Source organism: Anopheles ziemanni, chromosome 3, assembly GCF_943734765.1.
Source record: "Anopheles ziemanni chromosome 3, idAnoZiCoDA_A2_x.2, whole genome shotgun sequence".
NCBI lineage: Eukaryota > Metazoa > Arthropoda > Insecta > Diptera > Culicidae > Anopheles > Anopheles ziemanni.
The window spans coordinates 3025668-3160916 of NC_080706.1; the positions used below are offsets into that span (position 1 = coordinate 3025668).

Sequence of the window (135249 nt, forward strand, 5' to 3'; positions counted from 1 at the left end):
GACGGCGCTAATGGTGATATATACAGACCGCCTACCACCCATCCACCCAACCACCTACCCCGCCAAGGCGGCCAAGACTTACGCTTTCACGATGGTGGCTGCGTTCAACGACGACGACGACGTCGACGACGATGCCTTAGGAGATGTTGAGGGTGCGGGTGTGTGTGCCCTGTAAATGCAGGGCAGGCGGGGGTAGAGGATTGAGTTTTCCACACACAGTCTTGGTGAAATTTCGGTCGCGCAACGACGAACGCCTCGGCCCCGGTCGGTTTCACCTCCCCGTTTGGCTGGGAAGGTTGGAAGATTTTTAAAAATTTGATGAATTCTCAGTCTTATTATTCAATTTGCCAGCGCCACCAGTCTTGCCAGTCCGAGGTCAAGTTCTGTTTCGCGCTGTTTCTTGCCGAGCCAAGACGTGGTCGTTCTGCTCGCGAAGGACAACGCGCTTTTCCGACCGTTAGTTGGTCGGTGCCGAGGGTTTTCGTGGTGCTTGAGCGAAAGTTTTTCAATTAGCAACCGTTTAGAGGTGGTTAATATTTAATACAAATCGGTGTCAACGGTGGTGTTTTCCGCGAAAGTTTTCCCGGGCGCTCTCCCGTTGGTGCGAGCCAGTTCATTCGTGTGTTTTATAATTGTTTTAAACCATTAGTGAAAAAAAGTTCCTCAACGTTCTATTATTACGCGAGCAATATCAGTTCCGAAACATCCTCGTTTCTGTGGTTTTAGGAAAAGCGGCGATCAATTACTTTTTGGGTATCCATTGGCAACACATTTTCTGCATGATTGTTTCTTGTCGTGTGTATTTAATATTCTTTTTTTTGTAAATTGCCCTTAAGTTGCTCCGTTACTTTTCTGTAAAAGTATTTTAAACAAATAGTGTATGTGCATTTTAATCACTGATTTTCCCTGAAAAGTTATACTTATTCAAATCTTGTGAGCGCTCCAGTGAAAATCGTACAAAATTTCAAATTTGAGGCGTTTACCATCTCGGGAAATAAAACATAATTTCGATCGGAACGCACGCAATAAAATCCATATCGAAAGGATAAGGTTCAACGAGCTCCAGACGAAAGGAAATCTCGAGTGCTAACACCAACTAACAGTTATCAATTCGTCTATTACACACATTCGTGGTACGTGTTTAATTCGTTACGATCCCGTGTCGTGTGCGGGTCGGGCCCTTAAGACGGTGACGCCATTTCACTCTTGCTCACACAGATACTTGGCGTTACCTTCCATTTCGTTTCGGCGTGATGGGTTGGTGGAAAAAAGTTAAACAACCTTCATTTAAACAACCGTCGCAGGATAGTTGCTTCTCGGCACCTTTCGAACGAATCGCCGCCGAGGCGTGCGGGTAAGAAAACCCGTGCGGTGGTGGTAAGGAAGTGCCCGGAAACCCTTTCCCATGTGTTTTACCTCTGCAATAAAAGCGCTGCCAAGGAAATGTTACCGGAGTTACCGCACTATCTGCGCCTTGCTAGAAATCTCCCCCACCCTCCGGGAGTTTTCTCTGTTCTCCGGAAAGAAATGGGGTATTTGTGTTTCCAAGTTGCGATTTATGAGGAGGGTGGTTAAGGACTTAATTGTTTATTAAACAACTTTTCTCTAGATTAGATGCGAGCAGAATGTGCACTACTAAATTATACGAACCAAGGAGAAAGGTTGTTTTTTTGAGTGTATCATAGGAAATGAATTTACTTGAAAGGAAACAGAAAGGAAAAATTGAAGAAAGGATCTTTAATGAACATTGACGCTACACGTTTGATGAGGAATATTGTAAGAAGTGGATTCCAAATTTCCACCGTACCTTTTCTAAGAAATTTTCCACCAACACCAACAGGTTCCACCGACGGTTGTGTTGTGCGAAGTTTCCCTACTTTATCAGATGATGACACGCATTGAAATCATCAATGAACGTAACACTTGCAGCTCGCTGCGCAAGCATCGGACGGTGGAAAACAGCATCCCTGCGACACTGGTAAAGGCCACCCATTTTCCTCCACCCGTGTGTGTATATGTGTCGGTGTTTGTTACGCTCTATTGTCCCACAGCACACACATGCTTTCTTCCTTATGTGCACACACACCGAATGGTTGGCTTAGCCACGGCGACGTGTTGTTATTATATACGATCGGAGGACGCCATGTGCCGGTTTGCTGTATGCGGGGAGGACATGTCTGTTTTTCCAAGCACCATGTGCTCTTGCCTTCTGCTATGTATTTGGCGCGGAACACGTACCGCCCGGCTTCTCGGGAGAGGACAAGTTTATCAAAATAATACCACCAGGTAGGACTCGACCTCGGCCCCGGCGGTGCACATGTGTGCGAAGGAAAATATTGGCGCTGAGAGTGGGGCAATGTTTTCATTAAAACTACTTGTTGTTTAGCTCACCGATTAAAGGATATTTTATCGTTTTTTGCATGTGCTCTTCGTTTGTATGCTTATTATTTTGGAAAGCATGTTCCTTTGAACTAAATGCGTCGATTTGCTAAATTACTAACCGAGTACTGAATTGTTTAATCTTTTAAAGGACAACAGGAAAATTGAATGCTCTTATATGGACATTGACACACTATACCTCCAACTCCTTCTTTTATTGAAGCAAGGTAAGGTAAGTATCCGAAACACCGACAGTGGGTTTCTATTTCTAAACTTTCTTTAAAATGCAGGCAAGGATTAGGGTAGAATTCTGAAAACTATCAATTAATGTTGTACATGTTTCAATGAATCAACAGATTTGTACAAGTTTTTCATATAGCTTTTTTATCTTTCTTAACCAAAGAATAATTTTCATAAAGTCATGTATACAAATGATGTTCGTAAAAGATCCGTGAAAGATAAGAGATAATAAATTTCCTGTCTTCTACCCGAATGATCCTTATTTTGCGGGCTGATTTTGGTTGGTGAATTAAAGTATGATACAGAAAAAGAGCCGATTCCATAAATTTGCTGCCAATTTCCTTAAGAAGAAGCGTAGTTTATACTAAACACTTTCAGTAGTAATCAGCAATAATAGTTACTTAGGCAAAATAGAACCTGGAATGCGTTTGGTTCATAATACAGTTTTTGAAATGTTATTGAGCATTAACGATTTTATATCGATTAAACTATTAATTAAAGAAAATTTTCTCATTCTGGTTTCTATTGCTAAACTTATTATTTCATAATAAAATTGTTTTTGTGATATTTCCTCTGAGAAGAATGTACAAATTTACCACTCTGTACTAATTTTGATCATTGTTTTATATTCCAAACGGTATGATTATTGAAATTGTATTCAAAACCATATCAACTCTACATTGGGCTATGTTGAACACATGTCTACAAATTATAAGTAATAAAAAAAGAATCACTTTCATAGGATTGCGAAACCCTGTAAACGAATTCACAAATTGCCTAGTCAAGACATCCTGACTGAGCCAACGCTGCAGCACCGGACGTGTAGACGGAGCACAGCGTTGTCAAGCAACTTGGACTGTCAAACTTTTTTTTCTTCCGATTGTGTTTACTTAAGAGAAGCATCGGTAGCTTTGCTGGAATTGGTACACAAATCGCTTTTTTGTGGGTGTTGCAATGATATTTTGAATTTGACTTGAGGTAACTAGATTTCATGCACATGAAATAAAATAGAAAACATGAGTGCGGTAAGGAAACTACGGCCGGTGGTTAGGATGAGGCTGTAACTATAGTGAAACTAGTGATAGGATGACTGAGGGGGTCTGTGAGCACAGAAGGGGGTGTTATTTTTAGCTGCAAAAGAAACAACGCTATCGTTTTCGGTTAAAAAATTGCCTGCTAATCGTTGCATTTTCATTGTTTTACGATCCTGTCCACAGTACCCTCGCCCGCCGCCACTGGTCCGTGCTCGTGTGTGTTTATCTCAAGGTTTATGTTTTAAAGGAATCTCGAAAGGGATGATGCCCAACTTCTACGATGGCTCGCGCCCCACGATGGTGCCCACTAGCTCCAACCTACCGGTGCTGTTGGGGAACACCGTAAGTATCGCGGCACTTGCACGTTCAGTAGCGCATGCAGTCTTAACCATGCTTTTCAATTTCGTTCAAACAGGCCAATCAAGGGGACCCGAACGCCAAGAAATTGGTAAGTTATTGGAAACACTTCAAACGTTCGTTGAGACAAAATGATTGATTGCGCTTTGATCCTTCTCGTGCAGGTACATTTCGATCTTGAAGCGACTTTGCAGACTATCGATGTAAGAAAAGTTTATCTGAAATGGCAAATTACTATGGATGTTTGGCTTAATTGAATACATTTTCTTTTCCTTTCCAGAACGAAGTTCTCGATGGCGAAGAAGGCAGCTGCCCGATATGCAATAAAACATTCAGCCGCAAAACTTCACTGCTCAATCACATCCGCAATCATTCGGCGGAGAAGAAATACGTGTGCGAGTTTTGTCAGAAAGGTAAGCCATTCAATCGTTGTTTTGTCGCCAAATGGATGATTTAAAAAATTACGGTGCTTCATTTCCTTCGATCCAGGTTTCACTCAACAGGCTAATCTTCGAAATCATGTGCGAATTCACACTAACGAAAGACCGTACGTTTGCGTTGACTGTGGAAAGGCCTTCACTCAGGTAAGTTTACCGAATTATGTACACCGACAGGTTGTTTTAATCAGAACTTTTTCCGATTTTTTTTTCAAGATAACAAATCTGAATAATCACAGACGATTGCATACCGGCGAACGACCATATGTTTGTATTGAATCCAACTGTGGCCGCTCATTTGCGCAGGTATTAAAGGCGAGCGTTTCCCTTTTTTCAACAATTATCCTAATGTCGGTTTTACTTTACTGTTACAGGTCACTAACTTAAACAACCATATGAAAACGCACCACAAGACCACCCTGTACGTATGCAATCAGTGTCCACGCAAATTTAGCCAAGTTACTCAATTGAACCTTCATTTAATTACCAACCACAGTTCGACTAGAGGGTTTTTCTGTCCGCAGTGTCCCGATAAGTCGTTTAAGCAACAATCGCACCTGCAGCAACACATGAAAATACATGGCACAAACTTCGGCTATTCTTGCACCAAGTGCGAAGAAAAGTTTATTCAAGAATCTCACCTCGTGCTGCACATGAAGCAGCATGGCGATTACGCCTGCAACATGTGCTCGATGACTTTTAACGATGAAGTGCTGCTGAAGAAGCACGTGCAAAGGCATGTCGACGGGAGGTAAGAAATTACTGTCCACCGACCGTTGTCCACCTCTTCGCTGGTCGCCGGCATTCCTTCGGTGCCTCGTTCTTCACCTCTCGCTAACGTTCGCTTCTGCGCAGGTCGAAAGAGACGTGCAGTGATCCAACGAAAAAGGCGTTAAACCAGGTCCAAATCCAAGTGGAACTAACGGTGTTTGGATTTTATTTTTCTCTTCACAGATACCTCACCTGTCCCGTGATAAGTTGCGGCGAAGGATTCACTATGAAAAATCATCTGACGAAGCACATGCAGATGCACCATCCCGCCGTTGATCTCAAAAAGCTTGGCGCCGAAGGTGGGACGGATAAGACACCCAAGCACTACTGCCATTATCACAACTGCAACGATTCGTTCGACAGTGCGGATGGGTTGAGCAATCATTTGCGAGTGGCACACGGTCTTCCCATTGCCCTTCCGCTTCCGTTGCCGATCGACGATAAGAAGTTGATCCAACACGGTCTTCACGGGCTGAACGGGATCGAAACCCCACCTCCACCGCCACCGCATTTACTCCACGCGCAGCTACACCCGGCAGCATCGGTGATGAACGCCAGCTTCCAGTCATATCAAAATCAGATCAACCAGGCAAATCAGCAGACCAGCAACGGCGACAACAAACAAAAGGTTCTATCTGTGAGTTGTTTGGCTTCGTTTTTAGTTCTGCATGTTGCCCCAGCATTTCAGTTCGGTTTTATCTCGGTATATATTACTTGCAGTACAACTTTAACCAATTATGATTTCTGTTACACACATGACTCCAGGTATCAGAACTGCTTAATATAAATGAGCATTTGAACCAACATCAACAAGTACAGCACCAACAGCAGCAACAACAGCAGCAAAACCATCAACAGCAGCAACATCTTCAGCAGCAGCAACAACAGCAGCAGCAGCAGCAACATCACCACCAGCAACGATCCGAGATGGCTATGAAAGTGGACATCGATCAAAACATTGAAGTAAAGTGTGAATCAAAATAAATATTTTTTTCCTTTTACCGTAACCTACTTTTACGTTTTCAGTTAACATAATTTTAAGTTTCCGCTTGCTTGTTTTATCCTCCTGAATTTGTAGTCATTTGCTTTGATCTCTTTATTAAAAAGGTTGTTGCGCTCTGTGTCTTGCTTTCAAATCGTCTGTTCATTTACCTGCTATTTCTGGTTTAACATGATTTTCTCTCGTTATTTTTTAAACTTTTTGATGTTTCATTTCAGTTAGTAACAAATAATAAGTCTTAAGTTAACAAGTGCCTTTCCGACAGCTTCATAGGGTTTAGTGTGCTATTGTTTCACTACTTTTTTCCTCCTTTGGTTTAGTGTTGGCATGTTAATATTTTGCGGTGGCGCATCCGTTGCAATAATTTCTTGGACATTCTCTTTACCTCCGCAGGAAAAAATGAACAATTTCAATAGAATTAAGACGGAACTGCAAGCCAACATGTTGGCTCAGACACAGAACCTGTTCGGTATCTCGAATACGCTGAACAACACGTTTACGGGCCCACCGAAACTGATCTGCACCTACTGCTATAACGTCTTCAAGACGCCCCAAACGTTGTCGCGTCATATTGAGAAGTTCCACAGCTAAATAGTGCCGTTGTGGTGTGTCCTTACCCTTTTGATTATCTTCATCCTGTACACCCAAACGGTCTCCCATAAAGATATCCCAATCACTTTCAGCAGCGATTTGAAAGCATTTCAACCACGAAGATCAACAGCAAACCATGTAACGTTTTAGTATACGTCAAACCAGGATATTTGTAGTATAGCTTTCTTTGTCATTAGTTATTAGTATATCATCTCGCCCCTTCAGCGATCAATCATTACGTTGTATAAAATGTAATCAACCGATGATACTGTGGGCAAAATGTGCAACCATTTTCTTTCGGATGTGACCGGCAAAAATAGGCCAACTAGAAAAATGGGCAGGTTCTTCAGATGTTATAAGATCATTCGTATGGCTCAAAAGACTGCACGTTTCACGGTTAAAAAAAAGTTAGGCTATAAGGGTGGCATGCGGACAGCAGGCATTAAAAACGCCCTTAATATAAAGAAGAGTAAGATAAAAGGAGGCAGAAAAAAAGTTTCTACAAAAAGAGTACAAAACGAGCGACAACTTTTAAAAGGATGTGGAAGAAAATTAAGTAACAAAAAAAGAAGCGAGTAATATTTTCATTTTCATTTGACTTGAAACGAAATATTGATGAGCGCTGGTGGTGTATTTAATGAGGGCTTAATGAATTTTAAAATTATATTTACCTAGTGGTCATTTGTTGTTAGAGAAAAATCGAGATGATACATAAGATTTAAGAACAATTTAAATGTCCCATTAAAAATCATCTTTGCCAACACTGTCGTTAAATAAAGATAAAAGAGAGGTAAAACAAGTAGCGCATTGAAAACACAGGGCGAGCACACAACTCTCTACGTTTCTTTACAGCCATTATCTAAACTATTCAACGCTATGTGTAGAGAGTGAAGAAAGTTTATGTCAAGACGAACACAAATCCGGGGTAATATGTGGCAATACCTAGATTAATGCAAATAAATGGAACAATTACTGCATAACCATGAAAGTGTTGTTTTTCTTAAACATATGTTTTATTGCATAATTTATATTTTTTCTACATGTAACCGATTTTTAACGTTATTGTTCAAAGCGAACCTATTCTGCTTATAGTTATAGTTAGTTCGTTGGGCTAAATTGTGCCTGTTTTTCAGAAGGCCTTGTAGTGGTCATTTCCCAGCACAAAGATTTCTTTTTCCAAAAAGCCACTGCATCCGACACGGCATTATGGTCGTCATATCCTCTTTGCTTTATTTTTCCTCAACATTGCAAGCTCATGTATTAAAACGCGTGGAATTTCTAGCTCTCTTAGTAAGTTCTCCTCGTCCTGCTCTGGCACCAATGCGAGGATTCTCCAGAGACAGTTTTCCGTCAACGTACGAACTGGGAAGTGAATTTTGATTTCCTTTCTCGCTAACCGCCCCGTACTGTCGAAGTTCCTGTAGTAAGGTTCCGGCAGGTAAACGGGCTGATGCCGCACGTGCATCCGTTCGCCCGAAACCCTGTCCTTAAACGCCCAGGGGTGCGTAACGTACGTGTTGACCATGCACTGGGCACCGGGTGTCAGCATCGTGTAGTGAATCAGCCGGGCGCTGTAGTTCACCCAGAAGACGTCCACCTCGCGCTGGGTGGTGTTGACGAAAAGTACGAACGAGCGTATTTCCGAGTGTTGCGACTTCAGGTTGATCTCGCTGTCCATCGCCAGCCTGGGCGCATTTGTCCGTGTGCCATTAACGAGCAGCAGACTGCGCGAACGACAAATAGAACATGGAATCAGAAAACTGCTACGAGTAGAACTACGGTATTTTTGTTCATAGCAGCCAATGTAAATTTCGCTTGCATCACAACTTACCAACAAGATCTCCCACATCTGCGAATTAAAAGGCCTAAAATTTGTGGCACAGCTGTAGGAAAACTTTTATCTCAAAAACATAGTTGGCTCCTTTAACTTCTTGCGTATTTTAGCTATGAATGAGCACAAAAGTATAATCACAACAAACCAGCAAACGTCAAATAGAGTGAAGTTTGCTTGTCGCACGACCTGCATCTACTTTGAATTTTGAGAAGATAATGGAAATATAAGAAGCAATGCCGGAAAGCTTTTTAGTGAACAGAATTTATTAATTGAAAGAGTATGGTTTGCAGCTAAAATCACAATTTATTCAACCTTTTTGAATTTCCCGAAACGAAGATGGTTCGCACTTCTTCAGCCAGTTACATCGTCCGCTACCCACGTGTACCGCTTGTTCGTTTCCGTCATCCGCTTCGAGAGCAAGTTGAGCTGTCCGTTGGCCTCCAGCTGACTGATGATCATGTTGATTTTCGTTCCCTTGTTCGACGGCGTGGTCGGCAGGGAAAATTTTGGCGATGGTGGCAATTGTTTTATTTTTGGTTCCTCTGGCGAATCCGCTGGTAGGGAAAGTTCCTCCAAGGACAACTTTTTGAGCGCCTTTTTCGATGCCTTCCCTTCCAAGGGCTCGTTTGGAGATCGATTAAATTTATTTTTCAGCCAACTTTTTACTGGCGTGACCGGAGGTGAGGACGCTGGAGCGACCGCAACAACGGGTTCAAGAGTTTTCTTTGGAAGTTCAGGCTTTGGATTTTCAGCACAAGCCTCGTGAACGACGCACGTCGACTTGGGCGTATCGTATCCGAAAGGATGCTTAGGCGGAATCGTGTTCGTGTCTGGCTTCAGATAAAGGGCCGGTTCCTCGTAAATCCCATCCTCTTGGGTTGGAACTGCGAGTCGGTCAGTCTCGTCTCCGCCGATCGCCGCCGACGGAGAGCGAGGTGGTGAAGGTAGCTTTCTGGCCACAGTCCCTTCGTTTGGCATGCGTTCCACCCCTTTGTTATCGATTATCAGATTGTTCTCGATCGCCACTATCCATTCGTTGAGATCCTGGAAGCTGGGCGATAGGAAATGCACCTTCGAGTCGGTACTGGTGATGATCTGGAACAAGTGTTTCTCGTTGATGTGATCGTTGAGGCTCAGGTCCAGTTTGATGCCCTTGACGTAGATCGTTTGCCACGGCTTGAGATCGTTGTGACTGTTGTATACGAGCAGCCACTTGCCAATCAACCCCACGTAATACTTCTTAAACTGATCGAAAAATAATCGTTTTTCCTGTTTGAACAGCGTGCCGTGTTTGGGTGATTGCTGCAGACGCAAATGTGAGGCCGGAAGGCCTCCAAAGGGACATTGGCTTTCGTCAGAAGGGCTCTGCTCCGGTGTTGGCGTTTGTGGGCTCGGACTGATGATCTGCGAATCGGTTTCCTGACACACTACCTCCTGCTGACACTCGTCGTAAAGAATCTGATCGGTTGTGAGTTCGTAGGAGTTTTCCTCTTCCACCGGAAGCGCTTCAGTTCCCAATTCTTCAACACCGTCCCCCGGCGGATCACTTGGTCCTACGTCAATGCTGCCCGAGGAGTTGCTCAAATTCACCTTCGGTGTGTTGGTTCCGCTCATGTCGAGGTAAGAAGCTTCCCCCTCCTGCTCACCCTCTATGGTTACATTTTCCACGTGCACGTCCGGGAGACCTAGTTCCTTTCCGATTCTCTCCAGCAAGCAAACGCATTGCGCCGCTAAGGCAACACGTGCGTTACTGGATGGGATGCAGGAGGCCACGTTTAAATAGGTGCTTTCTTCTTCTACGGAATTAGACGAAGTTTGGTCCAGCTCCAACGGGTCGGATGTGGTTCGGCTTTCATCACATGGTTGTTCGTTTTGAAGATAAAGATGCAATTCTGACAAAAACACCAAAAAGCAAAGCTGCTAAAATTTCTGCACCAAAGAACACTCCTGAATATTACCTTTTAAAAACTGCACACAATCGTGTAATAAAATCGTTTGTTTCATTGCTTTATTCGAAAGCAACTGAGCAAACAGGGGAACAAAATCACTTCAATTTAAAATGGCTAAAAGGAGATAAAATCGATCACATGCTAGTTCTACCGCTAGACGCAAGATCTCTTCTCGACGGAATTTGTTAGTGAACTGATTTAGATCGATACATCAACCAGAAGGTGGCGAACCAGAAGGTACCGGACGCCTTTGGCTCCCGCTGAGCAGTCGGGCCGGTTATTTTTATGATGGATCGCATAAATATGCTCCATACCGGTGGAACATATGTACCGTATGTTCCTCTTTGTGTTCGGGTCGGATTCCGCTTTAAATAGAACCCTTTGTTCTTTCTGGGGTGTTATTTGATTGGTGGGAAGACAAAATCAGATAAAACTAAAATTAACCCATATCTGGTTTAAGATTTATTGGCTTTAAGTATTTTTGTATGATAATCTGATTTAATTGCTTTTTTTTAATTATGAAAATTGTTTCCGGATTGCAAATTTATCGCAAATACTCCAAAAGCAGTTGAGTTTTCTTTTTCCAATCTAACCAGTTACAAATTAATCTTTGTGGTAAATTTGTACGGTGCATGGAAAGTGTAAATGGTTGGGTTGTAACAACATTAAGGTCGCACTACCGTTAGCTTATGTTTGAACAACCAAATTTCTAGCTCCATTACAATGGCCATGCTCCAATGAAATGTTACAACACGCCAACGTTTGCATCGGCGCACTTCAACCCGAGAGCGAATGTGGCTCCGAAAAGGCTTTTCGACTCTCGTCCACACAAAACCAGTAAGGATATCGCAGTACGCACAGACAACACACTTCCTCTACAGCATCACTAGCTGAAATGTTCTTTTCCCCGAGCTCGGATCGCATAGTATAGCTTCGTTTCAGTGGCGGCCTGCCCTGATTGGAATTTGAAGTCCGTTTTTACGCTTCGTTTGCAAGAAACAAAAGGAAAGCACAGAACAAGTGAATGCTGTTACTACTTGCCGCTTTTCCCACTTCTTTTATTGGGCGCCAATTTTTCCCCGATTGGTAAAATGTGTTTTGGCCACCAACCTACGCACCACGGCACAGCATTTCCCCCCTTTTTGTGTGTGAAAGTATAATCGCTGTCAGTGGTTGGAAGTGATTTGTGCGAGTAATCTCCATATATAGCTCCCCTTTGTGTCGCCATTCTGGCTACTCACTAGCTCAAAGCATCTGATGTTTGTTAAGTTTTTCACGAGTAAAGTGTGAAAAGTGATTAGTTTATCTATTAGGGGAAAACGTGTGGAAAATGTGCATAGCTGGAGCCCTCGCGCTTTTCCTACGCTCCACGACAAAGCTGTGATGAGAGGAGGAAGTGTTGTGCTGCAACAAGAAAATCCTGCCACCACCGGAGGCTAGAAAAGAGAGCCAGAGGAAAATCCGTGCTTTGGAGTGTGGCAATATGGAGAAATCGGTGTAGAAGTGGTTCGCTTTCTTCTGCGTCGATATAAGAGCACAGCTTCGGCGAATTTTAATTAAAGAAGGTAGGTTCGTAGAAACAATCTGCAAAAGGGGGCTGCTGCTAACTTCCGCATGCTGCTGGAGGAAGCAAACTTTTTTTTTTCGAAAAACACAGATTTCCAGCGGCGTTTCATTATCACGTATTGGGTGACCCTAGCTGCTCTGGCTTGAACACTGCGGAATTATTGATTAGTGCATCAGAGCACGTACAGAATTGAATTAATGGGCCAATAGAATACGAATTCAGGGTGTAATATGTTGCGCCCCGAAATCTATTGCCTTCAACAATGGTGTTCTTATTAGCTTTTGACCAATTTTTATCTTTTATATTATTGAATACGTTCATTCAGAAAGCCACAAACACTATAACACACAATGCATGGGAAGTGATAAGTGTTCCGTTCCGAAGTGCTCCTAGAGCCATCCAAAGGATGTAATTGTAGCCGTTCCAGTAAACTGACCGATCCTGACAGGAATAGAGAAGCTATAAGGTTAATACACGCAAACACATCGTGGGTCTGGCGCAAATTCAGGGCGCTTCCTGCAGTATCAACAACCATCGGCCAAGGGAAGAAAAACTATGCTGCGATGAAGAGCCAGGTCCATGGAGTAGCTGCGATCTACCTTTTGTTGCAGTGCGTGTCAGGAGCGGCACCGAGTAAGTATCTCCGCAAGGATATGTGCCAAATCCTTGAGTGCTATTCTTGACGTTCCTGTTTCACATAGAATCCTCTGCACTGCAATCGGGTAGTTCGTTTATGAACCTACCGAGGAAGTTCTGGCAAGACACCTACACCTACACCGATCTACCGGGGGAGGATGAGGAGCAGGAGGATGAGTCGGCCGAAAGCACCACGCACGATCCGTATCCGTTCTTCGACGATGCCAACATGGCCGCCAACGTCACCACGCAGCTTGGGAACGACGTGTACCTGCACTGTCGTGTCAACGATCTCCGCGAGCGGACAGTAAGTTCGAAACCCAACTCCCAATTCTGGATCTACCAAGTCTAAGATGTCCTTTTCGGTAATACCCTTAGGTCTCCTGGGTTCGACGGAAGGGTGATGAAATCCATCTCATCACCGTTGGCCGACAGACGTACAGCAGCGATTCGCGGTATTCGCTCCAGTTCCAACCCCCAAACAACTGGCAGCTGCTGATCCAGTACTCGAACGAGCGTGACGAGGGTCATTATGAGTGCCGCATTTCGTCCTACCCGCCGCTAGTCTACCTGGTCTATCTAATTGTAGTCGGTAGGTAACAGAACCTCCTCTAGAGCTTGGAAGCACGCCTCTAAAGTATCTTTTTTACGATACAGTACCACGGGTGGAGATCATCGACGAAAGAGGTCAGGCCACGCTGGACAAGTTCTACAAGGCGGGCAGCACGATCGAACTGAAGTGTATCATCAGCAGGGTACCACAGCCGACGAGCTACGTCACCTGGAAGCACGGCATGCGGATGCTAAATTATGACACGAGTAGAGGAGGAATTAGGTAAGCTTAGTTCTGAACTGAATCTACACCAAAAGATTCAAGATTACTACGAAAAAAAGTGTACTAGGCTGTCCTCCATCATCCAGACCCTTCGCAAGTCACTCTAGCATCTGTTACAGGCCTCCGTGCACGGATGGCATAGGGTTGATAAGCATAGGGCTTTATTCATAGTAGCTCTAAGAATAGTGCACCACTTGGATGGATTTGCTTACAGACTTTGATACTCGCACATTCCTCGAGAACCAATTGCAATCCTTATCAGTACAACTATAACTACACCCCTTTATCTGTTCCAGTGTGAAGACAGACCTGCTTCCTGGTGGGGCGATGAGCCGCCTTTACATCGCGAATGCTAATCGATACGATACGGGCAACTACACTTGTGCCCTGGCCGACATTGCACAGGCAACGGTTTCCGTGCACGTGTTGAATGGTAAGCAGACCGAAGCTTTATCTCCAAACATTGTTCCTCATCGCTTTAAAAAATCTCTTTTCTAACAGGAGAAAATCCCGCCGCGATGCAACATGGTGGAGGCGCCCAGTGGAAGCCCACGTTGGGTAGCGTCGTCGTCCTGCTCCTTATTCTCGGTGTCAGTCTCAATGCCTTCCGGTGACTGTAAGCTGGAGTGGGCAACAGAACGTTTACTACAACTATGAAGTGAACCAATTTTAGCATCAATCGTCCCCGTAACATAGGATCTTTTTAAACACGATCTTTTCTATATTCAAACCACCACCAACAAATTTCCCTACCGAGCAAAAGCGCATTTTTAGATCCCGAAGGTAACATATCAACGTGTACCAGATTTAAATTGCATCTCTTCAGCGTCAAAGTTCGGCAACGTACATTTTTGGAACGTCCTTACCCTTCTCCTAATCAATCCCTCCCTCCTCCACATCTCTTCCGAACGTTTCCGACTTGCATTTCCAGCATTTATTGCGATATATTTCCAAGCGACAGCAAATGTCGATCCATGGTTGTACTGGTCGTTGCGACCGATAAGTTTTTTATAGATTATATGTAATACACAACAACTCTAGCCGGTAAGATCATGTACGTGTACTGTAGATACGCCAAGGAAGACAAAATGGAACATATTTATATTTCCTTCGCCATCGGCTTCACCAAGCGAAGCGAGTAGAGAAAGGGGTTCATTCTCGTTGCACCAAATATACTTGAAAAAAGAAAACATTGTTGGACAAGGTTGTGATTAAGGTATCGTGTGATGGACACAAATTACAGTACGATAGTGCAGGCAGAAAATCTGGAGCAGAACGAACAGTAAGAAGAGGAAAAACCAATGAGGAAATGAAGAAAAATGGGAAACTACTACAACAGCAATATTTGTACACAACTATTTTCCTCCCGTTACAAAAAAAAACACACACACACATAATTTGCAAATCACTTGCAACACAAAAGCTAAACGATAAGTGCAGTATATAAGTATATTTAGCATAATAATATCAGTCTTCGGTTGTGATTAGAATTAAATAATTGAAAGAAGGCAAACCAACATTAATACGGCACATTATCGATGTAACGAAAGATATAAATGTTCAAGTGGCTATAAGTATGCATTTTTAGGTAGGACATGTGAAAACGAACAAGAAAAACGTGACAACCCATCCGGGCCACCTGCTGCACCAAATCCTCCAAAAGCGTAAAACATTGCAATTTATATTATCCTACTGTGTGTATTTTCACCCTCTATCAGCCGGATGTAAAAGAAAGGGAAAAATTACGGAGCCAACATATTTACGTCAGCTTCAATGTCGTCCTTCCATTCCAGAGTGGTTAAGATCGGTTTTTAGAAAATTCATTCCCGCCATCATACAATGCTACCCACGTGCACATACGAATTTTAGGAAAACTGACCGCATATCGCACTAGCTGATATTCTTTCCCACTTTCCACCGTCTTTGTTGGTCTTCTACATTCGCACAAAGCCAGCACGCGTCCACATATGAAAAATAGAAACTAGCATAACGATCAACTGGGAAGAAATACATAACGTTCCATGGGGGAACCATCTGAATCCAATGAAAAAACAAAACAAAAAAAAAGACCTACACACAGCTACAAGCCAACTATTTGTGCTACTATCGATACTACTCCACTGTTTGTCGCTATTCTAATTGTAAGTGTTGTCTACGTGATTGAACATTTTGTTTCATTTTTTAAGTACCTAAAACCGTACTCACAGAAGCCAAAGAGGCGGATGATCGTGGAATATAATTCGACGAACATGGAAAAAAAAGGTTGTAAACGAAAAAGGATATGGCGGAGATGAAAATGTTACGCTAAGTACACACATATAACACACAACGTTTCAACAAGTACACAAACTCTCCCAAAAAAAAAAACACATTCACCTTAATCGTGAAGTAAAAATACAACAACAACAACACACTACTAATATGGCGCTTATAAACTGGAAATTCGAGTGAAATTTAGCAAGTAAGAAACCATTTGTTATCTTTTTTAAAAACCAACCAAAGTAATATCTACTAGTGTGCAAAACTAGCCGTGTTCTCATAACCGTACTATGCAGAGAAACAGTATTCTTACGTACGCAAAGAAAAAGTAAGGAAGATGAAATACAAAGAATAATACAAACTCTCCAAAACGCTACTATGGTAACGCAATAGGTTGTACTCCTCTAGATTGTAAGGATCGGGCAGGAAGGGTGGAGAAAAGTATCTCAAGGAGGTCAAGGACAGAGTCAACAAAAGGTTGTGTAGACAAAGGGAAACGGTAAGGAAGATTGAAACACGGGAAAACGAAACACAACACAAAATAACCATTGAGTGAGCCATTAGACGAGTAGTATCAGTTTATACGACACGAAGAGGACGAAGAATAATAAAAGCGTTGTGAGCGTATTATTTCAGATGTTTTATTTTTCATATAAAAAAAACCAAGCAAAAAATACAAACGCTAAACTAAATAAAATAGTTTTTATAATCAGATGTATTATTATACACAAAAACGAATAGCAAATGCATATAAAAAAAAAACGGTAATAGCACATATAAATGAAATGGATAGAAAGGTAAAATACAATGAAACGTTTTTTGGTATATTGGTTTAAAAGTAACGAAACAGTATTTCAAACTGATCTGTAAAATGATGGTTGTGGTCAACGCTGAATATATTATACATAAATATATATGAATGAAATAACGAACCGAAACACTATAATGTATGATGTATTGTAACTTTACATGACAAAAAAAAACCCTTAACAATTATGAAATGGAACAAATAAAGTATTCGAAAATTATAATCTAGCAAAAAACACGAAATAGAACGGATTTTTTTCTACTATATTGTTTGCTTTCCCATTCTGACAGCAGGTTTGAGCCCTAAGAGCAGTGGAATTGTTTCTTTCGCTGTTGACTACTTGCAAGTTTGTGAAATAAACATGTAACATTCGTGTTGCTGTAGTAAGGAGGGTTTTTTTTTTATATATATATGTATGTATATAGAGAGAGTTTATTTCATCGTTATCTTCAATAAATACGCTTGTTGTAAAAATAGATGCTTCCAAAAACCTTCCTATAGCTATTTGGCAAGATATTTCTTATAGTGTGTGTCTGTTTGTTTTTTCATAGTTCAGTTGGGCTGTCGTACTAAATCCGCTCAGCTTATCATTACTCTTTCGTGTCGCACCCATCTTGCCCATCGATTGTATTTATGCTGCGGTGTTACAGTTGCTTGAATTCCGGAATCGATTGTGTAATGTGAAAGGGGGGTTGGCAGTTAATACTGTTTTCTGGTTCACCAAGTGTGGGGTCGTCTCCTATAACTATGATAATTGGTGTAATTTGTTTCCGTTCTTCAACAAAGTAAACTGATCGCGTTAAGAGTGGGCTAAAGATGGCTATCAAAAATAGGTTGAGTCGTTCCTGAGCCCTTTTTGTCCCGTCCGTTCGATCCACATTTAGCAGCAGCCGAACTGTGAGTGTGATTAATTTTTGTTTTACTTTAATAAATGCAAAGTCAAAGAGTTAAGAAAAGACGCGTCGTTTTTTATCTGAGCAAATAGTGACAGAGCGTTTCTGATTGTGTAGTCTAATTTCCTTGTTTCATTGTATTCGCACTACGCCAAGATCTTTGGCACTCCTGAGCAACTGCAGATTGCTTACAAATACGTCAGGAAAAGTAAGGAGCAAACAATAATGTATACTGTTATTTGATGGTTATACATAGAAAATTTGAATTGTTTAGTTGTTTTTAAAGTACATTCACACACAAGAAGGAAAAACTTCAAATTTCACACTCAAACGCTATAAGCGCTCCACGCGCGAGAAAAGCAACAGCCAACGCGCGGGGCCGCAGATTAATTAATGGTTGGTTTCTTTAACATTAGTAACATTAGATGTAGGAAAGTTGGAACTTTCGAAGTGTGTTCACTCATACATTGCGGGCTAGATTAAGCAAAAATCCTAGTTACGTATCATTACTCCCACCTACTCCCCTCCGATGGGCAAAAAAGTGTGGGAAAATAATATAATTTAATCTTTTAATATTGCTGTCTTGAAACACTTTCCAGAAAACCGAAAACTCAAACTACATGAACAAAGCATAGACTAGGCAATGTTTGGAAGCTCTAAACGCTGCTCGCTCCCAGCGTGCCCGCCGTTAAAAAAGAGGGTAAATATTCACTGCTGAGTGAGAGTGTCCTGTGGGCATCTTCCGGCGTTTAATGGTTTTTTTTTTAAATTCATACACCCTAAAATTTCGACACAAATAAAAACAAAACAAAAAAAGGCAAGATTATTGGTCATTTCATGACAAGTGACAGGACAAACTTAAACGTATACAGCAGGAAACTTTGAAGAGAAAAGCGCAACTGCCTTAACGGTTCTCTAGTTTATATACAGAGACACAGAAGAATTCAAACACGAATAATCTTGAGCAGAGAATTGTTTTTTACGCGCTTCATCATCACAGAGAATGGCATACGTTCCTTGGTTATTGTTAGAAGATAAACGTTATTGCGCAAACTGATCACCACCAAATGTGGCATGGATTTCTCACTCAAAAATGTGTATATGTTAATATAATGCATGTTGTATATAAGTCAGGGCATGGAGTTAAAATCTTAACGTATTGAGAGATGAGTTGCATTGTTTTAGAGAATCATATTGTATAGTGTAGAGACGAGTCAATCGCCCTAGTGTATGTGTATGTGGTGATTGTTGCTGATGTGTGCTTACATAAGATTGATTTCTTTTTTTATATAATCTATTCGCACTATACAATATGAACCAATCATGACAGTAGAATCACGAATTAGACGAATAAAAACTATACGCTGGGGGATAAAAACAATGTTACGACGTTGATGATGACGGTCTTATGAAAAAGAGTATATCAGACTTAGATGTGTAATGATGGAAGCTTAATTCATTGTTTGTTTGTTTTTTCTTTTATACTTTTAGTTGATTATCACTCGCGTTAGTAGTAGTTGTTGTAGTAGCAATAGTAGTAGTATTGGTGATAGTATTAGCAATAGCGGCATGATTGGTGGTTGCTGCAGCATTATTTGGCATCACGGTAGGCCAAGCTATTTTGGCGTCGATCCGCTTGTATGCGATCATAAAATGCTTCCCTTTCGCCGCCATCCGGACGTCCTGCGGGCATTCGGTGTCATGTAGAAGAGTTTCTATAATGTGGAAAGGTGAGAAAAATCTGTAAGTATCGCGGATTGCCGTTTGTGTTGGTCAGCAAACCCAGGGTGCGCTGCTTACCTTCACCGTCGATCAGCTTAAATAGCCCATAATCCTGGGCATTCGTTATTCTCGCCTTGTGGGCAATAATTCGACAAATCTCCTTGGTAGTCGTGTGCGGCCGTATCGGTAGTGTGCGCGTCTGTATGGAACCGTTGTATTCATCGGGGATGATTACGCGCAGCACCGACGAGCAGTTTGGCATCGTCGAGGAATCCCACTAGAAAGCAATCCCGCAAAAACCGCATCAGTATCAGCAGAACTTCAACGTCGTGACTATACTTACATCCAATGTGGAGTGCCCTTCCAGCTCACTAAGAGTAAAGTTCTTAAGTACGTGGACCGCGCTGCAGAGTGCTGTCAGATAGTAGCCAGCCTCGCCACTCAGCAGCGATGGTTGAAGCAAACCCCACATGTACTCGGCCTCGATTTCGGCACCAACAAAACCACAGTGTGCAACCACCATCACGAGTACTGGCAGGAAGTCGTCCGCACTGAGCTGCTGCCCGTTGCAGCAGGTGGTGGCCTCAAAAATGGTCGAAACGGCTGCCAGCAGGAGATCCAACTTTGCTAGCGGCAGCTCAGCCTCTTGAAGACGCACGAAAAGCGTTGCGATTTGACGCATGGCGGTAGGACTCGGCGGGATGACATTGTTCTGAAACGGACCAAACGAGCAAATAGTTTATATCCGCACAAACTTTCACGGCCGTTCGAGCTGTAATACCTTAATTCCGAATGCTGCTGGACCACGGCCCGCAGTTAGGCGCACTTTTTCCACTATCAGCAGTATGTCACCCGACTGGCTGTAGTAATCCACGAACAAACCGTATAGATGCTCACGCAGTGGCAGTATCACTAGCCGGTGCATCACCTCCTCCAGTATTGCGTCCAGGTTGAGGAACTCGTCCGGTTTGAGCTGAGCTCGCGCCTTTTGCACCTCGTTCGCAAACTCGCCCTCGCCGTGCTTTACGAGATAGTTCTTCATGCCGGACATAAACTGGCGCATGTTCCGCATCACGACCTGCGGATGGGGTGCGGCCTTCGATTCCTTGGTGCAGGCAATGAAGTTGCTAATGTTGCGCGAGAAGGTCGAGTCTTGCTTGTTGGCAAGATAGAAGGCGTACGTTGCGATCGACTCTCCCGGACCGTTGTGAGATGTTCGGTTGCGTGGATGACCTATGTTTGAATAAAACCACGGGGCAAATGTGTTAAACTCTTTCCTGTAGATAATGCTTATGTTTAAACGAGCGTTTGACATCACTTTTGCATAACCTATCGTTTGTTTGGTATACCTTGAAGAACTTTGTCCTCACAACAAGCGAACAGTTTGTCCACCAACATCTGCCACATGCCATCGAATCGGGTCGTTTCGTTGATCTCCGTCGCGTGGTCGAGACGGCTGAATATCTTACGATATCGGCGCTTGACCAGCAGTGCCCGCCCACGCTGTTCCTCGATGTGACACAAGTTCAGAATGATGTTGCCATTCTCATCCAGCCCGAACAGTTGTTCAACATCCGCCGCTTCCGTAGCTCCCCGGGTGGATACGGCGGAGGCACTGTTCTGTTCTTGCGCCAGGTCCTCGACCATGATCAGACAGTCTGAGGTGCTGAGCGTTGGTGGTTCACAATCGTCATACTCAACGCGATACCAGCCCTGATCCAACAGCCACAGACAGCAGGAGCAGACCAGGTTCCCATTTGTCACTGCCGGATAGTCGGTGGAATGGGAAACTTGCAGTAGCGATGACTTCCCAATTCCCCCAGCAGAGATGCAATCCGGCACAGGGAGACCGTCTTGTATACTGAAACCGCCCAACAATCGCTCAAACCGTCGGCAACTCTGCTGCTGCTCCGGTGATTTCACATCTTTAAGAGAGGCTGAGCGCTTTCGTGTAGCGCGAGTTTGCGACTGTCTAGCATCGCAGCCAACCGGATCGACGGTAACGATGGCCGGGCCCTTATCGGCAGTGGCTACTATGTCAACAGTCGTCCGGCATTCACCTTCATGGCGTAACGACGGCGTTGACGCAACGGCCGCTATCCCATTTATCGTAAGCCCGCCACGGTGGTGAATGTTTACCGATGGTTTACTACCGGTTACCCTAAGCCTAGCCCGTTGCTCCGGTGGTCTGCTACCTCCCGTATCCGGCTGCCGATGCTGTTGTTGTCGTGCGAGATCGCCATCTCGAGATCCGTATTCACATCTGCCCGACGCCGACGACGATGCACCGTCGACGAAGATACAGTTTATCACGGCTACTTCATTCCGGTTCACGTATCTTACATGTGACCACCTTCTGCACCACTTCATGACTGATAGAGAAGCGATTTTTGCCTGACTGCACAAAGCGGCGAAATCGATAGTTTCTCATTAGAACGGGCCGCGGACCGGAAAAGTCCTTGTTTTGGGTTTGGCCTCTCGCCTGCCGAGCGTGCTCCTTCCGGGCGCACGGGAAATAATGTCCAACTCTCGAATGCGCCTCTAATTTGATCAATATAGGGGTCCTTCTACTCAACAGATCAACATCGATCGACCGCTCAGCGCGACGACAACAATCGAACTGAGTAGGCCGTCGATTCCTCTTTTCCCAACCCGACCGAGGCGCATTTCCTGGCCCTCCAAACGGGCTATCATGACGGGCAAGAAAAGAAAGAAAGAAAGAAAATGAAGAGACCTTGGCCCTTGGCCCAGCGACAATGTGACAGTGAGGGTGTGTGTGTGCGTTTAGTCCGTTTACAGCTCATAAGATTCTCTGTAAATTACGCATCTCTTCCCCGGATCGAGCATTTCCAACCATCGCATGACCATCATAGGAGGCGCCGAAAAGAAGTTCCTCGAACAGAACATCCTCGAAGTGATACGCAATAAAATAACGCATCATTATTTAAAACGCTTCAAGGCGAACGAATGCAAATATGTAAACTCAAACTCTGCATGCCACCCTCTGCCGATCCCTTAGTACCGAAGTTGGTGCAAGCTTCCGTCTACGGCGTCTTCTACGGCGCGGCGGCACTGAGTAATCAGTGAGTAAACAATGGCACTTATCAGACGATTCGAACTTTGATTGCCACCTACTCCGGGGCGGGCGGTAGGCGTGCAGTTGGCAGAAGATAGTGCAATTTATGAGGCATTATGAGTCGGCGCACTCTCCGCATCTTGCGTACAGCATCCCAAAAGGGAGCGGCCAAGTAGCATGTGCCCTGAACGAAGGTTTCACCACTTATCGACATGCGGGACTGGCGAATTGGGTTCATTACAATTGGCTCTCTTCTCTTCTCGTCGTGGCTTGAGAAATGTGTGTCAATCAATTCGTTGCTGGTTTTCACAAACACTGCTTTGGCTGATGCAACAAGTGAAATTAATTCAACATCCTTTCTACGCCATGACTTTATTACGCGTTGTGAAGGTTACCAACCATCAAGAAGTTTCCACATCCTTGTTTTGTTATTGTTTCAGTCGGGTTAAGAGAAAACAAACTCAACACAACAACAACTTGAGAAAACTGTTTGAATGGCACATACGAGAGTAATTTAGGTAAAAAAAAACCATTACATTTACATTCCTACCCCTACTGCCCAAAACCTTCCCAATTTTACAGGTAAAGGATGCAAGTAGAGAACATAAACAAACCCTTTCTGTTCGGAGCCTTAGGCCCTTATCCTTGTGTTTAGCTATATTGTTTCTGCGATGTTGTTAATATCTGTGGAAATTTTCCACAAACCCTTGATTTATGATACCCACAGTGGCATCTTTTTTCTACAGCAACATCCATCATGGTTGTTCTCTTGTGGTATTGTTTTCTCATCACTACGATCATACAAGCCCGTTTATCGGATAACCGAAAACACAGATGATCGAAAGTTGTCCAAACTATAGTCAAAACATCACCTGGCAACATGTTACACATTGAAGCATTCATGACTTTATATGCTTCTTGGGTCCTTTTGTGTATGAACGTGAAGTTTTAAAGTGAAAGTTTGACCTAATACATCGAATAGATTACTCAATATCATTGTTGGTAAGTATAATTACATAAACAATAGGGAATAATTAAATACTCTTACTTAAAGTGTGTCGAGCGATGTCGAAATCAATCCTCAAATATTATCTTATAAGAAGCGACATAATACTCACTCAAGATTTCTCGATCGCGGCAACTACGGGTGCGCAGGATGGTGGCCACTTTTTGCTGCGATTGTGTTTGCTGCGAACCCTCTTTACGGCATCGACCATCCTTCGGTACGAGTCCGCTGCTTTCGAAGTTATTGCCCGCGCTGCTGGCGTTTGCAGCAGATTCTGCAGAAAAGCGATTAATCAGAAGTAATGATCTAATATGTTGGATATCGTAAAAACGCTTTGCTAAGTGTGCTTACGTTCGTTCGGGAAAAACGAGTCCCACTGTGAGCTGTCCCAGGGTTCAGAAAAAACGGTTCCATCGTCCGAATGCGCACTGTTGATGGCTGATGTGGCATATGCTAGTGAAAATAAGAGAACACAATCACCATCAATTCACGGCCGTCAATGAATGAAGTTACCATTCTCACATACCATTGACGTGCTTTTCTACGTTGTCATAAGCCGACTTCCGTTGTCCTCTGTTCCCGAGCGTACCGAAGCTGGTATCTCCGTTCGTCCCGTTAACTCCACCATCGTACATCACGTTACCGTCCAACAGTCTTTCGGAGAGGTTTAAATGGGGTAACTTTTTGGCAATGATTTGATGTATCGTCACAGGCCGCGAAGTTGTGGCCAGACTGTCCGTGCTTTTCTGGTGCATTTTGCCGGAATGAATGTCGACGTTCTTCAGCGATGCTGAAGGTGTTTTCCATCGTATGTCCGAATCATAATCACTGCTGCCATGCCCATACCTTATACCACCACCACCGGTGATGCTTAGTTCATTTAACCGAACGCCTGTTATGAGTGAATCCGTTTTCTCCAGCGCCAGTTCATCGAGCGATGTCGCAAAGTTATTCTGTTGGAGGTTAAAGCAAAGCAACGCTAGCATTAAATCCCGTTCTTGGTCAGCCCTTGTCTCTACTGAGGTAGTACTCACGTTGACATGGCATCCATGTCCATTACCCCAAGGATGCGCAGAAGGTGTCAGGATGTCTTCATTAACCAACAGCTGCTTCGGTGGTTCCGAATGGCGCTGGCTACTGTTCGCCGAAGCCATCCGATTTAACGGACTGCGGCGTACAATATTGTGCATCGACAATATATCGGCCGGATCGGCATAAAACGGGCTGTTTTGCTTCTGTTCCTGATTGTTGCCGATCGCGACTACCGCATCAAAAGTGATTGGTGTCCCAGCTGGGGTGGAATTGGAAATGTTCAAACACGACCGCTGACGCAAATCCAGAAATGCGGGTCGGCCTCCAAAGCGTTGGTCTTCCTTCGGTATGGGAGAAAAGGTTTTGAGAGCCACCGGAGGACGCGGTTTCTCGGTCGGTGTGCTTGCACGATCGCTCGTCGCACCCGAGTCCAACCCATGAACCGGTATGCCGAGGTTATCCACGGAAAACGTCGACACACCGTGTCCAGCCGGCCCTTTGTACGACGATAGTTTTCCGTGGCTGTAGGTCATGGATTCCACCGATGGAGAAACGAGTCCCTTTAGCGCTGCAAGGTTGAGAAAGAATATGGTTGTTTTTGAGAAGACGGTCGCTTTCTGCAGCTTGTTGTGATAAACTCACTTAAATCTTCCAAACCGTAGACTCCTTGACGAGTTGATGCTAGCAGAGACCTTCGGTCGCTCTTGGTGGCGTCTTGTGACCAGATGTCTTCATAGTCGCTTATCTTGTCCCCTAATGTACTTCGACAATACACCGACGGCGATTCTAGTATATCCGACTCCTGTGGAAAAACATTCAAAAATCAAATGATAGAACAATGTAATTATGCCAATATTTCTCATGAAAAAATATTAAATAGTCATTCAAAGTAAACTAAATCAGGAATCAGAATCCTCTTACCTGATAGTGTTTGGATTCTTTCCTCTTGTTGCGCCGGCTTACACGGGTGCTCGTTGGAATGCTGATGCAGCCGGCATCGAGTGGTTCCGGCTTTCGCGGGTCACTCTCCGGTTCCAACTGTTGTGGAAATCCGGAAGCTCGCTGCCCTTGATTTTCCCCAACATTATCAGCGTCGCCCACGTACCACACGGCGCTGCTGACTGCCTGAAAGCTGCTGTTAGTCGGCGCTTGGAACCCAGAAGCTGTCGGTGTAGAAATCGGTGTTTTTTGTGGAGTAAACATGCTAACGTTTGCATCTGCAGCTGACGTCAAGTGCTCTGCCGTCGAGGGAGGTTTGATACGCCTTGCCGGTGGTGCCGGAGGGCTCCGAATAGGTTTAATGTTGAGCGTATTTGGTGGTGTTGGCCGTGGTGCCCGAAGTTTTCTCTCCAGTGTGCTGGTGTGTACTACGGTGTGTTTACCACCGTCGACCGAGGAAGAGGCTGTCGACGTTGACATTTCACCGCCAAGGTCAGCACCATTCGTGCTATGGACTACGGTGGAGCTTCCATGACCCAGGATGTTGGCGTTGAACAGCTCAATCTGTTTTTCGACCTCGTGCGGTGTAGCGGGTGAGATGATTTGCTTGCGCGCTTTAAAAGTGCTGGTTTTCCCGATAATACCAGTTTGCTGCTGAGTCGGATCCATCGGTGACATCATGATGGCACTGTCGATCGACTCCGGACTCAGGAGTGTATGCCCATTGCCGACGGTGAAGCTGCTCATCGTCGAGAACGTGTCGGTCGGGGTTTCACCGAAGGTGGCTCCAGCACCCATTCCACCGTGGGCCACCGTGGGCGTGTGGTTAAGTACGGAGGTGCCAATACCGCTGGAGTGTGTCGCCTCGGACGGGGTGTTCATGTGACTAGAGTTAGCCGACAGAGGTGCGGCGGTGGTCGGTTTCAGTTTCGGAGAGCTGGCCATCGGATAGCGCCAGAACTCCTGTCCCAGCAGAGCCAGCGATGACAGCTGCTGGCGGTTTTTCGCTTCCCGCAAAGCGGCCGGAAGGCAGAGTTGCACCGGTAGCTCGTCGCAGCACTGCGTGTAGTGGGCAATGAGGGCGGGAATCGAATCGAACTTGAAGCGTGAGCTTTCCAAGCTCAGTAGCCCATTGTTGGCTTGGATTAGATAGTGTTCGATGTATGGACCCGAATTAGCTGGCAGTCGCACCGACACCGCCATCGTTTTCGACTGACTAGAACCCCGAACGATGAAATTCTGAAAAAACGATCATAAAGAAAAGGATTAGTTCGGGGGTGAATGGACTAACAAAAGTAACAGTGTTAGTCGCTTACCCCTTCTTCCTTTCCCTGCAGTAGATGTATTGCTCCGGAACGCTGTATTCCAGGCAGGAACCAAACGGGATGCGTTCGAAGCAATCGCTCCACCAAACTCAACACGCAGGCCGACGGATTGGCAGAATTCTCCGATTCCTGCTCCGACTCTTCGCTGGAAGTATCTTCCCCTTCGGCCAGTATGCCTCCTTCCGAGCTGGACACCAGTGATGTATGAGACTTTTAGAAGCGATGCGATGAAAATAAACGAACGAGCATTGTATGTGTGAGAGATTTTCCGAAAAGTTTTGTTTTAAGCTTGTCCTCCTCCTCCCCTACCTCGTACAATTCCTCCTGGGAAAGCTCACGATTGCTCGGTAAAAGTGGCGCCATGTCGTCGTCCATTATTTCGCCTTCATTCGACTGCATCTGAGTGTTGGAATGCAATGCACTGAGGCGCTTTTTCGCTACGACCAGTGATGAATCGGTGCTGGAATAATTTTTTTTTAATTAGAACTCTCTCTTTCTTGTGATGTTCAATTGGATGTATTACCCTCTTGATAACCGGTTTCCACTGCTGCTGTTTGATGATTCATGCTTAAACTTGGTCACTTCTGCATACCGCCTGATCAGCGAAGAACTGTCGACCACATTCGCTCCACCGTCGAGCTGATCGCGGCCGCCACCGTCCCCATCGCCACCACTCGTCGCCCCGGGATCGTATAGCTTCGCAGGCAACGAAATGGGGCGCCCGTGGGCCGGAGAGATGTCGGCCGCACAGTTTGCCAGGTGCCGGTTCAACTGACGTGTCGTTACATCCCGACTGTGGTAGAAATCACCCCCGAATTTATCCACGGGTATGTCCTTCCGCTCGTAGCAGCTATCGTCCGTTTCCGATTCCATTCCGGAATGCGCTCAATCGCAGACAAACGCGGCTAAACGGCTTAAAATGTTACTTCTCTAGCGAATGTAGCTGCGATACGGCGACTCGAGACCAGCCCTGTGAGATAGTGGAAGAAACACGCATTGGGTTCAGCATACTGCATGCATACGGAATTATGTAAACAACAATTAATGTTTGCTTTATTTTTATCTCTTCCGGAGCGTCGACGCTACAGGGCGTCGATCATTTTATTCAAAACGACTTCGTATGTTGACCTACTCTTGATATGATGGTTGATATCGACCGACAATAAATGCAGTAGAATTCGGGGTAACATCAAAAAAAGGCCCTTTTTTAATAATGGTAGAAGTTGCTCACAAATGCAGCCTGCCTTCGTACGATTACACATTGCTCCTTTCAGATATTCGATAAAGCCAGATGATTATGAATACTTAATATGTCCAGGTAGGAACCATTCACATATTCGTAGAATTGATTAATTATAGTTTGAATTATAGTTTAGAATTATAGTGAAATAGTTTGATGAAATGGATCTGTTTCTGCTAACGACTAGTGAAACAAGAAACCTCTCCAACATGGGACCGAAATTTCTATTGAAAAGTAGAACTCCAGATCCTCGGTCTCCTTTGTTAAAGTATTTTTAGGACTAAGTTCTTCTGTATTAGAACTTTTATTTGTTCAATTAGCCGAATATTACTGCTCCGATGTTCGCCTGCATTTATGCGCATAGACGCGTCTCGCGAGACAGTGGAAGAATTAGCACAGCTTTGGTTTCTTTTTTTCCCCCGGATGCATCGCTCAGACAAAGCGCATTTCTTCATTGTGAAAAAGTGAGATCGTCCGCGAACGTCCAAGCGCGTGTTTGGTAATGTTTTGAATGGCTTCGTCGCCCTACTGGATAGGAAAACACAACTCGTTCAACGCCAGCCTACTACCGTCGTTCGTTGACTCTTCCTCGCGATGAATGATGCACATTTATTTCAAACGCCAGATGGCAGCGAGCAATGTTTCTTCAATCGGCTTAATTGATTCAGGGACGGGTCGGTCGGTCTACCGAAATCACACTGGAGCACTGGGGGTGAGGAGTTTTATCTCCACCGTCCACATCTCAAACACTGTATTCACTGGCGACACTGGTTGTACCACTGGCGAGAAAGGCGGCAGAAAGTTACACAACTCCAAGCATTTTGTTGTATACTCTTGGGATGGGGAAAATGACACATAAAGCAGCATAGCGAAACACACTTTTCTTAGAGACAGGTTTCCGATTGCACTTTTTGCTCTTCCATCCTCCGCCTGCTCGTCACTTAAAAGCATTAAATTCCTCCACAATCCCGACCGAATGGGGTGGGGGTTCCCCAAGATTCGGTCGGTTGGCTGGCGCGGGATGACCTGAAAATAATGGGCCAGAAGCACCTACGCACCTGCCCCCCTCCGGCGGGGATGAAACAGCAACACATGCGTATTCGGAGCACAGTTTGCGGATGGTTGTGTATTATTAGCATAAAATTTGGATCGATACGGGAAAGCTATTGCATCAAATATTTAATGAATGGTCGATCCCCTCGCTTAATGGATCCTGGCTGGGCCAGCGGGCGCAGGTAGCCCCAGTACGGAATTCTCTAGCATCCACATCATGTTGCCGCTTTCCTCCCACTTCTGTATCCCTTCCCCACTGCATACCCCTCTTGCATACCGCACTCTTTTAGCACCACCACGGGTGGTTGGACTTGGAGTTCTTAGGACTAAGAAGTCGGTCGGAATTTTATACATTTTGCATAGCTTTGTTAAGCATGTTCACTAATTTCCCATTTTCCACGCACTTCTTCGACTACAGAATCGACTTTCCACTAGGTGTACTACGAAAGACTGTCATTTGCGTGGCCAACGCATCGAATGCACAGACAGACCACAGAGATTTATTGTTACACTTCTTCGAGCACGTACGAACCTGTCTTCTGATTCATGTCGGATCCTAATATCACCTCCGACAGCGGACAACGCGTTGAACCGTTCTGCACCACCAAATCACAGCATTTTTGCATCTACTTTAGCAGCGACAACGACCGAAAGTTGTGTTGAGCAATTGCATTTCAACGAAACGAGAAACGAACTGAGTTTTTCTGCAAGCTGACAGCAGTGTTGCCTGAAAGATCAAAACATGCACCACTGTGACCAAGATGTGTGGAGTAGAACGTGCTTCAAACACCTTGGCCATAATTTCAAATAATTGCTGAAATAGCCAATTTGCTGATAACTTCAGTCAATTTGAACAATGGACCTCTTAAATAAAAGTTCATTTAATAAAATAATATTAGCATTAGCCAATTTACTTCTAGTTTTATAGAAAATTTTCCAAGTGCGTTGGAGAGAGACAGCTAGAGTTCCTACCCGGTTTCATTGACCTCCAATACCGGTTCAGCAAACTTTCCCGAAACCAAACCAAGATTAATGGTTAAAGAGGTGAGTTCAGACCCACATTTGGTATCCAAGCCAAACAACAGTACATTTTCTCTTCATTTTCAGTTTCAATAAAACATTTTGCTAGATAATTTGTTAGTCTTCAATGACGAACTGGAAACTGTATTCAAAGCTGACAAACCATAAAAGAAAGTTTGTTATTTATCGAACAATTCAGGTCCAAATCATGCACAGCTTGTTTTGCCCGTTGATTCCCTAGATTTGTTCAACTTTTAAGTGCTTTATTTGTCTTTATTGAAATAAAGAAGGTTGCAAGATCTATCATCTGAGACCTGCAAATCAATGAATGATGTCGTACATACTTCCGTAATATTACGCCATGTACGTTTTCTCCAGAAAAACACTAAAAATGACCTATGAGTCAACATTGAGCTTATATTGTTGTAGGTTGTTTCCTATTATTCAATACAATTGTTTCGTACAATTCCTAGAACTTTTGGAACTTTTTATCCAACATCGCTTTTTTATCAATTTACAGCCACAGAATAACGCAGACCAGACATGGATGTGTCAAAGATTTCGTGCACGTGCGTTGGAGCCTCTGGGCATCCCCCATTGTGGCTCCATATACTTTTTGGGCAGCTGCGCAATAACGACGAGGCTACTACTTGGTAGTAGGAAAACAAATCAACGACTTTCACCCTACAGAACATCTTTTTTTTTAGTAGAAACAGTCATATCGATGACTAATGTGTTTGGTGGTATTACTTTCGAGGGGTTTCTAGTTAAATGTCGTTGAATATCAAGTGTACCATTTTATTAGGCTCTTCGCCGTTTGAGAATGTAAAAAACTATGCTAAATGTTTGTGAATGTTTACTCACGATGCAAATTTTGCTAGAATGCACAAACCCATGCGCCAAAGAAGTTCTTAGTTGTGATAAATGTTATCGGCATCCACTGGAGTTTTTTTCCTTGGAGAAATGTGCGAGTTGATTACGCTACGGACAAGGCTACTTGGCAGCAAACATGTACAGATGAATGCAAAAAATGTATCTGGAATGTTGTATGATGCATTATTTTTGAGTTTCTTTACTATGTGCAGATCGGTGCAGCTTAACCTTCCCTTATTCCTAAATCTGACAGTAATTTCCCCTGGGGAAAGATAACATTCAGACGACGGTTGATAAATACGGTCCGAAACGGAGTTGCGGGAAATATGCTAACGTTTCGAAGAACGGTCATCTTAGTGCGACGTCGAATGATTGTTCCCGCGATTGAATCTGGACACATGCTTCGCTCAGGGCAGTAAGATATCCTTATCAAGTTCTTGCTTCCTGTTGTGGAGAACTCGCCACAACCAATCGCCTTGTTCTGCGATGGCGAAGAAGAGAGAGAAACATACTGCATTGCTTTAAGAATGCAGATAAATGAAACTATAAAAGCAACAACCCTTTGGGCAGAAAATTCTTTCTTATTGGCGCGATGACAGCAGCAGCGGAAGCAGTGAACGTGTTAGAACAACGTGCAATCTACAATTCGGTCGTTCATTAGGTCATCTAGCAACGTTTCTCTAGCTAGCTGCCTAGTGAAGGGCAACATTGTACTTGCTATCGACAAGAACAATAAGGAGCAAACAGTTGAATGAGAAAAGTGAAAGTTAAAGAATACTCGTCGTGGTACAAACTCGACGCAAAGTGTGGTGTGTTTCCCTTCGGATCGATACAAAATTTACCGTTTCTCACCCAACGGGTCTGGGTTTCTATACTGACGTGACTAGTTCCCGTGGATGTTCTTGAGATTCTTGTATGTGCTTTCATATTCCTTATCAATTAAAGAATCGAATTTCTCAAATAAGTTGAAGCCTTGACATCATAAACAACATACAAAAAGTGTATGATGACAAGTTTTCTGTAAAATGACGCATTTTATTTTGTTATGCATTCGCTCCGTGGGATATTAAAAACTGTAGAAGGACAAAAACGGGCAATTTGATTGTCAAATGGTATCCTTTTCGAACGGTGGGGCGCGACACAAGCAAACGTCAAACGGAAAGGAATGTGACGTTTGGTTTTATACATCATTTTCTTGTTTTCCAGCACTATTCATGAAATAAAATGGGAAAATTGTTAATTTCCGACAGGAAATGCAATGTTTTTGACAGTCTTCTCAATCGTACATCAATAAATTTAGCGATTTTCCACGAACTTCCTGCGACAATTTCCCACAGCTTGACACAGTGTTGTCATCGGTTTCTCCGCATGGGGTGTGTGACGTCACAGTTATGCTAGCGATCAGCGTGCCTACTCTAGCCCGCGCGGACCTGCCATCCTGGGAAAAATCAATACTAGCGTCGATCGGCCATCACAGTGCAAAAGCGAGCGGCGGTAGCAATCCGGGAAATTTATCCATTTTCCTCGCTATCTACGCGTAAAATCGTGTAAAAAGTGAATTGAAACAACTATCGCTGTCGTTTGTTGTTGATGTCGACCGTTCGTGGACGGGATCTATTTTTGTAAACTTCACGCAGGTGCGTAACGCGAAAATTTAACTGGGCTTGCTCAGCAATAATGTGTGTTGTGTGGTGTTTGGTAAAGGCAAAAGGGCAAACTCGGAAATTTTTCATGCGCTAAGGCCTCCAATAGCGCTTCATTTCGGGAAATGAGCTGAGTCGAAAGGCAAAAAAACTGTAAACAAACGGGGCCGTGGCCCGTGGTCTCGCAGTCGCAATGGGTCCCTCGAGCAGCGAATTGGTGAATTTCCCCGTGGCCGAAGAAAATAGATTTTCCATGGTTTTCCGTGCAAGACAAGATGGAAGATCCGAATCTGGGCTCAGATATTTCGTACGCCAACATAAGTCCAGTGTCAAAACGCCCACCGTCGTCTGCCAGCCAGATGGATACGGCTAGGAAAAAGGTGCCGAAAAAACTAGTGTTTGATTTTCCCAGCTCAGTCATACTATAGATGTTAAGAAAATTATTCGCAGTGTCGTATTTTACAAGAAGTATATTTTGTGGTGCTAATTCCCCCCCACACTGCTTATGTGCAGTGAATGGTTCTACTCTCATGGAAAGTCAAGCAACATTTCCTCTGAATGGTTCAGTAAACGCCTTGACAACGCCAAAAAGGTCCACAATTCTGATGGCCTTTGACCTCATGAAGAAAAGGGATTTAAATTTTGGGACTAGCAAATGATTCATATTTGGCTGTCGCCCGAAGGCAAGAGGATAGCGTCAGCGAAAGGGAGCAGGGGTGGTTTAAATGTTACACACTCTCACTGTCGAACGAACATGAATATAGCATGAAAGCAAGGGGTTCGCTGGGTTCGCTTTTTCCTGTTAATAACGAGGGGGAAGACGTACCGTCCAACGTACTGATAGGGAAAAGCATAGTTTTTCAAAGCACGTGTTAAAAAAGGAGAGCACGAACTACGGCACCACATGGGTCGCACAAAGGAAAGCATGGATAGCATGCAAGAGCCGAACCTACAAGCCGTATGCATTTAGTGCAATTGTCCGGTTCCGTACGCCGGGGACGGAAATTTACGCGACCAGTGATTGTTTGTTAAAAGTTTGTCGAACCGAAAATCCTACGTGTTTATTTTTTATGTTAATTTCTGAAAATTTTAAGACTCCTGAGATATCAGTCATATTTAAGCAGCTTCGTTAATTCAATCTCACAGCTAAATTCATAAAACAAAGAAACCAAACATGAGTTTAACCATTAACTCGGTTGATGGAATGGAGTTTGTGGAGGACGACAACATTACGGGTGCATCGGACGACGACGATGATGATAATCCAAGCAGTCCGGGCAGTGCATACGACGATGGAAACCTCATTAACGTTGCCATGGAGAATGAAGTCACCGCACAATTGGTAGCCGCTGGCGTGGTCGGTGTAGCGGCTGCAGCCGCCATTACTTCGTCCAAGAAAAAGAAACGTCCGCATTCGTTTGAAACCAACCCTTCCATCCGCAAACGGCAACAAAATCGATTGCTACGGAAGCTGCGGGTAAGAGAGAAACATTCACTTTTATAACGGTTCCGAACGTTTTTAACACAAAGTCTCGTCCTCGCAACAACAACAGCAAACTATCTTCGAGTACGCTACTCGCGTGGGTCAGCAAGCCGTTGTGCTGGTGGCCACCCCCGGCAAGCCCAACAACATATACAAAGTATTCGGAGCAAAGCCGCTTGAGGACGTGCTGAAAAATTTGCGCAACAATGTGATGGATAAGCTGGATGAAGCACTGGCCGCACAAGCCCCACCGCGCGTACAGGACGACCCGTCGCTGTTCGAGTTACCGCCACTGATCATTGACGGCATACCAACACCGGTGGAAAAGATGACCCAAGCCCAGCTGCGAGCATTCATTCCGCTTATGTTGAAGTACTCGACTGGTCGCGGCAAGCCCGGTTGGGGACGTGATTCAACCAGACCGCCCTGGTGGCCTAAGGAGTTGCCATGGGCCAACGTTCGCATGGATGCACGGACGGAGGAGGAAAAGCAGAAGGTAAGTGTCGTTGCTTCGAATTTTATAATGCGAGTTAATTTAAATTTCCACCTAATCGTAAACGTGAATTTCATATATTCTCCTCTTCGAATCGATACCGTATTGCACTACACCGAAACCGTTAATCGACTAACCCACAGATAAGTTGGACTCATGCACTGAGAAAAATTGTCATAAACTGTTACAAATATCACGGCAGAGAAGATCTTCTTCCTGCGTTTAGCGAAGAGGATGAAAAAGCGAACGCTATTGCTACGGCAAGCTCTAACGTAAGTATAGAAAGCCCCTAGAAGCAGTTTGCGCTTCTCTTGTGTTATTTGGAGCGGGATTTTGCATCCCTATGCTTCGATCCAACATCTACCAAGCAAGATCTTTCGAATAACTTGTGATATCCATGCTCTCGATGGATGTCGATTTTTCTCTCAATTTCGACTCTGTGCAAATCATCTTCGATCGCGTTTGGTAAACGCAGGTTGATGTAATGAAAATTGAAAACGGTAACATTGTGACTGTGGGTCCAGCGGGCAATACACAAACGGCTACGGCTACGATTACCAATGGAGCCAACGGACAGCAGCAAATCATTATTCACCAGGCGCACCCACAGCAGCAACACCAGCAGCAGCAGACACATTCGAACGGGACGACAACGCTGACCACGAGCAATGGACACACGCAGATCATCAAGGAGAATGCCGACGGCACCCTTCAGATCCAACAGCAGGCCTCCCCTTCGCAGACACTGAACGCGCAGGTTTGCTTGGACTCGATGGCTCTAAGCGATGTGGATGTTCGTACTAACACAAATCTTCTAACTAAGCAAGCGATGTTTGATGTTGTGAGACCTTCTTTCGTTTCGTTTCCGTTTCTCGATTTGATTCTTTTTCGTTTACGTTACATCGACGTTTTTTTTTTTCTTTTTGTAGGAGTACTTACGAGTTTTAAGTTCTAGCCAAATTACGTCTGCCTGAGAATCTTCTCCTGCGCAATTAGTTCAACATGATCCTTGATGATATGATTTATTATAATTGCTTGTACAATTTCTCCCCGATGCTTGTAATATTAATTGCACATTGAATGATTCTGTTCGACCCTCTATGCTTGGTCCTTTTTTTATGTGAATTTATATTTTGTTTTAATTTTTTCGATATGTTTGCATTTTATTTATTCAGTGTGAGATTTCTGTTTGCTGCTTCCTGTTCCTTTGCACAGTGCTCGAGTGTTGACGATTTCTTTCCCATCCGATTTTGGTATCTTTCTAGTTTACACATACCGTGCTACAAACTATACAGAACGCCGACGGTACCGTTTCAATTATTCAGGTTGATCCAAACAATCCCATTATCACACTACCGGATGGTACGACAGCACAAGTACAAGGAATCGCAACTGTAAGTAGAATTATAACAAGATTAAGCGAACAAGATTTTTGTTGGATGAAATTCTAAATTTTGTTTTTTTTTCTCGTAGCTCCAACAACAAGCTGATGGAGGTGTACATGCCATTCAAACAATCTCTGATGGTCAGGGTGAAAGTATGTCAGTTGATCTGACGGAAGCAACGCTGGGTCAGGATGGACAATTAATTATTACTGGAGAGGATGGACAAGGTATTTCAATCGCAACGATTTGCCTGTGTCACCACAAAAAAAAACATATTAAACCTGTGTCTATCTATCCCTTTGCCCAACAGGATTCCCGGTGAACGTGAGCGGAATGATAACGGTACCCATGTCAGCCCAAATGTACCAGACGATGGTTGCGAACATTCAGCAGGTGCCGAACGTGGATGGAACCGTGTGCATAACACCGATGCAGGTACATAGTTTAGCATCCACTCAGCATCAGCAGCAGCAACAGCAACAAACGAACCCTTCCATTGTTAGCACGACCTGCTCCACGACACAGAACTTGACCATTTCTTCGAATGCCATTGCTAACAGTCAGCAGCATCAGCAAGCAGCGCAGATACTTGCCAACTACGCCCTTAGCGCAAACGGGGCAACTATCCTGAGTATGCCTCAGCTGCAGCAGCATATACAGAGTGGTGGCAAGCAGCAGCGCATTGCTTCACGTTCTGCCACTTCTGGTTTGCCATTAGTCGGTATGAACGCAGTTTTACCTTCCCAACGAGGTTGTTTTAATTTAACCTCCTCTTTGAATCAAAGCATTGGCATCGACAATAATAATTTAACCGTGACGAACAATAACAACATAAACCAATTGAACGCCATTCGAAAATCAAACTCCCTGCATAGCGGTACCATAATCGGTGGTGCTGGTGGTATTGGTAGTGCGGGTGCTATTAAAATTTGTATTCCCAAAATCGAACCTATGGACGAAGACAAGGACGAGACAGGAGGCACGTCAGACAATAGTGGTACGCAGAGTTTTGTCATTCAACTGAGCGGAATTCCGTTCACAGACCCAAAAACCTCACAGCAACAGCAGCAGCAGCAGCAGCAAGAGCAGCAGCAGTTGAAACGAGACATTGAGTTGACTATTAACGAAGATAACCATCTTATTGATGCACTCAGTATAAATCATAAGCCCAGCAGCGGCAGCAGTAACTCGTCGAGCGAGTCGGACCAGAAGCCATTTGCCATTTCAAGCGTCTAGCGAAGGGTGTTAAGGTGTACGTTGATGGACTGTTGACCTAATGGGAACTGTGACGAATATTCCTTCCCGCCCCCCCACCATACCCAACATTTTTTTTTATAGATTTACATCGCCAGAACTTTGTCAATACATATGACCTATCATAGACCTTTGTAGCATTATTCATTTTAAGTAATTTTTCTTTGTTTGGCTTAGATCGTACCATTAAGTTGTCGTTTGTTTTGGATGTTTTCTAATTCTATATTTAAGGTTTCGTTGAACTAAAGGATTTGTAGTTATTCACATAGTTATTAGAAATTTATTTATATTTTTCACCGTACTTAATACAAAAGTTGCTTTTTCATTTAAGTACATTTTTTCTTTGCTATCGAACCATCTAAAAAGCCCTTTATGTGCTACTGGAACAGCAGTTCCATGTATACTTTATCCAACTTTACGATTTCTAGTCGTAGAGTAGTACTTAAATGATGGAGGTAAGAATATCCGTTGGCAAAATTAAGCAAATTCAAAACGGTGTCTAGAATTTCAAAGTAAGATTCATTGTATTGCTATTACCAAAGGAATGAAGTGTTATAGTCAGTACAAATGTATAAATGGATGGTGTCGCACTTAACCATAAGCAAGAAAGTGTAGAAAAGCGCATTAACGCTATGTATTTACTATTTTACCAAATACGAACGTCGTGCCAAAGAACTAATGATGTGCCAAAAAGTTTTTGTTGAAACTTGCTGATAAAAGATCTCATATCTTTTGTTCTCTTGTTGTTTTAACAACTCGCTGATGGAATGTATGCATTGAAACTATTTTTTTTTCTGGCAATAAACAGGTAGAATTGATTTGTAAACACAGTTTGAACAAATCTCAAGTAGATGTAACTTTCTGTGAAAAGTTATGCTAAGGGATTGTTACTTCCGACTCGTTATGAGTAACAGCTGTAATGATTAATAGTGCAAACCAGTGCCTTTTAACTTATAGAGCAAGTCTAAATATTATGTCTTAAGTAATGTAATATTATTGGAGTCCGCGACAGCCGAGCGGTAGCGCCGGTTAGAAAATCGGCCCATGAGCGCTGGGGCTCACCACCTCGACGGCGTGGGTCCCAACCGTGGACTGACCATCCACGTACACAAGGAAAAAAGTCTTGTAAGCCCTTAGAAGGGAAGAAGAACGTCAATAAGAAGAAGATGTGCAATGTACAAAGAAACCAAAAAAAAATCAATGCTAATGTAGCCAATTCGGTTTAATTTGTGTTTAAGCGTGCGTTTCAGTTTTTATTGTGATTTTATTTATGTCTGAAGCAATGTTTTTAGTGGAAATATTAAAGTATTATTTAAATTTTCATTTGAATTAAGTTTTAATTTATTCCATCAAAGTATAGCCGATCCCTTCCAGCTTCCAACTCCACGCTAGGACAACCCGGGACTCGTCTGTTGCGTGTTTAATAATCCATTTGGGCGCTGTGCGGTATTTTAGTTGATCACTGTGTTTGAATAATGCAGCAATGTATTTCTTTTCTTTTCAGATGTGTGATTTAGTAAGTAGCATACGCAATAGCACCAATACAATGTGATCTATCCTCGTATACTTTCTCCGTTCTAGTTGTTGGGTAGATTGCGAATGTCCACTATTTGATAAATTTATAATTTCATAATTTGTTTCATGTTACGGGGGTTCAAATGGGAGTACGGGGGTTTTCTATCACTCCCCACGTGTGCATATCAGAATTGTTTTCATTACTTATACGATCCTGTTTAGGTGGAGAATGGCGAGACAATGGAAACCATCACAGTGGGACCCGGCATGCATCAGATGATGATCCAGGGTCCGCCTGGATCGGAGCCGCAAGTTCTCCAGGTGCTTAGCCTCAAGGATGCGTCAGTGCTGACGAAAGCGATGGCAGCCATATCGGATGTGAAGGGCGAAGAAGCAACAATAATTGAACACTAAAAGGATCGGCGGGTGTCGGTAGAAACCGACTGGCTAGATTTGTAGCAGTTATTTAAGATCGCATTGAGCAAGTTTATTTATTGTCATATTACTTACTTACTTGTACTATCTAAGTCAGAGAAAGTCGTATTTATATATAAAACATATTTCTTATACAGAGAGGCATCAGAAATCGATGATCGATTTCCGACAAACAAACCAAGCAAAGTTCTAGTTAAGCTGAAATGACTTAAGCAGAAACTACATCCCTGCTTCCCGTAAAGCGCCTCCCATCCATCATCCTTGTCCTTATCGTTCTTAAAATCTAGTCGATGAAATCCAAGTTCTATTATTATTACTAGTCAAAATTCGTGTAATTTTCTGTTCATGTCATTGGTAGTAGGTACCGTACGGAAGCTATTAGTAATTATTCTTTAACGGGTCACTTCTTTAAACTTGACCGGACCTAGAGCAAATCCAAAGTCATTCCAATTCGAAAGATTGTAAATAATGTGCAAGTATATTTCCAAAAGCAACAGAAAGTCGACCCATGGTCGTATTGAAACCAATCATTAGATTTTAATTACCTATTAAGTATTGTCACTTAGCATCAACATTAATTGCATTGGATAAGAAAACTGTGTTTCCTTCAGTGAAGTGGAACCAACTCTAGTCGACGGTAAACCGCAATGGTGTTAGAAAAGTATAATGCAGCGCGTACCAAGATACATCAATGAATCAATATTTTAGTGCAATTATTTGTATTGTGTCACTGATGGTAGGTTCCATACATTAGAGACATAAAATGTGAAGAGAGGTAAAGAACGCAGTGCTCTAACTAGTCTGCATTTGTTCCACCATTCAGTCTGCAATAGAATTTTTATTCTCTTCTTCACAGTCCACTGAGAAGTAATTATCGAGATACGGAATAGCGAAAGGAGATTTCATTGAAAAAGGGGAACGCTTGATAAGTTTCGTCTCTATACTTAACGTCGGATTTTTCGACGTTATTGGCAGGGCAGAAAGTTTCACAGGAATTCAGACATTGCAGGCAAAATTATCGCTTCTTAAACCAGCTAGTCTAATTTTGGTTTTACTTCAAAGTGTGCTAGATTTGTTTTAATAATCAGTATGGAAACATCCAATATTTTTTTTATAATTTATTAGTTCGGAAGAGAATTATTTATTTAATTTATTTTGTTATGTAAGTTGCCCCCATAAAAGGGTTGATTTTAAATATTATTTTTGTTGTTTGTGTCACTAATTTAGTAACGAGTCTAATTTATTCGCTTATGTGTTATATACATCCAATCTAAATGCAATGAACACAAAAATACTAACAGGTTGTTGGAATACTTTAGCTCGTGCATACGGAGTAAATATAAGTTCAAAACTTACTATCATCTATGTAAACCAGGACCTTAAACAATATTTCATATAAATCAAGACAAAACAAGAATGAAACGGGGATCTTTTACTAGCGAACTGGAACACACACAAGAGGACAAAGACTGAAATGCATGCTAGGAGGTCATTGTAAAAAAAAAGAAAACCAAACTCTTACAAGTTGAAAGATGTGAAGTGAAATTATTGAACTTAAAAAGATATCTCTGGAGGACTAGGTCGTAAATGTATAATTTCACCGTACTTCCGTAGCGTTCTGCTTTATTTATGTACTTATATTTCCTGCTTGCACACTCCTGAAAACAGCGCTTAGTTCGTTCCTGACGACCATATTCATATTCCATTCCTGCATATTTCATGTGAGTGTCGGAAAACTTGTGTTGTATGGGTTGACTAAAATAATAAATGTATAATAAACCATGACATTTTGATGAATCAAAAAGGTAACATTTACTCTCTACTACTTTCATTATCTACTAATGATTGTGCAAAATACCGGCTTTTTTCGAATACTCTGCTTTCGGACAGCTGGATATCTGCTCGAATCTGCTCGAACTCAACTTTAGAGAGAGAGAGAGAGAGAGAGAGAGAAAGAGAGAGAGAACTATTTCGACCAGTTTGCTCGATTACGCCAGCTGTCATCGGAACGATCGGGTGCTCGAATGCGGAAAGCATTCACAGATTGGCGGACGGTGTGATTGCTCCGCAACTTTCTGTTGCTTGCCAAAAAAATCTTTTCTGTCTGTCCAGAACTGTGCTTCGCTCGAAATTTTGAAGCCCTAGACGACTTCAACGGCTACATAAAGGTATGATTCTGTCCATCGTAACTCTACGAATGTGAATTTCCATTTCACCTATTCGGTTTGGGTTGCTTTTTTTGCCAAAAGGAAAATTTTGCAAGCGTCGGTGCCCGCGTCGCATCGACTATGTTATATATGTATGTGCATTTGTGGTGCTATGCTATACGCGGTGAAATCAAAGTAGGCAACAACAGTTAGATGAATCTAGTGTTTTTTGTTTTTGTTTGTTTGTACGACTGGTCAGATATAACCAGCGGTTAAAAGTTATGAACCTGGTTGCTACGTTCTAGCTGCTAGTGCAAAGTAGGCATCGCGTTAGTACCAGCGGTTGGTTCAACGAATGCCGGTTCCGACAAAGCTAACCGTTCTCGATACATCTAATATTTCATTCTCCAGATTGCATGGTAATCTATACGGAGGCGGGTGCTGCGGGTGTTGTACCAAGGATATGAAATAATGAAAAAAGTGCCCTCCAGACCGAAGGAAACGAAGCCGCCGGTCCTTCGGAGACGGAACGTCATTGCTGACGATGAACGAGAGAGAATGCCTGTGAAGGAAAAATCCACCGTGCAGTTAGATTCTCAATCGGTTGAACCCGCTGAAGAAACGAAACTTACAAACGCGGATACTTCGGTGTTGGCCGGTGAAAACGGAGACCACTCAAACGGTGGTTGCCTCCCAATTGCAGAGGACAACGCTTTGAGTCTTACCCCGGTGCAAGAAGAAAAGCATACGATTCGGGTGGTGTCATTGGAGAGGTTGCTACGACCCGGTTTAGTAGAGGCAACGAAGGAAGCCAACAGAAAAGCAACGAAAAGCCCGCAAAAAACGCGAAAATCGAAGGAAAACATAAGTATCATTGAAATCAGCGACGACGATAGTGATTCTAGCTTACAATTGAACAGTCCTCGCAAAATTGTTCCGAGAAAGTTGTCCTTGGACTTTATGAATGAAGATACAGTTTCGTCAGCGCCACTTGCCGCAAAGCTTACCAATTCGACGCCTAGTGACACCGAGACAGTTCGTAATGCGGAGCCCAAAGTAAAAGATTGCCAAGTAGTGATCATTAAATTGCCCGAGGATCTCACAGAAATCAAGTCTCGTTTCAAATTGAAAAGCATCTACGATCAACATAACGTTGATATCAACAGATTTTCAGTATCGACAGCACAAAAATCGAAATATTGTCGCGAAATGGAAAATACTGTGCAAACAACCGAAGTCGAGAGCAAAAAACAGGAAGATGATACTGTTGCAGAGCCTAACGAGGAGCTAAATAGCAGCGATTCGGATGAACCTCTCCGTAATACCAGGTCCAGCAAAAACATTCCAAAAGTGGTAAAAATAGTTTCTTTGCCTATCTTTAGTTAGGTAGAAATGTTATGAAATGTAACATATTTACATTACTCTTATGTTTTAGCGAAAAATGACCAGGAATGCTCGAAAAAGGCGGGCAGTGAGTGACAGTGAGGACGAGAAGGCAGAGGATAAATTATCAGCATCGGTAGATGACGAGATCAACGGAAACTCCGACGAGGCAAGCGATAAACATAGCGAGGAGGAAGTATGTTCTACTAGAAATACTGCAGCCGGTCGAAGTCAGCGGGCTGCAGAACGATCGCGAAGAACCGCGCGAAACGGAAATGATGAAGATCAGCCTTCAAACGAGGACAAAGAAGACTTTCAACCGCGCAAGAAACGTACCAGGATACGAAGGAATTCACCTTCATCATCGGATGATGAAGGTAGTCGATCAAAGAGGTGAGGTGAATTAAAAAAAAATAGCAAAAGAGGAGATTGGAACATAGCCTGCTTTGTTTTGTAGCAAAAAACGTCAACGTCTCAAAAAGAAAAAATCTGAAAATGATAGTGAGGGCGAGTCGCCGTCGAAGGGACGCAAAAATATTCGTAAATTGCTAAAGAAAAGCGATCTGGAACAGACGACTAAAACCGCCGAGCTCGAAGAAATGGAGAGAAAGCAGCGCATTGCCGAGCGTCAGAAGCTCTACAATCAAGTGTACGATGAGAAACCGGAAGAGGCTCGCACGCTCGAACAGCTAATTCTGGATTTCGACGAAGAAACGAAGGAGCCGTTGCTCGAGGTGGATAAAAAGCTGGTGAAACAATTGAAGCCGCATCAAGCTAACGGCGTCAAGTTTATGTTTGACGCTTGTTTTGAAAGCCTCGAGCGAATGAAAGACAGCAAGGGATCCGGCTGCATTTTAGCCCATTGCATGGGTCTGGGAAAGACGCTACAAATCGTTACGCTGACTCACACTCTCCTGGCGAATGCTGATATTACTGGCGTAGAAAGGGTGCTGGTCGTTTGTCCGCTTTCGACGGTGCTCAACTGGGTGAACGAGTTCAAAATTTGGATGCGGCATGTACGAAAGGGCACAGAAGTGGAAGTGTATGAAATATCAAAGTAATTATTCGTTGCGTACATCCGGAGCTATGGATCAAAATGTTTGTGACCGTTAACGTTTCTTAAACTTCCCTTAGATACAAGGATAACGTAACCCGGGCTAATAAACTGATGGAATGGCACAACGAAGGAGGCGTGATGATAATAGGCTACGACATGTTCCGCAATCTGGCAAATCCAACCACGGCCCGGATTCGAAAGAAGGTGCGCGAATCCCTGCAGACATCGTTGATTGACCCGGGCCCAGAACTTATCGTATGTGACGAGGGGCATTTGCTCAAAAACGAAAAAACGTCGCTTTCCCAGATGGTTAACCGTATATCGACCATGCGTCGCATTGTTCTGACCGGTACTCCTATACAGAACAACATGAAAGAATGTAAGTGAACAAATGAAATTCAACCAGACCATTCAATTACAACCATTACATTTTTCGATAGATTATTGTATGGTGCAGTTTGTCAAGCCAAAACTGCTCGGCACATATTTGGAGTATCTAAATCGTTTCGTAAATCCCATCACCAACGGCCAGTACACTGACTCGACACCGTACGACATTCAATTGATGCGCAAAAGGGCTCACGTGTTGCATAAGCTACTAGATGGTTGCGTTCAACGACGAGACTACTCAGTATTAGCCCCGTTCCTACCGCCAAAGTTGGAGTTTGTGCTATCGATCAAACTTACACCGATGCAGAGCATTTTGTATAAGGTACGCTATCATGCACGGCCCATCATGCCTCGGACGATGTTTCGATTGACCGCTGTTTGCAAATGTTATTCCAGTTCTATATGCAAAATTTCGCGGGCAGACGAATTGACGATGATCTGAAGCGATCCTCGCTATTGTTCACCGACTTTCAAAACCTTCAACGCATCTGGACTCATCCGAGGGTATTGCGTTACAATAGTGATCGGTATGAAATAGCCCAACAGAAAAAGGTACCCAATTGAAACGTTTCTACACTATGATCTATCTTTCACATGAATTTGTTCATGCTTTATAAACTCAATTTCTTTGGCAGCGTTTTCTTGCTTCTGAATCCGAGTCGCTTGGTTCGATCAAAGATTTCCTAGATGATGATTCGGATGAGAGTCCACATACGACACCGGAGTCTTCTGATGCTTCAGATGATGAAGTGCAGTTGGTGGAAAGCGGAAATCAAAGTTCGAACGGTTCTACGGGGAGTGACAAACTTCGGACCCAAACTACCCGTCGTACACGACGAAACCACAACATAGTGGAGGAAGGTAAGAAAAAAAATTGAACCCTTCCAATCATTTTCATTCTTTTTCTAACTGTTCTGTGTGTTTCATTAGAGGTGGAAAAACTAGAAAATCCCACGGAATGGTGGATGCAACTGTGCCCCGAAACGGAGCTTAACAATCTAGAGCATTCGGGAAAGCTGGTGTTATTGATGGAAATTTTGAAGGAATGTGAAACGATCGGCGATAAATTGTACGTTCTAATTGTACGCCAAATTGGGGCACACGCACATTTACGTACTTTTCTTTGCTTCTTCGTACAGGCTGGTATTTTCCCAATCGCTGTACTCGTTGGACGTGATTGAACATTTTCTCACGCTGTTGGATGAAAACACACAAAAAGATGAGGAGGATAGAGATGAAACTTTAAGCAAATATCCTGGGTCATGGGCGCAAGGGTTAGATTATTTCCGTCTGGATGGATCCACTTCTATTGAGAATCGGAATGATGCTTGCAAAGTGTTCAACGACGAGAGCAACACAAGAGCCAGGTTTGCAGACAATCCATAGCGTGTCACCGATTTCTCCGACATTTCGCTTACGTTTGGCTTTTTTTTTTAGACTCTTCCTAATCTCAACTAGGGCTGGAGGACTGGGCATCAATCTGGTGGCAGCTAATCGGGTTGTTATCTTCGATGTGTCTTGGAATCCATCGCATGATATTCAAAGTATTTTCCGAGTGTACCGATTTGGACAGAGCAAGCCATGCTATATCTATAGACTCATTGCCATGGTAAGAACCTCCACATATTCTTCGGTGGCTGTCTGTTTTCAATAAGGTTGGTCTTTTATGTTACATCATGCAGGGCACAATGGAAGAGAAAATCTATGAAAGGCAGGTGACCAAGCAGGCCATTTCGAAACGTGTCATCGACGAGCAGCAAATCGATCGTCACTATAAGGCGAATGATCTGCAGGAGCTTTACCGTTACGACGTGGATAATGACGAGCCCCGCCCCACACCGAACGTGCCGAAGGATCGACTCTTTGCCGAACTGCTAAAACGATTCGAGAATATCGTTTACAAGTATCACGAACACGACTCCCTATTGGAGAACAAAGAGGAGGAAACATTGAACGAAGAGGAACGCAAGGCCGCCTGGGAGGAGTTTGAACAAGAAAAGAACCGACCACCCTTGCCGGCGTACGGTTCGATGGGGATGGGTATGGGTATGGGTATGGGTATGGGTATGGGTAATATGGGTGGCATGGCTGGGCGAGGTAAGACATTGTACCGTTCTATATCAAACGTTCCGCCGTTGCTGATGCTATTTGTTTCAATGCTCTAGGAAATATGCCAATCACCTCGAGTACCATCTTTGGTTTTCGTAACGATGTGCTTTTGAAGCTGCTGAACATCAAGGCCCGTGAGGACAATCCGACCTTCAATGATGCCACTATCAATGCAATGATACCTTACTTGATGCAAGAGTTGACCCGGCAAATGAAGGACGGCGAAATAACGGTAAGTTATCTTGGAGCATTTGTTAATGGCTTAGGCGACGTCATAACCCCTCTTTTCTGCATGCAGCTCTACAAAAGTTTGTGTGACTTGTACTACAAACTAGAAGTACCGGCAGCAAGTCAAACCTATCCAATGGGTTATGCGATGCAGGGTGGAATGGGAGTTGCTCCGTCCACCGGCCAAGGGGTTGGCCAACAACCCCCCATGATGATGGGTGCTGGACCCAGCGGAAACGTAGCTTATATGTATGCGGATCAAACAGGAATTAATCGTGCACCATTTGCAACCAACGTTCAGGTAAAATGTGATAGATATCATTAGCAGTCCAAGGCTTCTTGTATACATCGTTTTTCCATCTTTTCACATTAGGTACAAGAGCCTGGCATTAGCGGCATTCCGAGAACTCTTCCCACTGCTAGTGGAATTACGCCGACCTATGTTGACCCTAATGTGGTAGAGCTCGACTAGAAAACATGTGTGTTTGATTCACGAACAATTACTGTATGTCCCGAATAATAAAACAACAATTTTAAATTATAGCAAAACAAACGTAGCATGTAACAGTAGAAATTAGGAATTTATTCGGCACTGTAACTGTACAAATAAAGAAATATGTCAGTCCGTTCACAGTATTCGACCATTCCACGTTTGTCGAACGCGCTCGAACAGTTTTTTCTAGCGGATAGTGAAATCCAATTTGTGATCCAACATCTTCTTTAAGCTTCGAATAACACAAAAGGGGGGCAATCTTCTCATATGGCATCGTAGGAGTCTGGATTAGGGGTTTGACTGGTGACCCTGCAGCCGTTCTGTAGATATAGTGCTCCGTCCTGCAAAAAAGATAGTTTTGTAGTAATTGGACGTACTCGTTATGATTCCCAGGTTCGCAGGATTGGACAATGCCTTTCTTACCCTCACAAGATTAGGCAAATCTCTCCAAAAGTCCACATGGGGAATAATTTCCATGCCTCTCGCTCCAATGTATAGTGCATTGACTGTGGCTCCGATGACAAAGTACGATAGAAAGGCAATAAATAACATGATAAGCAGCACAGTTCCGGTGCTGGGTTTGCTGAAGTCTTCTATCGTGATTGGACAGGCATGCGGAGAGAATAGAAGCAGCTTCTGAAAGTATTAGAAAACGGCTTTTCAATTACGGCTCTTCGGTTTGAATTTCGTTTTCCTTTCCGTAGGAACCATCATGACTCACCGTTATTCCTTTCTCCGATGTTTCGGGAAAAAAGTACGTAGTCTTATCAGTGGTACATATCAGTTTAATGTGCGTACTGGAAATGAAATTAGAATCAAATGATTAACCAAATAACTCTTTTGAAGTACGATGGATTGAAAATCTGTTTACCTTTGAGTCGTTTTGTTATAAGTGAGATAAAGCCCATCACCCTCTTTGTCGCTGGTAAACTGGGTCTCCTTCAGTTCTCCTAGCCGTGTGTAGTTTACGGTACCATTAGCCAGGATAGCCTGGCAGAGCTGAAGAAAAATGTGGGGGAGGGAATTGGTATTTTTCCTAAGATTTCATTCCTTATGCGTACCGTATATCCTTTGGCGCAAGGATTACTCTCTGCATCATTATTACTGGTATTGTCGGGTGTGTAAATCAGATCCTCACAAGGACTGAAATAATAAACAGTCCCATTGGCATAGTTAGCCTGCAGGGGTGGACCAGCATGGCCGATAATGGGTCTCAAATTTATTCCTGTGCCGTCGTAGTATTCACATGAACAATCACCGACTTTTCTGCATTCTCTAGCGTAGGTGAAACTGAGCGCGCAGCACAAAACAAGAACCAGGTATTTACACATCTTTGGTCATTTCAGAGCTGAAGAACACTTTGTATTGTTGGTCAAAGTGTATAGAGATTACAAGGTCGTAGCGCTTGGGATGAATTGACATTTTTCTACACTCCAAAAAGGACGTTATTCTGTCATCCACTGAAAAATATAGCAACGAATTGAGTATAAAGCAAGATAGCCTTATTCATAAAGTTTAAAATCTTCATGTAAACTCCAATAAACCAATAGTCTGGTAAAAAGCCTATAAAACAATAAGGCAGTCATATGGAAAGAGGTAATGCTACACCTCCTGAACTATAGGCACCTTGATTGTTCTGGCTTGTTCGTGTGGGATTTTCGTTGACGACAGGCAAATCAAATTTTACCAATCATCTGATGTGCATTATGAAACTATTACTAAAGCTGCGAGGGAATATTCATTCATTATCAAATAACCATGTTTTTTTAAAAAATGCTCAATATCATGACGGTTTAGGAAATTCACGTAACGTACGCTACGTTTTTAAAACAAGTGGACCATCTACGTACGACAAGGCCTGACACGAACAGAACATGTAGTTGATTCAGAATTGTCAAGCTTTGCGTGCATTCGAAACTCTTCGTAACCATTTTGTACGTATCTGTAATTTTCCTTTGAATAGTGCTTAATTAGTGTTACTTAAATTGGCGCATAAACTGTAACATTTCGAAGACGCTGTTCAAATGTTAGTTTTATTTGAATTGGCTTTGCAATCAAAAGCAAATTGTTAACCACTATGTGTACCACTCCTATCGAAGGACATTGAATGAAACAGGGTATTCATAGGCTGCACTGGATTTTAAGTTGCGTTCTCTAGCTCTAGCTAATATAGTTTCCTGGAACGCAGTAATTTTCTATGTTTATTTGTGCGCGCCAGTAGAGTTGAAAGCGTTGAAATTTCGCGAAACACGCCAAAGATAAATCAAATTTCTACTTAGTTGGCAGCACTGTCATCCGTAGAATACACTTTTGACAGCACGCACGACCCGCAGACGCGTACGGTCGCGTGAAAAGTGAACCAAGGTAACACTGTGAGCCGTTCCTTCTGTTGGTGGACCTCGGCGTAGTGCTGCTGCTGCCGTTTGTTTGATATACCTACTGACCGTTCGTCCGTGCGAAGGAGTCACTCGAAGGGCTTTTGGACCGCATTTGTGCGATATCGATATCGATCGAGGCGGGCCAATTTACCACCGCACAAGTGCTCGAAGAAATCGCGCGACGGAAGGAAGAGCTGTGTGTGTTCCGGGCGACGGAAGAAAGGAAGTGGTGAGCTTTCGAGTCGATCGGTCAAAACTGGCAATCGCGTTGGATTCGAAGAAAGCGAAAATGGTTCTTGCGGAAAGGACTACGGAAAGCGGTGTGCGGAACGGGCGTAGATCGCGCGGTCCCAGTCCCAACGGTCATCCGGGAACCGGTGCGGCCACGGCCGTTGCTGCCGGGGGAAGCGGAACAACCGACTCCAGCTCCGACGAGGAAAACTGTAAGTAACGACGATTAATCCCGTGTTCGTATGAAGCATCCTGCTTTTGTCATCCGCGATTAGCGATCCTCTCATGAATGTTCTCATGCTTTTGGCAGCTCGCAAAAACGGCAACACTTCGAAGACAACAAAGACTAAAAGTGAATATGAAGGTAAGTTAAATCAATTAAACAAGAAAAAACGTTGAAGGCGGATCGGTAGTGTGGGATTTGTCATTGCTGTGAGTTCGTGCAGTGTGGGTCTTTTTGAAACACGTAGTTAGTTTCATGAAAAGCGCTATTAGTATTTTACCCCGCATTGTTGTTTTTTTCTCATGGTATTTTGTTCTAAAATTTTTATTTTTGCAGAAAAAATCCGAGTTGGTCGTGACTATCAGGCGGTGTGTCCAGAACTTATACCACAACCCTATCGAAAACTAGAGCTACTGAACGACCGTGCCTTGCTCGTATGGTCACCGACAAAAGAAATTCCCGACAACAAACGTACGTGCAACGACCAAATGTGCAGTGTTGCAGTATAGTTATTGTTTTGTTTTTCTAACTTTTTTTTCTAACCCCTAGTGGAGGAATATATCACGGTAGCCAAGGACAAGTATGGCTACAACGGTGAACAGGCGCTCGGTATGCTTTTCTGGCACAAACACGATCTCGAGCGGGCGGTACTGGATTTGGCCAATTTCACACCTTTCCCAGACGAGTGGACCGCCGAGGATCGAGTTCTGTTTGAACAAGCTTTCCAGTTCCACGGGAAAAGCTTTCATCGTATCCGTCAGATGGTAAGATGTGGGCATGATTCATACTGTTGTATATTACAAGAAGCATAATACCGCTGTCCACATAACATGCATTCGCCTAATGTTTTGCTGTAAATGTTTCCGCACTTCTTATTTGCTGTCGGTTAAAAAAGTCATACCTCAAAAAGTATTTTCCATTTTCAGCTGCCCGACAAATCCATTGCGAGCTTAGTGAAATTTTACTACTCGTGGAAAAAGACGCGTAGCAGAACGAGCGTAATGGATCGCCAAGAAAAAATGAAGAAGAACGACAGCTCGGAAAATGGAAGCGATCACGGAAGCAACGAGGAATCGGATAACGAGGACAAGGTAGGTGTCTTTTATGTGATTTCCAAACGCAAAACATGGGCAACAAGTTTTGCTAGCTAGTTACGTAAGATAATTCTTTCGCGAAGTGGCAACGATTGTAAGCGCATATTAATGAAAAAGGTATAAAAGATCGAGAGAGGGAGAGAAAAAGAGCGAGAGAAAGCTACAGAGAGGCAGCGAGGAAGCGGGATTACAAGATTAAGAGACGAATACTTTTGTTTTCAATTCATGTCATCCTCAGCCTGTCGATATTGATCCCGGTTGAGTCGGTTAAAAGTTAAAAATAAACCCTTATTTCGCTTTCTATATTTTTCCATTCGTATCCATCATGAAACTGCGTGCGTCTGGCCACGAATCGAATATGTTCCTCAAACTCTCTGGTGTTCGCGAAAATGCGCACGAATTGAACGCATAAAAAAGCCTGCCACGAACAGTACAACGGGTGCAAACAGTAACAGCGCCGGCAATAATAATTCCGGAGCTGCGAATGGTCAGTCGTGCAATAGCAACGACTTGGTCCGGGATGCTGCCGCCACCAACGCCACCGCAAACGAAAGCAATGGCAGTTCGGGCCTTGGACCGAACGCCACCAGCACCGATGGGTCCCTCAATTGTACCGGCTGCGGGGTAATGTGCAGTGAGGTGCACGCGACAACGCAAGGGAAACTCTGTGGCAGTTGCCATCATCATTGGAGGTATTGTTTTCAATCCTACATCCACCCGTCTATTTCTACTCGTTTTGTTTCCCTTTAGTTTTGACGATTTCTGCGACACTTTGCAAACCGCCCAAGTAGCAACGTATTTTGTTTTGTAGCTTTTTCAACAAACATCTCTGCAGATTAGAGAGATAGTGAGCAAACATTGTTTCGTTTATGGTCATGTTTTGCCCTTTGTTTTCTTTGTATTTGTTTGAACAAGTCACCATCATTGCACTTTTGCTGATATCGACCACTTTTGCATTTTTTTAAAGTACACATTAAGGTCATAAGTAGGACACATTCTCTGGCTCTGAGAATATTGTTACTGTCCTGTTTACAATATGCATTTCTTTGAGAATATGAATCTCTGGTAATTTACATATTTATTTTGGTTCATTTGTTAGCACCCAAATGTGTGTGTGTGTCATGCAAAATTGTAGCACACTTTCCAATTTTTTTCCAACCCGATATGCTCCTTCATGATATTTGTTTGTTTGAAATTGCTACTTCAATTGGCTAGGAATGCAGAGTGGCGTCATTGATCATTATTTCCCGATACCAGATTTTTGTTTTTCGTACTGGTTTTCTTCCGCTGTATGTTGCCTTAAGTGTCTCTTTTTTTTGTTACCGGGGGTGTATTGTGCCCTGTCCTGTGTTATTTTAGACGCACCGGCGTGTTGCGTCCAACGTCCGGACCATTCATGAGCAGACGTGCGCGGGGTTCGAATATGCTTGGCAAGAGCGGCGACAGTCACAAACGTCGCCCGCCCAAGGGCATGTACATCAACCACGACGACATCGTGAAGCTGGCCAGTACTGCCCAGAACGACGACGGTAGTAGGAAGGGGAATCCGAACGACGATCTGCTGGCATGCATGGATCGGGAGATCGTTTCACTTTTGAGTCAAGTAAGCAAACGGTCTGTGGTGCTGTTACACACTGGTTCCAACTTTCCTGTTCATTATTCCCGTTCCTCTCAGATTCAGTACAACAAGCAAACGGTCAGTGGGCTTAAGCGCAAAATTGACGATGCGCTGGAGGTGCTGAAGCCACCGGAGGGAAACACTGCCCGCCTGAATTCTCGTTGGAACAACGAGGAGTTGCTGCTCGCGGTGCAAGGCGTACGCATTTACGGGCGCGATTTTCAGGTAATGCTTTCGTTTACCAAACCGTCATTCCCTTGAAGCCAAGAAGAAGCATCAGGCTAAAACCTTAAGCGTACTAGTATGTCCCTCGCTGATTTGTTCTCTCTCTTCTTTCTCTCCCTTCTTTTTTGTGGTATGCTTCGATTCGCTTTGATGTGCATCTTACGTCCTTCCTCGTGGTCGATATTCTCTCGCGGGCGTCCCGCGATACACACAGGCCATTGCCGATACGCTTGGCTCGAAGACCGAGACGCAAGTGCGCGCCTTTTTCATGAACTATCGGCGCCGGTTTAACCTGGACGCTGTGCTAAAGGAGTTTGAGATGGCCAGCAGCAACAGCAGCGCGAAGGACCAGTCGATTGGTTCCAAAAATAACGGGGCTACGGTCAAGAAAGATGCTAGCGAGAATCCGTCGGCGGAGGGTGGAGGAGGTGCCAGCGTAGAAGTGGCCGATCAATCGCTTGCGAGCGGATCGTCCGAGACAGACAAACCGAAAGCCTCCACTCCATCCGGGGAAGTTGTTGAGATAATGGATGTAAAATAAACCGGAATAAAAAGGGTGGGTTAATGGCAAACCATAAAAAACGTTTGCATAGGATGCAATTTAAAGGTAGAGAAAAATATACCATATAATTTTGCTTGCCGTGTGGCAGAGTTGTAATCATAAAAAAATGGTCAAGGTTCTAGTAAGTTGTTTAGTATTAAATAATCGTATCAAACGCTTGTCAGATGCGTCAACAAGTTGTAACGCTTGGAATACGGATAAATATTTTTTTCTAGATTGGCCTCGTCGATGATGTTAACAACAGAGTTACGGTGGTAGCAACAACAAATGGACAGGTAGCCGTAAAAGAAGAGCCTTTAGAAATGGTGAACAACGACAGCAGTATGATTGATGCACCCTTGAACAGCAGTATGCAACCCACCGTCCCCGTGGCGAATGCTTTACCGGCTGCGCCCATCGTCCTGAACACTAGTTTGTCGATGGAGGTGGACGAAGTGAAGTTCTCTGCTACCATCAAGAGTGAAGATGCTACGGATACGTCGAATACTGTCATTATTCAGTAGAGGGAGTAGCCGGGTTCGGCGAAGACGCAAGGAGCGAAAGGTAAGCCAAAAACCGAAGCAAAACTGGAAGGTGTGCTCCTATGTCACGCGTGCATATACCTTTCGATACCCGCTTAGCCTCATCCTATCATGCAACAAACAGACAGTTTACAGGCATGATAAAGCATATTATTAACTTGTATCTTAGAACGTAAGAAAAACAGTGGTTAGTGGAAGCGAAAACATAATGAAAACCCCTTCGAAGTATAGCGTACGTACGACAACACTGGACTGTGGACTCATAGAGAGGAATGGGAGAACACGTGGGTGTGCTGCACACTAGAAAAAACAAATAGGAGCTTAGGTAGAATAAAAGCAATTTCGTATTATATTACCACGCACCCTCTGCTCCATTTGTACGACATATAAATGAGGTTGCTTTTGTTCCCTTTTTATTTTCTATTTTTTTTTTTTAATGAAATATTCGTCGTGTTTGGACAAAGTTGAGCGATTCGCGCTCATATTCACTGTTATATATTAACACACTTAGCAATTGTGTACTAACAAAAATCAACGACAGGCTAACTTGCATTGTTTGTTTAGTGTGTCTGTCGTATTTTCTAACTATGTATTTTACAATAAAAGAAGATTACTTCCACCCAATCCCAATGAGTGAAACATGGTTCACAGATTGCCGATAATCGGAGCAAACGTTGAACGACCTTGCCAGGGAACTGTTTCAGTTTCGAGTAGGTCAGAAAATAAGAGAGACACGATATCATTATGCATACAATTGTTTCCCCCACTAGCATAGCTTCCTCGCATTTATCTACGCTTAAGGATCTCTATCTTGAGTTGATCGAGACTGAGGATCGATTGTTAGAAATGGATACATCAGCGCTTCTTTTCTGTTTAAAAATGTGGTTCAATCATTGAACATATTTTCGATTTGCATTTTGATGTTTCATTTCATTTGTGTTCACCATTTACTCATAATTGCGTTGAGTATTGGCATGCCCTGTTTGATTCACGCTCCCCTGTGGAGACTTCGGATGGCAAGGTGTTACGTCAAAATATATTTTTTTAAATCCCATACCACAATGCTGTTTTTATGGTCATTGAAGCGCTGTTTTCATCTATTTCCATCTCGTTAGGTCTAAATTGTATTGGAAAAGACTTTAATTTGATGCCTGTTTCCATTGGGTGCAGATGTCGAGGAAAATTAACTACACATTGGCCTTTTTAAGACTATTGATAGGGATTATTTTAATTAACTATCACTCATTTTATACATTTAGATTTACAAGTTAAGATTGCTTTTTGTCCCTTTTTTGCCACTTATTTAACAAACGAAATTAAAAAGATGAAAAGGAAGGGAATAATAAAAAAGGGAAAAATGCTGATCTTGAGCTAATTCACCATAATGTATCATTCGTTCGAATACCCAAGTCGTCCTAGAGAGTAAGTGATGTCTGTGTTCTCACAGCATTATGTTTAATTTTTTCTCCAGCTAAAAAAAAAAAAATCCGATAACCCGCACGGTTATCGGTCGTTCCAAGTGGGATGGAGTGCTGCTAAAACATACCCTTCAAGCTAGGCAGATGAGTACCACCCTAAAAGAGAAAATTAAACCGAAACGAAGAGGTTTTTCTTTCTAAGACTTACCATTACAAGCAAACACGATGGCGGTTGCACGCGTATAAAGTTGAAGGAAACAGTATATTTTATGTACACCGTTTAAGATTCGATTTATATACGATTGATATCCAGTTAAGTAAATAAGGCGTGGAAGGAAAAACGCCGTAATCGATCAAACAAAGCACGACACATTTAATAACTGTAACATAATGAAATAAACAATTGCGGTATTTTAAGGTTAAACAGAAATATTGATTTATGAAGGTACTCGAAGTACTGAAAGAAATACAGCTAATATGACGAAACATTCGGGAAGTAACACCTAAAGAGTAACTATAAGCATACGTTCGTTTTAATGTATCTTAGTTTATTTACATCTACATAAAATTCAAACGCTTTCTGATTTGTTTTATTTTCACATAGTTGTTTGTTTACTTCTTTTCTATATTCCTTCTTTTATCCTGCTCGCTTAGCATTTTCTCCGCTTGCCATTTCCATTTCATTTCCTTCATATTAGTTGACTTACTCGTAGAAGTCTATGTACAAGTACCGCCGAACACGGGCTCGAGACGCGTCTGTAGTAGCATAAACTCCGACCGTGGTGTACCGTTTTATTTCACTTTTATTAAGATATATAAATTTAGTTGCTTATTCACTAGCCACTATCCACAAGCGCCATTATTAATGTGTGAGTGTGTGTGTGTGTGTGCTTGGGGGATTTTAAGTTGCTTTTTGTGTGTGGTTGCTTCTGGCCTGTTTAGTTCGTATTAAATAAAATAATAATTTAGCTATGTTTCGTTTCAATACTTTAAATGCTAGTTCCGATATCCTTTTCCTTTTTTTGTATTTTGGTACCTGTTTGATACAGAAGTTTGCTCCTGCTTGGATTTATCGATTTGCGTGTACCTCTACCGCGCAACAGCATTGTCTCTGTTGGGTTCTGACTACGTTTTGTCCGACTAGGTATCATCATTTGCTAAAGGACACCTCACATGACTTCTTCACCGGCCATATCGACCATTCAGGATTGTGAAGCCTCCTTTGAAATGGATGCTGTTTCCTTTGAAATGGACCGTTTTATACATTTATCGTATGCCGAACATGTATTCGGCCGCAAGAGGTGGAAAATATAGCAAGTTGTTTTACCGCCCCATTTGTACATGGATGTGGTGCAGGGATCACATTTACGGCTTTTGCTCATCGATGACGTGCGGGTGTTAGCATCATTGGCATTGTTTTATTTGAAAGAACCATTTTAACATGCACATGCGGATGGATGTATTCGCCACTGCACCACAACCATCCGTAATGCAATGAACGTAAATTATGATGCGTTTTATTTGCTCGGGCTCGTTCCCAACAATAGGGTGCACATTTTCGAATTGGGAGCAAAACGGGCAGAAAAACGTAAACCGGAACGGTGTAGTGTGAGCACGAGAAGCATTCGCATCTACCTCGCATGCACGCAATATAATTAAACCATTAGCGTTTTCCCGGATTGGTTCCCGGGTACTAAACGGTTTTCTGTTTTTCACTTCTCACCCGTGTGTGTGTGTGTGATGAAAAATCATCTGTAACAATAAAATAAAAATCGATCCAAAAATGGAAATCCATTGTGACGTGGCCGAGGCGAGGTCCTGGCGCGATGGGTTGAAAATGTCCTATTCTTTGTGACCGGTTTGCTGCTTGGAGTGTTTTTTTGTTTGTTTATTTTTTTCTCTTCATTTTAGCCTATTATGGATAGGGTGCTTTGGTGTCCAGGTTCGGTTCCAGCTCGCAATCGATGAGCATCGCAGCTTAAACTGGATGTGCCTCCTGTTTCGCACTACGTCCGGGGAACACTCTTTCTGCTTCGGCGCTAGTGAGGAATCGTACACGTGCTACTTTTTTGCATTCATTAGATCTACATGAATTATGTCTGGTATTGCAGCATCGGAGCGGACAGATTGGGATGATGCGAACTGTTCATTCGCAGTGCAGATAAGCTCTTATTGTACCATTCGTCCTCGGCCGTCATTCCTGGTGGAAGAAGAAGGAAGAAAGGTGTTAATGTGGTTCACCTCACTATCTTGTTGACCATCGAAAACCCGTAAGTGAAAACCCTTGGTCCCAAAGCGCAAGTGGAAATCCTTCCTACATCTTTTTCATCTTGCAACATCTTGCAAAATGCAAACGTCTTGAAGATGAGCAGACGGCACATGGTGGAGGAAAAAATATCTATATAGGAAAAACATTATTGATCATTACCGCTCGGCGGAAATGACAAATTTACCAAAGAACGTGCCCAGAACGCCGAGGGCTCGATGGGCGCGCTTGCTTGCCGCCATTGGGTGCTTCCGGAAGCTGGCGTGCACTGTTCAGGACTCACTTCGCCGATTATGGGCAAACACCTCCGTCATTTCGAGGTGCAAATAGCAAATTTCCTTCCAAGATGCAGGCTTTTCCGCTGGCTTCCACGGCAAGGAATGCTTCGTGGCGTGCCGCACCTTGAAGGGCTTATTCGTTTATTTATTTATTTATATCCAAGAAAGGCTGAACCTTCCTGGCATCCTGCCAGTGTGTCTGACAAGTTCCAAGCTCCAAGTGCGATGGCTGTTGTAGTAGTGGCCTACTCATCATGCATGGCGTACCCAGCCTACTAGCATTTCACGCTTCGCGACATCGGATGGAAGACATGTTCCATCTCCTTCGGAAGGTGGACCGCCCGGGCAGGGTGCTTTATTTGTTGATGTAGATTATACGTGAGAAGGGCCAATTCTTTGGCATTTTCTTTTCCTGTTTCGTTCGTTCTGTGCGTTTTCTTTTTCCGTCCGGTCGGTAATTGGAACACCAAGGCTGGGGAAGGAAGGTGTGCAACGTAAATACTTACCCATCGTGTCCTGGCGTACGCCGACGGCGCCCATATTGGAACCGTGCGTCATTGAGAACGGCTGCGTCATGCCCGGGTAGGAGGAGGCTCCCATTTGGAACAGGTCCTGTTTCGGGGCAGGAGGGAAGAGAATAAAAATCAATACTCCATACCACACACACGCACATCGACCGACGAATGATGTTTGCGAAAAAGCGAACGAAACGTCTGCGCTCGGGATGTGCTTTGTTGCGTTTCGCGCCCGTACCTGGGGATATCGGTTGATTGAATTTGGATGTGGATACGGTTGATAACCTCTGGAAACGCTGTAGCCCTGGATGTTGCGCATCATGCCATTGCAGGACGGTATGACCGACGGGGCGAGAGCCTTCTGGAGCTGCTTCTCCTGCTTCCGGTACTTTGCTCTTCGATTCTGAAACCAAACCTGTTGGCGAAATGGTGCCGAAGGAAAAAGAGAGAAAGAAACAACGAAAGGTTTAGTCAAACCGTTAAACATCATTCAGGTAACTATAGCAATGGCCATTAGACAGAATCCTCTGTTTAGAATGACGAATATCAAATGTTCGGTCTTGGCTCAACATTATGTTTAGACAGATGGCTCTATCACCTCCTTAAAAATCGATTAATTTGTTGAAATTGCTGGAAACATAGGCTCAAAATTGTAGCTAATCTAAAGATTCATTCAATTACAGTAAAATAGTGTAAATAGGTTATTGAAGTGTCTTCAGCAGGCGACTTTCCTCAAGAGCAACCCGTAAATTCTTGGATTGTTGCCATTCTCTACGGAAAACCTCCAAAATGGAGAAATCCTTGATGAGTGTGTGTTTGTATTGGAATACATCATGGTTTTCAGGACCCTTTTACCACACCAATATCTCGGTTCCCTTCGTTCCTTTTAACTGACAGCCGATTCCCTGGTCCCGCCCCGTCGCTATTCGTGTGCTGTTAGTCTTTCCCCCATTTTTAAAAATGTTTCCTTTTCCATCACTTTGTGCACGTCGCTTGCTGTGTGTGAGTGGGGTAATGGTTGCTTGTATGGTATATATGTGTGTGTATGTGTGTGAGGAATAAGGATTGAATACAAGGGAGTCCTTAAAGAATGTTTGGAATGCTTTCACTGTGCGTAAAGGTAGATGATGGAAAATACAACACAGGAATGTAGGTGCTTCTTTGTTCCATGAAAGGTTCTCCTCTTTCTCCGTACTAAAAGTAAATTCCCAGCCAAACAGGCAGGAAATGTTTTCCGAACCAAAAAAAGGGGGGAAATAGAAAAAGAGATCGCACCCTCTCATCCGTTGCTTTCGGTACGCTTGCTCTGGCATTAGACTTTGAACCTGGAGAACTTTACGATGTTCCTCAAATTCGACCAAACGGGAAGGATTTAATATTGTGGAACGTGGGGCAAACTTCTCGTCGGTTGGCTCAAACAGGGGCATTTATTCTACTTTTTCGCCGTTGGGTGAGTCCACAAAACAAGAAAAAAAGAACATCTCAACAATCTTTCCTCAAATATGGACAAAACAAAACCTAATATCATACGTAGGTTTTTGCGATTGTTCCATTGCATTATTCATTACATTTATTTGTTTTCTAATGTTTTTCTTTCTTCTTTTTGCTAAGGAATATCAACGAAGTGAGTCCCTCGTCTCGTCTTGCGTTTCCAATGCTGTAAGTAGTCCCGCGTTGTATTCTATTTAAATTAAATGTGTATACCGCTATTCGAAATCATCATCGCCCTCCCTGAGTCCTTACCAGTCCTTCGTCCCAAGACTTTTTGCCGGTTATGGGCATGACTTTCCCCGTCGACACGACGTTCGAGAAATGACGAGGGCGAACTTTCTCATTGTGCCTTTTAGTGTTCTTGGCTACTCCGCTCCGCGTGCACATGTTCTGGTCTGGATTTTCCGAGGGAAATCGAGCGATTGTGTACGCACACAAACACATACAACGCCGCCATCGTCGTCGTGAAGCGAACCTGCGTCTTCGCGCGAAAGTCAGGCTCTTAGGGCAGAAACTCGCCATAGACACGGTGGTGGTTTGTTCCGCCATTTTCCTTTGCCAGCAGTGAGCGCTGCTTACGGTTTCCTGTGCCGGGTTTCATCGGTAAAGACGGCGAGATAGGGAGTCGACCGGGGGGAGGGTGGGGGGAAGTTGGTCGAGTCGAAATTGAACTCGTAAATAAACTACGCGAACCCCGGTGGAAGACAAAGGGGAAAGGCGAACGGAACGGTTTGCGACGGAAGAGAAGACAGTTTGCGAGTGCGAGATGTGTCTTATGGCTTTGGGCCCTTTTCGGTTTAGCTCCGGTTTTGCGAACCAAACGGAACCCGGTCGAAAAGGGGGGCTTTTGGCCCCGGGAGGGTCTATCTCGGGAAGCGAGTGAGCGAAACATCCGAAGCCAGGGGTGTCGGCAGGAAAGGGAGGTAGGGAGAACCGTAATGGAGGAATTTCCAAGAAGGCGGAGTAATTGAATTAAGGATCCATTTGATGTTGTAGATTACACACTAACAGCAAACGGGAATGCCGCGTGCACGTTCCGTCCCCTCCGGCTCACCCGCTCTCGCTGTTTCCATGCCCCCTGGAAATCCTTCCCCTCTCAATCCTCTACCCCCTCATCCAGCCCTTGTTCCCAGGGTTTGTGTAGGTAATTTTCTTGGCACTGTCTTTCTCGAGCACGGTACGTTTCTTGCGGGTATTGGGCTATATAGCCGGGAAAGTTTCACTCGCCGAGCGCAAAAGGAGGAAAAGTTGCCGTCAGTCAGCAGTCCTTCCTCTAAACCTCCCCTTCCCTTTTTTTTTTGGCTCGAAACGGGATCACCTTCGTACGGATGGCAATGAACAACAACAACGGCTCCAAGACGAAGGCGAAGGCGAAGACGACGATGATGATGATGATGATGATGATGATGCTTTGATGGGTTCGAAGTTTCCACCGGTTTAGAGACCGGTACCCTCTAAAACGCACGGCACGAAATGGATTTCATGTATTACTTTAAATCAACTGCTCTCGCTCCAGTGAAGCCAGTGGAAGTGACTTTACAGCAGCGTGAGTTTGGGATTGGTTTTTTCTTTTCGATTCTGAAGTTATCGAGAAGGGGAGCTACCTGCCCGTGGGAGTTTAGAACCAGTGTTGACCCCGGAGCGATAAGCTGATAGAAAAGAAACATTTTATTTACCGTAAAGTAGAGATGCCAGCAATGGCCGTCGGATTCTGAGACGTTGTTTTGAACTGATTATTTTCCATAAAGACAATTTTAAAGAAAGATAAAAAAGTAAATTGAAAATATGAACTAAACCATATCACTTATAACCATTTCATCTCACAACTACCCTTAAGGCCCTAAAATACTAAACTAACTGGAATATTCATATTTAGCAGACAATCCATCGGAATGAATTGCTTATTCTGGTGTCCACAAAAGCAAGAAATAATCCTAGGTTTAAAACCACACCGAGGGTGCAGTTGAGATGTGATAGATTGTATTATCGACATGCATCCGGAATGGATTTCACAAACTTCTCTAGCTGCTTATTTTCTGCCTTGCCCCTGCATGGTACGGTGATATTGCGCTTAAATTACCTCCAACTATAGGTAATTATTGCTGCAGTCCACCAGCCGGGGCGAAATTAGCAAGCGGCCTATGATTAAAATTGCATTGACCCAACCAATAGTATAATCGGAGGCTGCGGCTAAGGCCGATAATGCGACAAATGTGTTTTCCACCAAGCTTACGCCAGACAAACACCCTTCCCTCAATGAATCTCGGTCGCAAACGAACGAAAACTAATGGCAAGGGAATGGTTTTGCTAATGCGTTGCTATTTGCAACTCACAGCTAAACCACAAGACCAGATAAATTTGTCTAGAATATCACTGGGAGGGATGGGAAAAGTAGGATTAGTTTCCAACATTCCCCGACCCATTCTAATCTGTCGACGTGTCCCTCGTGACGGGTCGGGCCGGCCTAAAAATATGCCTTTGATTAGCCATGGCACACGGCGCAATTGTTTCCGATTCGATGCCGAAACGGATTTCTAGACACGGTGTTCCCCCGGCCGCCCGGAAGTAGTGGCCTGTTCGGCTGAGCTCGTCAAAAAGTGCTGCCTTTCATGTCGAAGCCTCCGGTAGTTGGAGGCGAATGGACAGATTTGTTCAAACATGTCACGAACCTGGCGATTGAGAAGTGGATGTCTGCCGGTTTGGGTCGTTTTATTTGCAGTGCGGAACATCGTATTTCCATCGCTTTTTCGGACAAAGACGAATGCACGTAAGCAGGAAAACAATTGGAAATGTTTGGCCCTTGCAGAGCAAAGCGACGGTTCACAACAAAGTGTTCGACGAAGCCTCTTTTTGTACCGGAAATAGAATAATAATAAATTCGCGCCTAGTCTCTCGAAGCTCAAAATCGGTTGGACGAAGGGAAATGCCATCGATGGAACCGGTTTTCATCTTCTGTGTGAACCGTGTGTTATCGAGAATGAATCGATACGCCATCCCGCACATTTGTGTGCTTTTCCGAAATCCTATCGTCAGTGCCCAGTTCCACCAGGGGGTAGCTTTGTGTGTCCTTGTGTCGTGCCACTGATTGGGGTTGGAATATTAAAACCGATTTTGAGACACGCAGCTAGCGGGCCATTGCGTTCGTCCGCCGAGATTCCAGAAGTCCCAGGCCTGATGTACGGACCTGGTAGGCTCCAATTTGGCCTCGCCAGGATCGGACGCTCGATCGCTTTGATGCTGGGACAAAAACGGGACCCAACATGCACACGATCCGATGCAACTCACGCACTTCCGGGCGAGAGAGAGCAGACGTTTGGGTGGGCCATTAGGATTTTTGTCCTCATCGTGTGCTCACCGGCGCTTGGAACGCAAACCCGACCGACCGACCTCTGGAGCCTTTTGCTACGAGAGGAATAGCAATTTCGTGTGCGTGTCTATGCCGGGTCCCCCGGTTTCCTCGCTTCCGGGACAGTTTTTCTCCGGGCATGTCGGCCGCCACCAAAGCGAGCCGGGAAAAGCGAACGAAGGAGAGTGTCCTTCGCACAAACACCCGACATCGAGAGCTCGAATATCTTCATTGAATTATTGATGCAATCAATAAGTATTATTTCACCATTTGAGCTGCGTTCTCGTCACCCGTTGGCAAGGCCAGCCTCGGCAACGTGGAACGATGGTGGCTGAATTTTGCCGGGAAAAATGAACTCCTAAACCTTCCTTCAGCTGCGTTCGCCGCGTTTGATTGGATCGGGCTTGTTCGGTCTTGGATGGTGGGGAAACAAAAATCCTTGGAGAATGGACCGGTGCAGTGGATGCACGGTAACGGTCATGTGCAGAGTATTTACCTAATGTATATTACTCATTCTACATCCTGGAGTGTATTTTTGTAGGGGAAAACATTGTCCATAAACGATGCAAACGATGTCATGCGGGTTATATTCACTTTATAACTTCTGTACAGAAGAATATTAGGATATACTTTAATATTCAGGCTGCTTCATATGCTTTTCTCAAGGACACAACCTTTCATACCAGAAATCAGAAATTTAAAGTAACGAATGTGACTGATGATGATTGAAGAAATGAACAGAAATAATTTCATCGCATGATTGATTTCTAATCTACATTAAATTGATTTTAGTTTGTTTGAACTCTCATAATCTCCTTTTTTCTACATTTATACATCATGTTGGAGTCTCAGAGTGGTCAAATAATGCAAAACAGGAACCAATGGACAATATAACGATTCTGTTTCTTTAACTTTGACTCTGACTATTGACATCAAATCAATAATGTTGGTCTAATAATAGACAGTACATTGGTCACTTTATCACTAATGATAATTGTTTGACTTATCATCGTTAAAATAGTTTTGAAGTCGAATTTCTGATTAAACTTTAGAATTAACTGTACTATTAAAACCTATCTGCTGAATGTTTTTAATTGTGCTATCGGATTGTTCGGAGTATGGTTTTTCTAAATATGTTCAACCTGGAAACTTTTGGAGGTACTAAACATTATGTTGCAGTTTTGTATGGTTCGATCAAAGTGTGCTTAGGAATTGTAATTGTAATTGTAATGTTTTAGACATTACATTCAGTTCGCCTAAAGTACGTTTCTATGTTTTAAAACAAACCTGAACGTATTCTAATATTGCCCAAAAGCCGATCGTGAATATTAATCATCGTTCTTCGACGTCGCAGCGCACAAAATAAAACAATCTCAAGAAAGATGAGCTCGTGGTGAAAAATAAAAGCGGACAAAGGAAAAAGTGAGAAGAAAATTCGTTGCAAATAGAACGAGGAACAAATTAGCATAATAGATGTCGCGTAATTCCGTGCACGGCTTCCGTTTCCAGGAATTGTTGCCCTTATTTTCCGCGCACCGGCAGGAGAACGCACCTCGGCCACGATCTGTCTCCTGGCATGACATGACGATGGCGCGTATAAGCGTGTGTGTATGAGGATGTCTGTATCTGCCTGCCAGTCTTCGATTGTCCCCGTCAAGTTTGAATGAAAATTTCAATTTTCGCTTTCGCCAATTAGCATACCAAATTTTCCGCGATCCTTTAGTGCCGGTGCGGAATGAAAATAATGCATCGCCAAAGCGATCCTCTGGGTTTTTTCCTACACACGCAAGAAGCACACCATACTAACCTGTATCCTGGCCTCGTTGAGCTTCGTGGTTCTCGCCAGCTCCTCCCTGCAGTAGATATCTGGATAGTGTGATTTCGCAAAGGCCGCCTCTAGTTCTGCTAATTGTTCCTGTAGAAGAGGGGAAAAGAAGGAACCGGTTCGAAAGGTTATTGAAGTGAATAAAACCGGACACGGGGATATACGGTGGAAATGTACGGTGGTCTTCTTGGGTTACTTTTTTGGAGCACACTAACCTGAGTGAAGGTAGTCCGGTGTCGCCTTCGGGCCGGTGTCGGACAGGATGCTGTGGTGGGCGTGTGGCCAGCGTGCTGAGGCAGCGCCGAGATGCCACTTCCGGGCGACGAGATGCCACCGGGGACCGAGGAACCGAGCGGGCCGCTGTTCGGTTCGGGTTTTAGTTTTTTGAACGCTCCTTCCGCTGGAAACCGATCCGATGTTTTCGTTTTTTGAGGGCAATAAAATGGAAAGGAAATTATCACAATTAGAATGTTTAGTTTTGTGTCCATCGTTTAACGAGATGGGGAAGGGAAGGGTGTGTGAAGATAGTACCGAGTGGTGCAACGATGTTGGTTAGGTTTCCCCTTTGACAAGCATCGTGCTCTGATAAAAAGGAACAAATTGAAACTAGTACTTCAAGAGGCCCTAAAAAAAGTCCCCTTTAAAAAACCAGGGCCACAAGGAAGAGTCAAGTGTTCTGAATGCAATCCACAGGACATCAGTTTTTGAAGTATGATGCTGCAGCGAACCCCTAAGCATCTAGGTCAGCCCTAGGTTCGTGCAAGGGATGGTGGGCATAAACCAAAACCCGGGGACAGGCTTGGTTCGTCGTCATCACCGAGAGTACAGGAAATGGATTAATAATAGGGGTACCATATGTATCATAAATAATAAATTGTTATCCTGGGACGTCATCAGCGTTTCACTTTACCCTGAGGACAGCAGAAGGTTTTGCCCGTGGTGTATTTGATGCTATGAAGGTAGTCTGGTGCTGATCGAGATTTTGGGAGATAAGATAAAAGGATGTTACTTTAAAAATGGTCTTCTCAATAGTTTCAAAAATTGGCTAGATGTCAATGAATGCTGTTTTTAAATAAGATAGTAACGTGTTCTGAATATGTGTGTCAGTTCTTGTTTAGCTCTGACTCTAGGACACTACGACAGGTTGCAATTGCGGTTCATTCCTAAGCGCCGCAGAACGTTCGGGAACTCGAATCAGAGGCCTAATAGCTCCACGTACTTTCGTTTACTCTCATTTGCATTTACACAGAAATTAGCAAAAAGTATTAGTACCATCACCTACGGTTAAAAAAGCATGTCCGCGGTAAATCGACGCACTGAGCCGGGACTTTGACGGACTTTGGGGGGATGGCGGTTAGCAAAATTTGATTTGAGGGCTTTTCACTTTCCCCCCCCAGGATGGGGGTCTCCCGTTGTGGGGTCAGGAGGTGCTAAACGCTGCGACCAATATCATGTACAACCAGGAAACCAACACTAGCGCCAGCTGGGAGAAAGGTTTAGCGCCATTATCGGTACGTCCGGAAATAGTAGTGGGACGAACAATACCGACAACACCGATGGATGATGGTGTGGCATCGTCATTTAGTTTTCAGCGGTGAACTTCACCACGATCACAATCACTCTCCTGACATACATACACCCACAAACACACCCATAAACAAGGGTCACATACGTGAGGAATATACACACACGGTTCGCGCAATCGATATAATGAGCCGACAAATTGGTGGTATCCATTTAAATAATACTAATTAATAAATTGATTGTAATCAAATTGATAATTATAGTGCCGATAATTACATAGTAATGGGCTAAACCTAAATTCAATACAATTTCTCCACCACCGATACAGAGTGCCACTCGCGGACATGCACTATCAGAACGAGAAGTATATAGAACTCGGTTCTCGACAAGAAGGACGCCATTGTTCTATGTCCAGAAAAGTTCAATTTCAACCGAAGCAAGCTCCCGTGGTTTTGCATAACTAATTGATTGATGATCCACCGATAGGTAGAGAATTTGTTTTTTCTACTCTAATTCCATTTGTGAAAAAAATCGCTTTGTGGTCATCACTCCGCCTAGCAAAACCACATAAGCGTCGCGAAAGCTGCTAAACGATGGTACATAGACGCGAACTGGCCGGAACATCAAAGAAAGATAAGATTTTTTCGATACTCCATCTGTCACATGGTCTCGACAGTGGACGTAAATCCTCTTTGATCCTTAAAAAGGGTAGATTCTTTCCGGCTTTTTCGGTCGAAAACGTTCCAATCTAAGTTGATTAAATCGGTGAAGGGAATGGAAACCACAGTTTGTACAGAAAAAGGGTTGATATATTGACAAAAAATTACCCAATACGAAAGGAGGATGTCGTGAAACAATGGACGATTGGGAAGAATAATTTTATCCACAACAAGAATGAATAAATCCATTGCCTACTATGATAAAGTGGTGATTATTCGCTCACAAATGTTTGATGCAAAGTCAATCAACAGACAGGTCGCAGCATACCATGTAACGAGCCTAAAACCGTGGGAAAATTGTTGACAGTTGGTTGAAATTTTGTTTACTTCTTACGAACAGCGAAGAAAGTGGAGTAAAACTGCAAATTTGGTATGTTTCATCAACAGAACAAGGAATTGAGGCGTTCAAAATATGTTCTGGAGAAAGACTGGGTATAAGGCAGACCCACACACTTAATTTCGGCAATCAAAGCGAGCAAAAAGATCCATATCCCATGATCTCCCACAGAAGAGTAGTTTCTATCCGCAAGACCATGGGGATACTGTGATCTAGAATTACCAATTACCTATTTCGCGAAGATTTTGGCGGAGATCTCCCACAAATATGCTAGAAATGTTTGTAAACACTTTTTCAACCAACTGTCACAACAATGGCGGAGCAAAAACCAGATTTGACTCGACCTGTCTGTTGATTGTCTTTGGTTTGATGATAATTTCGAAGGGACACCTTAAATCAAACAAGTATAATAATAAATACAAGATAATTTTTCAAGATTTCATTTAGAAATTAAATTAACCACTTTGTGGTCAACCTTAAAGACAAAGTTTGGAGACTTTAAAGCCCAAATGCTGCTGCCAAAAGACCACATTTCGTAGTCCGCCGGTGATGCCCACGTGCTTTGCTAACAAACTAACATGGCCTGCTGTGCATATACTGTGGTACGGCGACAGAACCCATTTCTAGTTCGCCATCCAGCGCCATTGCTGGGAGTCATCGGGTGGCCTGTTTTGAAATCAGTTTGCTCATTAGCAGCTGTTGGCCAACTGACTGCTGCACCTTTAACGATTCGTTGTTGGCGTTCGACTTCAACACCAACACCTACTTGTGTTTCTGCGAGAGAGAGAGAGAAAGTGATAGAAAGCCAGTGTGAGGGAGTAAGCAAATGGACACTACTACTGTGGCCGTGTTGGTCCGTGTTCCACCGAGGGCTTCACGAATGGCTTCCCATTCCGGCAAACGGACCGAGCAGAGCCTTTTTAGTATGCAAATGGTATAATTCCATGATGGAAATGAATAAATTATACCGCAATGTCTACGTCCGGCTGTCCGGTGCGGAGCAGGGGGGAAAGCAGTCCAGCGGGATGGCCAGAAGCGACACATGGGGCCTGCGAAAAAAGGTGCCCAGGTTGACGACTCTCCCGAGCATCCCGAGGTTTTTCCCGGCAAAGCACATCATCCCGGATGGACGTACGATCGTGTGGCGGCCATCATTCGGCATGACATTCGGGCTTCAAACGGGCGCTACAATGATTGCGAAAAGTGGCTGATGTTTTACCCTTTCAAACATCCAATCCTTGCCAAACTTTTCCAGCCTCCCCACACATAACATAGGTGTCACTTTTAACGCGCACCTTCAATCTCATCCAGCTGTCATCGTGGAACGTTGGAGGAGAACCGACTCCATCACCCAACAATACATCATCGTCAACACCGGGACGTAATGATGATGGATGTGCATAATTGTGGCGCCATTTTGCTGCTTGCGAGACATTGCCATCGGATTAAATGTAAATCATTTGGCGTAACGACGTAAAGGTATGTGACCAGGCACATTTCCTGCCTGGACTGAGGAGGAGTCGACCGGATGAGTGTCCTTTACACGGTCGCCAATCTACTTTAATTCGTCACCGTAAAGGATTCAATTTCGGAGTTAAATCTCTTTCATTGGAATCGCCTTAAGATAGGTGTGCTGTCTCCTTCGCCCGCAAATCCTGGAAGAGAGTACATGGGAACCTTTTCCCTACGCCTCCATGGAAGGAGACTTGGAAAACGGAGGGAAAGGTATCAGGTGCCTGGAGGGGAAAGGTATCAGTCGCAAGCCCGGGGCGCATTAACATAATTTACAAAAATAAATAATTCATTAATAACCGTTGTTGGTTTCGCGAATCACGCGCCGCGTCGTCCATTCAAGAGAGTGAGAGAGAGTTCGGAACCGTGGACCAGACGACCGCTGGAGTTCCCCAGACCTCGGCCCCGAAGGAAGGAAGGAAAGTGATTAATTAGTTAAATGACACCCACGTTTACCTTTAATTAGCCCATCTACATAATTGATACTTTGGCCGAACGACGTCACTGGCCGGTTGGCCGGGCCAGGTGAAGTTCTGGCCGTTGGATAGTTTGGAGGAGCACAAAGTATGTCGGTCCTCGGGCAGGTTATCTGTGGTCGGCGACGGCGGTCGAGAAAGATTTGCTAATCAACCACCACGAGCGACTTTTCTTCGAGCGGAACAAGTACTCGAGCTATCGTTTATCGGCTGATGGAAATCCCATTTAGAGCCCCGTCGGGTTTCGCCCTCCTGCACGCACCGAAGAAAAGCGCGTCACGCTGGGCTCTAATTCTACACCAACCATATGGCCAACTGGTGCTGGTAAGAGGGTCCCGGTGCCGATTCCCGCTTCACCCACTCACTTTCCCATCGAAGAAAGCAACAATAATGAAGTGCAGCTTACGACAAGTATGTCAACACCTTTTGATTGCTCTGTAATTCCCCTTTTGGGCAGTACTACATTACTGTATATACAGGAGGATGCACTCGGCGAAAGGACCCTCCCGGAGATTGACAGCCCGCCCGTCGTCAAGTTTGTCGCTTTCGATCGAAGGGAGAGACGAACTACGGCCAGGAAAAAAAAAACGGAAGAGAATAGTTGGGAGAACCGTGAGGGTTCGGAAAATCCCTGCCGTGTTCGAATAAAAGGGGCCCGTCAATGTTCCAGGTTGTGGCTCTATAGTACGGCAGGGAACGGTGTGGCCTCAATTGCTCCGTAATCAGCGTGTGTACTTTGGTGAATTTTTCGGCTTTTCAATGCTAATGACCGCTCCGGAACGACAATCATTACGGTCGTCTGCAATTGCACTCCCCGGGACCAGAGACCGGGAACCCTCCGTTTCCGCAAAAATGTGTTTATGGCGGGCGTATGCCATGGGCAAAGTGTGAAGCTTAAGCGGGCAACATTTGTTCCGGGTGTCCTCTTACCAGAAATGTAGCCATTTGTTTGCACTCACCCGTGCTTCCCTCGTCCCCGCGTTCTCGGGTTGCCAGTCCCTTTCATCACCCAGCAGTCACCTTTATCAGGGTAGGGATTTTGCATAGACCAAGCAATCAACCTGTTATTATTGTTCGTCATTGTGCGTAGGATTGTGGTGGTCGCTGGGTTTGGGTGGCCGTTGTACCGGAAGACCCTCGAAGTCTAGTGTGCCATGGATATATATGTCGAAGATCCACGATAACATCCTGTTCATCATTGGCGTGAAAGGCATCACTCGATGATTTATTTATTTGTGTTACAGATTTGTAAGCAATGAATATTGACTCAATGGTAAGTTATAACCCATTGGAAGTAGACATGTCATAACATATTTGTTTGTTGGTTTTAGTCTAACGTCAGTGTATTATAGCATTAAAATTGATTAGAGAACATAAACAGGGATCATTTTGTCAGTTATGTATTGTAATAAGATTATTAGTCTAAAGAATGTTTGATCTCACTATAAATATTTACCAATTTTATGGTTTTACGTTAAATGGTTCCAAATTGGTCGTTATGTGTTTACTTTTGATCAGACATTGTTTTATTCTTAATATAGGTTTCGTCTTGTATGCTACCTAATCATCGTAACTTCATTTAGAGCTATTAAATGCATTGAATTTTTATAAAATATACAGCCCAAGAGTAATCCCACACAACACGAAGTCGTATTAAGTTGAATAAATTGAATCTCATACTAGTATTTTTCGAATCGGAATCGCATTATGCATAGACAATGTACGAGCAATGTATATTCTTTGTTGCATATGATGCCGATTAAGAATGTAATACGATTTTCTTTATGCATACGTATAGATATACGAGCAATGTACCGCTGATGTATATCGTAAGTCGTATATGATGCCGACTTAGAAAATATACGACTAAACATATACATTTTGAACAATGTACGGTTAGCGCCTCCACTTTTGTACGTATAGGCATTATTTTAGCATCATTTACGATTCAATCATATTGCATAGAAGTACGATTATTTCAAGTTGATATTCGATTTACATGCAAATGTGTTGTGTGGGATGTATCTTGTTGATAACACATTTCACAACCCTGCACAGAACTGCGATCTCCTTTGTTTCAAATTTTGTAGAAAGCAAATAGACTGTTGGAGAATAAAAGTAAACAGTTCCTCCTAGGGATGACATATTGCCCGCCTCCAACTTGTGTAACATTATAATTTTGCTTCTTAAAGGTAATTTAGCTACTTACTGAAAGGTAATTTAGCTACTTAAAGCTAGTATATCAAACCTTACTCATGTTAATTCCAATTTATAGTCCATAGCTCAAGTTTTCAATTTTCTTGCGGTCATTGTTTTTTGTTCACATAAACCCCGTCGGTACCGATACCAACTCCGAAGCCAGGAATACTTTAATTTGTTTGTAACTTTAGAAATGATTTTCTAACTGTTTTTAAGAAAGATAGAAGATATTCTTGCTTCTACCAGTTGAACTTTGAGGGATGTTTGAAAACAAATAAGAGCACTTAAGCTCCCACCGGAACTCCGTCGGGGTTTCACCGAAATCGCGACGTATGAAAAGTTCTTGTTCAGCTGTCATTTCTTTGCAGTCTGTCTTTGCTGGAAACAAAGGGTTTCTATCGATTGATTCACATACAATATCTCCTATGAATCCTTTTCTAAGCACTTAAAGCTTACTTGTGGTCACCTGGACGACCGGTCAGTAGAGAAATTCACAAAGCAAGACAAAAAGCGCATGACATACCGGACGGAGAAAGTCCACGAAACATGAAAACGACATGAAGTAAGCAGCGACCGGCGGTCCGAGGCCAATCCCATTAGAAAGCTATCGACGGCCATTTAGTGTTGGGTCACAATTGACGGATTAGCCTGAGCCGTTGCAAACTCCCGGGGTGTACCGTATGCTGGCTCGTTGTTTTGCTCTTTCCCTTCAGAGGATAATCCAGGGCACGTGTGGCCAATTGGAAATGGACGAAAACCCAGGGATGCGGCGTGTGCCGTCGGTCAAAACAACACCCGTCGGATTTTGGGAAACAGGGTGTGAAAAGGGGAAGGAGATAGGTCTTACCCGTGACGGATCCGTTGTCCGACAGCCGGTTCGGAGGTGTGTGGGCCGGTGTATGGTGGTGATGATGATCGCTGATGGGAGTCCCCGACAGTCCGCCGTAGAGGGCGCTGAAGTCTTCCGGAGTGCTACTGCACTTCCGGTGCTGCCCTATCGACTTGTCGCCGTTTGCACCCGACGGGCCCCCGCCGATGCCTCCCCGACCATGGTCCTGTCCGCCAAGCCCCAGCAGCCGGTTCTCGTGCGTCGCAATGCTCATCAACCGGTTATCCTGTAGCGACATGAACTTGCTCTCCTGACCAGTCTGGTGCTGCGATAGTGGATTGCCTCCGTGCGACAGGGCCGCATGGTCGTCGAGGAGTCCCTGCTGTAGGCCGAGCAGGCCTCCGACCAGGTTCGGCCGTAGGTCGTCCATCAGCTTCGCCTGCCCGCAGGATCCGGCGGTCGCGTTGAAGTTCAGCTGTCGGCTGAAGATGGCCGGAAAGATGTTAAACTGCTGCGCCTCGCTGGTCGGACTCAGCCCAAGCCCCCCACCCCCGTTCGGCGTTCCTTCTGAACTTCCACCGAGCACTCCACCACCAACGCCACCACCACCACCACCGATCCCACCGATGCACCCGTTGCCACCGGCTAGACCACTGCCGCCTCCTAGAACTCCGCCGACGGGGCCCGGGGTTCCGGCGCAGTTGGCTTTGAACTCCACCGTGGGGCCGTGGCCGCCGTGGCTGCTGGGGGTGTTGCCGGCGTTGGAGAGCGGGGACGGATCGGCGAGATCTGCATTCACCACCGGTAGGCAGCAGTAGTCCGTCGGCAGATACAGCTTGACAGGTTGTACGGTGTACAGACTATTCGCGACCTTTATGCCGACTCTCTGAAGCGATTGCTACACTTCTTCACTGATTCTCACAGGTTCATAGCACTTGACATTGGCATTAGCTCTATATTAAACACGTATTCACAATGAGCACATTCCAAAAATCCGCACACTCCAACAATTATTTTGGGGAATACTACCACTTTCGGGTGTTCTGTACACCTCTCTGCACAATATCCATCAGGGCTCCGTCCGGCTTGACGGCTTCCGTTGCTCACGCACAACTTTCCCAGTCCCGTCGGGACTAACGGGGAGCGTCTTTTCACCAAACACTTTCTCCAACAATTTGGCTATTCTCAATCTCTTTAGTTCTGCTATCGTATCACTTTGCACCTCTCGACTTCGTCGCTTGAAAATCCAAAGTTGGCGGTGTCAAAGAACCCTTTGCTTTGCAGAATGGCCGTTCACTAGAACAGTATCATGTTAGATCGAATTAATTTCGTAGACCGTCTCCCTTGTGTGACGTCGAACTCCCGTTTCCGTTCATCGATCCCATCGTCCTTCCAGTTGACCTCCAAATACTATCCCAGTTCTACCAAGAATGTACTAGCAAATCTGTTTCTTAACGTAGAGATTGGGTTTATTTTTACGATTTAAAGAAACTGCGGTGACCTTACTTTAGCAACCGCTCCTCTGTTGCAGAAAAGCCACTCACTGGTGTGGACACTGTTGGCCGTACAGTAGCACGGGTAGTAATCCTCCAGAGTAATTACGCTGGTTATTTTTGCCTACACCGTTTCGCAACAAACCCGGATGAAGCCTGGGCCTGGTACACCGGGACCGTTTCGATACACTACGCCCCGAACCTAGAGACCCCAAACACGCTGCACACTCGTCGTCGTTGTTGTCGTCGTCGGCGGCGGCGGCCTCGTCCTGAGCTGCATGAGCTTGAACCGGACTGCGAAATCGAAATGCTCGAAAGTAACAAAATTAATATCATCTGATGTCCCTTCTGACGGGTTTTTTGACTGTGTGTGGAAACCCGCCAAGGTCCCCTCCTTGCAGCTAGGGCAGGGAAATGGAAAGGAAAACTCAGCTTTCCAACCCTCGCTAGAGATTCCACCCTCTCGATATCGACGGATTTGGTCGCGGTGTATGTGCGTATAAATGGGATAGGAGCTATTTGCAGTGAAAACAACTGAAGGAGATAAGGACATTCGGGTGGAAGAAGGATTGCCTGCTGCTCGACACACGGAAGAGAGACGGAAAGCAATTGTGTGACGGAGACAATCCATCGGCCGATGTTATCCAAAGCCATACGGGATACTTGGGCTGTAGAAATGCGAAAGGCTCGGCTCGACAAGGATGTACAGAAGTCCGTCGTCTTTCCGGAGCATGCGCAGCTGTGTCTGCAGCCTCATCAGGGACAACAGAGAAGGAACAAACAGGACGACCGCAGACTCTGAACGTCAGGTTCCAGTGCGGCACGAAGACGGTAGCCAAAAAAATGGACCAATCATTTCGAGCTAATGTCGTTTGAGCTGCACGTTTCCATGGAAACACGGGGTGTCCTTCGGGCAGCAGCGAAACAAGGACCACCAGAGAATATTCCTTTGCGCCCTTTTCGTTCGCTGTGTGGGTGTGGGTTTTATGCGGGTTGCGTCCGCTACTGCGCCTGTATCCGTGGAGACATCGGACATCGAGGGGTCGTTTGATGGAGGACTATCGTTTGGTTTTGGAGCGGAACATCGTGGCAACAAAATGGCTGTGGCTAACAACCCACACAGTGTCTCTCTCTATCTCCACGCGAAATGGGAATTCCCCCCTCGGAAAAGTGTAGTTTCATTTGATTGCACTGGTGCTTTATTCTTTCTTGTTTTTTAAGCTCGTTCAGGACTTGCCGCCATATCGGCGATTCTGGTCGCGGCCGCGGTGTCTTTGTTTTGCTCGCTGCCATGGATATACCCTTCAATGCTCCATGGGAGTCCCGTCCGCCAGAGGTAGGGGACATTCAAAGGTCTATCCTGGCCATCTGGGGACTTCGGTGGTTCCGTGACCGGGATGGGTTTGATGGGTTTTGGATTGATGGAGCAAAACACACTCCCACTGAGGGTTCACTGGTGACAGGATGGTAGGCCATTTTATTCTCTCCCGTTCATCCGCTTCCTTGCTCTAGTACTTTTTCTCTGTATTGGAATGAAACTCTCTCCAGAGTGTTGGGGGACGATTTGTTGTTTTTCCGATTATGAATATTTACGAATAAATATCGAAACACCTGTGATGTCATGGTAAGGGCACTAGTCGGATGGTATCAGAACAACACAGAAAGAACATGACTTGCTTTGTGCGTTAAAAACAAACCTGAAACGGTTAGAGAGGGGAATATCTCCTTGAAATATCACAAAGATTGTGAAATTATGTATTTAATTCTAGAAAAGAATTGAACAACGCGCTCACTACATGACAAAAGAGTAGACAATTCGATATATTACCCCTTCCAAACTTTTATTTCATTTCATGTATACTACATCATATGACCAAATTATACGAAGTAATGGTATTTACTCGGACGTTTTGCCAATTTGTTCTCTAAACAACAATATGTGTGCTGTTTACTAAAATCGATCAAAAGTAACTTTTAAGTAGGACTCGGACATAATAGAGAAACAGTTAAAGGAAACACATTAAACAGTTGTGAAGAATTAACGAACGGGGGAATAGAGCTCTTGTTTACGTTCGTGGTGGAGAATAAATTGTACAGTTCCTAATCATTCAAAACATCGGTTTGACTTTTTTTGTTGAGGTATCATGTTTGCTTCATTTCAAACGTACCTCACTTTTACATTCGCTTTAAAATTTAAAGCTCGCTGGCTTATCGACCTTACAGTACGTATTTCTAGTTCGTTCTCCATCACTACAATGATTACCGATAAACGGCCAATTTCACGTCCCCCTCGCCCGCTTCTCATCGTTTGCCTTCCCATTCCTTTAAAGTCGCCCAGCAAAGCCCTCCAACCTGGAGGTGGATGACATTTGTGGAAATAAAGTTTAGCAAATGTAATTATACCGCTGTACGACTCGGCCGGTGCGTTGTATTGTGCGAGAGGCAAATGGAAACCCCCCGGTGTCGTGGAAAGCGATCGAGAAGAAGGGGGTGGTGCGGCGAGGGAAGCGGTTGGTCAAATCGTTTCCTCTCCAACCTGGCCGGAGCAAATCAATTTATCATGATACAGCTTCCAAGGGGAAATCCGCTAAACCCGTCGAACCTTCTTTTTTCGGTGCCCCCCGTTGGGGTTACTTTAATGTCGACTGTTTGTCTGTCGATTTTAGAATTGAAAATTGCTAAAAACGATGGCCTATTCTATTCTTGGCAGAAAATTCCTTCGTTTGTGATTGTTTTGTTTAGTTAAATTTTGTTTATGGCTAACGAAAACTGCTAGCCTAAATATTAAAACAAAATTTAGAAACATTGAGCATTACAAAAACATGAAATATTAACGAAAAATAATGCAATTTTGAAAGCAATTTAATTCGCCCCATGTTTAAGGAATCATAGCCTTCTGTTCCTGTTCCATTAGGTTACCTATTGTCAGTTCCTCGTTTTCACATACGCACATACACACATACACCCTATTTCGCATCGCATAATTTGATTGCCATTCAAAGCTGCATTTTTGACTTCGTCGATTTACGGAATGTGAAGGGTAGACATATAATTCATACCTTAATCAGGGGGCGGAACACCGACGCCAAACTAATAGCATGTGCTACCACTTACTGTGTCACAATATTTACACTTCCGGTTGGTGGGCCTACCCGCTAATTATTAAAAGTACCTTTGCGAAGAGAGATTTCCTGTTTTTTTGGCCGGCAAATCCGCCCGCCCGTTCGCCAGGCGAGAAGTGGACAAAAAAGTCGACTCCTTCGAGCCAAACCTCATGCCGACGCGTCTGTCTTACCACAATACGGGCCACATACGGTGAAAATAAGCTCGATAATTCCGAGCGTGCTTCTTGCCGGCGGTCGGAGGCGGAACTTTCCCTCTCGGTTCCCCGGAAACCGGCTCGATTGTGATAGTTCTTTGTAGGTCGGTCTGGCACGTGCTCGAAGAAGTTCGGCCACCAGCGGGACTGGGAAAATGCGGGAAAATGTATGTTACCGTTGGGAGCCGTGTGCAGGGAGCCGGAAAATCAGGAGGCACCACTCGGGATGGGTGAAGCGTGTTGACAAAAGTGTCAAGTAGCATATCCCGAATGCATTAGGGCGCGAGGATGAAAGTGGCGTCGAAAAAGAACTGAGAAAGAATAAAAAAACGAAACGATGAAGCACTTTTATAGCACCACACAACCGACTACAAGCTGCTGATGGAAAACAGACAACAAGGTATAAAAACAAGAGATGCGAGAGAGTGCGGGCGGAAAAACTAAGAATAACGATTCCACTGGTAATGCACGGTAATGCACTAAACCAAATCTAATTGCCATACTCAAGGCTAAGAGAGAAGGAATGGGAGAGAGGAAGGAAGGTTGGGTGGTCAGGATTCACCGAGGCAAGAAGCAAAGATCGAGCCAAAATAATGGCATACTCTGGAAATCGAGTCAAGGTGGATACAACCTTCGCGGTGTCGAACGGAGCGCGCTGGGAAAGTGCCTAAGCTATAAGGGGAGGAAAATAAAGTTCACCAAATTACTTAAACATAAAACAAAACCATCAAAAGTTCGTTTTTCGTTCCTCCAAACCAACCCCATTCTGTTACTTGTTGGAGGAAAGGGAAAAGTGAGTGACTTTTTTTTTGTTCGGTGAAAGTAACATAAACGCAACGAGGAAAACATGGACTGCCGGGTAAAACCACGAGTTTCCACGAAAAGTTTCCAGTGTGTCGATGGACGTAAACTGACTTCAAAGGAATGGAATGGCGTCAGTTGCCTTGGCATGACAGAATTTTTCCAGGAGAGAGTGGTGAAAGTATTTAGTGTCCTTTTGATTTTCAGAAGTTTTCCAACTTGATACACACGAAGCATCGAACTTTTGTAAACCAGAAACTACAAAATGTCTATGTTAAAATGTTACAATAGCTGATGGACAGTTGTTGAATCCTTGCTATTCCTTCCAGTTGAAAGTTGTAGCACCTTTTTCTTCGCTGAATGTTTTCCCCACTGCCTTAGAGGCTTTTGAGCGTTTTTCTTTATCCGTGAACACATTTTAAATTGCAAATTGACACATCTTTAATTGATACTAGACATTAATTGATGATTAAAATAGACATTAGGCTTTGAACGAACCAATTTGTTCTTAAAGCGTTCTGTTTCCAGCTCGGAATGAATGATTTATCATTTCTGTCTGCATTTTAATTTCTAATCCACGAAACGGTCGCGTTTTCCATCGGCAGACCCCAACCTTTCTTTCAAATCAAAGGCCCCAAAACCCTTTTGCTGAGAGCCTTTCTATAAAATGGAAACCGTGTTGGAAACTGTTTTCAATTTCCAATTGTCCAAAAGAAAAACCACCCGTACATAATCATCCGACTTCAGCGAATCGATTATAAATCGCGCCCACGTCCGAACGATCGCAAAAATGGTGGCTCTTTAGCTGAGGCTTCAGATCACGCATCTTTTCCCTCGCCCGCTCTCAAACGGCAGTAAAACCCTGTCCATTTCGACCGCCATCGCTCGGTTTCTGATTCGGCTCGCGGGGAAAATAGGTCGTCCTCCGGCCGGAGTCATCGTGGTGGTTCGCCGGTGGAAGATTGTATATTTTATGCGGGATACATTAGCCAATTTTCCGAAAACCGTTTTACGGCCAGTTACTAAAACGTTTTTCCCCGGGATGAGATGCGCCCACCGGTGGATATGGAAGGGAAAGGTTTTACCATTTTTTTTTCTGTCGAACGGAGAACGACGAGCAACGGCAGCACGAAACACAAAAAAGAAAAGTCGTAAACGATCGTAATTAAAAAAACATGATTCCTTTTATCTACCGGGGTTCGTGGGGAACGATTGCGGGCGGGAGTGGGAGCTGGCGGGTGTGAGAAGCTTAATGTACGCGTACGCTTTCGTTGCTCCATTTTCCCGCCAGGATGCGGCGCACGGAACGGATACTGGGTGGAAAAAGGTTGTTTTCCCGGCGCTGATGGGTTGCGCTCTCACTTTCCCGGCTCGGCGACTCGGAATCCGTCCCGCTTGTGGGAGCCGATTAATAGCAGGATGAAAGTACGCCATCAGGACCCGGTGTGTAGTATGTCGAGGAAGTGTGTGGAAGGGGAAGAGACCTCCACTGGGACGCTGGTTGTGACTCCTCGCCTACTTCGCCACCATCCCATCGTCGTCAGACTCGATGATGACTTTTCGCTACATGGCTTCCACTTTGTCGATTTTACCATGGTTTTTTTTCGAAGCATCACACACACACACATACAAGGAAAACGAACGCACCACCCACCAACCCAAATTGGCCTCAACCAACCCTCTGTACCTCCCGCCGCCATCGCTTCTGGCTAGGAATACAGGAATCTTCCACATTCGCGCGCAGATAAATCGACCATGCCGTACACGCACATACATACACATGCTCTTTCACTCAACCTCCCTCCTCCTCCCATCGGTGGGATTTTTCCATGGGGCGGAAAAGCATTTAAATGTATTTTCAATAAACATTAAAACGGCGAAACCGTTTTTCTCTCATTTCGCAATAAACACTAATAAGAGCTGAACCCGAGCACCGAGGATGGAAAAGCGCGAAGATGACTCGTTGCGCTTATTCCTTTTCCATTTTTTCCATTAGGTTTTATACGTGTGGAATATATGTTTTAAATACATGTTGTTGCAAAAGAAAAAATTAGGGAACAAAAAACTTATTCTGATTAGGTTTTCGGCATATTTTAATAATGCTAGCGAAAGTAATACTTAATCTACCATAGAATATTTTTTAAAGATACTCTACATCACATCTAACAAAGAAGACCAAATAAAAAGAAGTGTAAGTATTTTTTTTTAATTATCAAATGGTTCGTTTTCATGTAGGAACAATGTTATTTTAATAATTAAAGTTTAATGATTATTATCTCATTGAAGTTAAATGATTATTATAAACCAAGTCCAAAACATCAAAACCTTGGCTGGAAAATAGTTTAACAATAGACTGAGAAAACATGTATTGAGATCTGTTGGAAACATTACAGGAGTAGCTAATGATCATGGATTTACTCTCCAAATCCTTCAATCCTTTTTGTAAAAGGAAATCCACAACGGACCTCATAATCCACTCGATACTTGATGGACTAATTAAAAGTTTAGTTCGTTATCTAGCAACTTCGTGGACAAATTCCAGCAATATTGCTGCCTTTACCTTTGACTTTCAACGGTTGCGTTACTAACTGGTGTAACATTTTATCATATCGTGTCGATCTCGCGCGTGTTGTGTCCTGGAAAACTCGAAAGGAAAACACGAAAACTGAACCAGCAAAACATACCATCCCGATCGCCGGTCGTGGCTCAAAACCAACAGCACAAGCAAAAGAACATAAATTGAAAGCATAATAATAAAAGCCAACGAAATCGAGCAGACCACGAGGGCAGATGAAGTGAAATTTTCCCGCTCCCCGGGAAAAAGTTTGATGCGAGCGTGTTTAATAATTTTTGCAGGAGGACGATGTTTAATGACTTTTTAATGGAAAGGCGGACGCAAAAAAGCGCATGTTTTCTATTTAGACAGATAACTAGATGGGATGGCGGCTGGGCTGGGCTGGGCTGGGTGGGTTGGTGTACGTGTGCGTACGTGTGTATATGTGGTTATGTGTGTCGCCCCGTTTCAATCTTCTAGGACCTGAGTTGGAGTGTGGGTTCGTGCGAAAGCGAAAACTCCGTCTCGTGGGGGAGGTTCGGTGACGGCCGTTTTCCATCCCAGTTTTTCCCCCAGCGCTAGTCCGCCTATTTTCCATCGGATTCTGTGCGAGTTTCCCGGACGAACTTCCTACCACGACGCATGAGGCATGAGAGACGCGTTCGAGGAAAACACGTCGAACAAATGGCGGTGTGCGTACTCTTTTTCTTGGGCTTTTCCATGCCATCGGCCGGCGTTTTCCCGTCGTCCTTTGCTCCCAACCCTGCGCCAAGGGTCCATGCGTGGCATCGTAAACCGACGGTGGCGTACTTTTCCATCAAAATTGTCCTTCTTTTCCCCAACATCGGGACCGATAACGACCAACCGATTTCACCATCATCATCATCATCCCGAGCGGCGGCCATCGTTCGGCGTGGGCGCTTTTCCATTTCGTATCGTATCGTCGTCGTCCTTGCCGGGGAAAAACATCCGGCCGAGAGCCTGTCTCCAGACCGCAGGGTACGCCCGGCAGGTGGGAAACGGCGCAACGGACGCGAACGGAAAAATATCATCCACATCATCCACTCACGTCGTCCCGCTTTGCGCGCTTCCTCGCTGGTGCTCGAGGGTCGATTTTTCCAATTTTTCGCATCGCCTGTGATGTGTGACGTGACTTTGGCTCCCTTCTGCTGCTTCTTCGCATCGGCTCCACGATTGGCATGCCCGGAGCGATGCACGAACGGCGGAATACGGCAGCGTAGACATGTCTCTCTCTCGGCAGCGCTTTCCTCGGGCCGCGCACAGCGGGAAAATTCGTAGCAAATGCGGAGGTGGCCGAGGAGGACGCAGGGTGGCCGAGGTTTTCTCCATTCCCTACCGCGCCATGATGAGGATAATTTCTTATGCCGAGATGTGTCTTTTTTTTTCTTCCTCCGGTTTTCTAGGAAGCCGCGGGCACATTTTGGAAACATTTTGCTGCTGCTGCCGGAAAAGCCTTCTTTAAGAGTGCCTTTTTCGCAAATGGTGAGGGAAAACAGGATCACTTTAAACTTCGTCCATAGTACATAACTTTAAGGTAGTTTAAATAAAGTCAAACATTTTGGGATTAATTTTCACACTTTGATAACTATTTGAATTTATTATTGAGAAGATGTGCATCTAAAATGAAATACAGATGATACTTCTTCTATTCAATCATTCATTTCATTGATCTGCCTTTCCCAACCCCGGCACGAAATAAAACCAATATCGTCGCCTATGCCCCTATCCTCAAACGATACAGTGTGCGTGTGTGTGTGTGCGTTTGATCAGGTCGAAATAATAAGAGGACGTAATTATCGTGTTGTTTTCGAGTTCAGGTTCCGACTCCGAGCGCGCTCCGGTCCTGTGCGAATTGGTAATTTTCAAAGGCATTGCTTTCGAAATGTTTCCCGCTTTGGGCTCGGTCGGCAGTGGTCGAGCACAATGAGCATCATCGAATTGGGAATCCGAAGCCGTGGTCCTCAACCCCCTGGCGGAGCGGAACAAGGGTCGGGAATTGAATTCTATTTCAATTCCGACATATGTATGCCTCGAGGGCACCCATCGGGGGGGCGGAGTTCTCCGGGTCTCCGTGCCGTAGCCACAAATGTTCCTTCCATCCCCGAGGTCTCTCTCTCTCTCTCTCTCTCTCTCTATTTGCGTCTTCCTCTGTCTCTCTCTTGTACAAAGGGGATTTTCCGAATAATTATTCGACCGGAACCCTGGAAATCACGGGTTTTGCTCGCTAGAGCTAGATGCACTTGATGTACCGGAAGCGGGTTGTGTTCACAAATTCATCATTTGTACGTCAATGCTAGAATTTGTCGGATGAGGGGTTGCGTCACGTGTACCAACACCTGCTTTCATACATTGTCATTGTGCCAAGTTTGTCCTTTTGATGCAATCGAAAATTTATCGAAATGAAGTCATTTCTCGATTGAGATCTAGTTTCGAATCATTGCTTTGATTACAAAAAAAAACACTGTTCAGCCTCGTACTTCGTCTCGAATGTTTGTGTCATTAGAAGTTACACTTTTCCGACACAGAAACGAATGAAGGATGTTCAGTTGGCTGGTGCGTAAAGGTGTATGACACATTGCCTACCTTTCAGGCGCCAAAAGTTCCTTTCGAAAGTACGTTACAGAAAGGTTGGAAAACAGAAACAGGAAGGAGAAAGACAGGCTTTCGGAACAAACCCACCGTGAAAAGTCGACAGGATGCCTACATCCACACAAGCACGCACACACACACACCTATTAGATTGGTGAAGGAGGAGAGTGTAAGTGCTTTTGAATGTAAATGGTTCGGAAATCCAAAGTGGATTTAAACAGTTGTTTTTCGCAGCCCGGGTCGACACTCCCCGTCACTGTTGGCCGTTGGAGTGATCCCTTCCGATCGCTTCCGGGCATGGCGCGTAGCTGTTGGTGGTGTCCGCTTCCCTTCCACACCATATGGGGGGTGTTGGGTTACAATCGAATGCACGAACAGATTATCGTCCACCGAAGGGTGACAAGAGCTGGGTTGGTAGAGAGTAGGGGTGTGTTCTGTACCTGCTGCTGCGATGATCATAAGAGGAATCATATTATCGACCGAATCTCCGGGGGTGCGGTGGACAATTTGGTGACATTTTTATGCCTTCTGCAAAGGTTCGATGCTGTATGTTATTATTTAAATCAGATAACAAACTACACGCTAACCTTCGATGGACAATCTGGTTGACGAACGAACGACGGGAATGGGTTAATAGGACGGATAATAAATACAGCATGATAAATTGAAATATGATCTTGTTTGTAAACCGCGGAGGGGATGTTATCCTGTCATCGAAGAAATACCTTCATTTTGACATCATTCCCGAGGAAAAGCACTTGATTAAAACTAATTTAAACTTTATTGTGCTCGTAGAACTACGCTAAGAGTAGACGTTACCTCCAGTGATTCACTAGGCGAGTTTGAAATGACGGTTTATTATGTCACGCGTTCTTCTCAGCTGGCTCCCAACCAACATTGAGGGCTCAGATGTGGCAAGCGTAGATCATCTCGCACGGAGCCCCCTGAAGGCCCTCCATTGCCGCCCGGTCCAGGCTCGCCAGCAGCCGCTTGTAGTTGTAGTTTTCCGCCACTTCCGGGTTGAACATTTCCGCACCCTTCATGAGGGCGTGCGCCGCCCGTGCGTACTCGTCGGCGGTGCGGGGCGCTCGGCAGGCGGAACGCATCAGGCACCCGTCCTGGCCCGAACCCTCCGCCGCCAGATAGCCGAGGATGAGGTTGGCTTCGCCGGGCAGCAGAAAGCCACCATTTGCGGCACCTGCCGAAAAGAAAGACCGTAATGAGCAGAGGAGCACTCATTATCAACCGTGTGTGTTGTTGGCCATTGTTGTGTGTGTGGGGCGTGATTTTACGCGAACGCTCGACGCTTCCGGTTGCTTTGTTTCGCCGACAATGCCACCAGCCACCACCACCTTTTGGTTTGAGGGAGGCGAGTGTTCCGGCAGCAGTGGCGCGAGTAATTGCACTTACCCTGCTCGCTGCGGCCGCGCGCGTACTGACTCCAGTTTCCGGCCCCGATCAGTCCGGCGGCGAAGATGAGCGCCTTCAGCAGGAACAGAATCAACAGGTTGGTCAGGTTCAGGCTCAGCACCTGTAGCAAGGAAAGCGATAAATTTAGGACCAGATTTTACTTTCGAGTTATTGAAGATAGCATTTCGATCAAATCATTTGTTTTGTTTTCTCCTTTACTGTGTTCTCAGTTGTAATGAATATTATGTAATTGAAAACATTCGTCTTTAATAAAACCGCCCTTCCTTTGCCCTGAAGATAACTTATATAAAGGTGTATCGATCAAAGAAAGAACAGGATGATGAACCTGAATAAATACAGCATAAGTTGATACGGTAAAGAAGAAAGAGAATAGCATTTAATATTCAAAGTATTGTTCTACTGTCACTAATCACTTTCGACTCTTGTTGTTCACTTCAACACACCTGACTGTTTCCGGCCGATCGACTGATCATTTCCTTCGCCATATAAGCCGCCAATTGCCCGGCTGGACTGGCCAGGATGTCACGCGCACTATCGGTAAATCCGCGTCCGGCATGGCCCGAACCCGTCCCTGGCGAGTTGTGCAGATCGTTTCCCTCAAAGTCGTGCACATTTCCGTTTGCCTCCGGGATGGCGAGGACTAGCACGAGCACTACCACAGCTGACCAAATCAAAACGGCAAGCTTCATGGTTGATAGGTTAGAACTTTCACAACACACTGATCCTTTCGAAGCAAAAAAAAACCCAAGGTTCACGATCGAGTACAGATCCTTAGCTTCTGAGTGCACGACACACTGCACCGCACTGGCAACATGAAACTGAGCCTTGGGCCGGTTTCAAGCCAACCTAAATATCCTCCTGGTTAGGAAGTGGGCTGCAGGTACCCCGGGGACCAACCGTCGGTTCGTCGGTTTGGCAGGTAGAAAGACAATGAGACACAATTTTCCTCACCACGGCCCATCCTAATGTATCTGAATCGGCGAGGGGTCTGTCGCATTTTTTTTCTCCGTCTTCAACTTTTTCAATGATTGTGTTGCCACTTTTCGGTTTTTTCTTTCGTCGGTCGAAGAAAAATCGTACGGATAACCTTGCTTGCGCCTTATGTGCCGCTTCTGCTTCCTCGTTTAGTGAGGTTCATCATCCGAATCAGACTCTTCATACGCAGTCCGGGGTTGACAATGGAAAGCAACGCGGTAACAATGGGCAAGAGAGCTGGAAGAGTGGCTTTGGGCGAAGAGGGGATAGAGAACATCATATTTCTTTAAAAAACCTCGTAGGTAACACAGATTATCTCATTCACTTTATCCATTTGCGAGCCATTATCGCTGTCGAATTCCTTAGGCTCTTCGGATTTTTCTAGAAGATGCCTCGATGAACGATTTTTTGTCACCTTCGCACTGTTCTATCTAAAGGAGGTAACAAAGGGCTGATGATCTCTTATAAGATTTAGTCCTGAATTGTTATTCTCAGTAGGAACAGTTCGCATCTTGAAATCAGTTGTGTTGGCAGTAAATTTATTTGAAAAATGGAAAACGTTTTCTCTTTCAATCTATAGATATCATGGGAGTAATTTAAATGATGATCCCCTTTTAAACTCACTTAAAGCGACCATCGTGAGGTTTATGGAGCGTTCGGTGGAACAACGATCGGTTTAAATTGCATCAAGTGGAGTCATCTTGAGCTCGTGCGTCGTTACATGATTGCACCGAAAAATGGCAGACGCAAAGCGATTCCCTTCCCCAATCGGTTGCATAACATGTATATGTTCGTAGCATTAATGAGCCGCTCGTAGCGAAACAATGCGTAGAAAGTTGTGATTCCGCCAATTGCCCCCGAGTCCATTGTTTTCTTTGTTCCATTTGCCACTTTCCTGAAGATCATGATAGGTGAAAAGGAGGGGGACTCTTTTGTGCAGGGGTTGGTGTCGTTCTTGGTGAGTCACTATTAAGCCAGAGTGGTGCGTTTTTGGGTTAGATAACACTCTTGTTTGTTGTGATGTTTCCAACGATGGGTGAGAAAGGAAAAGGCATCGTCAATTTAGAAAGTAAAAGTTGGACAATTAAACAAACCGAATCAGACCATTTATCAAACTCATAATGTAAATAATTTATTAAATAGTTTTTCGCATACAATAAAATCGCTTCAAAGATATATTGTTTCCTTTCATTTTCCTACGCCCTTTGTTTACTTATATGCTAACGCAATATGAAAAAAGAAAACTCACCCAGGCCGGGGGTTCGAAAGAGTCACGGGTTTCATTTCACCAAGTTTTTCAATACGCACCGCCTCGCTCCTAGGTGCTCCTAACCTCCGTTCCTTTGGCATATGATGCTCTTGTGTATGTACAAGTTACGGTTACAGACACGAAATCCAATTTCGCCTAGCTTCTAAAGACGATACGGTGCAATAACAGTAGTGCAGTGATAATGGTCATATAAAACGAGATTTATAGCATTTTTAGTTGGCTAGAAGGTGTTAGTCGTCTTACTACTTATTCGCAAAAGATACATAAAGGTAACATGATTGTTTTAACGCTCTTCCGTTAGAGTGTTCTACTGCCTAGGGTCGAAAGAGGTCGGAATATCTTATATACGTACGTATGACGCTGGCTCTAGCCCTGTTTCACTTGCTTACTATTTTAATATAAAATACAGACACGGTCTACAAACTCACACACACACACACGCTCACACACGCACACGCTTCGTACATTCACACAATCCTTTCAGCGCTCGATTTCAAGATCGATCCACCTCCGGTAGAAGGGACGACAGTAGCTCGCTAGGACTAAGACTAATAGGATTTTGCGTTGGATGAAATTTTCACCGGCCCGTTCTAGTCGAAAACAATTCGTCAAACGTCCACTATGGTGTCGAAATGCAAAGATCCAGTGCCAAGTATCCAGTCGCCAGTGCACAGTTCAGTCTAAAGGTCCGTCTCTAAGGCCGTGGGTTCTGGCGGCAGATGAACCGGGAGCAATCGTTCCGGCGAATGGCATCCGTCACCTCCGACAGATGGTCGGTGAGGGTCGCGGCCAGGTTCGGGTGCATCCTGCAATAGAAGCCGAGAGACGGGGTGTTAAAAGAGGGGGTGTCAAAGTAATGCACCACCTGCACCTGGTTGAACTTACATATCCAGCATGGTGTACATCTTCTTCTCCATCAGCACGATGTCATCGGCGCCCTGCTGGATCATGACCCGGCAGAAGGTTCGCTTGGCACAGGACGGATTCTTCCAGTCCGTCTCTCGTAGCTGCTGCTCGAAGCGGGCCCGCGAGGAGCTGGTGGACTCACGCTCCACGTTCTGGAGGCCGGTGTGTTCTTCGAACGGGTTTCCGGCGATGGACCGACGGGAGCGTGATCTAGCGACATCCGGACACTGATGCGGCTCCATGACCATCACATACTGATCCTGGCCATTCTGGATAGCTTCCAGCGCTCTGTTGTGTTCCAGATCATCCAAATCGATGGGAAAAAAGTCACTCCCCGAACGCCGCAAGAGTCCCATGTCGAAGAAGCGACCTACGGCGACCGCACCGAGCCCGAGGGCCGCCCCGCCAGCCATCAGTCCTAGAGCCGGGAGAATAATAGAGTTTGCAGCTGGTGCCACCACCACGCCAACCTTGTCCTGAGCTTCGTCAGCCTTTCGGACCAGTCCCAGGTTCTTGGAGATCTTCTGGCCCGCCTCGACGATCGGCTCCAGGACGGGTTTGGTGAACTCCTGCACGGACGAAATCCCATTCTGGAGGCCTTCACGCATCTGGTCGGTGATTTTGGCCCAGAAGGGTCGTTCGTGCTTAACGCGCCGAATGTAGCCGTAGTTGTACGGATACACCGAGGGACCCCTGAAGTTGCTTTCATACTGTGGTGGACGTGCCATCTTGCCTGGCGGGGGATGCGGTGGTTGGGGCTGATGAGGCTGAGGAGGATCGTAGTAGTCCTTGCTCCCCATAGCCGGCTCGATGGCGTACGGTGAGTGATCGTTGTGTGCGCCTTTGCTATAGTAGTCCGGTACGTTCATGATCTTCTTCATCGCCTTGGTCGGCTTGCGCTCCGGTGGAACGGACTTGGCCGGCTGTACTCCTAGCTCCGGGTGGGCGTACTGTAGTACAGGTTTCCGGGCATCCTCGAGCTCCTTGTTCGCTTCCTGACCCGCTGGCGAGTACAGCTGCGAAACGGGATACGTTGGGTTTCCCGGGTTCTGGAGCATACGCCTTTGAATCTTCGGTTGCTCGTCCTTTAGGAATTGGTCGTCCTTAAAATTCGCGCGGCTAACAATCTGCGGATAGTGTCGGCGGCTCTCTTCCTCGTTGATCTTTCGCAAGTATTCCACAAGTCGAGCGTTGGACATCGGACGCGAGTTGTCGGCCCGCGAGAATGGTCCAATGTTGCCGGATACTTTCGGGGGGTACGGGTTCACCGCGATCCTTCCCCCGGCTTGCGATTGCAGGTTATCCTCCACACTGAACGGCCCAAACCCTTTCGGTGCCGGCGCATCACCACTCGATGGTTGGAAGTTGTCCGCCGTCGTAAACGGACCTATACTGCGTTGACGAGAACTCGGCGAGCCAGAGGATGAGTCGCTCGATGGCTTGGCGAAGATCAGCTGTCCATAAATGTCACCTCCGTTCTCGAGCCGCGTCGGGACGTGGCCCTTCTCGTACGGTACCAGCTCGCCGTTGATGACACGTGCATTTCGCCATACTTGCCGCTTGTCGGACTCGTCATCAGGTACGCGGATGCCGTGTACTACAGGGATACCATCCGGACCGATCTCCTGCATTGATCGACCGCGTTTTCCTGGCGTCGTTGTCTTCATACCTGCGTTGTCCTTCATGTACACCGGATCGGAGCTAACGACGACTGGCGGTGGAACGCGACTCTCCTGAACGGACTCATCGCTCACCTTAATCCGTACCGGACGTCTGTCGTTCTTCATGGCTCCGTGATCTTCGTCGTAAAACGAACGGGCTGGACGTTCAATGCGGTTCACGTGCTCCAGAAACGCGTTGACGATGTCCACCGACTCCGGGGCCGAGTCCGCCGATAGTCGATAGTTACCGGCTACTCTCGATGGCGATGTCCCAGAACTTCCTTCCACCCGTTGCGGCGAGCTTGTAGTACCCTTCGTACTAGCACCGACCTGAATAGGCCCTCCAATGGGGAGCTCCATTCCGTTGCGCTTCTTGACGATAATTTGCACCATGCGGCCATTGTTGGAGCGCACATTCAGCTTCTGCACACCATCCGGGTTGAGACTGCGGGAAACCTTCAGTTCCGTGCGGGTGTATGTCGGTCGCACCACCTTCGGTAACGTCTCCTCCGTCGTGGTGCGGTTCCGCTCAGACAATGTCCCATTCCGGAACGCAGTCGCCTCCAGCCTGGTGAAACTTACCGTGCCAACTCCACTCAGCTGGTGGTTTTCACTATTCGCTAGCGCCACAGCGAACAGCAAACCGACCATGGCCACGTTCATCATGTGAGTCGCCTGGAGGATGCGGAAGAAACAGACGAAACAATACGAAAACGTTTCAGTTAATGGAGGAAGGTGTTTTGCTAAATCTATGAGGTGTTGTTTGGTCTCTAGAAAGCATGAAATGCGAACAATGCGTAATTGAAGTTTTCTTGTTCTCTTCTATCCCACCTATGACTTCCTGAAAGTTGTACTCCACAAAGGGGTCAAAAACGGCCAAAGGCTCAGCAAGTCGTCTAGTCTATGGTTTAGCTTTGGAGTGGATGAAATTGAAACCGCCAAACCGATCACAACCATCTCATACCGCGAATTGTATCGGCTACAATCACCTCGTGGTATGACTTGTGAGGAATTCCGAAGCAAACGTCAATGGCCACGGCGAGTATCCACCGGCATAATGTCTTACTCTATCGAGGGAAGGTGAAAACAGAAAAACAAGAAGCGAGTTGTAAAGCAATCAATAATCAGCTTATCGCAATGCTGCCAATGATCGGCGCTAGCTGCCGTACACCGCACAAACCGTGGCATGCCGTTGGCTTCTGCGTGAAAGTTTTCACCATCGATTACCGTCATCGACCATCCGTGGCCGCGAATTCCAATCAAAGTCGAGCTCCCGATCGAACTCCCGAGCGGTGTGCGCTATTGCGTAAGACACCGAAGCGCCGTAGGAGTTTCTCCCGATCGCGATGAAGTCAATCACTCTACGAAAAGTGACCGGCCGAGTGTCGTTGACTGCGCTTCCGATCGATTCCTTGTTGTATCGATCGATCGACGGCGACGTGCGATAGCTGCAGGGTTGCTTCACTCCACTGTCATCGACGATCGTATCTCGATCTATCGATGACATGAACCTTTCGTCTACCCTTCGTCGTTAGTTCTCCCAAACACTTACCATCTTTCTAGTAGTGCAGCTCCACATGTTTTCCCTGCTCCGACGTTGTTCCGATGTCGTGATGTCGAGCTCTCGGCAATGTTTTTCCGCCCGACGGTTTGAGAAATCGAATCTCGCCGAAATCTTCTTTACTCTTCTTTGACGTTTGTGACGCAGAAGTGAAAATAAATCGTCAAGCTCTGATTATTTGATAAACACACCACCGCCACTTGGAGATTGATGGAGCTCCCTCGCTTGTCACCGAACGGCGTGTCTTCAGGTCCGCCTTTCGCTTCGAACGCTCGAACAGCTCCAGTTTCCGATCGGCTCCAAACATACAACAGCCCGGGCGGCCCCACCAATTATGAGTGGCACCGCTTTTCCTCGCTTTTCTCGATGTTTGCCACTTCTGCTTGTTTGCCTCGGGAGCGCTTTTCCTTTTCCCCCAGCGGCAGCTCCCAGTGTGGGTTTTGGGCGCGATAAAAGGTGCTTTTCCTAGTAGTTAGTAGATCGATTTCTAATCCATCAAAATCCAAGACACTAAAGCACACACACGCGTACACACTAACACGCACTAATGCACACGCAGGATTGTCGGAGTCGAGCGACGCCTGGGAAATCGGATCTCTCGCCTTCGGACGAACCGGTCATCTTTGCAGGATGAAAACAAACAACATGTTGCTCGTATCGGTTTTGTTGGTTGGTCGGTTGGCTACTCCTGCCTCCTCTGGATTCCTGTGGCCGGGTGGCAAATGACAAGAGAGAGAGAAAACAGATACAGATGGTGAAGAAACGTACGAAGGAAAGCGCAAGGAGATATCTTGTTCGGTCAAAGCGTGCGCACCGCCGCTACATTGCCAATCTCCCATTACCCGTTACAATCTAATTGTTATCTCTTCTTTCATCCCCTGATCTTCATCCCTTAGATATGTGTGTGCATGTGTGTGAGTGTGTGTGTCTAGTTGAGTTTGAACGAGCGTTCGCGAAAGTCATCGGTGACGTTGGACACAACAGGAGAGGAGCGCTTTTTTTTTCGAGGGGCGAACACTCAAATCAAGGCATAGGAGTTGGAGCTCCACCACCCAGCACCAACACCTGTTTTCACCCCAAAACATACCGCCTCGTAAATGTTCAATAGCATCGCGAACGGGGTGGGGGAAGAGCCACCGCGCGAGGCCTTAAGTTTCACTTTTATTTGGAAAGTATCGCCTTGAATTCATTTATTTATCTCGCGTTGCTTTTTTCCAGCGCGAAACGCCGGAATTCCTGGAGCATGAGTGTGTTGCCTCTTTCTTTTTCATCCTGCGGCACGTATGTAATATCTTTCGCCGACTCACACACCACTGTTACGTTATGTAGTTATCTCCGTCCGTGACCGTGTCCGCCCGGCGATCCCCCTTTGGCCGGTTGTCGTCGTCTTCGTCTTCGTCGTGAAAGTGATGAACCTGACGGACCTCGCGCGGTTCGATCGAGCATATCTCATCATATCGCCGGCGGGAGGAGAGAGGATGCCGGGCTTTTGGGGGATTTTTTTATCAATTCCGACGACACATTACTTATGCCATACCACGTGTCGCGGCGTGTAGGCTTTTCCCTTTTTTTCCTCCCCCCACTTCAGTTTCAACTTACGGTGGCTCTCACCTTTTGTGGTGGTGTCGGGTCTTTTTTTTTCTCTTCTTCTTCAAACAGCCAGACACTGACCCATAAAAGGGTGCGAGTGTTACGTGACCCCGGGAAAGTCGAGCCGGGAGTTTTGGAGAACTTTTTCCATTCACTTCACTGGAAACGCTTGCGATCGAAAACTCCAGCTCGAGCTCGGGGGAAAGAAAACGGAACGGAACGGAGCAGATCTGCAAAATAGCACTGCTAGGCAGATTAAAATCATCTTCCGTTAGGGGGAAAATGATTATGGGTTGAATATTCATCGGGAACGAAATTGAACCCCGGACCCGAAAGCGTCCACCGAATCAGCACACGATACAAATTTTAATTTTTAATAAGACATTTTTATCGAGACAATATGATATCGTCGAGTTCATTTAGGTAGTTTTCGAATGTTATCATCGAATTGGATACTGTAGCTTCCAAATGCACAAGCTCTCAATACATAATGAATGGCTTTCAAAAATTTGATATGCCTACAGTGAAGTGAAATATATCTTATCTTTGAGGGACATGTTGTGACTGATAAAAACTTAGAGGCGTCCAACGTTCAGCACGCAACGTTCATCAGCTGTGAAATGTTAATTAGACTCCACAAATAAACCGCTGACACGCTCCGGGCGAAAGCTCCCCGCCGTGCGGGAATTGATTATTAACAAGCGATCCCCAGCACACCCAGCTAATGGATTTTCCAACTGGATCGGGAAAGTTGCCCCTTCAAAACGGCGAAGAAAACTACCCGGCCGGTATCTGAGGCCTGCCTTGCATTTATCCATTTTTCGTGCCTTTTCCCATTGTTAAACGAATGCACCTCGGCCGCCTGCAAACAGGACGGGAAAACGGGTGGCTTTTGGGGGTACATTTTCCTCCTGGCTTTGCTCAACGCAGATTGCGCCATCTTGAACACGTGGCCGGAACACGTTGGCTTTCTGCAACGGTTTGCATTCGTTTGGGGATGCTTCCTTCCTCCCACGCGGCCCATTGCTCTTGGGGAACAGTACACTCTCCCCCCCCCCCCCCCCCCCTTTCAAGCACACACACACACGCACTCATGGACGCTCGATCGGTTCCAGGTTTTAACGTCTCGCGATGCCGTAATTATATTCACAGCAAACCCCTCGTTTCTTTTTCTTTCTCACTTTCTATTTTTTGTACGGAAACCGGGGAGAGCCCGCGGGAATGTTACATAGGATCGGAATCAACTAACGGCTGGTCTCACGCCACTTATGTTTACCCCCCTTCCGACACTACGACTGATCTCCAGAGGTTCCAGTTCGTACGATGACGAAACACGATCACATTGGGAATGTCACCGGCAAGCGAAGGTTTTGTCACACCATTTTACTTATCCTTCTTAAGTTCTGCTTGTTCTTCGTATTTTAAATGAAATGTGTTGTTTATTACTAAGTTCTATATTATCTCATCACAGTCCAACTATTACTTTTAGTTATAAATTGTTAATTAAATCTTTTTCTACTTTCAACACTGCGTGCATAAGTGGTGTAAAAATGTAACATACTTTTTGAAAGGCCACCGGGAAAACACTTTGGCCTCGGCTCGGGCAGAAACACGTCTGGTTTTCGTCTGCCTCTTCGTATGGATTGTATTGGGTTTTTATCCGTTTTGCTTCACTTCTGTCCACTTCTTTTCAACTGTTTCGCGCAATATAGGTGTAGAGTATTTTTCACTGGTACAAAAATAACACTATTTTGGGTTCGGCTGGGTTTTGTTAACTTTAGCTGGTTTCAAACTGGGTTTTTTTTTGAGTTTTTCGTTGTGATTTTTCAAAGTCAAATTTATGCTCCAAAATGGATTCTTCACCGGAGTCGGCAGTCCGTTCGAAGGGCGGATCGAATCCGGACCGGAATTCCGTTTTCCTTGGCCTTTTGCCTTTGAGTTCGGGGGGGTGGGAAAGCGCAGCGAATCCTTTTCCTTCGTCGTTTTGCGCTTCGAGCTCTTCGTTGTGCGTCGCGTGGAACGCTCAGATTGATACTGATTCGAGTCCGCGTGCGCCAACCGGCAAACCCAAGCCCGGCCATCTGCGAACGGGCTGCCCCAAACGAAGGTGGGGACGGATCGCTTTTCCTTTGCCTCCCGATGGTACCCGGTGGGGAGGGAAGGGAAATTAAAAGTCTCGTAAAGACGAAACCGAAGCCGGTCGGGCGTAACGGGGCTCGCGTCGTGACGCGAGTGAGAGAGCGTGAGCGCACAACGTACGTACGGCTCGTAATACGTAATAACGAGGGAAATGGCAACGAGGAAAAAGTGCATCCCCGATTTTCGGGCGGAGAGGAAACGAAGGGCCACGCGGATCGGCGGGATCGCAAAGAGAAAGATAGCGAAGCCAGTGCACGGCGATTGGGGCAGGTTTGGGGTTGAGCCGCGCCGGGTGATCGTCGCCCGAAATCGTGAGGAAACGAAGAAAAATACACAACCCCCGGAGGGGAAACGGAGGCTGGGCCCCGGTGAGCACGCGGAGAAAGCGCCATAGTTGTGCGCGGCCAGAAAGCATGGCACATGTGACTTTTTTAGGGGAGAACAAGGTAAAAGCCACCATAAGAAACTTCGATGCAATAGTTGTTAAATTACAACAAGAAATGTAAGATGTACACAAATAATCTATTGAAGTGAAGAGAAAGCAGTAATTATAATTAAAATCAATCTGAAATAGAAGGCTTTTTAAAGTACATTTTGTATGTTTAACATGTACTATATTTCTCAAAATTAATCTTTCTTTAAGGTGCATTCGTTTAACCCTTTCAGGACCGTAAGCTATTCAAGACTAAAATTGGCAATACAACAGAATACTTTAGTTATTTGGGGTGTAAAATAAGAGAATATCACCAGACAAATCTAGCGGTATGTGTAGGTTTTTTAAAATTTCATGGGAAATATTTTTCCCAATGAACCATAAAAGTTAATAAATGACCAGTATAGTTATGATATCGGAATTTATTTTATTTGCTTTCCACTACAATTTACATAATCAAAATTCTAAAAAAAGATCTTAGCCATTTCTATAAAAACATAATAAATTCATCAAGTTCCCAAATACTAAGTTTTTGTTGTTGGTTGAACGCACGAATGGGTTGGTTTTGGAGCAATTAATTTTGATAGTTCTTTTTTGTTTATTCGTTCGGAAAGACATTTGCCGCCTTTGACATAATGTTTTCTTTGATGTTTCGTTTCAAAAGTATCGTTTTGATAATAGTTGAACAAACAGTAATGAGTTTTGTAGATGGGAAAAATATTTCCCTTGGTCGTGAAAGGGTTAAATTACAAATATAGTTGATAACACAAGTTCAAAAATATGCTTACACCAAAAGAAGTATGTTTACATTTTTATTGAATTGTTTATACATTCCTGCTGTCAACATAAAACTTGTTCAGGTTGTGAAGATCATTTTTTCCCGTCCTTCCCCTATCAGACTCAGTGACGAGATCGAGAGCGAGCGCGAGTTGAAGAAAGTTGCCTCAGAAGCGAGGAGTTGGAATAAGAAGAGCAAGCACCGACACCGGATCGAAATGAACGCTTGTGACTTCCGAAAGAGGCCTTTCTTTGCTTTCTTCTGCCGGCTCCGCTTCTTGGTGGTGGTGTTGTTAGTGGTGTGGTAGCTTTTCGCGCAGTTCGCGGCCACGACGTTGGCTTTTTACCTCACCTCAGCACCTGATTCGCATTATGCAACGCAGCCGTGTCTTGCAATGCAAAATTGACGCGACCGCGCCGGACGCGCTGTTTGCTGGCCAGCATTCCTTCCGGTTTTCGTTTTTCCCCCATCTCGTCGTCGCTTCCCTTGAGTAGCAGCTCGTTTGAATATTGATAGAAAACCCGCCGTGGCCACCGACTAATGATATCATTTGCGCCCGGGGATCGATGGGAAGAAGCAGGGCTGTTTTTCGACAGGTTTCATAATGGATGGTTATTTTCGATTTTGAGGATGCTGCCACCAATCGGCGCGGAAGGAATCGTTCATTTACAGGTGGACCATAAAAAAAAACAACGCTCCCGATCGACAATCATCAAAGTGTGGGCTCGTGTTATGGTGCGTTTACAGCCTGACCCTAATTTAGGAAAACCACTTCCTGCGTTTAGGCGCGACAATAAACACAAACAAGGTGTGGTAAGGGTGTTATTTTAAGGGTGCATTTTCGGGAGTCCATCCTCGGCGCGGACCGTTTCAACATCGTTGATAACATTAATCTTTCCCGACGCTCCATGATAAGCGTTAAAGAAAGTTAATTATGTGAATATCTTTAATGTGTGCCACTTAGTTTAACAGATGGGTTTGCTTGATGGAGTTTGAGTGTGTGTGACTGTTTGTGCGTCGATTTCTTTATTAAACCCGAACCAACAACAGGTGCCGTTTTGCATGCATTATCGAGTGTTATTTGTTCGGATCTTTTGCATACTTTAACCGTCGTCGGTTATTTATTACCCAATCCTTCCCAGATCTCCCTCGATGGAATAAACAATTTCTCCGGTAAAGTCATCCACCCCAATGTAACCAATTAAACACGGATAACGTACAAACAATCACGTTTTCATGTTCATCATTTTATTAAGCACGATGCAGTTGGCGGTTGCAGACGGTGAAGATGCTGCGCCTCGGCGACTTTCGCTTCGGTCGGTGGCTTACTCGTGCTCGTCTCGAGTGTCCTGATCGCAGGTGCGTTGCAGCCGGTCGCACTCTCCGCTCCGGATGATGCGGAAGACTTCCTCCAGGCCGAGCCGCGCGAGCACGTCCGACGGTGTCCTGGGCAGGAGAAGACGAAGCGTTTAAGCGAGAAATAAGGGCAGTGAAAGTGATGAGTTCGATGAGCAAATCCGAAACCGCAACCGGCCTCAGGATGGATCGATAGCGGGGAGGGGCGAAAGGGATTGGGGAGCGGGGAAAAAGAAATTGCATAGAGTCATAAAATCAAAACGTAAAACCCACAACGGGTTAAGGTGGCAGGGATACATTCCAGCGCATTCCCCGTTGCCCGGCGGACAATCGCGCCTCGAGACACACGAAGAGTTCGGCATGAGTTTCTCGCGTAAAGGGGGGGTGACAGTTGAGCCGCCGATTAGTACTCCGCACCGTACACTTACTCGCTGGCGATCTTCCACAGCGTCCGGTGCAGTGCGTCCGAGTCGGGCAGCATTCCTTGGCGGGCGAGCTGGCACAGCAGCTTCCAGTCGCATCCCTGGAGTTGGCCGGTGGCGTCCGGCAGCCGGTTGCTGCCATCGAACCCTTCACCGGCCGACCGGTCCACGTCGCGCTCGAGGGCCGCCAGCTTGTGGAAGAGCTTGACCAGCGCCACCGGATCGGTGCCGAGGCCTCGTGCGGCCAACAGCATGCGGGCCGTATCCGGTCCAAGGCTTCGCTGGCGTATTCCGCCGGTCGTTGGTCCAGCTCCACTGATTGGGGTTGGCGTTTGCAGCTGAATCGGTGGCCTAACATGAAACGAGCCAATGGTAGGTAGGACTTCAAATACCCGTGAAGAAAGTATGGATAAAATAGTTATATCTAATGGTATCGTCCAGTATAATAGTTACATCCAATGGCAAAGTATTGATAGAACCAATCCCTTATAATTCATCCCATGTCAATGAAGATAATTTCTTTAGAAACCCATAAATCTCTCCACCGTTATGACAGACAGGTACTAGAGATTCGTGACAGAAGTTTTTTTTAGCAGAATTTAGAAGAACATCCGTCAGTCCTCAGTAGACATTGGTCAGAATTTGTAATACGCAAAGACAATCAACAGACAGGTCGGGTCAAAGCTGTTTTTTGTTGCGCCACAGTTGGTTAAAAAAGTGTTTACAAAAATTTCCAGCATACTTGTGGGAGATCTCCGCCAAAATCTTTGCGAAATAGGTAATGGGTAATTCTAGATCACAGTTTCTAGATAGAAACTGTTCTTTTGAGTGAAATCATGGGCTTTGGATCCTTTTGCTCGCTGTGATTGCCAAAATTAAGTGTGTTGGTCTGCCTTATACCCAGTCTTCCTCCAGAACATATTTCGAACGCCTCAACTCTTTGTTCCGTTGATGAAACATACCAAATTTGCAGTTTTACCCCACTTTCTTCGCTGTTCGTGAGAAGTAAACAAAATTTTAACCAACTGTCAAAAATGTTCCCACGGTTTTCGGTTCGTTACATGGTATGTTGCAACCTGTATGTTAATTGACTTTGGTAATACGCCATCCCAATGAAGTACCAATGAATACTTGATCCATAGAAGTTATTATTCAAAATCAGCCAGAAAACCGGACCTCTTGTAACGAAACTCTCGTCTCGTAAGCCCTAAACGGGCAGGCATGGCTAACAAGGTCGTTACGCCAAAAAGAAGAAGAAGAAGAAGAAGAAACTCAATATCTGTAGAAAGTACGAAGCGAATTAACGCGAGCTGTAGTACTCACCAAAGTTATACCTCTGTCTTGTAATCTGCAATACTTGAAACAACCCTGGACATTAATATCTCATGTGAACCCCAGAAACAATTCATCATCCGGGTGCGGAGTGTATCCAATCCAAAAATGTCATCTGCATCGGAAACCCCTTTCCGTCTCGAATTCCTTCCCCAAACTCCGAACGGCGGAACTCCAAACCATAGATTATGTTGCCTGGGCTATCTCTCCCACTCTTATGCGCGGGAAATGCCGGCTACTACCGGGTCACAGCCGGCGGCTAACTAACGCAACCTCAGTGCAACCTCGAAATACCATCGGATACACGTCATTGGCCCACCGGTGGTCGTGGGAGCCGCTTAAAGCCCCCCATTAGCCACGGCCGATGCAGCCGAGCTTGCCGTGGCCGAGAATAGGTGAAATCTCCACGCGCCATTGCACCGACCCACCACTTGGGTGGAGGGACGTGGTTCACGCGGTTCATTCATCTTTCATAACTGATGTAACACATGGCAAACTGCGCGCGAGAGGCGTTGACGAAGAAAAGCGACGGCGAAAAAGTCCGCATGCACCGCGCACCGCGCTCCTTTCTCCGTACCTTTCTTCCCTTCGATTCGGTACCTGGTGGGGGAGGGGGGTGGGGGCACCCTCCGGACGGCTCTAAAAACACGTTTTCACTTTCGATGAACAAAATCGTTACTGTTGCGCCTCGTTTTGGGGGGACTCGAAGAAACTGAGCGAGCAGACCTCTGAGAGAGATCTCTGTTTACTGCTTCTTTCTTTTCTCGCTTTTCCGCAGTTGCTCCTCGATTCCCCCCTTTTTCTCCGGGCCATCATGTTGTGCCATTTCTTTTTCGTAGCCTAGACTTTTTGCGCATTGTTTCGTCAATTTTCACCTTTTCTTTCGAACACGCTCAAATCAAACCTCTGCTCCCAAACCTACACCTCGTAATCGTTTCGGAACCCGGCGCACCGTCAGCTGTTTCCCTTCGATGCAATTCGTCCCCGTGAAAGACCCTCCCGCCTCCCAGGGGAGTTTTCGCCCTCCAAACAGAGTTTCCCCATTACGACATCCCAACACTTACTGCGTGGCGTTCGGGTTGATGTAGACGACCTGCGGCGTGAGAACCGATATCAGCAGCCCGATCGGGATGGCCGCACTCAGCACGTGGATGATTTTCTTCCAGGGCGACACGTTACTGCCGGCGAAAGTCGGAAAAGTCGCGAAAAGCAAGGTAATTAGTTTGACATTTGAACGTTCTTCTTTTTAAAGGCCGGCGGAAAGGAAAGCGCGTTGTGTGTTACCTTTTCAAGTGGCCATCCTCCTTGCCGATCAGCTTCAGGTCGGTGGAGCCGTTCGGCTGCTCTTCGCCACCAAGGCCAGTTTCGGAACTGTTCCCGCCGGTGACGACGTTGGTGGACACCGTTCCTCCTTCGCTACTGAAAGGGGTTGGACTGGAGGTGCCTTCGACGCCGGGTGTCCGATCGAACGAGTACGGATGGTTTTTCACCGTTGGGTGCGTAAAGTAGTACTTGCCAAAGTACGGCTGCTGCAGCTGTTGCTCTTCAACCGAACCGGTGGAGGAAGCCTCACCACCAGCGCTGGCGGAGGAAGAAAATGGCGTCGCTAGGGGGTTTCCTTTAACGCCGGCCGGTGGCGTTTCCTCGCTTGCGCCGTCGTTGTCGTCCTCCGGAATCCACTTCCACTTTCCCTTCGGCGAGGGAAACGTCGGAACGGGCCGGGCATCCTGTGGAAAGTGTACCACGTTGGGCTCCCGGTGCCGATGCCAGGTGCCAGGGAATTTACGATCCCATTTCCCCGACGACTCTCGGTCTACGGCGGGTCTAGTCGCAGGTGCCTTCGCCGGGCTCGTGTAGGTCGCCGGTCCGTAGCCGGCGTACCACTTGGAGTCGCCCTCCGTCAACGGTCCGCTCGGGTAGGGTGCATCAACCACTCCACCGACGCTGGTCGGCATGAAGTTTCCTTGTGAGTTTTCCTCGTTGAAGAACGGTACCACCTCGGGTGACGGGATGAACTCCTTCGTAAACTGTCCCTCGGAACTGATGTCACATTGGATTAGCATTAGCCAGCATCGTTTACGTAGCTGCTTACCCTTGATCGCGCTGGAAGTGGCTCGAGTTCCTCTGCAGCACCGCACTCGCGTACAGCTGGCGCTTCCGGTAGCTCGATATTTGATGCTGGCCCGAACGATCGTGTACGATCGCAGAATTACTGCCGGCGAGACGATGGAATCGAAGAAAGCAAATAAATAATTCCATTCGGACACGTGGAAAGCATCTAGAAAACCGAACGCTATACGCCAATTAAGATAGGCAGAGATTTGTCAGCAAAAAGGGAAAAAAAGGGAAAAAGGGAAAAAGGGAAAAAGGGTTCCCCTGGCGCGAAAGCGACTCGCAAGCAAAAAGGGCACCGAAGCGCGAACGAACACAATTGTAACGGAACAGGTATGTGCGTACGTTTCGTTTTCTTTCCCCCCCCCCCCCCCCCCGTTTATTTTTGGCTGCCGGGGTTTTTCTTTTCCTTCTTCTTCCCCTTCGTCGAGAGCGCCGCTGCTCGGCCTGCTGAGATAAGAGTGAAAGTGTATCACTTTCTTTAAAGCTTCACTTTGCGCTTGATGTCTCCTCTGCTCGCGACTTTGGGTGGTGGAATGTTGGGGAAGGGGGGAGGCATACGGGCACGTGCACGCAAGAAAAGGAGTACGATGATGCGATGCGACGCAATCCATTTAGCGCACCGCACGTGTGAGTGTGTGTGTGTTTTTGATGTGATCTTCCGCGATCGTCCATTTGGGTGCGTTTCGTCGCTTATCCTCCCGTTGATGTCTTTCGTCTTGGCACACACGCGGAAGTCGTTTGTAGTGTTTGGGATTCTTTAACTCCAAGTGCGCACACGTAACGTTTCCTTCCTCGAGCGTTTTGGCCAAACAAACAATGCGTAATATTTTCGAGTACGAAAGGAAGATACTCTCGAGATATTTTTCTTAGTGGCTCTTACAGTGCTCCGAACAACAATGTTATGGCATAACTGTTATGTTTACTGACGTGAACTTTACTCATTAATCGTAAAGAAAGCTGCTCTTAGTTATCCAAAAAGTAACTGGATGTTTTTCTTCTCTTTAATTTGCTTCTAAAAATGTCAAACGTACCTCAAGCTTTCATTAGTAGAATTCCAAAGATATATGCATGATTTGCTCTCTTTTGTAGAGATCTCGTCTAATAATAATAGCTCCGGAGTCTAACCCTTTCACGACCAAGGGAAATATTTTTCCCATCTACAAAACTCGTTACTGTTTGTTCAAATATTATCAAAACGATACTTTTGAAACGAAAACATTATGTCAAAGGCGGCAAATGTCTTTCCGAACGAATAAACAAAAAAGAACTATCAAAATTAATTGCTCCAAAACCAAACCATTCGTTCGTTCAACCAACAACAACAACTTAGTATTTGGGAACTTGATGAATTTATTATGTTTTTATAGAAATGGCTAAGATCTTGTTTTTAGAATTTTTAATATGTAATTTGTATTGGAAAGCAAATAAAAAGAAATTCCGATATCATCACTATTCTCCTGATTTATTACTTTTATGGTTCATAGGGAAAAATATTTCCCATGAAATTATAAATTAAAAACCTACCCAGACTGCTAGGTTTTTCTGGTGATATTCTCTTATTTTTCACCCCAAATAGCCAAAATATTGTGTTGTATTGCCAATTTTAGTCTTGAATAGCTTACGGTCCTGAAAGGGCCAAGACTATACTACACAAAAATGAATCTATGGATGATAAGAGATTAAAAGACTTCTCTTGCAAGTGGAGTAAAATTTTAGATGCTACTCAAAGATACGTACGCTGCTCTAAAGGACGAAAGCCCCGCCGGGGTCCGACTGCTGGCCGCCGGGGTCGATGGACCGGAAGCGAGGCTCGATAGCGATGTTGTTGTGGTTGTAGCGGGAGCCTCTGTTTCCGTCGTTGCTGATGACGCTGTCGGAATGTTCGCCCCGGAATGCTGCCGATGATTGCTGGGAAATGCGGTGGTGGTGTAATTATCGGTGCCCCCGGGCGGAAGTGCTGGCGGTGGGTCATTTACATCGCGCTCGTCGGCCATTGCCGTCGTGGGGGGCGGCCCGGTACTGACATTTAGGCGGAGGTGCGCTCCGATTGGACCCTCGTTGACTTCCTCGTGCACCTCGATCGTTTGCCCGCTCGGCACAAGCAGCGATAGGAGACACCACGCCAGCTCGCAGAGCAGCAACTTCCGGACACGATGCATCATGATGAGTATGAAGCACACACACGCACGCACAAGTGTTAAACCATAGCACCCCTGGCCGAGTCCTTTGGAGAACTTTTCTTCGACTTTGTCAACCCAACTTCACCGTCACTGTACGATTAAGAGCATCGCAACGCATTCGGCGGGATTTTATAAAGGCCCACGTCGAAAAGATGCTACCCTTGAGTGAGCAAAAACAGAAGCCAACGGTAGCGAGTGATCGTAAGAGCATAATGTCCCTGTGGATGCACTCGAAGGACTCGGTTCGCCATTGTTTCGCGCCGGGTGAGTTGCATCATTGTTTCACATCACACCGTCACCGTCCGTGGTGCATCAATTGTCGCACGTGCGTTCGGTCGGGACCAAACCCATTTTGCGTCCAAACATTGGGTGTATAACAAAGTTATGAGTTAGATTTTAAGGTACAAACCTTTGCTACCAAAAATGGGTTGTATGTTTAAAATCAGCAATAGAAATCATTCCCTAAGATGAATTACTTTCACTAGCAACTACTTCGGACATAACAAAATCCCACTTAAAGGTAAATAATGCCCCATCTTCAGTACATAAACCTATTTGTAAACCTACTCGTCGCTTCACGCAGTGCGCCGCTCGGAAAAACAAACGAAACCGCGCGATTACGATTTGAATATCACCATCTGCGTTCCATTCACGGATTCTCCGTTCGCCCGGATTAAATCATCGGCATCAGCCAACACCAGGGTGACGAGTCTTGTTGGCCGCCCGCCGCGGTTTTGACAAATTGTTTCTACGAAAACCAGTTCCTCGATCGCCGCGAAAGGGGGGGCAATTTGAGCGGAAAAAAGGGAAAAAGCGTTGCCTTCCGAGCCGAAGGCACGCATTATTGCATTCCGTTAATAGCTTCGCGATGAAAGTGAAGCACACGATCGCCGGTTCAGCCGTTCGGCCCGAAAGGAGCCCTTACCCTTTTCTGGTGCTGCCGCCGGGTGGAAAGCTATCATTACCGAGGGAAAAGTAAACCGACGCGCCCTAATGAGCCCTGCTCGTACGGAAAGCCACCGGACTGACACCTACTCGTCAGGCGGTGGCCGAAGCGGATCGACAGCTGAACCCCGCGACAAGGGGGCGTTTGTTGACTTTAGCTCCCGAGGGGCGTCGAGCCTCGGACGGACACGGCGGTTTCCGGCGAAATTGTTAGCATGTCACCCGAGCGTATTTCTCACGCATATTTCTCCAGGTAATTATCCTCCCTGGGGGGGTTGGCGAAGGGATGCTGGGGATGGAGCGCGAAGGGTGCTGGGGAGCCATTTGTTTCGTAATAGCTAATCGGACGCGTTAGGTCTCTCACACGTGGGCTCAGCCTCCGCGTGGCCATTAGGGCCACCCCTGAGGGTGACATTCCGTCTGCCGAATCGTGCCGGCGTTTTTTCCTGTTTTCTGTCGTTTATTTCATCTTCGATGGGTCGTAAAAGTAGTAACACATCCATTTTCCGGTTCTATTGATTGCTTTCGTGTCGCAAGCAACGCGACGGAGTGAAAGTTACGCGGAATTCCGTTTTTTTTCGTTCCTTCTTTTGTTCATGATTGTTTATTGCCCGCCCGGCGGTGTTCGATAAGGGTTCGATTGCAGATCGATACTTACGGCATCTTCATCCGAGGACGCGCTGGTCGCCGGTGCCGGATAGTTCAGGATGATTTATGCACTATCGCGCCAGCTTCAAGCCACACGGTTAATTCGTTATTTGATGTACAAGGCATAGCTTTTTTGACGAAATAAATTCAATATTCTGAGCACAACCAGGGAAAATATCGTTTTCTGTTTGAAAATCCATGGGATAATCAGCATTCAAGCACCAATTACCGGGAACTCGAACAATGTACGAAATTAAAGAAATATTTAAATAGATCATTTCAATGCACTTCTTTTCCTGATATTTACTAAATCATGATTAATTTTAACTATTTCGATTCACGGAATACCAGTCAACGATCAGAGGTTATTTTTCGAAAAACCAATAAGATCCTCCTATTATTTAAACATTTATGTTTCATCTTTGACACCAAATTCGTAAAATTCGCAAAATGCTCGAAATTCGTCTTGATTTCATTTAAACCTTTACAAATTTTAATTCCGCAAGCATAGAACTGTTCAACGACCTTTTTAAACGGAGGCCTGTGATTGGTCGGCCCGAACCGGTCGAAATAACCGGTTCTCCAAAACGGACCACCAGATGACGCTAGTGAGGCCACCAGATGGCGCCAGGAGTATTTACGGCATAACCGGTTCGCTGGGAACAGACCCCGGTGATTTACGATTTGTGACCTTATTATGACCTTCAAGAACCGTTTTGGAGAACCGGTTATTTTGACCGGTTCGATGACCTTCAGTCCCGGACCCGCGTGATTTATGACCTTGAAGAACCGTTTTGTGCAAAACCCCACGCTAGAGGACGCTCTCAATTCCCGGTTTGCCCAAGATGTAGACAGATGGCACAAGGTACAGAAAACACAATTTTGGTTTGAAATTTTGAATTTTTAATTATTTTTCCGTTTGTTTCAAACGATTTCTTTTGTGAAGTGTTGCTATTAATTAATTAAATTCTGTATTCTTTTTCAACGCTTGTATTCTTTTCAACGTATACGCTTTGAGCACTGCTCGATATTGGTCACTGATTTCGCGTCTTCAAAGCACACGTGTTAGATCGATTATCGTTTTCGCAACACGTTGATTTGTGAATGGGGTAGGATCCAACGCCTGCTGAAGGTTACCATAGGCTCTCCTCCTCAATACGTTCGCGACGTACAGAGCGGTAACTAGTCGCCTGAATATCCAAACTTGGGTACCCGGGGAAACCCACCCCCTAAAGCGGATGGGTGGCAGAGCTGATTTGAGAGGGGGAATGGACTGCTAAGTCCCCGAACGTCTGTTCCCCATGTAAAGGGTGGCTGTCTGTCCTGGACTTGTAAGCCACCCCTTGTATAATTGCAATGAAAATTCACCATAATCAAGGACCGATTTGGAGCAATCATGCCAGACCTGCGCGACGGATAAAGGACTACAGGTCTCTTATCTCACCCAGGAGTACAAGAACACTCACAGAGGAAGTGAGCTCGGTCAACGACAGGATGTACAGGTTGAAGATACGTGATCGCTTGTACAACCTAAGCATTATAAATGTCCACAGGCCGTACTTTGGAAGCAGTGATGATGACAAGGACGCCTTATATACGCAGTTCGAGAGGGAGTACGATCGCTGGATTGGAAGCTTTAGTGTCCACCAGCCTGATTATGGCTCCGGCTCATAAACTTCGCATCCTCGAGTCACATGAACATCCGTAGCACATTCTACCAGTATATACTCGTGGAGTTAGGAATCACAAGATTCCTTGAATTACTTCAAATATTTGTTGTACTCTTAAAGCTTGTAGCAATCTCTTTTCGAATGATATCTACTCAGGTCATGCTTTCAAATTTGCATTTCGGTACGTTCACCTGATACAGTTAAAATCTCGTGCTTTAATCAATTAACAAGCAAACACTCGAACCGTAGGACAGTATGGAATTTATCAGTGAAAGCATAACCGAACCACTCTCCACGCAATGCCACCTTCCGTCCCGCCATAAGTGAATTGTTTGGCAAAGATTGTCACCTTTAAAACCATCGTTCCATGTCCGATCCGATTTGACGCCCACGACACGACGAAAGGGCCCCCTCGAAGGGCCCGCGACGAGAGACACCGCTCATTCAGATGCACAAACACGCTGTTTACGCTTCAAAAGCGCAAGAGTGAGAGCAGGAGCACTTTTCCCTAAGAATGGGGGAATTTTTCAACCATAAACAAATTGGCCCCAAAAATTCCCTCAAAAACAAACATGCACAGAAACCCCGGTGGGTTCACCGTTAAACGGGAAATGTTTGTTTCCTGATCATCTATTTTTCCTGTTCTCATTTTCTTTCTCTATTTCCCGGCACTGCTGTGTCATCACTGTAAACCGCGTGGTTAGCGTACAAAACCCGAACCAGGAGCAAAGGTCAATGAATGGTTCCGTTTTTGGGTTAAGACTGAGGTTCCCTGAGTCTGGCGGTCCTTCGGAGCCGTGGGCACCTTTCATCACTCAATCTTTTACGAGCCGCGTGTAACGTTCTGTTTTCCCGCGTTGCTTTCACCTTTACCGACGACGACGACGTCGGTACGCCCTTCGGGATTATCGGTCCCCAAAGGCGGGCAGGCGCAGGCGGTACCAGCGAAAGATTGGAAATTAGTCTCCCCAATCCCTGCGAGCTTCGGGCGTTCCCCAGCCGCGGATCGCTGAGGTGAGCGCTTTCTTTCTTTCTCCTTTTTTAAGCTCGAAACCGAAGACGCAGTGTGTTCGGTGCGCGTCAACGCTCGTCGTCAGCGAGACTTCGAGCAAGTCATGCGCGGTCACGGCGGGGCTGGTTTGCTGCTGGATGCAATTTTCTTGGGCTCACGGCGAAGGAGGCGGTTTTCTTTCGAGGCGCCACGTACCAACCAACACACACTGACACACAGACACACACGCATCCACATGCGACGGGGCGAGAGAAATGGCACCATGACGCGTCGGGAGAAACATGTCGCTGAATTGTCACACCGCACTCCATAGGGGGCTGGTTTTTCCCTTTTTTCCAACCCCGGGGGCCGAGCACAGTGGAGCGTGCGGCCAACAAACCAACTATATTAGTAGGACAACCAGTCTCTACCGCTTCAGTCGGCTTGCTGTGATGTGCCAGTATTGATTAGATTCGACAACGACGACGACGACGACGCACCAAGAGACCGAGTCGTTATTTTCCCTTCTGCAAGTGTTCAGAGTGGAGTGCCGTGTGGAAAACGGTCGAGTTCTACAGCCCTGGTGCAACGATGGGCAAAGTTTGGCGAAGCGCTTGGTGGTGTTGTGTGCTGTGGACATGCCTATCCGGTGTCGGAATGCTCCGCGGAGAAACGATTCATTTTACCAACTCGCCAAAGTTGATCATGGCCTCGAAGAACTACACCACGTACGAGCTTGAAGTGCCCGGTTCGAAACCGATCACGATCATCGAAGCAACCGAACCGTTGGCAGGGAGCAATCAGAGATTAGACACGTTTCCGTCCGATCCACAGTTACTGCGCGTTGGGCCGGCATCGACGACAAGCTTCCGGACGAGCACGGGAATTAGTGTTGCCCGACCGCACGGAGAAGTGGACGACCAACCTCCGGTGGGAGGGGGAGCAAACAGCAGCAGCCGGAAAACGCTCTACTCGCCGGAGCTGTTGAACAAGTTCCTCAAGGAGTACTCCGAGAAGCTGCGCAATGCGGATTCACTCACGAGGAAGCGCCTCAACGAGATCACGATGACCAACAACGTTAACCAGCAGCAGCTGGAGAAGGACAAAGTGGATGAACCGAACCATGAGTACCAGTATCGAAGTAAGGTGCAAGATCAGCAGCAACGTCCTCAGAATGAAAGCTCCGTCGAAGGTTCCCCGGAGGATGAAGCGAAGCTGGAAGATGAGTTTGTGTTTGATGATACACACGAGCGACATGTGATGATGAGCTCCGGGAGTAGTAATAAGCGTTGGTATCAGGAACCACCCGGAGGCGCCTATCCCCCACAGCACGGTGGAGGTCAAAAAAACCATCCTTGGAATGTGAAGGACGGCTGGGTGACGTTGGAAGCGGTTCCGTGGTCGGAGAGCAAGGTTTCCAAATGGCACGCGGCCTCAGTGTCGGAGGTGAATAAACATCATGGATCGAGCAAGGGTCAGTATCCTCCAAACCAGAGCTTGGGGAACTACTGGAGCGATGAGAGCGTCGAAGAGGCGTCAAAGTATAAACCAGCCGTGCCGTCACCGAGTTCTATCGGGTCCTCGAGTTACTACCAGTCTGTGGATGGTCCAGGAGCTGATGAGTATGTTTCGCCATATGGTGGAAAAAGGCAGCCAACGAACCGATTGCCTACACCCGAATCCTTATATAACCGCCGACGGCCAGCTCACAATGAACGTCCAGACGATGATCGTGGAAGTCGTCCCTCGTCTCATCAATCGCAGGACGGTTGGTTCGAGCATCAACTCCAGTCAAGTCCGTACGACACGATGAAGGCATACCACGACCAGAGCTCGTCGGTGGGATCCCCAAACCGAGACATCATCACCGACGGTCGTCCCGCCAACTTCCCGAAGTACGCCCAGGATCACCCAGCGCACCCGGGATACGGTGGGGTAACCAGTTCTCCCCCGCAGAACCTTCGCGGACGACCCGTTTCCTATCCGGACAATGGAAACGGCGAGTGGGTACTCATCTCCACCACCAAGGGCTATCAGTATCCGAAGCGACGCCATGGACAGCGAGCGATCACCTTCACCCCGGCCACCTCCACCAGTCACCAGACGGTGAAGTTGACGGTATTGCCGATGAAAAATGCCGTCGACATGACCACCTCCCACAACGGGCTTATCGAGGTGTCCTCCTCCACGCAGACGGTGGAGGATGCCGTCAAGCAGCAAAAGAACAAGAACAAAAACAAACGACAACAACCGACGCCAACGCCGGTCATCCCAAAGAGGAAGAAACATGCATCAGCAGTAGGTCAAGCCGTGGCAGCAAACACCTACTCTGTGATGCGTCGAGATGCAGCGCAGGATAGCTCAGCCGTGCTGGCTGCAGTGAGCGCAGGTATGGTACCGGCCACGATGGCCATATTGGCACCGATGGTTCTCGGGAGGAAGAAAAAATAAATACCGACATGAAAGGGAGAGCAGTACAACAGAAGTCGACAAAACGTTGTAAACTCAGTGAGAGATGAAATTATTTATTTATTCCATAGTACGTAAAGGTAGTATAAATAAACTCGTTTGGATAAAAAAATTGATCTCGTGAACGAACCACACACCGCGTCGACATGAGCATCACGAAGATCGCACACAGGGATTCCTTACGAAGGGCGGTCCTAACACCCCGAGAGACCGTCAAAGTGAATCCGAGGAACATCCTCCATCACGTATCATCACCACATTATAATTTAATAACCATACCTTCATGTCATCATCCATTTGTTTTGTTTTTAATTGTTATATTCCTTCGTTAGACTATCCTGAATGGGTTGTAAATAAATGCCTTAAAACAACTGCTTATTTGTTTGTTTCGGATAACATCCTAGCGTGTAACACGAAAGGGAAAGAATCGACGAACAACAATCGATATACCGAACCACTTTTCCTTTCCATCAATAGTACGTTCGACGAATCCAAGGAGCCATTGGGCAGCAGTCAGAAAACTATGATACGTGGGTGCCTTTGATTTGATTTGAGCCATTCAAGGCCTACTGTGCTGAAAATTGTTTGAACCAGTTCATCACCACCACTCTTCTATTTGGGGATGGAGGTACTACAAGATCAGAAGAGAGCTCTCGGAAATACGATCGTCCAGCCCGTCCCGAGCCAGTCGATCGAGATCGGATCGAGAATCCTATCCTCAATCTCATAGGAAAGGTTCAGAACCTGTGTGAGGTGGGATTGTGCTCTGTAACTAATGCTGTCGACGGTGTTCGTTGGTTGGGTTGTGCGGGGGGTGTTGGAAGTGATTCTGTACACCATTTAGGTACCGCTGGAAGTCCATCGTGACGTGCTGGAGGAAGTGGATGCCCATAGCCACCTTCCGCTCGACGGTGTTGCGTATAAAGTCTCCCCAGGTGTACCGGTGTCCATCGCCCCCGGTCGTAACTGCGGTCGTCGTTTCCATCTCCCCCGTGCTATCGGTGGTCGCGTCCGTCACCTCTTCCGATGCAGTGGCCGGCGATGATGCACCTTCTACTACCACAGAGGAATCATCCTTTACACGATCTTCATCCACATCGATCTCGTTGTCAAAGTCGGCGTCGTCCACCTGCACGTCGCGCTTCCGGCGTGGACCATGTTCCGGCACGGACCCATACATATCCATACCGTCCGCACCGTAGCTGCTTCCAACGACGTAATGTGCGTGATGTTCGGGACTGTGCTCCGCCGAGTAGGCTTCCGGATGTGGCATCATCTCGTGTTCGGGCTCAACGATGGGATCTGCCGCTGCCGCCGGTGCGGCTTCCGGCGTCGACAAAGGAGCACTTGGGGTCGGAATGGTTGTGCTACTCGTAGACGGCACATAGGTCGAGCTATAGACAGGTGCTGGCTGGCGAGTAGCTGCCTCGATCGCAACCGATCTCGTCGGGTAGTACGGAGTCGGTGGAGTGTTGTAGTAGAATTCGTTCTGAGACTTTGCCTGACTCGGCTGCACCTGCGCCTGCCGGTTGATGTTCGTGTACATCGTCTCGGGGGCACTCTGGCCATTCGGTGCTCCAGCGTAAGCCCGGTTACGGTACGTAATGTGCGGGTACTTGTTAGCCGAATAAGGCTGCACATGGTAGTACTGATGACCGGTACGAACCGGCTGTTGAGTGCGTCGCCGGACGGCATTATTACGGTAGTACGCACGATCCGGCATACCCGCGATCAGCTTCCCAAACACATCCTCTTCGTTCTGCCCATCCGGACCGGCGTACTCTTCGTAGTTCGAATAGTACAAATCATCCTTACGATCATCGGAACGTCTCAGAGCTCCCAACGGACTTCCAAGGAAGTACGAAGCCAATCCAGCGGCCATGACCAACCCTACCAGACCAACGCCGACCGTTGGCATAACCTCGCGCGAAAGGTAGTTGATGATTTGCGTCGACACGGGTTTGTTTTTGTTCGCGGCCGGCTTCTTCTCTCCGGGCACTCCGTCCTTTACCTCGGGCTTGCGGTTCTTCTTGTTGGCCGGTTTCTTTTTCGTGCCTGCTGGCGATTTGGCGTTAGGTTTCCTCGTCGGTTTCTTCCCTTTAGCGATGGCAGCTGGCGCCGTCTTCGCTGGGGAGCGATCCTCTGGCAGATCGAACAGTGCGTCCTTCGGTTCCATGATCAAGAAAGTGGATGATTCCACCGAGCTGTCCTCGGTGACGGCCGCAGCTAGATCGTTGGCCACCGTCGATGGGCTCTGCTCCGTAATGACCATCTCTGTCGTCGTCGTCGTCGTCGTGGTAGTGGTCGGCTTGGGAGTTGTAGTCGTGGTAGTCGTTGTGGTCGTTGTTACTGGCGGCTTTTTCACCTTCTTCACGATGACCGGCTTGAGGGTGGTCGTGGCAACCTTCAGCTTAGGCGTTGGTTTGTTAAACTTGTCCTTCTTCTCCTCGGAACCAGTGGAAGTTGAAGGGGTCGTCGTTCGCGCAACACGTGGAGTCGTCGTAGGCATAATGCGTCGAGTTGTTGGTTGATACCGCTTGGTAGCAATTGGCTTGGCCGTGGTCGTACTGGTTGTGGTTGTCGTCGTGGACTTCGCTATCGGTGCCTTACGTGTGGTGCTCGTGGAGTCACCCTGTAGCTCGCTCGAGTCGCTTCCGGACAGTAGCACCCATGTCGAAAGGCCTTCCCGTGGAGTGGTCGTCCTCGGGAGCACCCGTTCCGTGGCACGATGCAGCTCGTTCTGGTACTCCTCGTCCGTCATCGGTTCCGCAACTCCCGCATGTCCTGAATAGCGATCAAAGAGTGTTAGTTGATCGTTCGCTTTCGCCTCGCCCGAGGCAACACCCGCGTTAGCAGGTTGGGGCCGGATCGTCTTCGCCGAGGAGTGGCCGGATGCGGCACTAGCACCCCCCGTCAGCACCTTCGTGCTCGTGGACACCACGAAGCCCGACGTGCCGATCTTCGTTTTCAGCAGCTCGGGTCGCTTGAAGGAGTGAAGGCTGCAATGAGAAGAGGGTAGATATATTTCTAGAACACCACGAAACTGGGCACGGATCCTAGGGGAGCATTTATTTGCGAACATCTTCGATCATCTACCAGCTATAAGGCATGCACAGGCTACCAGCTACCACAATTTTAAACGCTAAAAGAAACATAAACAGGACAGGCGGGAGGAAGAGGAACATGCAAGTGAAGAGAAAGTGTTGCAATTGACGCCACTAAACGTTCTAACAGTACATCTGCTTTTGTACAGCAAGAAAAAACATCGATCAGGTGTGGGTTAAAGAACGTTCTCATTTTATTGGTTTGTTAGTCACGGCCGGTTACGGTTTGCCCGGAAGAGGGTTGGTTGCCTATTAGCAGAACAAGCTACGATCTCCGTTACATGCAGTAGAAGCTAGCAGCACATGCACATTATACACACATTACTTAAACCTAGAGACTGTAGCAAATACAGGTAGCCGAGCTGGCCAGGAAGGTACGACGGAGAAACGAATAAACGGCGGAACATAAGTATCATAGTACTAACTAATGGTTTACATCTCTCTCTTTATCTCTCTCTACACACCTGTCGGCTATTTTCCAGTTCGCGGTTGTACAAGAATGAAATAAATTAACTGAAATCGAGCTCGATCCTCCGGGTTTTCCATCACGCTCCCCTATTTCTTTTTCCGTTCCGCGTTAGCTTTCCCTATCCTTCACGCACCTCGGACTACAAATTATCACGCTGTTAATGTACAAATCTACACTACGTTCGAATGTTTATCCTACAAATACTTTACTGTAACCACAACTGCGAGCATTAAAAACGTAATACGGTCTGCAAACTAACCCTCCAACTCCCTTTCTCTCCCCCATCTCTTCCCCACGTTGGGGTGAAAGTGGCGAACCCTTAGGGATCCTCGATCCCGATTCCTCCGCAAACGAGGCTCGCGGCCCACGCGCCCACAAGACGATCATCTCCGTGGTCCGCGATTGTCAATTGACGCTTTCACATCGATCGAACCACCGTGGCATCAACCTTTTGGTTGTTGATTTTCCCCCCGTTCGTAGGATAATTACCTCAAACGCGTCGGACAAAATTACGATCATCATCATCCCATCGCGCGCCATCAACCCTCTTGTGCGTGCGCTTCTGTTGACTCTTTGTATTATATTGCACTTAGTGTTCCCGGGGAGGGTGGGGTACTGATTGGTTGAACCATTAAAGGAGCTGCGTTCGTTAAACAAATCAATTATTGTTTTCCCTCGTTTCTCCGTTTCGTTTCCATTTCGACATCTTGCTCAACAAAAATAACGTTACTTTGCTTAGCCTTAGCGAACGAACAACTTACGGGGCAACATTCTACGATCTAAAGTAAACCAAGTTCTCTGATCTCGTGGTAGATCTTCGGCGATCGAGATACCGAACACAAGACTTATAAGATCATATTCTTTACACAACACAGTTTACTTTTGTATTATCGTCTGCTTTAAATCAAGTGGTTCGTTGATAAGAAAACATTGTACCGTTTGAGGTTTCGAACGTTTACATTTCGCTAGCGTTTTCCTTGGCAAGATTTCCCCAACTCAGCATAAGCGAACAATGCAGATGAAGAACACAGAAAGATGTGCATGATGAGGCGAAATTGGTTGGGAGAGTATTTTAAGCAAAGTTTTTGGTGTTTCGATATGAGATAAGCAAGACAATGCTAGATCGCTGAGGCTGGTGTTCGCTAGTGGTGCTAGTGAAATGTATTAGAAAACAACTTGATCGTCATGCAATGCAACATGCAGGCCCCGCATACACGCAACTCCACCTACGTCCTAACCGCTTGGAGGGAATTAATGTTTTCGGATCATGCACTATATGATGCTATATGCTATAGATTACACTAGATCTATGCGCTACTATGTCTAGGTCATGCTCTACTATCTAATGATTGCTGGGTTGTATGGTTATTCACTAATCGCTAGCGCTAATACTAATGGTTATACCACCCGATCGGTCTATCCATCTATCACCACATAGAGAGGGAAAGAAGGGGGGGTTGAGTTTGGGACAGCTATTGTAAAAAAAAAAAAAGAAAACACCGCCAACGATCGGAGGAGCTTCCCGTGCGCGCCCGGACGAACTCTTGGTGGGGTGGGGTGAAGATTTGGCACAGCGTCCGAGTTCCGAGTTCGAGGGTTCGACTCATCGCGCGACACTGGCCGACGGCTGCTGGAAGCGGTAGGGATCATTCTTGCGGGGAACGGTTCGCGTTTTCCCGTGGCGCATACTTCGCCGATCGTAGTCCCACCCAACCGGGATGGCCGGACTGTGGTCGTGGTCGACCCAGGAGTACCGAACCGGTGGTCTGGGCCTCGAGACAGGTCGGCGCGTCCAGTGGTAGGATACGGAGGGTTTCTTCTGCACCAACACCGTGGTGGTGTAGTGTTTGACCGGCGCAGGGTAGTAGGACTTGTACATGTACATACCGGCCGCAAGGGTGCCGACGAGCATGGCAAGCACCGGAAGGCTGGTCAGTCCCAGCACGAACATGTTCATCGGTGTCATGGCGGACAGGGCGGCTAGCATTCCTACGAGGGCGTGCGAAACGTCGGGTAGGATGGCCCCGAGCCCGTTTGACGAATCGTGACCGTGGGATGGTTTACCGGGTTTAACTTTGTGCTTGTTGCCATTTGAAGCGATCCCGTTGCCAATGGTTGCCGCTGGATTACCTGCACCTCCGAGTCGTACTGGTGGCCGAATGATGTTACCCACGATGTTACTGATCGGAGTGTTCAGCAGAGCGGGAGCTACCGGGGGTGGGAACAGAGCCGGTACGACCGGTGCCACCGGATTGATCGCCAAAGGAGTTGCTCCGGCGGCCAGGGGAGCCGCCAGGGCAACGTCACTCGCAACGGCTACTGGAGCGGCGGCTGACTGTGGAGCGGCTGCTAACGCTCCAGCAGCACCGACGGCGGACAGAACGACCGGCGCAAGTGCAGCCGAACCAACTCCTGGGCCCGTTTTGGTGAGATCCCCTTGCTTCGTTGGACTTGGGTTTTCCGTTTCCGGATTGATCGCTATCTGGATCTCATTACATCCCTGCTTCCCGTTGACGGAAATGTTGATTTCATTACAATCCGAAACCGCATCCGTCACCGACTCACCTTTAAGGTTGCCCGCTTCATCGTAAGGATTTGCCTCGGCGACATCGTCGTACGGATCCCATGGTCCAAAGTTTTGCTGACCATACGGATCGAACTCACTCGAATAAACCGGATCGGGGCGATCCGGATCGGCCTGGGGTTGCTTCACCGGATTGGGAGTGGTTGCCGTGGGCTTGATGACGATCTTGATTTTGTTCTTTTTCTTTTGCTTCTTTTGGTTCTTCGTTCCCGAGCCACCGACCGGTAGCAGTGCATCGTTGCTGATCGGTCCCGGACCCACCTGGTACACATCGTCCGGTACGTTCGTCTCGAGAATCTCCGGTGATCCACCAAAGTTGGTCACATACTGAGTGCCAGAGTGAGTTACGATCGACACAGGCCCCGGAGTCACTCCAAAGTTGGAGTAAACCTGGCTCACCGGTCGCAGAAAACTCACTGGCGGCGTACTGTACTCCACGTTAAACACATCCGACGTCTTATCCGACCACTTGGTCATGATCTTCTGTATAACCGGCTTCCGTTTCTGCCCCAATCCATCCCCTACCGTCGTCGGTCCTCCGTACTGTTCCGTCTTCACCGGATAGACGTACGTTTTCTCCGGCGGATCCCAGCTCCCCGATCCGGGATACCCCCCAAAACCCGACCCCCAGGGCGACACGGACCGTAACGTGTTTTGCTCCTCCGATCCCGCCTCCGTCTCCGGCGGTGGTGGTGGTGGTTGTGGTGGCACAGAGTGGCCCTGCAGGTTGGCCAGGTTTTTTAGTAGAAACTCCTTAATTAAACTATCGCTAGAGAGGCCATCGTTAGTAGTTTGGTACCTGGGTTGGTGGGTGGAGGTGCTTCCGGCGGTACTTGTGGTGCCGCTTCCGCTGGTCGGTGTCGTTCCGGTGGACAGCTTTTCCGTGCTGGTCTGGCTGACGGCTGCCGGTTGGCTCGACAAGAGGGTACTCGTCTCGACGCTCTCCTCGACGATTTCCAGCGGGTTGCTGCGGCGCCGAAGGTAGATCGGTTCCAGAAGGTTCGGCCGGGCCAGTGCTGGACTTACTAGCAAAAGTGCTAGCGCACATACTGTTAACGATTGCATTTCTACAAGAAGAGAATGAATGAGAGAATGGAAAATGCGTTCAGACAAGATCAGCTCTTAACCTAAATAAGTTCTTCTTGCAAAATATGACTAGCCATTTCTCAAAAAGATGCAAGACCGTAATACCTCCAATTTTGCATAACAATCACGCATCGATTAATTAACACAACCCGAGAAGAATACCGACACGAACGCCAATGGATCGTTTACGACAGTGGAATAAGCGAGATTAATTAACATCCCCGCTGGGTGATGAATTAGCCGATCACGTCATCGACCCGTCCGAAAATGTTAACTGTATCGTCTCCTTCGTCCACCTAAATTATGTCACCCATTTCCGGCGCACATATCGGGCAGGACAATCACCCCTTCCGTGGTCGTAACCCCGTTTCTTCTTCTAGCACTTCACTAGCCGCAACGTCGACCTTAACGGGTATCGACGAATCGGGGTTCCACGCCCGGCCCGGGATGGAATGTGCTAACCATTTTGCTGCACGATTCTCCGTAAAAGAGTTGCTTTCCTCGGACTCCAAAGGGTTTGTTTGACCAAACAACAATAGAGCAACAAACTCAGCACAATCAAGCAAGGAAGCCAACGAAATCCAACGTGAGTGCCTGGATGGAGAGGGATGAAAAATAGCACATCCCTAAAGAGATAACAACTTCATACGAGGGGAAACTGTTAGAAGTACAGTAAACATTAGCGTGGACCCAGGCGCACCAAGCATTAGAAATACGGTCGACAAAACGATCTGACCTAAATCCGCCATCGCTGGAGGGAAAGGCGGAAGAAAAGATCGGAGTGTGAGTGGGAAAGAGAGAGAGAATCATCGAGAACACCGTCACGGGTTGCTATGATAGAAGGGGTAGGAGAAAAGTAAATAATCCGAAATGGAACCGTTTGCCGGCGTAACGATCGTATTGCCATTTGAGTGCGGTGTAGGGCTCTGGCGCTCTGGTCTGAAGCCAGCTTTCCGTGTACCACTTTTACCAACCGGGGAATTCGCCTCGCCAGCATCCCTCCTCTGCTCTCGAGGGCACCGTCAATCACATGGACTGGATATCGACGGTTATCGAAGCCTCGTCGTGTCCCGATGGAGCTAACCGTGATAAAGCCGTTGCGTAACGCACTCGTAACGCACTTTGGAGTCATCTCTTTCTGGGTGTACCACCTTGAACTTGATTCTCTATTTGGTCACCGCTAAGGGTTGGTTGTCCAACACACGCACTCTCTCGCCCTGATCCACCGATTGCCCCAACCCGGACTCACGCACATGTCGACATAGGGACAGCCATTCCCATTCCCACATAGGCGTTCCCATTTTGTTTCCCCGTTTCCTCGGGCGCGGGAAACGTCTCCACACTGCAGATGACCCCAACGTCGATGATGCGTGCGTGTGTCCCTGAAATATTACCCCCTCTTTCCTTCCCCTCCGGCGTCGACACCTCCAAACTCGATGGTTTCGTTTTCAAGTTCATGAACTCCCTTCCCCTCAGGGGGGAGCAGAAGCTCGAGTTGATGAGTCGTGGAAATCCCGTTACGGTATTATGCCTCGCAAGAAGGTTGGGTTTTTCTTTAGATTCTCTCGTCCGCACATCTGGAATGGAGCGCATGTGTTTCCATAATGCCGATGATGATATGCCGATATGTTTGATGATGTGTTCTTTGCAGGAGCCTTCGTAACAACAACGAAAGGAATCCACCGAGCAAGCAAGATCATCTAGCTGAGTGCGGAATGAACGAGGTAAGAAAACTGTAAACTATTTGTCTTGTTGAGGTATTCCACAAGTGTTAAAGCACTCCAAACGTGCATTTGTTTTCTACCTTTCTTTGCCTTTTCCAACGTTTTCCTCCTTCTGTAACTCATGCATTGTTTTTCACAATTTATAAAACGGAGACAAAATGCTGCAAGAAGAATAGAATAGCATCAAGTGCGTATTTAAGAAATAGTTATCATGCAATTATCAATACCAATTTTAAAATTACAACATTACTACTAAATTTAATCAACAAATGGTTCGCAATATGTACATTAGTGGGAAGCAATGTAGTTCGATGCTCACTCTGGCAACAACTGGTTACAAACTTCGCCAGTTCCTTGACTTCCCCACGGAAACTGCATCCAAGCCACTGTCATAAAAATTGGGTGCAACTTGTTTTTCTAATGAGTACAACATCAAGGAACCTCATCGGAGTCGGAGTGTAGACACTCGGTTTGACATCATTTCCACCACCACACCACCCCTTTCTCCCTCCCGCCCCGTGGCGAAAGGTACTTCCGCACCCGACAAAACAATGGAACCCCCAAGGGAGTGTTTCATTTCAACGCACCGATGGGCATGTTTGAGGACCTGCCGGGTAGGACGGGAGCCGGGAGGCTCGGTGGGGCGGGATGTGAACAAAAGTGTCTCACTGGATTCAGGTTAATCAGGGTGATACACTTCACCGTGGTGCGATCGAGATCAGTGGCGCCTCCAAAAGCCAAGATGCGTGAGAACATTCCCAAACTCCCCCCCCCCCCCCCCCCCCCCCGGGGCGTTACACTTTCTCCTGGGCATCTCCAGAGCCCTCGCCACCGGCCGCTCCCACCCCGTACCGACGGATGACAATTGAACATGAAACTTTTTGAGGTCAATTGCAAGTACGCTGTTGAAAAGGATCGGCACGATGGATTGGTTCCAATCCAGTTTCGATTACATTGCAGTGAAATTTGTTTACCCTCAGACTGCAGCCCTCGTTCCAAAACAACAATAAATAAAAGGCCACCCTACTTCCGAACACAAAACCATATCGAAAAGCTAATCAAACCGGGGCTTAAAAATTCATCATCATCATCACCATCGCTCAAAGGCTTGCATCGGCGTGTTGGGGGTAATAAAAGCGGGTGTCGGGAAAAAAGTGGGAAAAATCGAAACCGCACCAATAAACCGCGTGAGGTTCGTCGCTGCTGGTGGCGTTGAAATTCTTGCACGCCTTCACCGACGAACGGGGTCCCCCCCCTCCCCGGATGTCGCGCGCACACCCCCATGAGGTCACTACTTTCTCCCGGACCGATTGAAAAAGGAGCCGTTTAACGAACGATTAACTTATTAACATATGAACAACAATAAACCAAAACACGTTTTTACGGAACGGGAAACCAGCTGGGCTGAATTCAAACCAAACCAACTTGACTTCTTGCTATTAAAACCTGCTTTCAAGGAGGCACACGAATGCGTCACAACATTGGAGTACGCGGTCAAGTGAACCGATCATAATCGATTCCCGTTACTCATTTGGATGGATGTCTTATGAAAAGCGGAAGGAAAGATGGAACAGGAGGGGGGGGCGATGTAATAACGATTATCCAAAAACAGATATGGAGGTCTGCCAGCGCCAAACTTGGGAAATTCCATTTAAACGATAGTGCTTTGGGCAAACATTGAAAAAGGCAAAAAAATGGCCACGATCGCAGACATAGTCCCAGGCGCGTCGTTGTGGTCGTCGGACGTCCTCATTCCGGTGCCCGTCCCAGGCAAAGTTCATTCACACCGCGCACGACGAGTCACCGCAAACCCTGCGAGACTTTTGGCCTACTTTGATCCCGGTTGTCGAGGAGCGGGCGTTGCAAGGGGATGTAATTGATGGTTTTTGGGACCCCGAACGGAAACGGTGGGAAAGAATGTAACATCCTAACGTCATAACCCCGGACTAGCCAGCACCTTTAACACCCTCGAACACCCGTTTGCGTGGACAGAGGGAGCTCGACGATCCCTGCCATAATCCGCGGTAGACAAACTTTCTTCTCCATCCTCAACGCCATTTGAATGGTGTTATGCTGCAGCCCCGTAAAGGTGTATGACCAACATTCTAGACCCCGGATTCTTACCGTTATGTTTTGTCGCCACCAGTCGAGAGAAGGAAGGAAGGAACGGCAAAACGGGGCCGTGGAAGCCAATGTTTTACGATTGGAGCTGGATGTGGATATATCTCTCTCCACACCGGTTAGGCCGAATGTTTTCGTGAAGCTGCACACTGACCACCACTTCTGCAGATCCGACGCGTCTCGGAAACTTGCTAAATTCTATTTTCTTCTCCTTACTTCGATGGCTCGCAGGTCACGAAACCAGCGCAGGCTAACGAGTTTATTCCGTATTCCACTCGAACCCTCTAATGCACCAGTTCCAATCGACAGTTGCTCAGCGAGCGGTGGACGGATCCTTTGACAACACTTTTCCCTGCTTGAACCACTTCACTTTACACTTTACACTTGTAGTATGTAGCGCTCTTCGGCACTCCGAAATATATTTGCTCGTCTCGTAAACGACTTTCCTGTGCTCGGTCAGCACTCGACTAACCCGTCCAGAGTCTAAGACGATCGCGCTGAGTCCATGCTCATTTAAATCTCACCGTAGTTCGAACCACTTCTCCTCCTTCCAAACGGCGCGTTCTCAAACACCAGCAACTTTCAGCTTTCTTTTCTTGCTCCGCTCTGTCTCGCTTTCTTCTTTCTTTGTGGGTTCAAGAATGATCTCCCTGAACACCTTCTTCACCTGCGAGGTGCAAAGATCCAGAAGCACTCGGTCGGATGCTCCAGAAGCTGTATCGAGGTTCCGTCTCGTGCGTCCGTGCAGGCTGAATATCGACTGCAGACTGTGGCTGGCGCAACGGTTTTGGAGCCAGATAAAGAAGCAACATACACAGTTTTCTTTCGCTGCCAGTTCGCTCCCCAGTGCTCATTCCCCTTTGCGGGGGGTATGTTGTGTTGCTGTTATTATGCTGCTTCGCTCTTGCTACCAGTTGCTTCCCGAGGAGGGAGGCGCTCTTCTTCAGTCGTGTTTGAAATACCATTCTTACGCTGCACACGAGATAAACCGGTGCAAGACGATCGGTCTCGAGATGATTTTTTTCGAGAACTGTCTACTATTTTCTGAGCATTGCAAGCAATTGTAACCTACAAGTTAGTTTAGCAGGTTGATTTATGTTTTTCAAAAGATATTTTCCTAACGGATATTTGATTTCCCTATAAAAAAACATATGGCATTCCACAATAAATTTAAATATTATTAAAAATAGAACGCAATCGTCAGTTTTGTAAAAAAAATTAACAGTTACAGCATTAGGATCTTCATTTATTCCCAGAATATGTCATCTTTTTTTTACCAACCATAGCACATGACAATTTATGTATGTGGAGTCGCTTTCCGTGCAAGCACAACAGCACATATAAATCAAAATTATCATTGTTGCATTTTTCTTCTTCCATTTCCATCAAGCGATTACTATCAAGTGTAATAATTAGCCTTCATCCCTCGCCTCCATTTTCCAGCCCGTTTTCCGGTGATGGAAAGCGTTCTTTCCTTTCTTCAAGTGGGAGTTCTCCCAGAACACTGCATCATTAGAAAAACTGCACTGCGCAACTTCGCCAAGCATGAAATGACTTGAAATGAAATGTTTGTTCGCACAGTCGGTCGCATTGTCCATAATGGGACCGTATAGAGTGTTTTTCCCCCGCCGTAAAGAAGTAGAGAAATGCCACATTTAACATTAAAGGATAGTTAGTGTGTGAAGGTTCAAAAGGTGCTTGACCAGCGGACGAACTCGTCAGCGTTAGCAATCGACCTCTCGCGCAGTGCTGACCTGCGATCGTCACGTTCGAAAGTCGATAAATAATTGCTCCACCGGGAGTTATTATGTTGTTAGTGGTAATATTTGCATGATTTCTCCTACCGGTCCGCCGGCTTTGACGCACCTAGAAGCATTACGCACCGGGTGGGAAGAAGGGAAGGGTGGAAAAATCGAATGGATTCAAGCCGATCGGCGGAATTCGGCCCAGCATAGGCCCGAGCATTGGTCATGCTGTTATCGATTTGTACACTTTCAAATGTTATGGCGCACGGAGATCTATGACCTGATGATCGTAAAAGATGCCCATGATAATGAAACGGCCCCAAAAATTTCCCCCCAAAAGAGCTGCCTGCGGATACCCCTGGCGAGGGGACGGCCGGTGTATGTTGGTGTAATAATAATTTGCTGCTGGAGTGCTCGGTGGCGGCCCAATCTATGGCTCGAGCTCACCTCCTTTCTCCACGCCCGGTCAATGGTGGAAAGGAATGGGCTCGGAGCCGATGATGGTAAGCATTATTTCCGCGGGCTTACGGCTGTCAATCTACGATCTCTGGTACCTCGTTTCCCGTTCGTCTTCATCCCAGCCAGAAATTAGTCCACACGAATCACGACGAGAAATTTCCGCCCTACCCAGCGCCAGTCAATGAATTGCAAACACACCTAAAGATGACCGTATCTCCCGCATCCGAGCACCTCGGCCGGCGGTACGGGGTAGGCCAGATCCGATTCCCAAGTATTCTTCTGTGGGGCGCAAAAATCCGCTACGTCGCATGGCCGGGAAGCGTTTCCCACAACTCTTTCGCCTGGGAAGCGATCTTCCGCAGAGGAACGGCCAGCGAGACGGTCCACCCCACACCGGTTAAGATTATAAATAACTACATCATCAGCCATTATGGGGCGGCAAGTGCCCGGAGGCGAGATGGCATCGCCAGCCGCGCACGAGAAGCGCCCAAAGTTGTTGAATCGGAACGTACCCGCTCAGGCATGTAAAGCGGGACCAAACAAACGGTATAATTATAGTGCTAAACTGTCGGTAACAGTACCGCACTTTCAGCGAATCAATTACCCGTGTTATGCATGTTGGCACCTATTGGAAAACATTATAGGCTGATTAACCACACCTCGTATGCTTGATCGGTTAGAACATTGTCGATGCAAACTGACCACTTCAAACCAAATGGAAGATTTTAATCGTAGAATAACTAACATGCTTATCGGTTAAATTCTGAGATCAGGTACGATCGTTCTTGATGATTGAAGGCAATTATGCAAGCTAACAAAAGTAACAGATTTGAATAAGGGCTCTTTCATGTCCTTTTATACCGATTAAAATGGTAGTATGATTAAATTTTTGCTATGGGTCTAGAAAATAGGAAGAAACGATTTTAAATTTCAAAATTGTTCTACTGAACCAAACCAGAAAGCACGTTTACTCAAAACTAGAGTGGACGGGGAATATTTAATTTGCTAAAAAACCATGTCACATGTTTAGGTAATAAAAAAATTATTAACGAACATTAGTTTTAAAATATTTACCAAGGTGTATGATGCTTCGTCTATGTACCTTGGTCATAGAGTAAATATTTTGCTTATAGAAAATGACAACTCAAACTGTCAAAGGCCGTTTGCCGTCCTCGTTGTTTTGTTGTGATCCGCACATTCGTTCGTCAGTTCGCCTACCAGACGTTCGCACGCCCGTTGTCGTCATTACAGATTGATCGAACTGAACCATTGGACTTTGGATGGTGAGATTAACAGAACACAGGGGACAGAAAACCGGATTAAGTAGAGCGTTCGCGAAGCACGCAGGGAAAAAAGGTAAGTCACGTACGATGGTGAACGTTGATAAGAATGTTCTGTGGACGCGAAACCTAGATAACACAAGTGAAACGAGCGCTGATCGATTCTGCCAAATCACTAATTAATTTAATATACGATAACTTGTGGTGCTGCCAAAAAGTGCTTTGAAAAGTAAGTTGCTTGTTTTTGCTGCAATTTAAAATATTTACGCAAACCCCTTAAGGATGCGCAACCGACAAATGCCGAGGGTTCATGTAAGTAAATCTACAGTGAACCAAAGTATTGCCGGCCTACCTATTCCTACATGCCCTCTCTAATGCGTACCGCAAATACTGAAGCGATAACATTGATTTATTTTAGCCCAGTGAAGCCAAAGACAGTCCGCCTCATTTACCTGCTTGGCTCGAGTGCCACCGGAAGCCCGTCTTGATGATTTTGCGACTATACGCCACACTCATTTTCTGCTGGGATGTACTCATCATCCTGGTGCAGTTTTTCCTCACACTCCTGAAGTCCCTGTTTCACTTGGTGCGACCCCCGAAAGCGAAGAGTCTCACCGGAGAGGTCGCAGCCGTAAGTATCGAAGCAAATGGTAGACCGAGAGAACAATTTGAGATTGAATACGATTGATTAGCGGAACACTGCGTACCTTTTCAGGTGGTTGGCAGTGGTCGTGGTGTAGGTTACGATCTGGCCATTCAGCTAGCAGCACTGGGTGTCAAGGTGGCATGCATCGACATTAATACAACGGACAACGATCTGTTGGTGAAAAAGATTCAATCCAACGGCGGTGTGGCCTGTTCCTATGAATGTGATGTTACTAACAAGGCGGACATTAGTAAAACGGTTGGTGCCATCGAGAGCAACTTCGGAACCATCAGTTTGCTGTTTCACTGCTGCAATGTGCCAAGCGCTAGGAGTCTCGTTACGGAACCACCACCGATCGAGACCACACTGAACGTTGGTGTTGTTTCCCATTTTTTGGTAAGTCCAAATGCATATATAGATCATGCCTTTTTTTGTGCAATTAACTCACCTTTCCCACAATTGGCAGCTTCTAGAAGCAATCCTACCGAAGATGAAAAAAGCTTCCCACGGGCATGTCGTGTTTCTCACCTCAGTGGCGGGAGTCAGTGGGCTGAAGCACCAGATGCCACTGGCCGTTTCTCAGTTCGCCGTACATGGGCTGTATGAATCAACGCTGGAAGAGCTGCGCATCGAAAAGCGCCAGCACACAATCCACACCACACTGGTGCACATCTATCCATTCATCATCACCGACCACTGCCTCAACGATATCCGGTTGCGTATCTCGTCCGCGTTCGGGCGCATCAAGTCGGACGAGGCGGCCCGTCGCATCATTGCCGGCGTACGGCGGAACGAGCTCGAGATAAGCATTCCAAGATATCTGCTCCTTCTAAGTCACCTCCTACGACTGCTGCCCCGCAAGGCAACGCTGCTGCTTCGGGAGCTGATTGACACCGGATTGGATCTTTGAGAGTGGATTAAACGTTGTTTTGTTTGCTATTACGTTGTTTCGATTTTGCTGCTAATATTTACGCTAACAAGCGATTATGCTTTGAATGAACTAAAAGACCAAATATAAATTTAGTCGTATATCGATCGGTACAGATTGTTTAATGAAATACACGCGTTTTTTTTTTGTTATAGAAGTTATTAGAAATACTGTTTGGTGTACAAATTGCAGTTGACAATCAACGTTTGACTAAGCCCCACGTTGCTGTTTTCTTGATCAATAGTTTGATTGAATCTCGTGGCTTCATGTGCACCCCTCGATAGGATGGAAAAGAAGATCCTCTGCGTTGGGCTTTGCAACATCGATATCATACAAATATGTGATACGTATCCGGTGGAAGACTCCGACCAACGCTGCCAATCGAGCCGCTGGCAGCGTGGAGGCAATGCGTCGAACAATTGCACCGTTCTGGCAAACCTCGGCTCCCGCTGCGAGCTGCTAGCGTCGTTCAGCGATTCCAATACGTTCCAGTTCGCTCTGAACGATCTTCGGAAGCGACAGATCGCGTTCGACCACTGCGTTTACCATCGGAACACGGAGGTGCCACTGTCGACCGTTTGGCTGAGTCTAGCGACGGGCACGAGAACGATCGTGCACAGCAATCCGAATTTGCCGGAGCTAACAAAGGATGATTTCGCCAAGATCGACTTTGCGGAGTATGAATGGATTCATTTCGAGGTAGGAAAAGCGATATGCCTTACACGATAGCGATTATTCATCGTTTTGTCCCGTAGGGTCGACGTAACACGGCGGAGATAATGGAAATGATACACGCCATCAATCGCTGGAACGAAAACGGACATTCCAAAATAACCATTTCAGTAGAATTAGAAAAACCACGCTCGTCGAATCTGGATCTTCTCAAGCAGGGCATCGATTATGTCTTTGTCGGGAAGGATTTTGCACGCTTTCTCGGCCATGAAAGTGCCCGTGCTGCTGTCGAAGCACTGAGACAATCCTACCCCGGTCCGAAAACCATCATCTGTCCTTGGGGTGCGTGTGACACCATCGCGCTGGATGGGGAAGGACGTTGGTATACCCAGCGTACCTTCCCACCGGAAGTGATACGGGATAGTCTCGGTGCCGGGGATACTTTCGTTGCCGGATGCATCTTTCAACTGGCCGGTGGAAGCAAAACGCTACAAGAGGCACTAGAGTTTGCCTCCCGATTGGCTGGCGATAAATTGGCGCATTTCGGATTCGATGGTCCGGATGGAAGCGGATTAGGAAAATAAACACAACAGAGCGGGATTTTCCAAATTTTGCTTTCGTATTCTATTCGAAAAAAATCGAAAACGTGTACAAACTCACTGGGACGCAACGATGCATTATGACCAGTCCCTCAAATCCACACGCGCACTTAAACACACACACCAGTAGCATTTTTCATCATTTTCTTACAATCTTTGAACGGACAATCCATAGTTTTTCCAACAATGTTTTCATCTTTTGATCAATTTCAATTCTCAATACCCTTTTCCTCATACTTCGAAGACTCATTTCAAAGAATGATTGCCAATTTTCATGAGCAAAAGAGTAAAAGGATTAAATTGTGGCTAAAGGATGTTGATCTTATAGGAAACTCTTAGGCATTGCCCGTTAAGATCGTTTGCACATTTATACGCGTGTGTGTGTGTACAGTGAGCGTGTGACGGTTCGGTTAAGAAAATGAGCAAAGGATTGGCGAAGTATATAGTAACGACACTGGCTAAATTAAATCTTCTGGCTCAACCTCTTTGTTGAAACGGAACTTGTGCTACATGTACACACTAAATAACGCACGAGTGCTAATTCCATGCTTGCAAACCCTGCCATCACCGCGCACAAACGGCCACATACACACTCACACACTTTCACACAACACACAGCACAACGTGCGGATTATAATTATTATTATCCTTCCCGTGATCGGTGAAGGGATGCTTACTCCTAATCGGTTTACGCCAAAAGCCGTATACACACACGTGGGAAAAGAGAAAAGCTAAGTCTCAACCATCGCCTATCGTGTCCGATCGCATCATCATCATCATCATCATCATCGGTCTCCACTCGCGGTGTCTTTGCACAATTCAAAGGATTGCTTTGATTTGAATAGCTTTACTAAGCGAACTCTCAGCTAGAATGTTTGTTGTATTTGTCTTTGTACGGAAAAAGTTGTAAAACGGAAACTGCCTTGTTGTGTATACTATTTACAGTCGGTTTTTCTGCCACCCCGCTCGCTGATCCCCTGAAGGATACTTATTACGCCATTTACTCCATTCCGAATGGTATGGAAAAGTTAGGGAAAAAATTCATTAACCTACAAAAACTTAAAGCGTGTAAACAACCCCTGTTTTGAACAGTTCTCTAGCTCTCGTTTTCTACCCAACAGACATACATTACGATACGTGGTGTATGTGTTTTAATGCTTTGTTATCCTCGCCGCTAGCCGGACCGACCTCGTTCAAAAGCTCGTAAAGACAGTAAAACGCGTCTACCTTTTCAGTACATCCTCGTCTTTTGGTCAGTGCCATGGCGTGTGGTAGTATAACCAACGAAGACATCCTAAACCTAGCCGAGGAGGGAGTGGAATAAAAAGCCAATGATGCCAGGGGCGGGGGACGTGATTCTACGCTCTAGCGCGAGTTCGCTTCGACATTACAAGCTGTATGAATCTGTTTTGCACATCTCGCCCGCGTGTTCATTTTCTTCTCTGTTCTTATCCTTAATATTGTTTGCTCTTTGTATAGAATAACTGGTTTTTTTAGTCCGTGCTATAGTTCGTTTTTGTTTCCCATTGATCGAAAGTCTTGCTTTATGTTTAGTCATCGTAAGATGGTGCTTTTTGAAGGAGTACTTTTCTTTTTGTGCCAGCTATCATCAATATGCCTTTTTTTAGTTCTGTTATTGGATGTGCGTTTTAGACCTTTGCTGGTATTTTTTGTTTTTTTTTTCGTGTGAAAGGGAAAAGTTCCACGCCAACTGTCCTTCCGTTAGTGGTGACTGTTGAACGTTGCACACCTACACTTATAACTTCCTCGCTTACAGCATTTTTTTTTCTAATTCTCCCGTTCTAGTTTCGTGTTGCATGTAAAGATGCTCCCAGACTTTCTAAGCGGAACATCTTAGATGCTCCGTTGTGACTACACCATTCCTAAAACCTTAATTACCGCTACAGCCATATACAATAAGGGTAACATTAGCACAAAAGGGGCATTATGTTCACTAATAAGTTAGTAAATAATGACGAGCCATCATTTGGTGCGACTTAGTTATTTTCTTAGTTTGTTATCTTCTGTTTTGTCTCTGCTGCTTCGTTTTGTATTATGTTGTTTTTTTTTCATGGCTTACACACCATATTGTAGCTGCGCGAGATTAGAGAGAGTACAAGCGAACGGAAACAATACAATTGCCTCCGAAATTTAGCTCAGAAAGTAAACGTACATTATGTTGGTGTAGTTGATTAACGTTAAAATCAACTGCAAGTGCACGTAGGTCGAAGTGACGAAAAACAGATGAATTAGCAGAAAACGAAGCAAATCCTGGTGCACCACCGTCGGCGGAATACAACAGCTGTTTGGCCATGTTCCGGTGCGGTAGAATTCTTCAAGCAGTTTCTCCTTCTCGTAAAACCGATTGTACAACCACTGCGTGAGAGATTCACTTTCCCGTGGAACCTACGGTTTCAAAGGGGAGGGAGAAGGTAAAAATGGCGCGTTTGTTGCACCCGGGGGTACGGTCATTAAGTCTTACCTCCGAACTATGGTAAAGTTTGTAGAATAAAAATGTCTGGCAGGGCTCTCGCATTCCGTGCACGATGTTCGGTAAATCTAGTGGAACACCTTGAGGATACGCAATAGTAATGTCCAGTATGTACTCCAGACATCCTCCCGATTGCCCATTAAGCAATGCATACGAAGCGTCCTTACAGTTATCTGCCACAAACAAATGATCCATGAGAAAAAATATTCAAATATGTTGATTTAGTTTTGAGTCCTCACCACAGTCATCGTCATCTTTAATTATTGCTTCGCTATTGATGATAGTGCTGTTGCCGTCCGATTGTTTGGCCGCTTCCTGTCTTACACCACTGCCTAGAAGTGATCCCGAGGAGGGATTAGTGGTGGCCGAGCTGTTGTTGAGATCGCTCGGCGCACCGAGCATGTCAATGATCGCCTTCATCGCACCCACACGGGGCAAGGTGACATTGTTTAATACTGGTAAATTATTTTTCTCCGCAAATCTGCCATTCAACAATAACAAACAAATCCATTTAAATTACTGGCAAAAAATTAGGAACAAATTTCACATTTTACCTTTGGCTTATTTCCTTCCGCTTTCGCAAGAAACCTCCCTCCGGAAACAGCACCATCCACTTTCGCCTCCGCGGAATATAACATTTCAAAATGTGTGATTTCAGTTGCTCCAACGACTTGTCGCGATTATTCTTTCCCTGAAAGAAACGGTCCGAAAGTTAGGAGATTTTCGTAAGCTACTGGAAAGAGTTTCCATACCGATGCAATGAAAAAGTCCTGATGCACCAGACTGACGGCACCAAAGTTTGTGTACTTGAACAGCCGGTCCATGATCCACATGATGTTCGGCAGTATACCCTTCTTGGCGTTGAACGCCGCCATCAGCAGCGGCACATCCGAGGTGCTCTGGTGATTCGCTAGGACCAGAGTACGTTTGTCGAAGGCCGTCGTTATATCGTCTCCCATTTCGACTACTGCAAAGTATAGAAGGAAAAATGAACGTTCATTCACGGTAATCCATCCGGGTGTCTTCTTTCGAGTGATAACAATTTACCTTCATATCCAGCTGTCCAAGACCACATGGATACATTTGCAAGTAGCCAATGAAACAGTATACCCTCGATCCGGTAATAGTACGTTTCGTGAATCTTTCTCAAGGGTAGCAGTAGAAACATCCACACAAGGTACGTCGGCACGCAATAGATGTTGTTCGCGACCACCAGAATCGTCCTCAACACCGACCGAGGGTACTTGATGATTTTTCTGTAACGATAACACAAAATCACGTGTCAGGCGAATTACAAGGCGATTTCAGCAATCGTTCCGTTTGAATGATTCTTACCTTAAACTACAGCACGGCATGGTTGTTCCGTTGGTTAATTCGCGCTTTTAATCGTATACCAACAGCCCTTCCTTCGGTGTGGTCACGGAATGTTAATACGTACTGGACAAACGGGACTTTTCTAGCCCCCTTATCACTGGCGCCTTAATTCTACCAAACCAGCTTCTTACTACTACTAGCGATGCTATAGCTGCTACCGCTTTCTCGCGATTAATCTTCAAGTTGGACACGCGAGAAGCACACTGCTGCGTGCTCCAGGGAGAAGATTTTCTAGGCTAATTTATGATAGCACCATTTTGCGTCACCCATCTGTCCAGAGTGTGCTCGAGTGTGTGTTTGCTTGGGGGAAGTAGGAGGCAGGGCCGAGGAGCGAGTTAAAGGCAGATGGAACGTTCGGCGTATGGCAATCCTATTTTCCCCGTGTTGTGCTTCCTGCGCCGCTTGACACTGCGGTTTTTGTACGAGTGTTTCAGCTTCTTCTCCTCCTGCTTAGCCCTAGAAAGTCGGTTGCATTCAGATGATGATGAAGCGCTGCAGCAAAAAGCATTATCCGAAGGATACATTGATTTGTTACGAGGTCCTGGTCGTCATCATCGTCGTCGTGCATCACCAAAAGAATGGAAAAGGAATGATTACAGAATAATCTCCACATTATCAATAAAAAATGGGAAATGTTGCTATCGCTTAAAATCACTTCTGATAGAGATCTGTTGCCCCATTGGTTTCATTGAGCAACTGGTGTGACCAACGTTTGCGGTATGTTGCGATTAGAATCGATCACACGTCTAATGTTATGATAACACGCGCTAAGTCTCGGAACAGGAAACAATGTGCCTTACGAAAGATCGGAAGACAACGGCCGAAAGTCCAAAAGTCGCCGGGCGAGCACCGAACTGATGATGATAAGTAAAAAACATAAAAATCACAACGCAGACGCCTTCGGTTCTGTGTGCGTTGCGATGCAATCAAAACATACGGCGTCGTTGTGTGTAAACACAAGCGCGCGATATTATTATCAGCGTGCGGATTTGGCCGGACCTCCGACACGGCCTTTGGGTCTTCCGGCGCTGATAACGGATCGATGAGCGGATTCCGGGCGGTCGGTGGAGGGCATGGGTGAACCACAGCACTGCGCCGTAGATAAGAGTCCTACATGATTCATACGACACCGCTACGCGCGACCAACACATAGGCATTCTTTTCTCCATCGTCTCAAATCGATCAATACGCGAATGTCTCATCTCGTCTCAACTGCAATCCGTGGTTAAGGTAAAGGGTGTACCACCCTTCAAACCCTTCCTCGCACTTCTTCATCATCAACATCTCACTTTTTACGACCGCCAGGCCAATTTTTTCTGTGACTACCGGCACGAGGCGTGATATTCCTGCCAACGACTAAGCAGAGACCTGCCTTCGTCATCCAAGGCAACGGTGACAATGAATGCACAGAGCTGTTTCGCCTACCGAATCCATAGAACACATTGAATGTTTATCGATTTTTCTGACCAAACACACTCGAGACATACGGTTTTTTCTTCTCTTCCTGGTTTTGTAGATAGACAATCTTGATGCACATACTGTCAGCAACCACCGTGTCGAAGGGGGTTTTACCAAAAGGGTTTCACTATCGTCTCCCGTTAGCACCTACCTTTTCCGATGCATCCCACACGCTTGTGTCAATTGGTTCTTTCCTAATTTACAGCAAACGCACTTGTGACTTTTTGTTTCTACACTCGACTGACCTTGCATCGGTTGCACAGCACGAATTAATGGGGTATCGACTAGTTTCGTATTCTAGAAGCGAGCACGCCGCTCAACAAAGCGTCCGTATATTGTAAAACGCAGCTTAGATTTGCCATCGATTGTAAACGTTCGGGGCAGTGGAACGTGAGTTCAGATTGTTTGCCGTTCCAAAAGTGCGCTGCTGTTCCAAAAATCAAGACATTTTTGTTGACATTTAGTTTGGAAAATAGAACAAAAAAACGTTAGAACCGTTGCTGGTTTGATGACCTTGAATTACCGGTCTGATGACTTTGACCGACGAAAGTTCGCAGTAGAATACGGTCAATTTAGGGGAATTAAAAGGTTTTCAACTTTAAAAAATGCACTTTAGCACGATGAATCAGTCGAAGTCGTAGAGAGTCTAGTTTGAACCTCGTTTTGCCTTTTTATTATTTCAACGAACTGAAATATTTTCGAATTCGTCAAATATTTCACTCCCTCAGTCATTTTCGAAAATGATGGTAGATATAAGCCAGTGCTAGTTTCTGCAACGGTATGTTACCTTGTATTATCAACGGGTTTAGCAAAAGTATGGGACATTTCTCCGACTGTAACGATATTTTAAGAATATATTATAACTTTTATATGCTTCTGTAAATACGTAATCATCTTACAGAAGTGCGAAAACTTCTTTGTCCAGTCAACAAACATCAGTATTGATGGATTCAACTCTACTTGACCCTTCGATGCTGCTTGTATAAACGTATATTGCGTTTGGAATTGAGCATTCGGTAACCTCAAATTTGACAACTACAAATTCAACATATCATCGTCGCGGCGATCTCAAAGAGTGATTTGTAATTTAGTGTAAATCGGTCGTCCCAGAGATTTTATCAACTTTTGCAGTATGTCTACCACTGAGAAAGTCGAAGAGCCCGTCGTGAAAGCAAAGGGCAAGGACAAGGATGAGGAAAAGACGGAGTTGGTAAGTTTTTCTGGTTTTACTTACATTTAGAAAGTGAAAATGCCCCGTCATGCGTTATGTTCATTGTGTGTTTTGTGGATGTCTTCCCGTGCAGTCCGATGAGGATAAGCAGCTACAGGATGAGCTGAACATGCTGGTGGAACGGCTCCAGGAAGCGGACGCGGATCTATACCGACCTTCACTGGACGCCATGGCGAACCTGATCCGGGCGTCGACCACATCTATGACGTCCGTGCCAAAGCCGCTAAAGTTTATGCGTCCTCACTATGAAACGATGAAGGAAATCCACAAGAAAATGACTGCCAAGTTGAAGGACGTGACGACGTTGAAGCTGTGCGCCGAAATCATCTCCGTTCTCGCGATGACCATGGGCACCGGTAAGGAGTGTCTTGTCTACCGGCTGCTGAGCGACAACAGCACTGAAAACATCGGCGAATGGGGTCACGAGTATGTGCGCCATCTGTCCGGTGAAATCGCCTCGAACTGGCCGGAATCGACGGATAATCTCTTCAAGAATCGCCTGATCGAGCTGATCCACCAGATCATCCCGTACAACATGGCGCACAATGCGGAGGCCGAAGCGTGCGATCTGCTCATGGAAATCGAGCGTCTCGACCTGCTGGAAAACTATGTCGATGAAAGCGCTTATCCGCGCGTGTGTCTCTACCTGCAGAGCTGTGTGCCGTACGTTGCCGAGCCGGAAAACATCAGCTTGCTCAAGTGCGCACTCAACCTGTCGCGAAAGTTTAACCAGCACACCCAAGCGATGCGTCTCGCGATGATGATCAACGACACCGAGCTAATCAAGGAGATCTTTATGGCTTGCACGGACACTGCCGTGCAGAAGCAGCTGGCGTTCATGTTGGGTCGGCAGCAGATATTCTTGGAGCTACCGGAGGGAAACAACGACAACGACGATCTGGTAGAGATCATGTCGAATTCTCATCTCAACCATCACTTCCTCAATCTGGCCCGTGAGCTGGACATTATGGAGCCGAAAACGCCCGAAGACGTGTACAAGTCGCATTTGGACAACTCGCGTGCTCCCTTTGGCTCGCAGATCGATTCCGCCCGGCAAAATCTGGCGGCCAGCTTCGTGAATGGATTCGTGAACGCTGGTTTTGGCCAAGACAAGCTGCTGATGGAGGATGGCAATAAGTGGCTGTACAAGA

The 135249-nt window shown here is 45.8% G+C and overlaps 19 protein-coding genes across 21 annotated transcripts in view; 9 read left to right on the top strand and 10 right to left on the bottom strand.

Moving 5' to 3' along the window:
• The first annotated feature begins 2536 nt into the window (after nucleotides 1–2536).
• Nucleotides 2537–6809, top strand: LOC131287003 (zinc finger protein 436). The gene is made up of 11 exons (XM_058316017.1): nucleotides 2537–2606; nucleotides 3901–3995; nucleotides 4069–4101; nucleotides 4175–4213; nucleotides 4291–4423; nucleotides 4500–4594; nucleotides 4664–4753; nucleotides 4822–5198; nucleotides 5402–5855; nucleotides 5984–6181; nucleotides 6612–6809. The coding sequence occupies exons 1-11, from the start codon at nucleotides 2558–2560 to the stop codon at nucleotides 6807–6809; spliced, it is 1761 nt and encodes a 586-aa protein (XP_058172000.1). The 5' UTR covers nucleotides 2537–2557.
• A 1051-nt stretch (nucleotides 6810–7860) lies between these two features.
• Nucleotides 7861–8766, bottom strand: LOC131288026 (protein Vhl). Its single transcript, XM_058317123.1, has 2 exons — nucleotides 8641–8766; nucleotides 7861–8533 (listed from the first exon to the last, which is right to left on the bottom strand). The coding sequence occupies exon 2, from the start codon at nucleotides 8485–8487 to the stop codon at nucleotides 8023–8025; it is 465 nt and encodes a 154-aa protein (XP_058173106.1). The 5' UTR covers nucleotides 8488–8533; nucleotides 8641–8766; the 3' UTR covers nucleotides 7861–8022.
• A 228-nt stretch (nucleotides 8767–8994) lies between these two features.
• Nucleotides 8995–10647, bottom strand: LOC131289207 (uncharacterized). The gene is made up of 2 exons (XM_058318419.1): nucleotides 10602–10647; nucleotides 8995–10535 (listed from the first exon to the last, which is right to left on the bottom strand). The coding sequence occupies exons 1-2, from the start codon at nucleotides 10645–10647 to the stop codon at nucleotides 8995–8997; spliced, it is 1587 nt and encodes a 528-aa protein (XP_058174402.1).
• Nucleotides 10648–12722: 2075 nt separating this feature from the next.
• LOC131289210 (uncharacterized) lies at nucleotides 12723–14244 on the top strand. The gene is made up of 6 exons (XM_058318422.1): nucleotides 12723–12792; nucleotides 12861–13102; nucleotides 13174–13387; nucleotides 13453–13630; nucleotides 13927–14063; nucleotides 14132–14244. Exons 1-6 carry the CDS (start codon nucleotides 12723–12725, stop codon nucleotides 14242–14244), a joined length of 954 nt encoding a protein of 317 aa, XP_058174405.1.
• Nucleotides 14245–18439: 4195 nt separating this feature from the next.
• LOC131288223 (protein sprint) lies at nucleotides 18440–27633 on the bottom strand. Its single transcript, XM_058317340.1, has 13 exons — nucleotides 27214–27633; nucleotides 27000–27150; nucleotides 26682–26900; nucleotides 25348–26604; nucleotides 25069–25228; nucleotides 24429–24994; nucleotides 23921–24347; nucleotides 23746–23847; nucleotides 23507–23668; nucleotides 20094–20545; nucleotides 19656–20024; nucleotides 19391–19589; nucleotides 18440–19305 (listed from the first exon to the last, which is right to left on the bottom strand). Exons 1-13 carry the CDS (start codon nucleotides 27561–27563, stop codon nucleotides 19070–19072), a joined length of 4650 nt encoding a protein of 1549 aa, XP_058173323.1. The 5' UTR covers nucleotides 27564–27633; the 3' UTR covers nucleotides 18440–19069.
• A 6060-nt stretch (nucleotides 27634–33693) lies between these two features.
• On the top strand, nucleotides 33694–37312 carry LOC131287202 (DNA-binding protein Ewg). Its single transcript, XM_058316232.1, has 7 exons — nucleotides 33694–33996; nucleotides 34073–34498; nucleotides 34639–34767; nucleotides 34971–35288; nucleotides 35761–35889; nucleotides 35969–36107; nucleotides 36191–37312. The coding sequence occupies exons 1-7, from the start codon at nucleotides 33694–33696 to the stop codon at nucleotides 37114–37116; spliced, it is 2370 nt and encodes a 789-aa protein (XP_058172215.1). The 3' UTR covers nucleotides 37117–37312.
• Nucleotides 37313–41646: 4334 nt separating this feature from the next.
• Nucleotides 41647–47015, top strand: LOC131289217 (transcriptional regulator ATRX homolog). Its single transcript, XM_058318429.1, has 14 exons — nucleotides 41647–42584; nucleotides 42667–43007; nucleotides 43072–43671; nucleotides 43749–44050; nucleotides 44112–44383; nucleotides 44458–44613; nucleotides 44697–44922; nucleotides 44992–45130; nucleotides 45201–45428; nucleotides 45499–45670; nucleotides 45744–46158; nucleotides 46227–46402; nucleotides 46469–46699; nucleotides 46772–47015. Exons 1-14 carry the CDS (start codon nucleotides 41703–41705, stop codon nucleotides 46868–46870), a joined length of 4239 nt encoding a protein of 1412 aa, XP_058174412.1. The 5' UTR covers nucleotides 41647–41702; the 3' UTR covers nucleotides 46871–47015.
• An 87-nt stretch (nucleotides 47016–47102) lies between these two features.
• Nucleotides 47103–48244, bottom strand: LOC131288193 (cation-dependent mannose-6-phosphate receptor-like). The gene is made up of 5 exons (XM_058317306.1): nucleotides 47953–48244; nucleotides 47763–47890; nucleotides 47613–47688; nucleotides 47315–47527; nucleotides 47103–47232 (listed from the first exon to the last, which is right to left on the bottom strand). The coding sequence occupies exons 1-5, from the start codon at nucleotides 48220–48222 to the stop codon at nucleotides 47155–47157; spliced, it is 765 nt and encodes a 254-aa protein (XP_058173289.1). The 5' UTR covers nucleotides 48223–48244; the 3' UTR covers nucleotides 47103–47154.
• Nucleotides 48245–49115: 871 nt separating this feature from the next.
• On the top strand, nucleotides 49116–54098 carry LOC131288623 (REST corepressor). 2 transcript variants are annotated; one of them, XM_058317773.1, is made up of 10 exons: nucleotides 49116–49712; nucleotides 49811–49864; nucleotides 50060–50194; nucleotides 50273–50487; nucleotides 50650–50814; nucleotides 51235–51509; nucleotides 52177–52420; nucleotides 52493–52660; nucleotides 52875–53216; nucleotides 53438–53574. In XM_058317773.1, the coding sequence occupies exons 1-9, from the start codon at nucleotides 49559–49561 to the stop codon at nucleotides 53199–53201; spliced, it is 1737 nt and encodes a 578-aa protein (XP_058173756.1). In that variant the 5' UTR covers nucleotides 49116–49558; the 3' UTR covers nucleotides 53202–53216; nucleotides 53438–53574. The 2 variants fall into 2 exon arrangements, with proteins under 2 accessions (XP_058173756.1, XP_058173757.1); XM_058317774.1 differs by lacking the exons at nucleotides 51235–51509; nucleotides 52177–52420; nucleotides 52493–52660; nucleotides 52875–53216 and having other exon boundaries at nucleotides 49124–49712; nucleotides 53438–54098.
• Nucleotides 54099–57254: 3156 nt separating this feature from the next.
• Nucleotides 57255–73013, bottom strand: LOC131287819 (homeobox protein unc-42). Of its 2 annotated transcripts, none has more exons than XM_058316904.1 (6): nucleotides 72497–73013; nucleotides 65098–65282; nucleotides 64865–64972; nucleotides 58459–58635; nucleotides 58200–58317; nucleotides 57255–57361 (listed from the first exon to the last, which is right to left on the bottom strand). In XM_058316904.1, exons 1-6 carry the CDS (start codon nucleotides 72906–72908, stop codon nucleotides 57255–57257), a joined length of 1107 nt encoding a protein of 368 aa, XP_058172887.1. In that variant the 5' UTR covers nucleotides 72909–73013. The 2 variants fall into 2 exon arrangements, with proteins under 2 accessions (XP_058172887.1, XP_058172886.1); XM_058316903.1 differs by having other exon boundaries at nucleotides 58212–58317; nucleotides 72497–72908.
• Nucleotides 73014–84160: 11147 nt separating this feature from the next.
• LOC131288187 (uncharacterized) lies at nucleotides 84161–85375 on the bottom strand. The gene is made up of 3 exons (XM_058317300.1): nucleotides 85130–85375; nucleotides 84666–84786; nucleotides 84161–84453 (listed from the first exon to the last, which is right to left on the bottom strand). Exons 1-3 carry the CDS (start codon nucleotides 85373–85375, stop codon nucleotides 84161–84163), a joined length of 660 nt encoding a protein of 219 aa, XP_058173283.1.
• A 2250-nt stretch (nucleotides 85376–87625) lies between these two features.
• LOC131289220 (uncharacterized) lies at nucleotides 87626–91077 on the bottom strand. The gene is made up of 3 exons (XM_058318432.1): nucleotides 91051–91077; nucleotides 87817–90173; nucleotides 87626–87737 (listed from the first exon to the last, which is right to left on the bottom strand). The coding sequence occupies exons 1-3, from the start codon at nucleotides 91075–91077 to the stop codon at nucleotides 87626–87628; spliced, it is 2496 nt and encodes an 831-aa protein (XP_058174415.1).
• A 6247-nt stretch (nucleotides 91078–97324) lies between these two features.
• Nucleotides 97325–103386, bottom strand: LOC131289228 (uncharacterized). Its single transcript, XM_058318440.1, has 7 exons — nucleotides 102962–103386; nucleotides 101202–101321; nucleotides 100690–101149; nucleotides 100394–100644; nucleotides 100174–100287; nucleotides 97784–98128; nucleotides 97325–97445 (listed from the first exon to the last, which is right to left on the bottom strand). Exons 1-7 carry the CDS (start codon nucleotides 103384–103386, stop codon nucleotides 97325–97327), a joined length of 1836 nt encoding a protein of 611 aa, XP_058174423.1.
• Nucleotides 103387–108249: 4863 nt separating this feature from the next.
• On the top strand, nucleotides 108250–110109 carry LOC131289232 (uncharacterized). The gene has a single exon (XM_058318444.1). It carries the CDS (start codon nucleotides 108250–108252, stop codon nucleotides 110107–110109), a length of 1860 nt encoding a protein of 619 aa, XP_058174427.1.
• A 790-nt stretch (nucleotides 110110–110899) lies between these two features.
• Nucleotides 110900–117349, bottom strand: LOC131289237 (rho GTPase-activating protein gacJ-like). Its single transcript, XM_058318450.1, has 2 exons — nucleotides 117084–117349; nucleotides 110900–113126 (listed from the first exon to the last, which is right to left on the bottom strand). The coding sequence occupies exons 1-2, from the start codon at nucleotides 117347–117349 to the stop codon at nucleotides 110900–110902; spliced, it is 2493 nt and encodes an 830-aa protein (XP_058174433.1).
• Nucleotides 117350–124645: 7296 nt separating this feature from the next.
• Nucleotides 124646–126400, top strand: LOC131288184 (short-chain dehydrogenase/reductase family 16C member 6-like). The gene is made up of 4 exons (XM_058317296.1): nucleotides 124646–124775; nucleotides 125118–125330; nucleotides 125415–125741; nucleotides 125812–126400. The coding sequence occupies exons 2-4, from the start codon at nucleotides 125187–125189 to the stop codon at nucleotides 126253–126255; spliced, it is 915 nt and encodes a 304-aa protein (XP_058173279.1). The 5' UTR covers nucleotides 124646–124775; nucleotides 125118–125186; the 3' UTR covers nucleotides 126256–126400.
• Nucleotides 126401–126536: 136 nt separating this feature from the next.
• LOC131288181 (ketohexokinase-like) lies at nucleotides 126537–127658 on the top strand. Its single transcript, XM_058317294.1, has 2 exons — nucleotides 126537–126972; nucleotides 127029–127658. Exons 1-2 carry the CDS (start codon nucleotides 126559–126561, stop codon nucleotides 127527–127529), a joined length of 915 nt encoding a protein of 304 aa, XP_058173277.1. The 5' UTR covers nucleotides 126537–126558; the 3' UTR covers nucleotides 127530–127658.
• Nucleotides 127659–129606: 1948 nt separating this feature from the next.
• Nucleotides 129607–133272, bottom strand: LOC131288180 (acyl-CoA:lysophosphatidylglycerol acyltransferase 1-like). Its single transcript, XM_058317293.1, has 8 exons — nucleotides 133019–133272; nucleotides 131371–131950; nucleotides 131083–131291; nucleotides 130788–131002; nucleotides 130590–130726; nucleotides 130275–130516; nucleotides 130027–130208; nucleotides 129607–129950 (listed from the first exon to the last, which is right to left on the bottom strand). Exons 2-8 carry the CDS (start codon nucleotides 131388–131390, stop codon nucleotides 129696–129698), a joined length of 1260 nt encoding a protein of 419 aa, XP_058173276.1. The 5' UTR covers nucleotides 131391–131950; nucleotides 133019–133272; the 3' UTR covers nucleotides 129607–129695.
• Nucleotides 133273–133922: 650 nt separating this feature from the next.
• The window catches only part of LOC131288176 (26S proteasome non-ATPase regulatory subunit 2), a 3201-nt gene continuing 1874 nt past the window's right edge, over nucleotides 133923–135249 (top strand). Inside the window, exons 1-2 of the mRNA XM_058317288.1 lie at nucleotides 133923–134077; nucleotides 134172–135249. The exon at nucleotides 134172–135249 is cut by the window's right edge and continues 1245 nt beyond it. Of these exons, the coding sequence (XP_058173271.1) occupies nucleotides 134000–134077; nucleotides 134172–135249 (1156 nt within the window). The 5' untranslated portion in view covers nucleotides 133923–133999. The remainder of the gene's footprint in view (nucleotides 134078–134171) is intronic.

What these genes read in the sequence shown, in the direction of transcription:
- LOC131287819 (XM_058316904.1), bottom strand. Translation starts at nt 72,908, where the DNA reads ATGGACGACCTACGGCCGAACCTGGTCGGAGGCCTGCTCGGCCTACAG. An exon ending in GGACAACGGATCCGTCACGG is followed by an intron (nt 65,283 to 72,496) that starts GTAAGACCTATC and finishes ATCGGTTTCCAG; the next exon opens with CGGAAGGAGCGTTCAAAAAA. An exon ending in ACCGGACTACCTTCACTCAG is followed by an intron (nt 64,973 to 65,097) that starts GTTAGTGTGCTC and finishes CCTCTTCTACAG; the next exon opens with GAACAATTAGCAGAACTAGA.
- LOC131287202 (XM_058316232.1), top strand. Translation starts at nt 33,694, where the DNA reads ATGAGTTTAACCATTAACTCGGTTGATGGAATGGAGTTTGTGGAGGAC. An exon ending in CGGAGGAGGAAAAGCAGAAG is followed by an intron (nt 34,499 to 34,638) that starts GTAAGTGTCGTT and finishes ACTAACCCACAG; the next exon opens with ATAAGTTGGACTCATGCACT. An exon ending in AAGTACAAGGAATCGCAACT is followed by an intron (nt 35,890 to 35,968) that starts GTAAGTAGAATT and finishes TTTTTCTCGTAG; the next exon opens with CTCCAACAACAAGCTGATGG.
- LOC131289237 (XM_058318450.1), bottom strand. Translation starts at nt 117,349, where the DNA reads ATGCAATCGTTAACAGTATGTGCGCTAGCACTTTTGCTAGTAAGTCCA. An exon ending in ACCTCCACCCACCAACCCAG is followed by an intron (nt 113,127 to 117,083) that starts GTACCAAACTAC and finishes TTCTCATTGCAG; the next exon opens with CCTTCACTCCTTCAAGCGAC.
- LOC131288026 (XM_058317123.1), bottom strand. Translation starts at nt 8,487, where the DNA reads ATGGACAGCGAGATCAACCTGAAGTCGCAACACTCGGAAATACGCTCG.
- LOC131289232 (XM_058318444.1), top strand. Translation starts at nt 108,250, where the DNA reads ATGGGCAAAGTTTGGCGAAGCGCTTGGTGGTGTTGTGTGCTGTGGACA.
- LOC131288623 (XM_058317773.1), top strand. Translation starts at nt 49,559, where the DNA reads ATGGTTCTTGCGGAAAGGACTACGGAAAGCGGTGTGCGGAACGGGCGT. An exon ending in TCGTTTCACTTTTGAGTCAA is followed by an intron (nt 52,421 to 52,492) that starts GTAAGCAAACGG and finishes CGTTCCTCTCAG; the next exon opens with ATTCAGTACAACAAGCAAAC. An exon ending in TTTACGGGCGCGATTTTCAG is followed by an intron (nt 52,661 to 52,874) that starts GTAATGCTTTCG and finishes CGATACACACAG; the next exon opens with GCCATTGCCGATACGCTTGG.
- LOC131288184 (XM_058317296.1), top strand. Translation starts at nt 125,187, where the DNA reads ATGATTTTGCGACTATACGCCACACTCATTTTCTGCTGGGATGTACTC. An exon ending in TCACCGGAGAGGTCGCAGCC is followed by an intron (nt 125,331 to 125,414) that starts GTAAGTATCGAA and finishes GTACCTTTTCAG; the next exon opens with GTGGTTGGCAGTGGTCGTGG. An exon ending in GTGTTGTTTCCCATTTTTTG is followed by an intron (nt 125,742 to 125,811) that starts GTAAGTCCAAAT and finishes CACAATTGGCAG; the next exon opens with CTTCTAGAAGCAATCCTACC.
- LOC131289207 (XM_058318419.1), bottom strand. Translation starts at nt 10,647, where the DNA reads ATGAAACAAACGATTTTATTACACGATTGTGTGCAGTTTTTAAAAG. An exon ending in TTGTGTGCAGTTTTTAAAAG is followed by an intron (nt 10,536 to 10,601) that starts GTAATATTCAGG and finishes TGTTTTTGTCAG; the next exon opens with AATTGCATCTTTATCTTCAA.
- LOC131288181 (XM_058317294.1), top strand. Translation starts at nt 126,559, where the DNA reads ATGGAAAAGAAGATCCTCTGCGTTGGGCTTTGCAACATCGATATCATA. An exon ending in ATGAATGGATTCATTTCGAG is followed by an intron (nt 126,973 to 127,028) that starts GTAGGAAAAGCG and finishes TTTGTCCCGTAG; the next exon opens with GGTCGACGTAACACGGCGGA.
- LOC131289228 (XM_058318440.1), bottom strand. Translation starts at nt 103,386, where the DNA reads ATGATGCATCGTGTCCGGAAGTTGCTGCTCTGCGAGCTGGCGTGGTGT. An exon ending in CTTTCGTCCTTTAGAGCAGC is followed by an intron (nt 101,322 to 102,961) that starts GTACGTATCTTT and finishes TCTCGCCGGCAG; the next exon opens with TAATTCTGCGATCGTACACG. An exon ending in CATTTTCTTCCTCCGCCAGC is followed by an intron (nt 100,645 to 100,689) that starts GCTGGTGGTGAG and finishes GAAGAGCAACAG; the next exon opens with CTGCAGCAGCCGTACTTTGG.
- LOC131289220 (XM_058318432.1), bottom strand. Translation starts at nt 91,077, where the DNA reads ATGTGGAGCTGCACTACTAGAAAGATG. An exon ending in GCTGCACTACTAGAAAGATG is followed by an intron (nt 90,174 to 91,050) that starts GTAAGTGTTTGG and finishes CGCATCCTCCAG; the next exon opens with GCGACTCACATGATGAACGT. An exon ending in ATGTACACCATGCTGGATAT is followed by an intron (nt 87,738 to 87,816) that starts GTAAGTTCAACC and finishes CTTCTATTGCAG; the next exon opens with GATGCACCCGAACCTGGCCG.
- LOC131288187 (XM_058317300.1), bottom strand. Translation starts at nt 85,375, where the DNA reads ATGAAGCTTGCCGTTTTGATTTGGTCAGCTGTGGTAGTGCTCGTGCTA. An exon ending in GATCGGCCGGAAACAGTCAG is followed by an intron (nt 84,787 to 85,129) that starts GTGTGTTGAAGT and finishes TCCTTGCTACAG; the next exon opens with GTGCTGAGCCTGAACCTGAC. An exon ending in GCGCGGCCGCAGCGAGCAGG is followed by an intron (nt 84,454 to 84,665) that starts GTAAGTGCAATT and finishes TCTTTTCGGCAG; the next exon opens with GTGCCGCAAATGGTGGCTTT.
- LOC131288180 (XM_058317293.1), bottom strand. Translation starts at nt 131,390, where the DNA reads ATGCCGTGCTGTAGTTTAAG. An exon ending in AGGACTTTTTCATTGCATCG is followed by an intron (nt 130,727 to 130,787) that starts GTATGGAAACTC and finishes CGTTTCTTTCAG; the next exon opens with GGAAAGAATAATCGCGACAA. An exon ending in CGGAAGGAAATAAGCCAAAG is followed by an intron (nt 130,517 to 130,589) that starts GTAAAATGTGAA and finishes GTTGAATGGCAG; the next exon opens with ATTTGCGGAGAAAAATAATT.
- LOC131288193 (XM_058317306.1), bottom strand. Translation starts at nt 48,222, where the DNA reads ATGTGTAAATACCTGGTTCTTGTTTTGTGCTGCGCGCTCAGTTTCACC. An exon ending in CTTGCGCCAAAGGATATACG is followed by an intron (nt 47,891 to 47,952) that starts GTACGCATAAGG and finishes ATTTTTCTTCAG; the next exon opens with CTCTGCCAGGCTATCCTGGC. An exon ending in ATTTGCCTAATCTTGTGAGG is followed by an intron (nt 47,233 to 47,314) that starts GTAAGAAAGGCA and finishes TCTTTTTTGCAG; the next exon opens with GACGGAGCACTATATCTACA.
- LOC131288223 (XM_058317340.1), bottom strand. Translation starts at nt 27,563, where the DNA reads ATGGAATCGGAAACGGACGATAGCTGCTACGAGCGGAAGGACATACCC. An exon ending in GGAAACCGGTTATCAAGAGG is followed by an intron (nt 27,151 to 27,213) that starts GTAATACATCCA and finishes AAATTATTCCAG; the next exon opens with CACCGATTCATCACTGGTCG. An exon ending in TGCAGGGAAAGGAAGAAGGG is followed by an intron (nt 26,605 to 26,681) that starts GTAAGCGACTAA and finishes TCGTTTTTTCAG; the next exon opens with AATTTCATCGTTCGGGGTTC.
- LOC131289210 (XM_058318422.1), top strand. Translation starts at nt 12,723, where the DNA reads ATGAAGAGCCAGGTCCATGGAGTAGCTGCGATCTACCTTTTGTTGCAG. An exon ending in CGTGTCAGGAGCGGCACCGA is followed by an intron (nt 12,793 to 12,860) that starts GTAAGTATCTCC and finishes TGTTTCACATAG; the next exon opens with AATCCTCTGCACTGCAATCG. An exon ending in ACGAGTAGAGGAGGAATTAG is followed by an intron (nt 13,631 to 13,926) that starts GTAAGCTTAGTT and finishes TATCTGTTCCAG; the next exon opens with TGTGAAGACAGACCTGCTTC.
- LOC131287003 (XM_058316017.1), top strand. Translation starts at nt 2,558, where the DNA reads ATGGACATTGACACACTATACCTCCAACTCCTTCTTTTATTGAAGCAA. An exon ending in GTGGAAAGGCCTTCACTCAG is followed by an intron (nt 4,595 to 4,663) that starts GTAAGTTTACCG and finishes TTTTTTTTCAAG; the next exon opens with ATAACAAATCTGAATAATCA. An exon ending in CAAAGGCATGTCGACGGGAG is followed by an intron (nt 5,199 to 5,401) that starts GTAAGAAATTAC and finishes TTCTCTTCACAG; the next exon opens with ATACCTCACCTGTCCCGTGA.
- LOC131289217 (XM_058318429.1), top strand. Translation starts at nt 41,703, where the DNA reads ATGAAAAAAGTGCCCTCCAGACCGAAGGAAACGAAGCCGCCGGTCCTT. An exon ending in TCTATAGACTCATTGCCATG is followed by an intron (nt 45,671 to 45,743) that starts GTAAGAACCTCC and finishes TACATCATGCAG; the next exon opens with GGCACAATGGAAGAGAAAAT. An exon ending in TGAAGGACGGCGAAATAACG is followed by an intron (nt 46,403 to 46,468) that starts GTAAGTTATCTT and finishes TTCTGCATGCAG; the next exon opens with CTCTACAAAAGTTTGTGTGA.